This window comes from Pseudopodoces humilis, chromosome 3 (genome assembly GCF_049639895.1).
Source record: "Pseudopodoces humilis isolate 2021_Gansu_Grassland_sample_001 chromosome 3, ASM4963989v1, whole genome shotgun sequence".
In the NCBI taxonomy this organism is placed as follows: domain Eukaryota; kingdom Metazoa; phylum Chordata; class Aves; order Passeriformes; family Paridae; genus Pseudopodoces; species Pseudopodoces humilis.
This window is the reverse complement of record NC_142202.1, coordinates 107902147-108046325: the sequence shown is the minus strand read 5'-3', so window position 1 is coordinate 108046325 and position 144179 is coordinate 107902147. Positions and strand designations below refer to the sequence as shown.

Genomic DNA, 144179 nt, shown 5'->3' with positions numbered 1-144179 from the left:
TGTAAGCCAGTCTGTGTGAACAGATAAAAGCTGTGGTGCCATGCCAAGATGTCCTATCACAGACCCTGGTGTGCCCATGGGAGTACAGAGGTCTCCTTCACTGAGTATTAGATACACCAATAATATTAAGCAGGATTTCAGTTCTTTCCATAGAAGCCTTCTCAAAATAATTCAGTGGTAACCCAAATCACAGACAGTTTTTCACAGAACTGGTGAGCTGAAGTGAATATTTAATGGCTGACTGTATTCATGCCACCAGCTGTGGTGTTTAACATGACATCTTAGTTCACAGGACAGAAAACGTTTCAAAACCTTTATTCTCACATGTTCTAATAATGGTGGTCCATAGAAGATGGAGAGCACTAAACAAACATGCTTATCATCCTCAGTCTAGGTGGTTAAAAACTGTTTCTCTTTTAATACTTATGATATCGGTGCTTTGTTTGTCCACCCCTGAGCACAACAAACCAGCTTTCTATCTCTCAGCCATCACACATGAATACATCATTTGTCAGGCAATGCTCATTTTCCTTCCAGTGACCTGGACATGTAAAATCAGCTGGGAAGGGATGCTGGACACATGAAAATTACAGGTGTTTCTTTTTTTGGGTTTTGTTTTAAGTTACCCTGAAACCCTGAAGAAATCTCCTTAATGTTGGAGTGAAATGAGTGAAAATCATTTCTGACTCACTCTCCTGTGAGTCAGAGGCTGCAAATGAATTGGGGTTCCAAGATGTTGTCCAAGGTGTTATATCACCATATTCTAAGTTTCTGCAAAAGTTAAAGATTTAAATTTGTTAGTCCTTTCTGGTAGGTTGAACAGGTAGATGATGATGAAAACTCTGTAAAGTGGAACTTTTTCCAGAAGAATTAGAGCTGTATGGAAGATAAGCAGGGAGACAATGTTCTCCAGGAATTCTGTTTGCATTTAATTAAAAAACAAAGGGGCAAAGATACATGAAAACATGTATTACAGATACTTCTGACAGGACATGTATGGTGGTTTTCTGTACTGGAAAAGAATGAAAAAGTAAAATTAAAGTGAAATTAAAAGTGAAATTAAATCTTAGATATCTTATTTTCACTGTAAAGCCTTGTTTTTCAGTCACTGAGTTTAAGCTTCAATCAGGTAACATAGGAGACAAAGAATAGGAAAAAACTTAAGTTACATTAAAGAATTGAAATTACTGGACAAATTCCTGCAACTCTTGCTGAGCTGGTTTGGATTTCTTTAGTTTGGACTCTTCTCAGTTGTAATTCATCACAAATTAAAGCAAATATATGAAATAAGGATAGGTGGAGCCTTCCATGTGAGTGTGCCTATGTCTTCATGAGGCACAACGTGAGCTCGGGGTCACTATGGACACCTTCAAAGAGCCAAGATGAACACCACAGAGTTCTTGTCAAACAGTCAAGCAAACTCATATTTCACAGAATCATAGAATGGTTTGGGTTGGAAGGGAGCTCAAAGACCATCGAGTTCCAAAGGCCCCACAGGGACAGCTTCCAGCTAGACCAGATTTCTCAGAGCCACATCCAGCCTGGCCTTGAGCACTTCCACGTGACATGACATATTCCATCGTGCCCAACACACCTGGACATGAACTTCTAACTCTTGAATTTTCTTCCAGGTACCTGGCTTAAGAGGCACCATGCATTTATCTGCCTGGCAATAATCTGGGCCTATGCTACGTTCTGGGCTACAGTTCCTTTTGCTGGGGTGGGGAGCTACGCCCCCGAGCCCTTTGGGACCTCCTGCACTCTGGACTGGTGGCTGGCACAAGCTTCAGTGGCTGGACAGGCCTTTGTTCTGAGCATCCTTTTCTTCTGCCTCCTGTTCCCAACTGCGGTGATTGTGTTTTCCTATGTGAAAATAATCTTAAAAGTCAAATCATCCACCAAAGAAGTCGCTCACTACGATACCAGGATTCAGAACAGCCACATTCTTGAAATGAAACTGACCAAGGTAGGTAGGAACGTTTTCCTCAGTTTGCTGTGTTGGATCATAGAAGCAGATTTGGAGACAATGACATGATGCTCTGGAGGTGGTTTTTGTAGCTTTCTCCCCTGTTACTGTCAAGATGGGATAAAAACAGGAGTGGAGACATAATTCTGTGATTAGGGCACTTGGGTCACTGAGATGATGATTCACCCCGAAGCTCTGCCACAGCTTTCCCTTATGACCTTACAAGTTATATCATCTCCCTGTGGCCCTGCTCCCCATAAAACACCCTTTGCTTTCAGAAACAGATGTAAAGGGTAATTTAATGTTTGATGTTCATAGGAATTATAACAGAAAACAGATAGAGAGCAGATTATTGAAGTAGGGAAATAAAACTTTCAGACAGTTTACGTTACTCTGTTAATGAAGATATAAACCAAAATTGGTCCTGTGACACTGAAATTGTTTCTATGCAAATAATTTACCAGTTAGGCTCAGCCATGAAGTGCTGATAAAAATGCTGAAGTGCTAAAATTAATTTTCCATCTGAGATCAAATCCTGTTTTCTTTTTCTGAATGAATCTGTTTTCTGCAGTGGAGACAACCATGATCCTTGATACTGGTTATTGTGCCAGGAAATCTCTCAAAAGAAAGGCTTGTATTGAACAAAATCAGATTCCTTAGCTGTAAAAGAGTCACCAACCTCTGTAAGGCATGCCAAGAGTGAAACAAGCAGCAAGCTTTGCTTGGCTGATCAAATTTTATTACAATATTTGTGAGTTGAACTGAGAGTTATATAACATACATCAATAAGGGACATTATGTCTAAACATATCTGAAAATCTCAGCTATGTACCTGCACAGCCAGTGCTGCCAGTACAGCTGGTACAACTGCACTTGCCTTTCAAAAGGATGTTTCAAATTGTAACTTTTTTTGTGGTTATTCAGCAAATTTCCTTTGAAGGTCAACGGCAACTTTTGATTTGAGACTGCAGATTTTTTTTTTTTTGTTATATTGGAAGAATCATGTAAAACTTCAATGTGATCTGAGTCACAACACCAGTAATTTTCCCCTCCTTTCTTGGATATACACTGGAGAACATAATGTTGAGATAAATATAAATATGGAAAATTAGTGTCCCTTATAACCCATTTGACCCCACAGCACAATTTATAAAGAACAGGCTGTGTTTGAGATCCTGGGCTCACCTGCACTGTTCTTTCAGTGACAACAAAAAGAAAGAGGCAACAAAAAGAACAGCCTACAGGAAAGGTTATGCAATGTCCAAACCCCTTGTGCTTCCTGGTGAATTTTTTTGGTAATCTAATCCTGCTAATTGCCTTATTCCAAATGGGTGCACGTATGCTGCTACCAGTGTGGATGGAGCAGTAATCTGTCAATGGCAGCAGTATAAAGGCAGATGTTTTTCAGGATGTATGAGGCATGGCATCATTTGAAGTGATATCAGGCTGTGACCGAGTGCAGACAGGCTGGTTCAGGTAAAGTATTTTGGCCCCAAACAATTTTGCTTTGGTATTTATACTAAACTTTCTTGTGGTTACATTTTCTCACATTATATGGAGGTCAACTACTAATCTACCAGGAACTCATTTATCAAAACTAAAATATTTAACACAAATTTGCTTTTTAAAGTAGCTACACATTCTAATGGAGTACAAATCCATGATATGGGTTAGGAGAAATAAATCTAGACATTTTACTAGCATTCTTACTCTCGGTTAAATTCTCAGTTTTCAAAAGATCCTTTTTTACAAAAAGATCTTCAGGCTCTGCTATTATCAGTATACTATGCTAAAAAGGAGATTCTGTGTTTCAAAAGGAATTCTCTCCTTAAATAATTTGAATTCAATATTGAGCTATTATTATTTTCTGAACTCTCTTTTAGTTTCCTCATATTTAGTCAGACTTCACTGCATTTTTAAGGGTCTGATAGCAGACTTATTAACTGCTCTGCGTCAGGCAAAAGAAACACAGGCAGGAGATAAAGAGGCAGATTTTGTTCATATTGTAAATTTATATGAAAAAGCAAGTCATCATTTTCCTTTTCCATTCAGTGGAACACAATTCCCTTGTATTCTGCCTAGCTCTGTGCTGCTCTGCCGGTGTCTGACTCTTCAGGATAATCCCCACTGTCTCTTTTCTGCTCTCACAAGGTGGCAATGTTGATCTGCGCAGGGTTCCTCATTGCCTGGATCCCTTACGCCGTGGTCTCGGTCTGGTCAGCCTTTGGACGGCCAGACTCGGTCCCCATCCCGTTCTCAGTGATCCCAACACTGCTTGCAAAGTCAGCAGCCATGTACAACCCCATCATTTACCAGGTCATTGACTGCAAGTTTGCCTGCTGCCGGTCAGGAGGGCTGGAGGCCAAGAGCTCTTTGAAGAAATCAAGGTAATTTCTTCTTTGGGGAGTAGGATACCTTTAAGAACATGATGTTCCAAAAAGTACCAAAGTAAGATCTACCAAGAATCACTGCTCATTGAATCTTATTGCTTGGTTTTGATTTGGGATTTTTCTTGACATGAGAATTTGTAAAGTGACTGTAGGTGAGTAAGGAGAAGCAGGAGGACAGTCCTTATTTTTAGATCCAGCTGCAACTCCATTGATACAGTTTGGAAAAAAAGTCCCATTGATTTTAATGGGTTTTGGGTCAATCCTGTCTTCCTAATTCTTTTCTTTCACATCATCATATGAACTTCCTCCAGAAGGTGTTGATGACTTCTATTGCCAGTGAAACAAATGGAAGACAATTGTGTTAATTCCTTCTGTAATCAACCTGTTAATATTATACCTTTCATCATAAATCAGCACTGAATCAGCAGGGAGAGACAATAGTTCCCCAACCACCCAGCACTTACCATTCATACCAAGAAAACCCACCTCAAACCAGACAAATCAAAGTGTAATTGTCTCATAAGAATGTCTCCTTTTTTTTTTTTATTATTTTTTTATTTGCAACCTTCAGGCAAAATGTGTGCTGCACACTTAAAGAATTCTTGAAAACACTAATTATGCTCTTGGTGTATAGTTCTGTATTATGGCAGACAAGTACCTTACTTTTGTGGCTGAATGAGATAATGGTGGATGTTAATCTGACAGTGTAGACTGTCACAAACACCACACCACACATAAGTGACTGTGAAACAATAGAATTGCAGTAATTTGCTTGAAAGACCTAAAACATAAGTGCCTCAATTGAAGCATAAAGGACCATTTTATTATTCATATTATTCCCTTATCAATTCCATCATTTTTGCTGTTGCTCAGTGAGTCAATCATGAACTTCCACAGCTTCTTGTAGCAGATCGTTCCATAATCTTGCACTGAGATTCATTTCATCTGCAGAACATACAGAGTTGATATATGCTGTGAATGTCTGAGATGTTGAATTTATAGTTTGCCAAAATCCCTTCTGTGGTTTTAGTCAAATGGGACACAAATTCAAAGTAACTTCCAGTGGATTTTTGGTAGCTGGATTTGTGTTTAACATCTGAAGGAGATCGCACCCAGTGCCTCAAGCTGAATGCAGGCTGGCTTCTCTAGGCCTGTTTAGTGAACAAAATGATCTGGAAGAATCACTTCCCAGATGTAGGAACTTAATTTCCAGCTTGGTGTGAGCAAAGTGAGCATTGTTCCTTCTCTGCCCCACAGGACATACACAATATCTGCACCCAGAGACTCCACAGCGATGAACGAAACCCAGCTGGAAGCATGAGGGCTCATCTCACTTACAGCAAGTGAAAACCTGATGGCAAACCACCCTACTGGCTCAAGCCCCTCTTTCTGTAAATGAATTAAAACATCCTGACAGGTTTATTTTGCTCCCTATTGCTATGTGCAATGTACAGTTCTTTCCATCCTGACCAAAGTTGTGCATTGGGAAAATATTCTAAGGACTCAGAGGAAGAAGAAACAGAAAATTTGTTTTTTATTGAAAATTTTCCTTCACTTCAGATATTTTAGAATGCCCTTTTTTAGCTCTTCTTAGCACTAACAGAAATGATAGTTTGGGCAATATTTTCTCTCAGAGGAAGCAAAGTATTCATAAAGGGCAGTTTTAATTTACCAAAGCTAATCTCCCTAAATTCCTGCTGCAGTCACTGGAGACCTGGAGCACGAAGGAAAGGATTCCTTAGAGGACAAATCTGAGTTGGAGCTTCTCTTCTCAGGGCTCTGAATTACACAGTGGGGAAATATTAGCTGACTGGATTTCCCTGGTGAGCATCTCTCCAAATCATGAGGCTACAAGCTGTGTTAAACCCACTTTGACCCAGTCCTTCAATATTCAGAAATATTTTGATTTTAGTCATGGCAAAGTCAGAGGTGCCACATTCATATACAGGATCACTTTATGAGATATAAAATAATCATTACTCAGTTGTGAATGAAAGGGGAAAGATCTCTTTCTCAAATTGTAGATTAATTTAGGAGTTATGAATAACTTTGTAATAAAAAAGCAGAAGTGAAATTAAGTCAGCCCAAGCCAAACAGAGCAAACCATTATTTTACACATTTTTATCATTCTCTGGCCAAAATTACAATGAAGTGTGATGAAAATAAGCAGAAAGATTCGATAACGGAATTTTTCACTGTGTATTTTACTCATCACAATTCTTCATGAGTTCAATTCATGAGATATAAAATGGCAAAATGTTCCTCAATCCGAACCATGAAAAAAAATTCAAAACTGGTGTGTTTGTGAGAAGGGTCACAGCACTGGTAACAGAGGAGCCTTTCCAAAGTGCAGCTGCAGAGTAATTTTTAATCACTAAGTCCTGGAAGGATGAGGATTAATAACTATTTGAGAGAATAAAGTTCTGTAAGTTCCTAATGCATTCAACAGAAAAACAATGTGTCTTGAAAAGACCTGCAGAGTAAGGCAGCCAAAAAACTTGTCTTGGATAGGAGCCATAATCATTCCTATTATCTCCTTTTTCTCCTTTGGATTTATCTTAAAGTGGAGGCATCACTACAGATCAAAACCAAGCATTTCAGTGAAAGCAGAGTCTTAATTCTTAAAATAATGACTTTGATGTTTCTCTATAATATTTTTTTTTTCAAGAATGATTTTATTAAAAATAAGTTAATTGCAAATCAAAAAGTCTCCCACACAGATTTCTGCTGACTATTAAAAAACCCCAAAGTTTCAAGGGCAAAGCTTTCTTCTGAGTTGTTCCTTTAAGGAAAGAAAGCATTTGTGAGTTTCAATTACTTTCCTGTTTAATATTTCCTGTTTAATGTTAATTCAGAATTGTGTTTAATACACATTTTCTGCAACACTGAACTGAACTTCTTTTGTAGCTGATTCATGGTGATGTTAATATTGCTTTATACAATAACATTATAAAGGTTTAATCTGATGTTTGTTGGCATGTCCCAGAACTCCCATTCTGCAGCTGCTATTTTATCAAATGATATTCAGACCATGTAGCAGAATTTTGTTGATTTTTCCTAAAGTATTGTTTGCTGTGAAATGTTTTAGCAAAAGAAGTTTGAATAAAAAGGAAGAGAACTTGCAGAGGTACTGAGTTGCTGTGCTACCTATACATTGCTTTGTATTTTCCCCCAGAAGTCGAGTTCTTTCATTTTGAAATACCTTTCAGCATAAAACAAACTACTTTTTTAACTACAGTTGCAAACTGTGCCCACAAATTGATCCAGAGCATCTTTTAAAATATCTGCAGACTTGGTTATGGAGATATTGACATGCTTGCCTGCATCTTCCTGCAGCTTTTTTTACTTTCTTCATCCAGGCAAACTTTTATTTGTATCTTTAGGTGTTTATCATAACTAAAGTGTGATGTAAATCAGAACAGTGTCCCTAAAAATGAGATTAGCTGGAGCAACACTGTTGGTAAAATTGTAGGAATTGCTGACTACTCTGGCCAGATTTAGGGGTAAATCAACTCACAGTTTGTGTATCAGCCCTTCCTCTAATTTAAATTCGGGTAGCTTTTCTCTTTATTTGATAAAATTATGTACTTTCCTCAGAATTGCTGCTGGGTCATCCCAGAAGTGTATACACACTTGTGGTAGGATGAATTTTATATTTTTAAAGAGTGTAGGATGTTTTTGAATTCGTTATATAGTTGGATTCCACTATAACAAATGTACTAGATACATGTGCTATCTAAAGAGTTCAGAGGTTTAGTAAACCCTAAATATGAACTTCCAGAATAATGATAAATGTGTTTCATATGACTTAAATATATTTATTTTCACATTATTGAAATTTATTTATTTTTTATTCAGTGCCATAACTATTCTTGTCTGAAAACTCTGTTTTGCCATGACTGAACAATATCTTGCCCTAGAAGAAAGTTTAGGATTCCAGCTTGTGCAGGAGTTAGAGACAAGTTTATGCTGAGCATGTGTTCAAGTGAAAGATGTTCCCCTGAACCAAGCAGGACATGCACATTTTGGCATGCAGTGCTTAATTTAAATGCAGAATCTGAAGATAGGAGCAAATGGATCTCATTGGGTTCAGTGACAAAGGAGAACTGGAGCACTCTCTTTGTTCACCTGTATATAAAGCAGCTCACACAGTTTCTGCTCTGTTTGGGATCACAGTAGTAGAGGAATGAGGGGTCATTATGGATTCACATGTTCAAGGTCAGTTTTGAATTGATTTGAAGGTTGTAGCCAGATGGTTCCAAAGATAATACTTTGCCACTGATGCTCAGGAGAGAGTTTCTCCCTCTCCCTGTGCTGAGGCTGATGATTATTATATAAAACTGAGATATGTAAGCTTGGTCTGAGGTCATCAAAAGACCAAATCTCTCACTTTCCTCTTTTCTTCTAAATGTTTTACAAATTTCAAACTTATGCCATTTTGTGATCTGAGCTTTGTCAAAGCACCAACAGTGTAAAACCTACTCAGTGTGATGAATGAGTAAGGAATATGACTCTGAAGGAAGATTTATTTATTGCATTTTCAATATTTCATCCTCCTTGTTATTTTAAGGAATTTCCTCTTTTTGTGTATAAACACTAAACTAAATGTTTTTTAATGAAAATAGTGTCATCAAGAATAATAGCTATAAATGAAGATCTTTTATTATGTAACCTTTGTGTACATTCAGAGTGGACTGCCAAGAGGCAAAATTCTATTTGAATTCGCTGTTCATGGCTTGAAGGAAGTAATTGACACAGGCTAAGACTGCACTTAGATAATGAGCTGACCTGGACCCCAAGATTGAGAGTAAGAGAGTAGTGAGAGCAGTATTGTACTTTGAAGCAATAGTGAAATTATGCAAAGCATGAGGGCATGGAAATTTTTTATTTGTCATTTTCAGTCATAGATGAAGAATGACTTTAAACCTTCTTCTGCAGACTTGGAAATCTGTTGACAATGAAGAAATATCAAGATTTAAAATGCCCGAAGAGGCTCTTGAAATAGGAGATTTAAACAAACTTTTATGACAGAAGTTGGAAAAAATAAAGTACTAAAAATGTAAGTTACGGTTGTGGGATTTTGGAAGACAGTAGAGAGCATTTGTCCATGCAGGTGAATGCAGCTGTAGCAAATTTTATTTCTAGACCTGTAATAAAAATTAAAAGAACCCAACCTAACAAATGACTTGTTAAAAACATTTTTCACTCACAGCACAATATTGCTGATAGCAGAAGATTTTTGGCTTTATGGCATTGAAAGTGAAAGAGAAAATTAATGTGTCTTCATATGAAAAGAATGGGATTAATGAATGACAGGCACAATGATAGTGAATGGAATTCCTTGGTGGAACTTTTCCCTTGGCTGACAATGTCTTTTAGAGGCTGTTCCACCTACACAGGGTATAGGGTGTTCTTGGTCATGAGAATAAATCTGAATATGTGCTGAATGAACAGGCACTTATTTCTCCTGCAATTCTACATTATTCATTTTATGTTTATGTTTCCACCTCCTCTCCCCACCAGGGAACTTTCAGATACATCAGTCTGCATCCCTCAGGAAAGCTGCTTTGGCATCTTTTTAGTCACATTTCCCAGCTCAGGATGTCCCCACGTGAGTCTTGCCCTGGTGTCCTGGTTTAGGGCAAATCTGGGAGAAAACCTCCAGTGGGGCTCCCCCCGGGAAGCAAACTCACGTGGCCCTTTTCTCCCACCCCCCAATCTGTTTGGGAAGAGATTTCTCTGAGAGAAGTGGAAAAAACCTGTTTATTTCACAGGCACAGCACTACCCAGCACATGAACAATATCAAATTACAAAACCTCTCACTGTTCAGAAGAGATGACAAACTTCAGAGGGTCTCTTTCCTGTGGGTGTTCACTCTGTTATCAGTCCCTCCGGCGCTGGAAAATGCCGCTGCCCAGGCTGGGCTCCCGGTAGTGCACGGGTGCAAGCTCCCGGTGCTCTCCCGAGTCCCCAGTCCAGAGCAGGTTCGATTCGTTTCAAAAAAGGGAAAGAAAACAGTCCAGGAAGACTTCTCTGCTTCGGCTAGCTGGAAAGCCAAGGTGATCTGTCCCTTGTCTGTCTGTGCTGTAGTCAAAACCCCATCCCAGGATGCGGGGGGAGCAAGTACAGTCTCTGATAACAGACTCGGTGCTTCTTTTCCACTCACTTTTACTCTCAGATGGAATTTTAAGAATACAAAACCTGTGTCTGGGTTAGGTGGACAAATGGGGATACAATTTAACATCATAATCAACCCAGGACAGCTGGGTAAGAAGCTCTTGGCCAACAATGTTCACCATAACACCGATTTCTCTTCTTCCCTCCTCTCAAAGAAGGTTTGGTTGGTTCCCCCCACCTCTGTATTTTCCCAGGTTTCAAAGGCCTTTGCAGATCTCTGAGCCCACGGAAGAACATTTAGCAGCCTGAAACTAGATTCTCTGGATAGCTGCTGATGAGCACCACCAGTTCCATCACCATGTTACACTGTTCTGCAGCTCTTGTGCATCCCGTACTGACCTTTCTCTTATCTACATGCTTTGCTTTCCAGGATGGCTCATATTCTCCTTCACTTGGAACATGGTGCCCACGGTGAGGGCTGTTTTTGTAACTGTCTGGAATGATCTTCACTTCCCCAGTTATGCCTGTTTCACTTTGCAGCTGGGGGAGAGGGTCTTGGACATATAAGCCAGAGCAAAACCTCCTGAAATACAAGGTGTAGTTACAGATTTTCATGCTCTCATTACTTCTGAACTCACAGGATGCCTCACTAGTTTTGAATAAAGAGCCTTTTCCAGTCAGTGATGCAGTTTTGTGTCTCAGTGGCGTAGAAAAGAAAACCCATCTGTTTTGTTAGAGATCTGTTCTGAGGGACACATTCAGTATAAAATCAGGTGAGTGCAACAAATGGATGAAAGCTCCTGATAAAGGTTTGGTAGGTTCCCTGAGTCAGTAAGATGGTCATTGTTCTGTAATTTGGTTGTAACACCTAAAGGGAGTTTTGGGAGTCAATCTCCTATTCTCTGTGGAATATAGCTAAGAAATTTGTGAAATAACAAGTAAACATTCATTGCACTGACCAAAACCTGACATTGCACAGAGCAATTTCAGGTATAGATTGTGGATACATGTGTGGTACACAATATATTTTAAATTATAAATAATGTTTACATTGCATAAAGCATAATCTTACATTAGTGAAAATATGAAACATTTAGGAAATAGGTATGAGTAGAAAATAAGTACAAAAATAGAGATGGGAAGACCTTCTAGTTTCTAAAAGGGGATACACAGAGGCTCAGCATCCTAAAATCAGAGGCAGATGTGAAAGTCTTGCTCTTTCTGCACAAATCTTGCAAAGCGTGTCAAGGAAGGGATCTTCCCTTAGGGTTTTGCATCCATGGAGTCAGTCTGTAACACCAGAAAGTGTTTCCTTGGAGCACTGAAGATCTCTGTTCCTGAACTACAAACAATTATGGATTATGGATTATGGATTATGGATTATGGTGGATTGATCAGTGGCTGGAGAACCTGCCTGTCTGTCTGCAGTTCTGGTCCCCAAAGCTAAGGGAAGCTTTAGGGAAAGTGTACCAGGCACTTTTTTCCCCTGAAAAAAATGATAATGTATAAGCACCAGAAACAGAGGTGAGGGGGTGACAGGGTTAAGCAAAGTAGTCTAAAAGAGGAAAGGTCAGAGAAAATTATATCAGTCCATAAATATCTTTGAGAGAATAAAAATGTAAATGAAGGGAGTTATTCACAGTCTCAGAAGGTGAAAGAATGAAAAATTAAAGCTGGAAGCTGAGGCAGGAAAAGCTGGAATGGGATTTTCTGAACTACAGGAACATTCAGGCTTTGGAAGAGCTCTCAAGCGGAGAAGTTGGGACATGGCTAACTGGATACTCAATAATAGATTATTTAATCTACTAACAAAAATTGTTAAAAATTGGCAATACTTCTAAACAGCCATTTTTTAATCCTGACATCTGAATTTCTGAGCATTTTCCTAATTGAAACACTATTAGGAGCTCACCTTAGGAGCTCTGTGCTGCTGAAGCAATGAGTGCTGACCTAGCTGTACAGACAGCTGGATCGTTTACACTGGAACTGGCTTCAAAAGACCCCTCACACCGTGAAACTTCACTTCTAATGAAGTGATTTCAAAATCCAAAGTTGGTGCAATGCAGTGTCATGTGCAGATGCAGAGTTAAACTTTATTATGAAAGAAATAGCTTTGCTTTCACTGTTATTCGATGAGCTTTTTTGGAGAGGTGTCATCCTGCAACAGTTGCAGTTCAAGCTGAAATAAAGTGCTGTAATTACTGCCATGGACAATTTGTTGGAATAAAATATTTTCAGCTGCGCTATTTAGCTTTTGAGAACATGAAAATAAATCTGGAATCCCAGAGTCATTAAATTAAAATACACCAAACAACCACAGGGAAATTACATGAGAAAATTACCTTCAGAAAAACATATATTAGTGGTTTGTGATCTACATTTTCATTCTTAGGAATTTTATTTCTAATAGAGTTAAATTTACAAAGATACCAAGAGACTTTTAGTGATACTGACCCAAAATAACTACAATATGATTGTTATCTCAAGGCTTAGGTGTATTAATTGTATGGAAATATATTTCTATTACCGAAGGGATGTCCTACTAAGAAATAATTTCAAGTGTAATTTTTTGTGTAAATGTGCTGTATTTATTGTTTCAGTTCATTGGCAGTAGGATTGCATTCACATTTAATGTCCTGATGCTGGTCTATGCTTAATATTGTAGAGCAAGAAATCACAGACATGTATTAGAGAGATTTCTGTCTGTTTAGGGGATCAGACCCTTCCTGCTGAAAATATGTGCACACCTGCTTGGAAGTCCATGGTCTACGTCTCTTTCCAGTTTCTAATGTAAAAAAGAGATCTTGTGTTTCCTTTGCCTTGCTCATCTCCCACCACAGCAGCCTTGTTGGAGTTGCACCTGGGTAACAAAACCCACAACAGCCAGTCCAGGTCCATAGGGAAAAGGGAAAGGAGGGGAAATGTGGGCTCCTTTCTCAGTTAAAAATGAGATTAACCAGGAGCAACCCCACCAAAATCAGCGTACTGCTCTGCAACTGTGATAGAAATGAAAGGAGAAAATATCTTTTCAGTGTTATGAGGCCCAAGAAATGCCAGATGCACTGACCACTGTCAGTACCATTTCTAGCAGCAGAGCTGGTTCTCCAACGCTGATGTAAACAACTATACCTTGAGCTAGGATGGTCCTTTTTGCTAAGGACACCTACTGACTGCACTGAAAATGTAACTTGGATGGTAGCACAAAGGTGAGGAAGGCTGAAGGCCAGTTTGCACCCAGCTTTGAGTGATTTTGGCTTCCTTCATGTTCTGCTTTATTATAGTCCTTAAAAATGCGCTTGACATTCCCAACAACCCACAGGAGTGCACAGCTGGAGTGTCAGTCTTGGCATGCTGGTGTTGTAAGCAACATTCAAACCTGTAATAAACTAATATAAAACTTCCTAGAATATTTATTACTGAATTTTTTCAGCACTTTGGAGCTCAAAGTGTAGTGGAGGATCTGAGTATGGTGATTAATGAACCTCAGAGGTCAGAGCAGTGGGAGAGTTCATTAACCACTGTGATTTTGCAAGTCATGGTATAAAACTCAATGTTTTGTGTCCATCAATGTTTCCAACACTTTGTGTGTCTGTGCAATGTCCTGGAACTGCAATCACCAATGTAAGAGAAAATTTATGGAGCGAGCCTGTAAATAACTGTGTAAGTTCTCAAGTGGTGTTGCTGAGTTAATATGTTATTAATATATAACACTGTGTTATGAAGCAGTAAAGAGCCTCACTTACTGGCTGCACTTAACATCAGGGGACACTTCACTGTCACTGTGTTGGAACAACAGTGGTGATTTTCATTTTTCTCTGCTCTTTTTATTCCCCTAAACACACAACCAGATGGATGACATCATGGGCAGGTTTATTTTCTGCATTTTGTTATCTGAATGTGTTTTCAAATAAAGCAAGAGAATGGATCAATGCTGTTACCTGTGGTTTTGTCTTGGGTTTTGATCACAAAATTGTATGTTTTTACATCAAGGCTGCTTTTGGTGCCATTTAACTGCAATCCTTAACCTGCACTAGTCTGTAGTAAAATTCTTTGCTCTGAATGAGGGTAGGTTTAGATTAGAGAACAGGAAGAAATTCTTCCCTGTCAGGGTTCTGAGGCCCTGGCACAGGGTGCCCAGAGATGCTGTGGCTGTCCCATCCCTGGAAGTGTCCAAGGCCAGGTTGGATGGGGCTTGGAGCAACCTGGGATAGTGGGAGGTGTTCCTGCCCAGGGCAGGGGAGTTAGTTAAAATTGGGTGATCTTTAAGATTCCTTCCAACCCAAGCCATTCTATGATTTTATGTCTTGAGCATCTGCAAAATGTGTGTGAGGGCCATTTCAACCTAATGAGAAACAAGCAAAACCTCCACTTGAGAAGTTATTTGTAGATAATATTATTAGAATCATTCTCTAAATAAAGGAAAAAATACTGTCTCCACCTGTTTTCTCCCCAACCCCAAAAGACAATTGGCAGCTCTCGCTAAGGGATCCTACAAATCAGTTTGGGAGTTGCCATAGTTTGGGCATCCTGACCCACTGGAGTGCTACCTGGACAGGCTTTTAACCTGCTCTAGTCTGAGAAGACATCAAAGTGAGATGGTCTCCTTGCTTGTAATTTTTTAGTTTCTAGCTACTAGTGCTGTTCTTCTCTGAGACATCTGAGAAGGGCTGGAAACTGGGGAGAAGGATTCATCCTCTTTTTTCTGTTCATCTGGCAACAGGTGCACAGTGGAAAACCTTTCCAGGCAGTGCTGACAGCAGGCACAGAGATAGAAGCAGGTGGAGGCTTTTGCTCCCAGACTCATCCTGTCCCCCTCAGTAGTAACCTGGCTGTAAATCTGGCCAGCCAAGGCTCAGAAACTGCAGATTTCATCAGTGCAAACCTGAGTGCTGGGTGGCATTGACTGGACTTGGCAGTGTTTCCATCCTGTTTTACTCTGCCCACACAGCTAGCTCAGATACAGTAAAAAACTTGGTAGGAGGAGCAGGGATTGAGCTGGGAAAGAGTGCCAGGCTGCTGCCAGGAGTCTTGGCACACCACATCTGCACCAGATGTGCACAGCTCCAACACACTGTCCCAGGAAATGGCAGAAGAGGGAAAGAACTGCTGAAGGGCAGCAAAAAAAAAGGAAAAAACATTGAACAGCTTCTGTACAATGCCAGATTAAATGGACTCGTCTTGGAAGAGGGGGAATCTGATGGGATATAGTAGGGCCCACAAGTACCATAGAGAAGATGAAAAGATCATATTAACAGATATTTTTTTTTTGTGAAGCAGGAGTTGGCAGGCTCCAAATGAAAAATCCCAGTGTAAAACCTCAGGCATGAGCAAAGGGAAGGACAGGCCTTGTCCTGGCAGCACATCATTATTAAGTGGTGAGGGAGCCTTCATCCAGCAGTGGAATTTGGGCTGCTGGCTGACTGCAGAGGCGCTTCACAATCACACAAAGGCAAAGGCACAAAGTGGCTTTTCTGCAGGAGCCACGGGAGTTCTTCCTGGCAGCGTCTTGTCCTGCAGGGGTGACACAAAGATCATTACCTGAAAAAGTGTTCAAGGATGCTCAGACCGGTTTTAATGACCCCAGGAAGGGATGGTCCTGCCCACATCCTATGGGGCCAGCAAAACAGAGAGCTTTGATTTCATTGAGGCAGGTTTAGATCCAATGACAGGCACTGAAGAAGGCGTTTTGTCTTTCTTTGAAGGTCGTGCTTATAAATGGCTTTAAAATAGTTCTTTGAGTGAATCAGGTGTTATTTCTATTAGCTTTCTTCAAAGCCAGAGTAAAAGAACAGATTTTTTTCCCCTTTCTTTTATAGACATTACTCTGATATCCTGAAAAAGAAACTGGTTTTTTAAAATAAATTATGAGCAAATATTTATTTTTAGATCAGTAGGAAAACTGTAAGATCAGAGGGAGCACCATAACAGATGCACTCTCCATGGAGATTTGGAGATTAACGAGGAGCTTTCTGCTTATGGTAAGCTTTTTCTGCAGCTGAAGCTGAAAATAAAAGAAATAAATGAGGATTTAAAAAAAATAAGTGGTTCTGGTGCATCTAACACCGACATGTGGATGTTAAAACAACCAGTGGTTGCTGTTAGGAATGAAACAGAGGTTTGAATCTCAGTATGAATTACTGGTTTTACTGTTGTATTAAACTAAGATTTGTTCTTTATCTGATTTGGATTTTCAGGTACAAAATACTGTGAACAATGAATACTTGTATGAAGTGGTGCTGGAGCAGCCCTAGGTCTCACAGAGTCAGTGGTTTGGGCTACCCTGAGATTTTAAGAGCTCATCTTGGCTATAGCTGCACTCCCTGAGGGTGCAGGGCTGTGGTTTGTGGGAATCTGGCTGGGACAGAAAGAGGCTCATAAATTTGGAGTGTAACAAGAAAATAAGTTTCTGTAAACCCATCTTTAGTTTTACTGCTATTTTTACAGGTGGTCAGCATGTAAAAAGGATAGTGGTGTAGTAATGCAAATTTTCTCCCAGGGACCTAATGTTTAAATCAGGTGGATGTTCTCCTTGTGGAAGGCAATTCTCTTTTAGGATGTTTTGTGTTAGTTTCTTTGCCTCCATTCTTTCTTTTTAGTTTAAACTGTCAAAAATGAAATCAGAAAATGGAATGACTCAATTGGACAATGTTTGAGGTTGTTTACTCATTGATTTTGTTCCTCTGGAAATATTTCATATTTTGACTTTTCTAATTTTGATTTTTTGCTGATGGTTAGGAACACCTTTTGATTCCAGCTATACCAGTTAAAAATAGCTTTTCAGAATTTTTTCCTTCTTAAATATAACAGTCAGAAGGAAAGCTGGGAATACTGTGGTGGACTTCAAGGCTGCGTACATCCAGGGGGAGTCTAATGTCAGACTTTAGTCTAAATACCTCACATAAATACCAATTTTGATAATGATGTTTCCCCCATTTTCTATTATGACTTTTGAAAGCTTTACTCAGGATCCAGAATGCTGAGTAGTGTAGGGCACACAGAGCAAGGGGATATTGCAGGTTCAATTGTCCTTTTCCTTCTATCGGGAAAAGGGATTTTAATCAGGATCTACTGTGTTTCAAAGACTGTTGGTCACATGCCCTTACCATTAGTTTCTCTATTTTTGCTATTTAACTGTTTAGACAAAGTGAGTTGCCCACTCGAAGAGACAGAGAAGAAGAAATTGAGTTGCATATCCATACCTCTCCAATAAATATTCTTATGCAAAGAGGGCTCTATCCAACAAACTGGACTTGAAATCTCTACCCCAAAACCATAGGCAAATGTTTTTTTCTTATGGATGTGAGGCTCAGTTTTTACTTCTCTGAATGCTGTCTTTGCCAAATTCACTCTTAGTAACCAGTATCTTAAACTATGAGATCAGTCTTTGCTGGAATTATTTTCAGTTCTTCCTTACCATGGTGAAAGAAAAGTCTTTTAGCAAGGGATTCATTCATTTAAATAGAGATGAATCTTGCAATACTTAGAATTTCTTCTGGAATAATTGTGTGGGTTTGAAATCCCCTAGTGGAGTGCCTGGAAAGGTATTTAGGGTTTTGTATAAATCAACAGCTACGGGATATAGTTTTGTGCCTATCTCAGGAACCCACATGGACCACTGCTATATGAAGAAGAAAATCACCAGGAAAAAGAAAGAAGAATCAAGAGGGAAAAAAAAGACAAAAATGATACTGCATTTACAAGTGGTTTGCTGCTCTGTCCACATGTACAGAAAGGTAGATTTGGGGATAACAGAAAAAAAAAAAAAAGTCTTGATGGTTATTGAAAGGAAGTGGAATAAAGGTTAAAAGTACCATGAGTGACAGAGATGAAGCTGCAAACTTTAAATAAGAGAATTTGATGTTTTGTAGCTTTGAAGTTTTCTATTCCTGTTATATTCTCATCCAATTCATAATCTTCCAGAGGTTTGAAATACACACTGGATTTTAGTCATGTGGAGTTTCACACAGAAACTGGTAGGCATTATTGCTCTAATGAATCTCAGTCACCTTTGGACAGTGAGCCAAGTCTCATTGCAGAAGAGAGCAAGAAAACCATGATGGCCACTTCCATGGTGTGTTGAACTAGACTTGAGGATTAAAACAACAAAATGAAATTGCTTATCTACTGGTCACACCAAGCTCTTTCTCATGGTCTGTCTGTGGGGCACAAGTGCATGTGCAGGAGCTGCACACTCACCACCCCTCTCTTTTCCCTGATGCCGCACTGCTGGGGCACTGCACAAACAGAGAAACCTGGATATGCTCTGCCTGAACTCTGCTGAGCAGAAATAGAACCAAACCAAGCTGTTTTAACATCTGTTTTTATCTTGCCTTGTGCAGAGAAGAGCAGGACAGCTTCCTGCCATTGCAAACTCTTCCAAGGTCACAGCCACTCTCAAAGACAGGCAAGCAAAAATATCTGCAGCACACCAATATTCTGGCTGTACTCCAACACCCTTTTTATTTTTATTTCTATTGGCTGCCATTTTCTCCATCTCCTCAGGGAACTGCCTTTATTCCAAAGGTTCCTCTCAGTTTCAGTGTCAGTTTGACTTGTCTATCTAGCAAGACTGGGCAATCATCCATTGGCGATGTTGTTAGGTAACTGTGCAGGTCCCTATCTCTCATTTCTCTTCATTCTCTATAAAGAGATTGGGTTAAGATAAACAACTCTCCAGGGATGCTGCTGGGATTGATGCCAGAAAGGGCTGCAGGGCACTGAGGCGTGGCATAGCATAATAAGAGTCATGTTGAGTCCCAGAAACTTCACCCACTTTTGGTGCCAGAGCCCGTTGCTTCCAGAGGTTTTGCTTCAGGATTTAGAGGAACAGAAGGAAGAAATCAGCCTGTGGTGCTACTTACAGAAAAGCTGTACCTCACCAAGGAATGACAGCAAGAGAAAGGTTTGCACCTGAATGGCTGAACAGAAAGAGAAATCATCAAGCAACAGATTTGTTTCCACACAGGTGGGCATATAGGGACCTGTATTAAACACCATCACAGCCCTGCTGGGAATATATCCTGTCTGCCACTTTTACTGCTGCTAACACCAGTGGCAGGGATGCTTTCAGGGATGTATTAAGCTCTGCTGTTTGAAACATGGATGCACCATTCTGTGGAAATGCAATGGACATGTAACTGTGCTTAAGCCCTTTGAAGAAAAAGGGTTTAGTGGGCAGCTGACAAATCATTCAGATTTGTTATGGGGAGTGCTTTCACAGAGGGTTCATTGAGATAAGAAGAGAAGCCATAAATTCTTGTAGTCAAACATGGCCTTTTCAGAAGGTTTTGCCTTATTTTTCTCTAGCTCCACTTTTATTTTTCCCTTCTCTGGAAAATTCTTCCAGTTGTCATTTGTGGAAATAGCTCATTCATTTTCTTACTCCCTGATCAGACACAAGCCAGGATAATGTTTTTATTACATTATAGTCTCATTTTTGAAATATTGCTGTCAATGTGTTTTTTGTAAATGGCTTATATGTTTTACTTAAATATTGCAAGCCTGTTAATGTCAGTAAGTAGCATTTTTCTGGCTTGAGCAAATGCTGAAAGATGTACCAATGGGGAAAAAATGTTTCAGACAAATAAAAAGTGACAGGAGATATCTTATGAAGAGCTGTTTATTAGAATTTCAGTCTTGAAAACTTACAGGAAGAAAAAAATAACAAGAAGGCACAGGTCATCTTCAGAGAGATTGGTTTATTATATTTGTTTACCTTCATGTAAGTTCCTTTACTTATTAAAGGATGGCAACTGGATGAGAAGGAAGTTGTGGGGAAACTAGGGAAGTACAGGGTGTTATTCTGTTTCCAAATACCAAATGAGCCTTGTGTTCCTGCAAGGTCAGGTGCAGTTCAAGTTAGGAAAGGTGTTAGATTAGGAAATCTGATAGATTTGTATTATTAGAAGAAAGATGCTTGGCAAAGCATCTAGACTCCCAAGCCAATGGAATTGCTTAAGTTATTGTTATTGTTAACAATATATATATTGTTATTAAGTTATTAAGTTATTAAGTTAATGAAAAGTTATTGTCCAGAGAAAAACCCCTTTGCTGGTCACTACTAAATTTCTTTTCTCCTCTGCTGTTAATGGGGACCATGCATATGCCAGCAGCAAAGGAAGAATAAATAAACTTCAAGGAATACCACAGGGAACACAGTGTTCATTCAAGCATTGATATTAAAAGTACTGCCAACTAGATGGGAGCAAAGCTGAGCTGGAATGCCTATATTTAATGTGCATGTGATTACTAGCAGTAGCCCCTTTAGGATGCTAGCTAGATATTTGGACTAATATCCAAATGAAGTGACACCAGACCCCAGAAGACACTTTCAAGGTCTCCCTGAACTTGCAATTTCTGCTTTTGGAGGGTTTGCTGCGTTACCCACAAAGCCAGGAAAAGTCTCCCATGCTTTTGGGGCTGTGTATCAGGGCTGGATCTACTGCTGACAGAGGAGGCCATGGACACATGGCCTGGGCACACCAAGCCTCAGCCAGTCTGAGCAGCAGGTTAAGCACAGGCAGCTGGCTCCTAACTTTAGGACAGGCTGGCCACAGCATTTTTTCCAGCAGCAGCTGAGCATTTTTCCTCCACCCCACAAGAAAATGTCACTGTGTCCAGTTCTGAAGTCTGGCAGAAGTTTCAGAGGAGACTGAGTTTTCAGTATACAAATAGAAAGCCTAAGTAATCACGATAATAAATAATAGACACCAGGATAATCTGCTTTAGGCACAACTCTTGACTACGAGTTGAAACAAATTATGGTGGGAATACATATTATTCCCTATTCCTTGATGACCCCTTTTTATATGGGGAAGACATTTTTTCCTACAGAGCATCAAGAAGGGAAATAATTACTTTTAAATGCTTTTTGTCAGGAGTTGTAATGAGAAAGCCTCAAGTTTTCAGAGACTGGGGATTATGATTAGGAACAGAAGAGGTTTTCTGCCTTCTCCTCTAACTATCTCAGAAAAATTCAAAAAAGAAAACCTGGAAATCAGTTAGATAGGAAAAGCCTCTTAGAAACAGCAACAATAAAACTAATGATACAAGTAGAACAATGTAATTATCTGGAAAATAGAAATGCATATGGATCAGGCCAGCTGAATGGAATATAGCCTAGCATGCAGTAGGAATGAGATAAAGACATTCCTGAGGCCATGCACATTATTTTAGAAAGACAGAGAAGCAGAGAATTTACCACAAAGTTTAAGAAAAGACAAGGGAACAGCGTTTTTTAGGGAGTGAATATGAAGCTGCTTCTGCCTGTAACAAATGCAATGTTGAAAATGAAAAAAATGACAACAAGGGCAAGATCTGGGATTCCTTTTTTTTCTGATGTGTAATACCTGGTTCCTCAAATAGAAGCATTGACAGTTGGAGACTCTTCAAAATGTTGGGATATTTTTTTTTCCAGTGGTTTTTACACAGAGTTTAATAAATCATCAGTGTTTATCACTATTTATTTTGTGCACAGTCCTTGAAATTAACCTGTTGGTGTGACTATTCAACAACCAGCGTATCCATACAACCTTCAGCTCCACTTTTAATCATGCATCAATGGCAAATGTGCAGTTTGTATAGAATTCTAAATTGATAAAACTACTTATTTTCAGTCGCTCACATTCTCAAATGTTCTAAGTTTTCTGTCTTAAACTGAATCCTGGAAAGCAACAACTGAACAGGCAGCCCAAGCCTGCAGGTGTGATGTTGCAGCTGGCACAGATGTTGGATTGCCTTGCATGACAGGGTAGACAGGCAATTTTGGGGAAAGAGGTTTGCCAGGTCTGAGATGAAAGTAGAAAATAACTGGAATATGGCAATACTGTCCTGGACTGAATGAAAATTCAGGATTGAATAAAAAAAATCTCTTTGGTTTTGGTGTATTTTTCAAAGACAATTTTTACAGTCTTTTAAAATCAGTCCAAGTTCTATTGCTAGGCACTGATTTCATTGTCCAAGGAAGGTGAATGGTTTTCATCACAGACCCCGAATTCCAGACAAAATGTACTTTTCAACCCACATACTTAGCATTAAAAAAAAAGACAGCCTCTGACTGAATTATGCCTTTAGTAAGAACTTAGAAAGGCCAACTAAAAAGAAAAAGGAAAGAAAATGAAAGAGTTCTTTCAAGTCACTGAACATTACTTTGTTTCCTTTTCCTTTGTGTCAGTAGTATTCCCTTCAGAAATTCCCAATGGGCATGTGATTTGAAGACACACACTCTGCCTCTTGGCTGCAAGTTAATACATGGGATACACCCAGACTGACCCAGCGATGGATAAAAGGAAATTTTCCATTCCATTACCCTTCATCCTGGCTCTCGAAAAGGTACCTCTGTTGACGATGTGCCAAATGCAGCACGTAATGGACCTTATGAATCAGAGTCATTGTTCCTTGGGCATAGAGGCATACTACAGAGGTGATTGTATAGATTACCCACCTCAGTGATTCAGGTCTTAATCAGGAAGGAAAAGACTTGAATGGTCACTTGGATGTGTGTCTTTTCATGAACATATGAGAGAGTTTACAAATTCTTCAAGCACTGAAGGTATTGTACACATGGTAGATGATCCAGCTGTGGTAGATCCAGCTGTGGTAGATCCAGCTGTGGTAGATCCAGCTGTGGTCAGTCCAGCTCTTCCCTTGGCAAAGCCAATGAGAATTTAACATTGATTTCAATAAGTGCAAAGAGGAAAACAAAGGAGAACTCAGGACAAGTACTTTACCATGGTCAGTCTTTGGCCTTTCACTCCAAGAAAGGCACTGAGGGGCTGGAGAGAGTCCAGGAAAGGGCAGTGGAGCTGGGCAAGTGTCTGGAGCACAAGTGGTCAGGTAACGTAGACTTTATGTTTTAATACTTTGTTTTAATATTGTAGATCTGTTCAGATTCTACCGGCTGACTTCTGCAGTAAGAAATAGTCCCTAACACTATTTAATCTTTATATAGATGGAGATTTTCTGCTCAAAAAATTGGGCACTGGGTGCCAGAAGACTATTTTTTCCTTCCATGTCTGCTGTGACTATTCACAGTGTGTATTCATGGAGCTATATACATATATAAAGTATAAATCTGCATCCACAAGCCTTTGTGTGGAACAGGAAGGGATTTTTATATTATTAGGCAAGGCTCTTTCTATTTTTATTTCCCTCTGAAAAAATTTGATCATGATTAAAATGCAAAAGAAAAAAACAAAACACAAAGGCTTTCATAAGTGCTGCTTTTTATTTTAGGAAAAATTAAAAAGAATGAAAAAACCAGAATCTCACACTATCATGTTCTTGAATATTCAATGTATGTGACCCATTCTTCATTTAGAAAAAGTCATGCAAGTTCTACCACGTTTCTGACATTTCAGTTTTAATTAAAACAAGGTCAGCTAACTAGTATCAACAAGCTATGGTATATCCAATAATAATATCTCAATGCTAATAAACATGGAATAATTCCAAGCTATAACAGAGCTTTCCTATACTCTGCTTCAATGTTGTACACAAAGTGCTTTTCGGGACTTGAGCGTTCTGAGATCTCTTGCAGTGGATCCATTGACCTACAGGCCACATGGTAAGGGAAAGAGAGCTCCAAATCCCTACCAGAGAGAGAGAAATTCTCTTTTTCATGGCAGAGGAGCTGAGGAGAGAAATCCAATAAATTGTCAGTGCAGGTTAATGCATAAGCTATATGTGTGTTTCTATTTCTTTATTTTCAGCCGAGTTGGCTTTGGAGACCACAGAGTCACACAGAATCACAGAATATTTTAAGCTGAAAAAGACCTTCAGGATCGTGTCCAACCTTTGACTGATCAACATCTTGTCAAATTAGTGCCACATCTAGTCATTTCTTGAACACCTCTAGGGATGGTGACTCTACCATGTCCTTGGGCAGCCCATGTCAGTGTTAAACAATGCTTGACATGAAGAAATTCCTCCTGATGTCCATACTGACACTTCCCTGGCACAGCTTGAGGCCATGTCCCCTCATTCTGTCACTTATTGCTTGGGACAGGAGACCATCTCCCATCTAGTACACCCTCCTTCCAGGGAGCTGTAGAGAGCAATAAGGTGGAAGTCAGGTAGTCCAAACCACAAATAAGGCTGTTTTCAAGGCCAGCTGGGTTTCACAAGGCAGTTCCATGTCCATTTGAGCTTGAGTGTTTCCAAAGATAGCAATTCCATGACTTTCTTGAGCAACCTGCTTCCATATTTGACTACCTTTATAGTGAAACCATTTTCACTGTGGATCTCATCAAAATTTCCTTTGTAGTGTTTTATGCCCACTGTCACCTGTCCTCTCATTTTACTTCTCTAGAAAGTGAAGCTTTATCTAAATTCCTTAATCCAAATAATCTATGGAAGTCTTCTGTGCCACCTGCAATGTAGTTTTCTGTATAATAACCTGAATAAACCCCACTCCCTCAGTTTTTCTGTGTATGTCAAATGTATCTCTGCTCCCCTGAACATCTCAGTGACATTCAGCTGGAATCTCCCCAGTTTGACAATGTCCATATTGTACTGGAAGGGGAGATATATCATTGTGTGCTACACAATAAAATTTGGACCAAATGTTTCACATTTTTATCCCTTTTTGTGCTGGAAACCGGAGCCCATCTTATACCCACCACAGTGTGCAGCCATAGAGCTCTCATGGTGCAAATAGTTCAGGCAAGGGGCTCTGCTACTACAAAGAGAAAAATTTGAAAATATTTTTCAGGTAGAGATTGGACCACTGCAGAATGTCAGCAATTTTAATCCCAGGTTATGAAAGGTATGCACAATTTTTTCATGTGAACAGAAAACTTGTGAAATTTAGCTTGGGGGTGATTTTTATGAAGAAAAAAACAATAGGTAAAAAAAAAAAATATGCTCTGGTTTATCAAGTGTGTAGCTCTACATGTTGGGGCAAAAGGAAAATAATGTGTTAGTGAAAAAAAAAAATTAAGAGTCTGGAAAGAAGGTTCATCCTCAGAGGTTAAAAACATGGAATAAAAGGAAAAAATTGGCACCTAGATAAACAATAGAAATAAAGAAATTATATGTTAAGACAATTCCTTCTTTTTCTTAATGTGGAGCCATTTTCAAGGTGGAATCATGGATAGTGTACACTCAGGGAGAAGTGGTGTTTTTCATCCTAAATTATTCTTTTTGTAAACACTTAACATAAAACATTGTTGGTTTATTTACCAGTCACCTTCACACTTCACTAGTTGAGAACGTTTTGTTTGTGCTTAACAAAGGCAAAGAGCTCTCTGCTGTTTGGGCTGCCTGCTTTAAATGTAAATATGAAGACATATGTTTGCTTTTGGTTTTGACCTTTCTTGGTGGCTTCTGCAGCTGATGAATCTGAAATGACAAGAGGCTCTCTTCCCAGCTGATATTTCTGCTAAAACTTTGGCTAATTGTAAAACATGAAGGAAAACAGAGAAGCTGGCTGTAAAATTGCTGTACTCAATAACCTCAGTATGGGCCATTGACGTCAAAACAGGATGATCAATTCCTGGAACAAAGATTTAAAGACCCACTAGAGAAGAATCTCGATTTTTAAGAGATCAGAAATCTATTTCTTACTAACTCAGGACTGTTCTATATATACCAGGAGGAAAATGCATATCTTGATTAGAAATTCATATTTATACATAATGCATAGCAGAAAAATGTGGATTTTAGGGTCCTTTGGAGATCCTAGAGAATTTAGTCATCACAGAAAAGCTGTGCTGAGCAATCTCATCCAACCAGTTTTTCATTTGCACCCCTTATTACTGAAGGCAGTGTGATTTGGTGTGCTGAAAACAAATGCTCTGTATCAATTTTCCCTACATTTACTAACGCTGACGCTAGTAAATGCAGACCACAGAGCACTGTATGAGCAGAGGATCCCATTTTTGAAGAAGATACATTTCCATCAGTGTCTCAGCTGGCAGGGGAGTCTGGGCAGTGGTTGTGTCCCTCTGCCTGTCCCCTTGGCCTCGTGTCCAATGCAGATTACAGACGTGGGATTGCAACCGCTGCAAAATCCTTCCTCACTTACCGTGATGCAAAGTGACTGACCTGAAAAGCTTCAAATGGTTTAGATATGACTCTGTTTGGGTACTTCACCCCATCATTACACAGATGGGAACCAGCTGACTTAAGGACCAGTTTGGGGAATCCATGACACCAAACTTTGCATGGGGAAATCATCTCCTTTCAGACGCCTGCCTGGGTGTTTTTGGAGCTGTGACAGAGATTAACTTCACATCAGCCATGGCACAGCTGCCTGAGGAGAGAATTCATCCAACCCTTTGGGAACTTCTGTTCCCCACAGACAGAAGCCTGCTAGTTACAGTCACCATGCAGATCCCAATAAACCTTCTCACCTTTATTCACAAATAATCAAAGAAAATTGCTGGGCTCTTTGCATAACAGTGATCTGTTTGGGGTGAAAGCAAGGGCAAGAACACCAAACAGGCAACATAGGAAGTACCAAAGCTTAAGTACTACAAAAATTGGCTGAAATAATGCTGGTTTTCTAACATTATCTCATATTTTAGGGCTGTTGTAATTATCTTGTAGGTATTTGTTTGGGAAGGATGTCTGAAAACTGATGTTCAGCATTGCATCTGTTATAAACTGTGGCCCAGACAACGTGCTGTGACCACTGCTTACTGCTGCTTTTACAGAGATAAGGGATAGTAGGTGTTCCAAAGTGGGGTTAATGGACCCTTGTGTCTGCAAGGAGCTGCCTTTCACATCAGGCTGATCCTGTGTGTTTCAAAGATGAAGTAAACAAGAGCAGAGAGAGGAAGGAAAAGTGGAACAGAAAATAGACAATGGGATTAATCTTTCTCTGAAATACCAAAAATGACAGTGTGTCCAAGACTCCTAACATAAACAGGTCCTCCTGAAAAATGCATTTCTGTCTCAGGAGCCACAGGAGTGAATTTTCTCTCCCTGTGATAAGGAAGAAAGGAATAGGAATTTGGGTTTTTTTTTTATTAACAAGATCCCATTGGAAGGTTGAGTTTCTGACATGGGTTGTCAGTGACTGATTTCAGGGTAGTAAAAGAGAAATCTACAGCACAAGGACAACAAGGTTGCCATTGATATCAAGTAGTGGCAAATTTCACACGCTGGGACGGGATATTTTTTTCAAATGATTTATGGTCTGTGGAATTCCTGCTCTCAGCAGTACTATGTGGACCATAGTGACCTTCAAAGAGGGAGTGAGTTATTACAAGGATAAAAAAGAATGGCAAGAGAAATTCTAATAAATAAGAACAAAACCCCTCTTGTCTTTTTGGGGAGGTTTTGCACCTTGTCTTTCTTATCTTTGATTTGTACCTTGTGGGCATTCACTTTTTCTTGATGGCATTGGCAAGTCCCTCCCACAGGAAAAATCTTATGTGGCACTTCTGTGTTTTCAGTAGGATAAAGAATTTCACCTCACTCGTGGAAATCCTGAGCTTGGATTTATCCCATCTCTTACAGAGCAAAATTTGAAGCACAAACCTCATCTCTGGTTTCTCTGGGCAGTTGGTGGAGGGAGATAAGGACAGGATAATCTGCCATGCACCAATGTATCAGTGATATAATCCCCTGGCACAGCTCTGCTGCTTTCAGAACATCAGGCACATGCATCAAAAAATGGGTAGGCGAAATTTGAAATTAATGCCAGGTCAATAATTTAGAGAGATGGCCCTTTTCTGTGTTTTATCCACATGCACTGACAACCACTTCCAGTGCAGGGCAGTGGGAATGGATGTGCACAGAGCAAGGAAATGCATCGTCACAGCACTTTGCAGATGCAGCTCAATGATTTTATTTCACATGACTGTCCCCCAAAGACAGAAAATACATGCACACTTATTTTCTTTATTTGACAAATCTTTAATTAGAAAATCAGTCTTTTCTTTATTATAAAATTTCACAGGCTGATAAATCTTGGTAGGTTATAGAGAGAATATTTTTTTTCATGAACCTAATATAAAAGTTAAAATAAATAACAGCATTCATCAGATTATCTCTCCCCCCCTCCCACTATGTTCCCAATTACAAAAAACTTAGAGTAATCAATTTTTATTTAAAAACCATAGATGTATATTGCAGCCTTTTTATGACTTAAAGGGATGATATTAATATTGGATGATTTATTAATCATTTTCTGTGACTGAATGGCAGGAGTGGAAACACAGCAGGCTTAGATCTTAACCCACACATGGAATTTTAATGTTCTGAACTCAGCAAAACAACAACCTGCAGGGGAGCACACAGTGAACTGGATGATTGTAACACTGTCTTTTTAAAAAGAAAACGAAGCGTTAATTAGCAAGAAAACATTGAACTGATTACGCAGCCGAGCTTGCAGTTTTATATTACAGATTTGGCACCGGGGTGCCACTAACGTGGTGCTGCTGTGCTGTGCTGCCAGTGAGGTGTGGGCATGCCCATGGATCAGGATGCTCCGGGGGAATTCACACAGGACCGACACAAAGAGACTTTAATAAAGGTGCAGGACCGTGACCTGGACATTTTTATAGAGCTGCATCAAATGGAGTGACCACTACTGAGCTCACCCATGCACCGACATGCGAGGGCACTGGGAAAAGGAGGCCCAAAGTTTGTTTGCGGCACTTTTACAAAGCAGCTGCTTCCCTGGAAAGAGGAACCCGAGCTCTGGAATGAAATCTGATATGAAAAATGAATATACAGTATCTACATCGCCTTATGCTCCTCATTAAAATGACAAACAGTTTATCATTCATATCTAATTAATAGAACAGAGTCGAAAGTCTGGGATTTTGTATCTATTTTGCATAGTCCATTTAATACCCGGTATTTTCTCACTTGCATGATTAGAGTCTAAGAGAAACAGTTAAATAAATACACAGTCATTTACATAATGTCACAGTTTATTTAAAGCATTTTGAAGCTGAAATGATGAAAAGAGGACTGGGTAAATTACTTGGCAAACTGCACATAATTTATTACTACACTGAGCAAGTATATTGCACTGTCTAAAATAGTCACTGTTAAATTACCAACTTTTAGACACTGTCTAGATGATTTTCTGTGATTTTACCCCCCTCCCCCCAGGCTACAAATATACATACAGTTTTAAGTCTGGATTGCAATGGAAACCCTACTGAAAATAATTATTTGTTGTCATCCCGAGGTTGGGATCAACAATGAATATAGCAATAATGAAGCTCTTCTTGGTGGACACTTCACTACTGAGTCCCCTGTATGTGTCCAGACCTCTTCTGAGGTGCATTTGTCAACATATTCTCAGACTGTTCTCTCAGCAGGCTTGCTCTAAAGCCCACTAATGGTCATAAAAATACTCTTGTTTCTAGGCTTCAGGCAAGTCCCAGGATGTGCCTCACTTCATGTTTGTAGTTTTTTCTGTTATTGCCTGGGAATTAGTTTGCTGATATTTGGCTGTACCCATTGTTCCAACTGTTTGCTGTCATCGGAGGAGGTTTACTCCAAGAGAAATCCCTTCAGAATTGCACTCACCTCACCTCCTGTCTACATCTATGCTTGAACTAGAACATCTGATAATTCATCTGTGCATGAACTAGAGCTCCCAAGCTTCCTTCCTCTTCAGCAGAAAGAAGCAGGTATTTTTAGGGCACAATTCATTTCTCCTTGGTTTTTTTCACCTTTGTTATGACACAATGGATTGTGCCCAGGAAATGCCTACTTCTGTCTTTTGGCCAAACTAGAAATGTCCCTATTTTGGCCGGAAAAGTCCCAGGCTTTCATGCTGGAGTCTTGGTTCGTGCTTATATGCTTGGCTTGGAAGTTTTAAAAGCAGTCATCATTTACCTGTCAGCACTGATCAAGGTCAGACAAAGCTTAATTACAGAAGCCATGAGGTTGTTTATCTCAAGCATACTGAAAAGTCTGATTTTGACACTTTGCAGAAAACTGCCACCTTGAAATTGCACAGAGGTTCCTAACCATGTGTTTTGCTGGAGGATGAATTTGTCTTAGTTAAGAAAACACAGCTGGATCAGAGGTTCTACCAAAAAAAATTGAATGGAATTGAGTTATCTTTTTTTTTTTTTTTGTCATTAATCATCATCAAAAGAATCATCATTATGATGTGCAGGTGGTTTGGCTGAACACGTGGATGCATTTCAAGCTCTTCCACATGTTTCAAAATGCTGAAGGTTTCATAACTGCAATACTAAAAAAAATTACATATTCAAACTTCTGATGTTAATGAGTTTGAAGTTTGGACTTCATTGAACTGGTACTCAATTTCAAACATGAAATTAAGTTCAGAAGTTAACTTTGTGTACCAAATGCAACACAGTCTTCCTTCCCAATTTATGTCCTGAAATTCAAAAACAACAAGGAAAGATCAAAATGAAACAGCTCAGAAATCATGGCATTATCTCCTCTTTGTCCTGAAAATAATAATGACTGACTGGATCCTGGGAAAGATTTGGACTAAAAATATAAGATTGAGGTTACGCTGGGTATTATTTTAACATCTGTTCTTGTATTACTGCTCAGCCCATCACCCTCTGTATAAAAGGCTGCATTCACTTACATTCCAGTCAAGTTATACCAGCAATTTTGGAAACAGCCTTCTCTTTTCCCCCTACAAACTGATGCAAAACGCTGCAGAAGTCAAAGGGAGCATTTCCAACAGTTCCAGGAGGCTGTGGAACAATCCTCAGTGCAAGGTAGTGAAATGCAGGATGAGCCCAAGTGGGAGCCTCTATACAAAAGGACTCAAGTCTCAAAAGCTTCCATGTAACAAATCCCCTCAAAAGCTTTTGCAGGTCTCAAAGTGTTTGGTGTTCATCCCCTCGAGTGAAGGCCGTGGCACAAAGCATGCAAAGAGGGTCTCAAACAGCTCCTCAGCAAATGCCAGACACACTGCCCCTAGGAGAGCATAATCTGTATGATTTCACTAAAATGTTGGACAATTCAATGCTCAGTGGTAACTGATACTGGGAAATGCTGGGGCACAGAAGCAGAAAACGAGGAATTTTCTGTTTGAGATGTACATGAGACATCACCCTTTGCAATGCATGTGCTGAGAAAGCAGAACTTTTTGCTGATTCATACTGTAAATTTTCATCCTCACAGACCATGAACTTAACTCTGGGTCATAAGCTAGTATAATTTATCATTTGATTACAAACAGCTTTTTAAAAAAAAATTATATATACACATAAATTAAAAATTTATTTACATTTGGCAATAAAACATGAGGTTGCTCATCCATTATTTATCCCTGTAGTGGAAAACAAGAATGGGGATGCAAAATTTCACTGAAACTCTTCTTGCTTGTGCTGTACAACATTTTGTTCTGAACTAAAATCCCTGGAGTCCCTTCTCCCTTACATTTTGCTCCAGAGCAATAAACAAAACTTCTGCACAGATGGGAAAACACATGGTACTCCTTGCCCAGACTTTCAAGCAGAGAAGAAATGGCATCTTGCTCCTTTATTTTTGCTCTCTTTTTGAATGTTCTTTGCTTTATTTTTGTTGACAATAATCTAATTTCACCTGCCACAAGAGAAAACCTAAGATAATTATGAATGTAAGAGGAAGATGTGGGGGCTGAATCCCTGCTTAATTTTGACACAATAAATCCATTGCTCTTAAATCCAAAACTGTTAAATTCTACCAATAGTGAAGCAATATCACATAGGTAAGATAGTGTAGGAATTTTCATAGGCAATTTTTACTGGGACTTTCTCATTGGTTTTATGACCTAAATCTGTGTGTGTTTTTCCATCTCCCCTCCCAAGGGCTGTGGCTGACTTGGTTCAATCTTTGAGTATTTTTGTTTCAGGAGATCCCAGATATCAGAGCCCTGTGGGTTCTGCCCTGTCCTTGTCCTTGGAAAGGGTTGTTTTAGCAATACTTGCTTTTCTTACAAATTGCATGAAAAGTTGGGTTTTGCTATTGGTTTTGACTAGTAATTATTATAATTTATTTTTAATTTTATTCCTAAATCCTGAGAGATGGATTTGTAAATTATTCATTTTTCTGTGTTTGAAATGGAATCAAGCATTTCAGTTTTTTTTCTGAAAATGTTACATTTTGTTTGTTGACCTTAAATTCCTTCAGTCCTTATCCTTGGGACATTAAACTACGTTTCCCTGCCAGTGTTTCATTGTCTCAGGTGTCAGAGTTTCAGCATCCTGACTGGCTCAAAGCTGGGCTACCTCTCAATGCCAACACAATTCCCAAGGGATTCAGTGCTGCCACGGCCCCTTTTTAAGGGAGATTTATAGATCCCCCACCTTGGCAGCCCATGGGAGCAGCCACTTGGCTGTAGAGCCTGACCAATACACGGTGCAGAGACAGAACTCTGTACTGTGGTTCCTCAAGGCACTGAAAATCATCAGCAACTGGGGTTTAATGAGCTGATGTTGGGAAGTCAATTTACGGCACGTGATTTGGGAAATCTTACCAGCTCATGGTTAACAGCCTCCAGGTGAGCAGAAACTCCACTGCTGCCTTGAGAACTTGACAGCAGCTCAACCAAGTTTTCCCACCTTTTGGCTACTCAGTTGCTTGAAATTTTTTCAGAATTTACATAGAGAAAACTTGATAGGTTTTGTTGCTGAGTGCAATGGGATCCTAGAATGGCTTGGGTTGAATGGGACATGATAATAAACTTATCATACACAAAACCCTTAGCTCTCAGCACCTCTTTACACAAGGAATTGACTTTGCCCATGTGCAAACACACACACAAAAGGTTTACATGCACCTTTCAGGACAATAGATATCCACACTGCCTGCAGGTAAATAACTGCATCCTTCTATGGAGGAAAGGGTTTTCAACAGATACCAAAGCAAACCTGCTTTGTCCAGGAGAAGCTTGTTTCAGGGTTAGGCAGAGTATTCATGTACAATGCCAAAGTTTTCACACAAAGGTGACACCAGGGCAAGGTGTAAGAGCAGAAGGATGTGCACTCTGAGCAGCACATGACTATCTTTCAGAGACACAGTCTCTGACAGGACAAGATAGTTCTGTGTGCTTCAGCACTGCGCCTTACAACGCCTTCAAGAAGCTGCTCATGCAGATTAACACATTAACAATGTCCTCTTATTCTGTTCTTATCTACTGTATCTCCCCTCTCCTCCTCAATACACTCTTCACTGTGTTATCTTGCATTTCACACTTTATCTCTCTCTCTCTTGTTGAGGAATTATGTTTCTAGAAATGTCAGTCTGTCAGCTACTAAGATGACATAAAAAGGAATTTCTGATATGCTGTTATCTAAAACCTCAGATCTGGCTCCTCACACACTCTAGAAACTCTGAAATCTTTTGTTCCTACTGATCTTAGAAAAATTAATGCTGTCTGGACATAATAATCTAAGAGCAATACACCATATAGCAAGTTTTCTCTCTGCCATTCCTGATGACACCGTGGATGTATTTATTGTAACATCATATTGAAGTTTCTCCGTTCCATGTGGTTTGCACAGTTCCCTCATTTTTCAAAGATTTTCATTTAGGATGTTAAGTACACCAGATATGTCAGTAAAAATATATTCTCAACAGTGGCCCTTGGTGTAAAAATATTTTGTCTCTTCTTCCTGCTTCATCTAATTAAAAAGTTTCCATTTTGCTTTGCCCTACTTAAAGTTTATTGAGTTTTGGGTCACAGTGAAAAGCTTTCCCCATTTCTTGGCTTACTCAGCTAAAAGGTACTCAGTGACTTGACAGTCTTTGTTCTGATCTTATTTATCTGGTTTTCAGCTCCTGACCAAAAGTGTTCAGGTGCAGCTGTTCCCAAACCTCCAAACAGAAGGTCGAGGTACAAACCATATGAGAGCATGGTTTTATACCAAATCCCAAATGCTGTAGTGAGTGAAACCAAATCCCCAGGTCCAGATTGTGCCCACTTGGGAATGACCCAAAATGACAGAATGTGCATAAATGATTTCTTGGATAAGCAACTCTGTCATTTCAAGGTGTAATCCAAAGATTATGGCTTATGCTGAATGCTCAAGCCAGCAGTGGGATCTCTGAAACAATTCCAGATGACCTGAGGCACATCAGGACAGCGCTGGCCACCTGCAGAACAGAGGGGAGGAGGGCAGTGTGCTGCCTCAGTATTAAAAACCTCTTGTCTGTAGAGGTTCTCTGCTTCATTTACAACTGTGTCTTGTCCCTTGCCTCTGCTCCACCTACATCCAATTTCCACAGAACTGTCCAGCACTTTTCCCAAAGTGCTTTCTTTTTGAGAACTTAAACTGTGACATAATCAGGACTTGTTTTTTGCTTTGATTTATCTTCCAGAAGACGGATTTATTGTTTTTGAGGAAATTATCATGCAAGTGGGTCAGCTTGGGGAGAGCTCTCTGCAATGTGACTGATTTCACTGAGTCTCTGTCTGGATATAGGGAACAGAATTGAGCTTTTGCTTCCTGTTGATGAAAGCTGAGGGTTGAGACATCAAAGGGATTCTGTCAGGATTTTAGCAAAAACTGCTTTAAGTTGACTTTACCTGCATGAATAATGGAACCTATACCTTATATTATTAAAAATGAATTACCTTTTAAAAGATTAATGCATTTTTAACTGGCTTTGGTTCCCATTTCCTTCTGCAATACACTCTTCAAAAGCAGTGCAATTTATTTGCTCTATTTCAGTTTTATTTCTAGGCAATTTCACATTTTTTGGGTTCTCCCATTAACACTGGGATGGCCAGGATATTTGATCACATCTAAGGATTTTTGAGTCCTTGATTAGACAACCCTCACTGGGTACAAAAATGATGAAAGTACAAGCTCAGAAAAATGGGCATCCTAAAGTTCTCCATCTGGGAGCTCCACTAACAAGGCAATCTCAAAGCTGCTGTACAGCTCAGGTTTTCAAAGCCTTTGCAATGATAAAAGTAAATTTCTACCAGATTTTAAAAAAATCCTAAGCACTGAGCCTCAATGGGAGCCAGGCACCGGCTTTAGGAATATATTAAAAACTCTACCTTGTTTCCTGACTTTTGTAGACATTTACCACCTTGGGTCATTAATGCTTTGTGGAGGCTGCTTATACTTTTGGCAATGTTTCAAGGGGGTTTCTGTTACATTGGAACTTTATTTTGGTTCAGCCACATCTATTTTTAGCAAGTCAGCACATGAATCACATTTTTCAGGAGCCAGCTGTCAAGGGACTTCTTGTTAGATTTTATGAGCAGGAGATCCCTTACAGTTCTGTGGTCTTAAAAGAGCTACTCCTCTGGGAATTCCTCTGAGGAATTAAAAATAGAAAGTTGTCTGATTGAGAACATAAGTGCAAATTTATGCTGAGGAGCTATTTATAACAGCATGGCCAAAATGATGTGGTAAAACTATTTAGAGAATGTGTTGTATAATGTCGCAATGAAATCTTAGGGAAAAACACCATTGTTTGAATGTCAGGGATTGAATTAAATGCTTGAAAAATTAAAGAATAATAACATACAGAAATACACAAAATTGGTATTCTGCCAGGCTTTCATTTGCTACCAACTACATTCTCTTTAAACCAAGGCTTTTCCATTATAGGGATGTCAGAAAAAGTGATGATGAGATAACCTGATTTGTATTCCATCTGTGTACTAATTGATTTGGGGAAGAGTTTTAATGTTACAGGGCAGAAATGGATACATTTCTATGTAGAAAGGTGTATGTCATTTCTGTGGCTGAATATGGATAGAGAATTTGTTCCAGTGTAACTGCATTTTTATGACCACAGTTATAATCTTAATTTACAGCAGAGGCCGAAACATTGCTGACAGCAGGAAAAAGGATTTCAGTGAATGACTAATTATTTTGCTCAGTGGATGTAGCACAGCACTTGGTCTAAACTGCCTGTAAATATAAAAACGTGAATTTAGCTTCATTTGGAGCTCTCAGAGGTCAAACCCTGCTCTCCATTGATTTAAAAGTCATGGGCAGTGTGGCTGTGCACAACCATCACCAATGATAACATTAGAACTGCTGTCTGCCATTAAAACTGCTGCTGGTGCTGCCTCTCCTATCCCCTGTCATATTTCAGAGCTGTCATTAGAAAGAAATTCTTGGTTGGGAGGATGGTGAGGCCCTGGCACAGAGTGCCCAGAGAAGCTGTGGATGCCCCATCCCTGGAATGTTCAGGGCTGGGTTAGATGGGGCTTGGAGCAACCTGGGATAGTGAAAACTGTCCCTGCCCATGGCAGGGGACTGGATCTGGATGATCTTTAAGGTCCCTTCCATCCCAAACCATTCTGTGACTCTGGGATATGCCTTGGGAGAAAGGGAAAAAGAAGGCTGAGGTAAATGGAATATGCAGCTCACCCCTGGAGGCAGGACCTTCACATCTCCATCCATCCCAAGCCTGTGGTGTTTTCTGAAGGGTGTGGGGTCCATGTGGGAAAGGGTGAGTTGAGTTTGGGGTGCTTGAACCTCTGAGTCAGAATGACAGGTAAGAAAGACATAAAAGACACCAGGAAAGCAGAGATATAAAAATGAGAACTAAAGCTAGAGTGGGAATATAGTTCTGAAAATGCCTGTGGGAGACTTTTGGTTTGAATCTGGAGAGAAGAGGGGACTTTAAGCCAGAGAAGCTGCTCCCTCCAGCCTGGAGACTGTGCCTTTCATGTGCCTCATAGGTGAGAGTGGAGGATGCTGAAGAAATAACTGAATTCCTTATTGATTTCTCCTGCCAACAGAAATGACTGCAACCTCCAAAATATGGATAATTGCCAGGAAAGGAAAGAAAAAAAAAATAAAAACCTCTAAAAATAGATCTATTCCTACCTCAATTTTTATTATCTTCTTATTTTTTTATTTTTATTTTTACTGGTGTTAGACATTATAACTGTAGGAGGAGAGTAAACTTTCCTTTACCTTCTGCTGTTGCAGATTTACTCATATTCCAAGGGCTGTGGAATATCTCCTTCAGAGATGCTCTCTTTTAAGATGTACTCTGAGAAAATAGTTAGGACTGCAAAATTCCAGCCACTGGTTAAGGAATATTTGCAAGCATCTTTGAAAGAAAATTCTGTATAACTCTGAAATTATTCTGAAAGCACTGGAGCCTGGAAAGGTTTTCCAGAATAGAATTCTGTATTGCAAGAGGTGCACAGTTTGTTGGGCAGTCCTAAAACCCAGATGCTTAGCACTATTTTTCAGGGGTGTGTTTCAAAACTATTTCTGCTTACCTCTGCTGACTACGTTACCTTCCCAAATTCTCCTGGTGCTTTGACCAAGAACTAAAGAGATCAGGTAAAATGTGAGCTGGTCCACACACACTCAAGGGACTATATTTTGTCAGCTACTTAGAAGAGACTGTGATCTGCACAGCACAACAGAGCAGAGAGATATGAGACATATTCACCTTATCTGAAGATGGAAGAAATGACAGCCTTATCTATGTGATCAGTCATAAATCATAACTTCAAATTTGCAGTCATCATGACTCATTAATTATATCTGACATTACTTTTTCAGCAAAAAAAACCACCATAGATACACATTTTCCAATCTATTTGAAATTCTGGTAAAACAGGCATCACATGGGCTGAAATGATGGCACTTTAACAAACAGAAACATTTTGTCTTCTAACAAGGAGCCAAGAAGAAATAACAGCATGGTTATGCTATGGCAGCTTCTCTCCACCACCAAATTTAATTTTTAGCTTTTTAGCTTCTTTTCCTCAACCAAGAGCAAAGCAAATCCCTTTTGCAACTGGTCTTTATTCCTGCCTGAGCAGGAATTAAACACCCAGCTACTTACAGTTCAATAAAGTCTTCAAATCATGTGTGGACAAAATAGACAAAGCTCATAAGCACATATTCTCTCCTACAGACACCAGTGGGATGGGAACATGTGCTTGGAAGGTATGGGTGAAAGTGGGAATATCTGTGCTTGTAAAGCTGTTCCAGGCTGTGGATACCAGGGTTAGCTGTAGAGGATCTGAGCAAAGGTACTGGTTTGGTTTTGATGGTTGTGCTGGTGTGTGTTACTCACAGGACAGCCTTGTTTCAACACAGGAGGGGTGAGCTCCAGCACGGGGCTGTGCTGACACAGCTCTGCATCTGTGCTTGCAAACTGCTTTGTCACCTCACCACCACAGCACTACTCAGTGTAGAAAATCCCTCTGCAAGGCTGTAGGTTGGCACAGGTTTGGAATTCAGTAAGTAAATTCCCTTGCACGCTGTAGGATGAATCCATGCTTACTTCAATCAGTGAAGTTTCTTATACTTTATGTCCTGATTTTACTATTTACAGCATTTTCAAACTTGCACCAAAAGCCAAGGGATTGCAGCTAGAGGGATAAGTAGCAAACCCATGACCATGCAGGAAAGAGGATGTTTTGGGACCTTGAACTGTTCAGAGCTACTCCAGGGATGTGTCAGCTCTGGAAAGCCCCTGAGAACATCTGCAGGAGCCTTGACAAAGTGGTGGGGAAAAGCTGCTGTAGGCTGAGATACTGATTGCAAGCAGCAATGACTGCATGATGAGACTGAACTCTTCTTGCTCCTCCAGCTCAAGGGAACCTTGAAAATCTCAGGGGAAGAATTTCAACTCTGCATCAGTGATTACGTTTTTAAAATGCCATGGATTTGGACATGGAGGAGCAATGATGAGAGGAAAATGTTGCCTTGGCTTCTTCTTTCCTGCCCCTCAGTTTTTGCATATCCAATTCTCCTAAATCACACAGAGAAGGGCATCTATAGGATGAAAGCGAAAGGATTGTGCCCTGGATCCTGAACTCGGTATTTTTGTATTCCTTTGGGATCAGCTGGATGCTGAATGTCTTCAGCTGAAGAGTAGACGAGAGTACAGTGGTTCTGGATGAAAATGGCCAATGTCAGCACAGAATCACACAGTGGATGACTTCCAGAATAGAGATGACCTCCTTGTCTATCACAGAGCAAGAAGGATTATGGGATTCCAATTTAATGTGATAAAATGTCATCACAAACATGAAATTTTAAAGCCATCACTCAATAATTATAATTAGCCTATGGCAAGCTGATCTGAATATTAAAGCAACTATAAAAGGTGAAAATTGTCTTAATTAGCAAAGATGCAGAAAATGTGTGAGACTGACTCACGTCAGGGAAGGCTCCAATTAACCTGGCCCAGATTGAGATAATTAAGAGGGCAGCTCCAATTGTGTAAAGGATGAAAAACTTCTGGTGTGGTACGAGGTCTTGTATTTTTCCATCCCCAGGCCTGTTCTTCAGTGGTACCTTCAGGCACATCATCTGTTTACATAAAATTGTTTCCTGAGCTGGCTGCTGAAAACCAGACCTACATCCAGCAAGCCCTGAGGATACTCTGCAAACCCTTTTAGTTATTAACTCTTTCAGAGGGTATTATGTGTTCAGCAAGCTTTCTGCCTAGATGCTACACACACCCCTTCAAGCTCTTGTTCAATACTATTTTGAGGAAGTCTAGACCAGAAGGATTGATAAAATTACTACTCCAGACTAATAAAAAGCAAGAAACAATTTCTTTCTCTGTAGGGGAATCTTGTGGGCACACCACCTCGCACTGGGTCTCTGCTCTTTGCATTGTAGCTGAGAAACTTCTCAGCCTGGACTGATCCTACACCTAAAAAATTCTGTGTCTGCTTCTCATTGAAAAATACTCTGTAAACTGTCAATAGTGTTTAAACTGTCAATTGTCAAAGGAAGATTGTGCCAACTCCTTCAGGTCCAGATCACAGGAATCCTGTTCTGACCTGTCCTGCTGATCACTGTACAAACCCAGGGTGCTGCAATGGGTGTGGGAACCAAAAGTTCATGCAGTTTTAACAGTAACACTGCTAATGAGGGCAACAGGGATTTCTGCACAAGCCATCCACTCAGGCACTCACTCAGCTTGTCATAAATATTTTGTTTGTATCCCATACTCTAAAACTCAGAAATGTCTGTGTGAGCTGCAGACATATATCTGAGACACATGCTAGAAAAAGCACTAAGTAAAGGAAAAACAGAGGAAAAAGCAGCCAGCTCAACTGTATCATTCCCAAGAGAAATGGAAATTGCAGATAGAAATCCAGAAGTGGTCATGAATGAAATGGCAGAGTAAAATATGCTCAAACTTTTCCAGTCTCTCATATTTCTACAGGTACCACAATCAGCCAAAATACAGGTCAGTTCTTGGCAGGTGATGGGTTCTTACAGCACCAATAATACCTCTGGAACACTCGATTTGCTGTGAGAAGCTGTGCCAACCCTTTGAGCTGAGGAACATATGAATTTCTTTTGTTGCACCATGAGCTCACAGAAACTTCAATGCTACCAATCCTTTGTCTGTCTGTGTGCTGCCAGGGAGGTGCCACCTGACTTTCACTCTATTCATGGATTTCAGAGAGAATGGGAGAGAACCAGCAACTCAGAACAGATCTAAGCTCCATCCATCAAAACACCACCAAAATCCAGTACTGAGAGTACGAGGGAGCTGTTTGCATAATAACAGCTACATGGATTTTTTTTTTTTAAGAACTAAAAATAAAGTGTCCCTCTGTATCAAAAAAAGATTACTTAATTGAAACTCTTATTAACTGTGATACTTTAGTAGGTCCAAAATTATGTAGTTATGTAGTTTCTTTCATATTTAAATGCATGCTACTTATTTCTCACATTAATTTAAGTAATAAACTTAAAGATCAATTGGTCTACATTTGCTTTTAGTTTTAAAAAACTACCAATAAAATTAACTGTAACTATATATTATTGTTATTACTTTTAGACAAGAGCTGGCTAAAATTCTGGATTTAGAACTGCAGTTTTCAGTACAAATTTAGCAGACCAGAAATAAAATGCTGCAGAAGTCTAGAATACAGGTTGGAACAACTGTCTTTATCACTGGAGGGCAGCATAAGTATCAATATAAGCTAAAGTAGCAAAACCCCAGTATTTTCAGCTGTTACTTTATATGCCAGAACAGTAATTGCTGCTTGTAGTGGCCAGCTACAAACAAGAGATGCTGCAGCCAGCAGGTCTGACCTGACTCAAAGACAGATTTGTTGTCATTAATTTTACTTTGCTGTTGTAGTTTCCCAGACCAAACCCAGGTTGGTGGGGTAAGAAAAACTTACCATGCCTAGACAGCCCCTGGCAGTGAAATTTGTTTTCAAAACTCATATTAAATTTTTTTTCCTCACAGATTTTAATAGCAAATACATTTACCAAAGCCCTCATCATATGATGGCTACTAACAAACTTGCATGCAGTCTCAACTTTTTGGGATCTCTCCCTTATAACCAGACATAGATTACCCTGTTGCTAGGAGCTCAGCAGATTTAGGGCCTTGCTGGTTGAAATGAGGCTCCAATAGTTTTATTTGCAACATGCACAGGAAACTTGATCAAAGTTTTCTATGTCCGTGGCAATGAATAGGAGAAATTTATGCCACAGTGCTAGGCTATCTTTTCTTATTCATAACAATTTAGGGAGTTTCTGAGCTATTCCTTGGAATATAGTGAAAAACCCTTTTCATTCTCTAGGGTGCTTCTGTAACTTTGGGTCAAATCTGCTTCCTCCCTCATGAAAATGAGACTAGCATAGAATCAACACAAGCAGAAATATCAGGACCTAGCTCAGGCCAGGAGAAATAGAATTGTAGAATCATGGAATGGTTTGGGTGGGAGACACCTTAAAAACCATCTAGTTCTACCCTCCCTGTCATGGGCAGGGACACCTTTCACTAGACCAGGTTGCTTTAAGCCCCATCCAACCTGGCCTTGAACACTCCTGAGGCATCAGTGTCTCTCTGCTTCATTCACCTTGGCAGGTGTCAACACCTTCTCCCAAATGAAGCTTTGTCAGTAGCTATGATATAATAGAGGAAAATTCTTTTTCCACTTGAAATAAACCCATTAGAAGAAGAATAGAGATTTTCTTCTTTTTACCCACCTAGTTAAATGGAACAAAAATGGTTCAGTTTGAACAGGACAACTGGAGGACATCCAGTCCAACCTCCCTCAAACAGAGTCCCTTAGAGTGTATTACTCAGGACCATGTTCACGTGACTTTGGAGTATCTCCAGAGAAGGAGAAAAACCTCTTGTGGCAATCTGTTCCACTGCTCAATCATCCTTACAGCTAATAAGTTCTTTCTCACATTCAGGTGAAAATCACTGTGTTGTGTTTTCTGCCTGTTTTCATTTGAAAGGAAACCAGACACATATTCTTAGTGCAGTATGTTCCCTCTAGACAGGGTGCCACAGACCTTGACTTCAGGATGCAGAGACTTGAAGACAAAGCCCAAATATTCCCATTTGCACTGGATGGAGGAATGTGAGTGAATGTGTGAATGATTTAATGTGTCCTTAGAAGCTCACTGTAAACTCCTGAGGGATGCTCATGCTGGTACCTGCACTATCAAGAGCAAGAGCAGAGGTAGCACAGAGGCAGGGGCAGATCTCTGAGCCATGGGACAGCCCTGGCTGCAACGTGGGCAGGTCTCCTTGGTCTTCCCAGACACAGTCAAGAAATCCTGGGAAGAATTGCCCCATGCCTTTGCACTGGAGGGGCTTGAAACTCCAACTCTACCCGTGTGGGGAGCTGAGAAGTGCTGAGGTTGTGAGGAGGGGGAAGAAGGCTGAATGAGAAAGCAAGAGGAAGCTTGGTGAGAAAGGATCCACTGGCAGGAGTGTTTGGTGGAACTGGTTTATGTTCTGTGGAGACCACTATGTAGCCAGCTCTGTCTGGGAAATTGAAACATTTGGTTGCATTTCACACAGCTTCAGGGCACCTGTAAATTGCCTATCTGCAGATAATCAGTGAGGGACCATATGCCAACTCAGGGTTGCCAATTCCCTGGCTCTGACCCACTCTTCCCAAGTCCTGAAATGCCCTGTACCTCTTGTGAGGATGGAGGTGCCAGTTCCTGCTGCTGGACAAAGTCTTAGCACCACATTTGCTCCTAAAAAACCCTGTTCATTTCCTCTAAATCTAAATGTAAGGCAACAGGCACTTGACAAAGCGGTACTGTAATATGGATTAATGCTGAATATCTTTCTATTTAAGAAAGGGGAAATTCTAATATTTATGAGTAACATATTTTATTGAATATTTCTGTCTTTAAAAGAGACAAGTATTTGGTATAGAATTTCAAGCTCAGTAAAAGTCTGCTATACAAATATGGTCATGGTTGAGTCTTGAAAAATGTTAACAGTTTTCAACAACAATGGAGCTTTATGAGGGAGGAAAATCAATATTGACTTATGCTGTTTATCCATGGCATAGTAAAGTTGCCTACACCTGAGAAATCCCAGTAATTAAACATCTAATCTAAATTCCTACAAAAAAAAAAGTTAAGCAAATTCTGTGACTTAAAGGGAGGTAAAAAATCTGACCATTATAGGCTAAGAAAAAAACAAAAACAAACAAGCATTTGCATTAAAAGAAGGGGCAAATGGGAATAAATAATGGAAAAAAATTACCTGTATTTTCATTACAGAAGCTGCTTAATTCAGCCCCTGTTTTAGTGACTCTTGGCTGCTCACAGCTGCCTTGTTTGTGCTGCTCCAGTCACTGAGCTGTCCTCATGCAGCCCTAATGTCCCACCAAACAAAAAGAACAGTCAAACTGGTTACTGCCCATCACCCCAAAGCTACTTCTCAGCGTTTTCATTGCAGTTACAATGAACAGAGATGCCTCAGAGGCACAAGCCTGACCCCGTTTTATGCACGTGCCCTCAAGTTTATGAACTGGTTATCCCAGACTATTCCCCAGCTCTGGCAGCTGCTGAAGCTCATGCAAGGGCCCTCATCCTAAAGTAGCCATCTGAGCTCGAAGAATTGCAGTGCATGTTTCTCTCCTTTGACTGTAGTCTGGGAGGGGACTCCTCTAATATTTTATTATTTTGGTTTTTGCATATTCCTTTCCATCTGGTCACGTGCTTCCACAAAGTATTGTCTACAAGCATCCCAGGGGAAGAATTATTTCATGTTTTTCATTAAATGCTTATGTTCTTAAATATAAGCTCTTAAATGCTTATTGATAAAGCCTGCATATCTACTGAGTTTATGTTTTCAGGCAAAGTTTTCCAAAAAGCATTGCTCTTGCAAAAAACAGAGATTAGTTACACTGAACCTCTGTAAAGGTTTTGAGGAAATGTCTGACTAAATAAATTCTGCTTCCTTTTCAGATTAGAATATCAGTTTGTCCCAGTCCTCAGACTTGCAAAGACTTACTTGCATATCTTTATATGGTTCCTGATGGCTCCACTGAAGCCAGTGGGATTATTCACCATGTTTATGGCTTGACATTTGTTTTTGCACAAGTATGGACTTGATTTCTCTTCCCAGTGTATATAAATGTTTCTTACTAGATGCAGCCCCAGGACATGTGATTATCCACTTCTGTCCTATTTATATCACCATTATTATTTAATTTAATTCAAAAGCAACAGATGATGCCATGAACAATTTTACACTAGGTACAAAGCCTGCTTTTATTTATTTAATTATTTATTTATTTATTTATCTATTTATTTGGATGGGGGTATTATCTTTTTTATTGGCAAAGCTCTATTTAACTTCATTGAGCAATTCCTGTCTTATTCATAATAGAGGCATATCCGGCACTTCTCTAGTGTGCCACTTGAAAGAAATAATGAATTACATTAAATGAAAAGTCTAACTTTTTCTTTTAGAAATGAGCTTTAGCATCACAAGATACTGTATTCTCATTCTGAGTCAAATATCTTGCTGGTTTTTTTTCCCAGAAAAAGTGCTCAGCAAGGCTTTGTTCTTGCCTGAGTGTTTTATGACTGTAACAAATCACTAAAATGTCCCTGAGATGTCTTACATCAGGGAAATTGAAACCCTGGAAAATATATGTGCTTGGCACGGTTTTTCTACATATTGTGAAATTGCTACTATAATTGTAGAATTTAGTATGTTATGGGAAAAAAGGCCTTTTCCTTTAAGGCCTCTATTTCTGCAAAGTCCCTATTTAACTTGAAGCACAGAGCTAAGTGCATCCTTATTTAGCTCAGTATTTAAACACATGCTTAAATTTAAAGATGTCCCAGGCCATGTGACCTTAGAATTTGATTAAACTAAATCATTTACTTGAGTACTTTGCCAGATGAAGATGTTCAGATGTAAAATACCACTATGAACATAGGCTGCATTGCTGTCTAAAGTTATAACTTTGAGAATAAATCAAGCAATGTCAGGATTGCTCTGCAGCCCTGAAGGAAGATGATGTGGTCTGTCAGTGTCCATACTATAAAACAGTTTTGTAGTCTAAAAATTGGATGACTTAATTGTCTGGTGGGAATTGTGCCTGGGCCATGCCAGCACCCAGACTGTGCCAGGGGCTCCTGGGGAGAGAGCTGGTTTTCTGGAGCAAAGCTGTGCCAGGGACTTCTCTAGATATTTAATAGCTTTGAAGATTAAATTCCTTTAAATTCCAATGCCTGTGATTAAATTCCAACACCTGTGTCATTACAAAACCTGGAATCACCTGCTGTTAAGATGATGCTCCCTAAGTTCTGTACTTTATCCTGCCTAGGAGTTATGCCAGGCTCCATGGTGCTGTTCAGGAGCAGTGTGGCTCTCTGAGGTAGTGAGTAGAGAACAAATTCTCATTCAGGGCCTGATACTGTTCCTGTTGGAGCTTTCACAGCTGGATGAGCCCTCTCTGAAATTCTCACACAGGCACAAAAATAGCAAGGCTGACTCCTTGGCTGCTCTTTGCTTTTCCACCTCATGGTGAATTCAGAACTGAATTTTGCAATGACCCCTTCTTTTTCTGTAGAGGCAAAATCACACATCCCACTAATCCTACATATTTAGTATTCGGGTCTACATGTTGGGATTGAGGGTTTATGCCTGGGGAGGTACCTACTAACCACTGCTGTCCAAATCCTGCAAAATCTCCCTTGACATGGAGCTGAAACCAATGGGATTTCCTCCAAGAGAATGTCTGCTTCTGGCAGACAGGATGTTTTTGTAGGTCAGGGATTATCTTCAGTGTGATAAGTGTGAAAATAAGTTCAGTCCTTATTGATGAAAGAAAATAAGATCAGAGAAGTATCAAGGCAGAATTGCAAGATGTTGTGGACTCAGATTTCTTTATTCGTGGAGACTTTTGCTCTATTTGATTGACATCTCTATTCAAATTCCCGTGTGAAAAATGTCTATCCATGACTAAATCTCAAATATTTCATGTCCTGTTCTCAGACAGCTTATGGAAAGAGAAGTGATGCTTCTTGTCCTTTACAGAGGAACTCAGTGCAACATCCAGCACTCAGATGGGAAACTGAGAAGCAGTCTCAGAGTAGAGGGTTGCCACACTGCCTTACCCTGGGATATTTCCCTTCTGCAGCAAAAACTGGGCTTATCTCTTCATTATTTTGCTATGTAAGCAGGGTAGAACCTGATGTGCTGGTATTGCCCACATGGTGAAGGAAATGATTATCAATCCCTGTAAGTAATACTGCCTGGGGTATCCAGCAGGCTGGTGCAGAGGGGTTGGAATTAAGCAGGATGCTGTTGAGGTACTAATCATTTTTCTGTATTTCAGGCTGTTTCCATATTTCCACTACAATACATGTTTCCATAGGTCTGTACAATTAAGCCTGGAAAATGTGCTCTGGACAGAAATTTGACAAAATTTTTTTTCAAGCAGGGGCAATAATTTCTTTTAGTGAGCATGAAGAAATATCCATTTATTTTTGTTGCTGAGATAGAGAAGCAGAGAAAAACTAGGCATTTCTATGATAAAAGTGTGCTGAAAAATAAATGCCTAAAGTAAAGGAGTCAAAAGTAGAAGTTTATGAGATAAAAACCTCATAAAAATGGAAATTTAGGCTTAATTTTTTTCTGAGTTTTCTTACAGACACTTTTCTGTCTGAAGAAAGTATTTTGCTATTTGGGCTTTGTTATAAATTAGTTAGGTCTGTACCACAGGCTGCACTTTGAAGCACAGAAACATCTTCCATTTATTTCAACAGAGTTATACTCTCAGAATTTTCAAAAATAAATAGGGAAATTTTGAAGAGGTTGAGAGCACACAGAGAAGAATAAAGTACAAAATAAGTTGAGCTGCAAAAAGAAGATAGCCTCAGGGAGCAGGAAAAAGAAACTCTGTTTTAATGAGGAAGCAGGAAAAAAAATGAGAATAGTGTTGTGGACACACTAGTATGTCAGAGAGGAAACAAAGAGAGCTAGGAAAGATGAACTGCTTTACATTTACTTGTTTTCAGCAGGGTTTTGACTGCCTGTGCGGGCAAGAAAGCCAGATCTTTGTGTTTGACCTGAACACCCAAAACTCACCTCAAACCTGTGGTTAATGATGTTTTGTGTGGCTGTGGGGAGGATGAACATCCAGGTTTCCCAGTGGACCTTTTGCTTTTAAACCATGAAGGCGGTAGAAAGAGATGGAGAAGTGGTTGAGGGGAAAAAAAAATTATATTCAGGAAAACAACTAGGATTAAAAAGAAAAGTTTCCAGAAAATTCTTTTACCTGACTGCCATATCAGAAGAATTTACACCTCTCCAGTGTTTGGCAGGTGAGGTGTTGTGTGGGGCTCTGTAGGGAGAAGTGGGAATCTCTCAAAGAACACCTCTAAAAAAGTCCTTAAAAATCTTCTTGGTCAGAAGTATATGAACTTGTGTCAGCCTGTGAGCTGCTGTGGTCGCAAATTCCAAGTTACTCCTGGGGAAATTATGAATTACTGCACTCAGCATGGGGTTGGTACCAGGGTTCATGGTGCTGCTGCTCATGAGAGGGCAGAGAGAGAACAAGTGGGGCATGAAATACCTGTACTTGCATATTTCATCTCTCACCCATGCACAACTCTGTCGGGTAAGGAATCTTCTCCCCAGAGATTTGTGAAAAGAAACGTGGAATCCCTCCCTTGCTGTCCATGGAAAACAGACCATGGAGAGGCCCATGCTGAGGTGGAACCACCTGTACTAACTTGGTGTGTGACATTGTTTATGCAAGACTATGGTGAAAAGAATCATTTTAGGTGATGGATGAGGTGCTTTCCATATCCAGTTTCCTTTCTTGTTCAAATGCCTTTTGCCTGTGTAAGAAGTTATGAAAGAAGAATCAAAGCTTTATCTATAATAATTTGCTTACACTCCAAACAATGTTTCATTTGGTTTCCACTTCACCTCATTTTTCTCAGATATCCTGAGCATCACTGTTTGTTCAAAGCCTTGTTGGAGGAGATGCTGCCCCTTTGCCAAGAATCCCTTTTCCCCAACACTACAACACATCTATTGCTCACTGACTGCCTAACTTTGCTTCCTTACAGTGTTTCCTAGGAGATCAAATGGGAGCTTGAAGTACTCAAAAACCTAGTGTTGCAATGAAAAATAACTTATTAAAGTTTATAATTACTGAAAAATTAATCAGAGACTTAGCATGGTACTTGCTTAAAGACAATAAGCCAAGCTCTTGTCATAGTGAAATATGGAATAACTACATTGAAATAAATCTTAATTACGCTAGAGTTACTACTCAGTGTGACTTAATTAAGAGTAGAGCAGTGAAAGCCTTTGGGGAAAAGAAGAACGCTGATTATACAACCACTTAACTGCATATTCTTCCTTCCCCCCTGGTTCTTTCCTTCCCATTGGAGAAAATTTCAAAACTAGAGTTGTTCAAGGAACTTGGATAGACATTAACAGGTGGCACAATATGTTCTAAATAGGAGTTATTTGAAGTAAAAAATTGAGAATGATAACCCTGAAGATGATTTCTTTAACTTGTGCACACAAGGTGCCATACATCCATATCTACCTTGACTTTAAAAAGTGCATTGCTTTTTTGGCAGTACATTTATGAAACATTTTGGGTTGGAAGGGACCTTGAAGACCATCCAGTTCCAATCACTTGCAATGGGAAGCACACTTGGCACTGGTCCAAGCCCTGTCCAGCTTGGCCTGGGACACAACCAGGGATGGGGCAGATGTGGCAGATGATGCCACAGCTTCTCTGGGCAACATGTTCCAGGGCCTCCCTATCCTCAAAGTAATAAATTTCTTCCTGAAATCTAATTTAAACCTACATCAAGTATTGGACTACAGAGGTGAAGACTTAAAAAAGAAAAAAAAAAAAACAAGCAGACAGAAGTTTAGATTAAGGTTAAAATAACCTGTTAAAAGAGCAAAGTGTAAGGAAAAGGACCTTCACTGCAGACCCCTGAGTGCTGCATGCAGTTATGGCTATAGACAGATATATTCAACAAGCATGCCAAAAATGTAAGAGGCCCATTTGTCATGGTATCACTTCTTACCAGATAGAAGACATGCAAAGTTAAATATATCATGGCAATAGATCTGTTGACTTCAACACAGTTATCTCAACAATGAATTCAAACCAATATACTTTGAGGGAATGAAACCAAACCAAGTAGGAGATGCACAAAGAGTTCTCAGAAGATTATCTAGACCACATATGAAATCAGACATTAAAGGGATATAAACACTATTGCAGGGGATTTATGGTGACTGGGGAAAAAGGTGTGTAATGAAGATCCAGTATGCAGCATGTTATCAGAGTGTCAAATTGCTTAGCATGAGCCATGTGCTGTCTTCACAGGGGCTTATGCAGCTCCAGTTAAGCTGAAAAGGTGCTGTAGAAAAAGGTATAATGTACTGAAAAGAATTGAAAGAAAAATAAGCAAAAACAAGTAGCAAGAATTAAAATAAATGGACTATCCTTCCCAAAAAATTATTCTAATTTTCTTTGTTCCACAGAGACTGATGTATCTGCAGAAGTGAAGGCTGCACCAGTCTTTTTTGGTGGATGTGGAAACTGGTTGAAAAAAATAACAAAATTACATCCATGGAGTGATTTATTTTTTGCTTCACTCCTGCATTGACAGAGAAAAAACCTTCTAGTCCCAGCGTGTGATCTAGATATTTGGTGTCATACAAGTGCTACTGCACATGCATGACACTGAGACGAGTTAGTCTGACACTTCATTAAATTCTAGTTTATTTGTGTGAGCCCACCTTTAATATTGACATCTTTTGATGTCTTGGCTTACTGTTCTCTACTATGGGAATTCCAGTTTTTTAAACAATTTGTTGTGCATAAAACTTCATAAAGCAAAACATAAAATATGGGCTGAGTTATTCCTGGGATTAATTAATTATTTAATTTGAAATTGAAGCTTGGGAGGCATGTCTATAATCTTTTCTCTTTCTCTTGATATTTCATCATTTTAGGTGGGGTTAATCTTCCCAAGCCTGGATGAGCTGATGGGTCTGTTTGGACTGATTGCTGAGTTTCCTTGATCATCAATGGACAGGAGTCTGCGTTTTAAAAAATGTGATTCATTTACTCCTAATATATAGCTGTAAAATGGATTAGAGGTGTCTGTCACTCTCTTATGGCCATAAAGGAAGTTCAGATATAACCATCTACATTGCTAATATATGAAGTTAGATGAGATGGATCCTGGAAAGCGCTATTTCCTTCAACACAATGCATGACAGACATCCCCATCTGGGCAGTACAAGAGAAGAGCAGGAATTTCCCAGGTGACATCTCCAGAATTGATAACCGAGGGTCACAGTGCTGCAACAATCCAGGTTTTGTGTGGGCAGTGGAGGAAATCTCAAAAGAGCCTTGGGAAGCATAACATTCACAATGGACTGTTCAAAAGAGGATGGATATTGCACAATGTCATCGAGATGCAAATCAAGGTCAGTAAAAGCTTCCCAACTAGTGACATATCTGAGCCATAACCCAACATTAAAACATCCCCTGCTTCTAAACCTTACTGAACTATTTAGATCTCTGTTCTGTGTCTGGCCCTTGAATATTTTGGGTCAAACCAGTAACCTTGATCTAGCTACCCCTGAAGTTTAAATCTAGATTCAAATTTTGGAGTTTTTGCCTGTCTAGAAAGTTTCTCTCTCTCTAAGACATGTTGCACTCAGAAATTTCCTTGAACAATCAAGAGCTTTGACCACTCCTAAAACACAGAGGTCATTTTTGGCAAACAACAATGGCAAAGTACAGAAAATATAAAGAGGTGAAATTGCATTCCTTGGAAACAGAAGCAGCTTATGAATATTAGAACTAGCATTCAAATGGCTTTTTTTTTTTTTGTATTGCAGGTGATTTTTTTCTGTCTCTCCCTAAACATGAAACAGTAGCAAGAGGTGACACATGTCACATAGCAAAGAATTAACATCTTGCAGAGAGGTTTTTAGTAAAACATATGTACACACCCTCGTCAGCAAACTCTGCAGGTTTGAGACTGAGTTACCAGCCACAAATAGACATGTATACACATTTTGGAAGGCAAACAGCTTCCAGATTATTTTTTAAAGGTACCCACAAGTAATACAAAGTAGACACAGACACTTCATATAGTGATATCTTTACATAGTGTCCTCATGGATACTATAGGTTCAGGAAGACATTGCTCATGGAGGTGATGCTATACCATATTCCAGAAAGTAGAAAGCAAGCCCTTTTAAAATATTAAAAGGAGAGATTGACATGGCAAGCTCCAGTGAAGAACTGGGCTGAGAGCAAACTGAAATGGCTAGATCTATTTTCATCCCTTCCCTTGGGCTACTAAGCTGAATAGTTTACAAAGCAGAGAAAGTCATTCATAGTCCTTTACAGTACAATTTCTAGTGCCACATAGTAACTGAGGATTTCCTGCACTCTCCTGTGAAGTTTCAACTGCCATAACAAAGCTTTATATTGCAGATGATCAACACGCAAACACTTAGGAATAATAATAACAGTAAAAGAGACATTTCACCCTCCCCTCCCCTTCCCACAGGGGACCAATCCATCTTCTTACAACTAGGGGTTGATTCAGCCCCATGCAAACCTTTACAAGGTGTTGTTTTTTTAGTGTGTGGCAAATTTTTTGAATAATATTTTGCTTAAAGAAGGGGAAAATCCCACTTCCTGCAGCATATTGCAGGGACCAGCAAACATATCCCTTGGTCCCTTGGACCAAATACATAATGATAATACTGTGCAGGTGCTCCAGAGCTGACTCAGCTGCTACACGGTCACATTGTGCCTGTGAAATGCAATCCATCATTACGTGTAAAGCGCCTGCTTGATTAATATTCAGTATTTAATGTCAACACCGATAAATTAGGATTCAGAAGTGTTACACTGCAGGAACTGCAAACAGTGCTGCAGTGACGATGGCCTCAGTTTTGTGAGATCTGTTAATTCAAGGGGAAATTCATAATTTATAAATTCCAAAATATGTGTATAGTATTAACTACCAACTGTGACCTCCTGGGAAAATGGTGATACGTCACATTTAAAGGAACTAAGTGTTAGATTTCCAAATGGCTGTTATTATTTCTTCTCCTGTATAAATTTCTTCTCCTCTATCCCTTTGCCATCCATATTTGCAATGCTCTAATTGTGGTGTTACAGATATACAAGGTATACTGGATTTGGGAAGTACTTTGGCTTAGATAGTTTTAAACATTTACTTCCCAAGTGCATAGGTTTCATCTTATCTAACTTGCTCAAGAAAATAAAAAATTACCATGGCATTTTCAATCTCTCTTGGTCTTGTAACCTTTTCTCATTTGAAATATTGTTTAGTTCTCTTCCATGGACAGTTTTTCAAACAAATCTGCCTTTTCCCCTAGTGTTTACTTAATGGTAACTCTTCACCCTAGCTTTAGTCTTACATATGACATATTAAGCAATTCCCATTAGAGCTGCAGTTTGAGGCTCAGGAACACTTTTAATGGCCAACAGACTCTTCCCTAGTGAAGAATGAGGATTCAAAGGAAACATTTGAGATTATTTCACTTTCATTATTTTTGTTAAAAAAAAGTTTGCACCCTGAGGTGTCATGAATACCCCTTCTTGATCTTCCTTTGCCTTGTCAGACTTGGCCAGCACAAGCAGCTGAGATCTTTGCTCTATTTTCCCTGCATCTCTGTGCAACGCTTTTTTAAAAAGAGAATATACTATTATATTTTTCTAAGCCTTTCAGACTGCTGTAACATGATCAGGATTCTCCTGAATCTCTATGCATTCGATCTCTTCTCGTTCCTTCCTTTTGGCCCGTTTCTTTTTCTTGTGGTGCTTTTTGGAAGGTGGAAAAAAGGTTAGAAAGACGGGCAAAATAACAAAACAGTGCAGAAGTGTGCAACTGCCGGCAAGCAGCAAGCATTTGAACAGTGTGAAGGTCAAGTTTGAAGGCACAAAGAGAAGGGGGACCAACCCGATAAGAAAGGAGGAAACATTCTGCAAAATGGCTGTCCCATGCTCTTGGAGGGAGTTCTTTATACACTGAGTTCGGGTGTGCTCAGTAGCTAATACAAATGTATAAAGCAGGGGTGCACAGTGATCTATGGCAAAATTCAAAGTGTAGATAAGGCACAGTATAGAAATGCAATCCATGTCTACATTCCATAAGGTCATCAGGCCAAGGACACCCAGCTCTATTGAGGTGACACTGAGAATTAACCAGAAATTTCCCAGAGGATGGATAACCAGGAAAAAGGTCAGTATTAACACCAGCAGGATGCCAAAACCAGAAATCAGGACAGGCATAGTTACTGACAAACCATAGTGGTCCATGAAAACAAAAGTAGGGTTGAACACAATGAACTTGATGCTCTGTATAAGAGAAAGTGGCCTCAGCTTCTCCAGCAATTCCACCGCTTCCCTCTGTGTGTTTTCACTAGTCCTGGCCACAAGATACAAACGAGAAGCAATTATGTTGTTCTCATCTCCAGCTTTGGAGAAAATGATGTCATTTTTGAAGTGCTGGAATTCTGGCTTTTTTAAAAAGGAGCTCTGGAGGATGCTGATAAAGTCACTTTTGTTGGTTGCACTGATGTTACCCACTCGAAGGTATTGGTAATATTGTTCAATCCAGGACACGGTGTTGAACCCCTGGCTGAGTGTTTTTAGGTCTTCTTGCACAGTACCATTCCAGTACTCCAGAGGCTCATAGATGTAGAAGCCTATCACTGGGCTGTAATTGCTGAAATACTTTTGCTGTATGAGGGCATAGGAGACGCTTGGGGACTCACTGGCAAGGAGGTTGATGATGTTGGCTCCATCATTAATCTGTAAGCACCCCATAAAGGAGAAAGAGGCATAGATGAGATACAGTATCACCACAAATGGCTTGACGTAGATGTTGGTAATCCACTCGTTGTAGTGCTCTCGGAGGAAATGCTGGATAAAGTGGTGCTGGTACGGGTTGGTCTCGTGGTGAGAAGTGTGCTGATGGCCATCGTTCATCATGGTCTGGAACCACACAGGTTTCCGGTCCAGGTATTCTGCCGAGGGGATTTTACAGCAGAAGATGCTGTGGTACCGGTTCTGCTCCAGCTGGCCAGCAAAGACCAGGCAGGAGCCAAAGAAAGAGAAGATGTAGAAGTAGTTCAACAGGATGGAGACACACATGTTCTGGCAGAAGACTTTTACAGCTTCGATGTTGGTGAAAGGGCTTGCCCCCATGCCGAAGGCTATGAAATACAAGGAACTTGTCATCGTGTAGGAGACCATGACATCTGAGTAGGCATCTGCTACTCGGTCCTTGAATGGCAGATTCTCTCTGGTCCGACGCCATCCTGAAAGAAGTTCAAACACTCCTTTGGTTCCATGACCTGAAACGAGAAAACAAAGTTTATATGTGTGCATATACATAGGGGCTTCCATCATCCCCCAGGTGTTTCATTCTCCGGAAGTAAAAAAAAAATTGTCAGCTAAATTTTTTTATGTTTTTGTCACCAGATTAACAAATGGACAAATCTAAAATGTTTATCTAAAGCTGAATACCAGATTCACCTGCAGGTGCTTAAGTTAATAGGCCTGATATTCTAAGACTCTCCATGCTCAGAAAAAAAATGAAGAGACAAATTGATATTAATTAACATTGAATTAGTTCCCAAATGGACTGCAAATACAGGAGCACATGAAATTTGGTTCAAGTCTGGGGTTCATTCTAGAAATTCCTTGTGACATTTTACTAATCTTTCAAGGTTTAAGGGATTCAACTTGAAACACTTAAAAATACAAAAAACAACTTTTCTTCCAAAGAGTATATATTAAAGGGATAGTTTGAGAAATGAGTAGATGTGACCACCTGGGTTCTTCACATAGGATAAAGGAAAAACAACCAGAGTAATTTGTATCATGATTCTCTGCCTACTGAGTGAACTAGGAACTTCTCAATGATAGCACACAAGTTTGCACACTATGAAAATTGACATGTTGGTGGAAGTGATGGAGAGTAGAATACTGGCTAAGTCATTGGTCCACATTAATTGTCTAGAAAATGCATCGGATTATTTTCTATGATTATATCTGTGTCTCTTTCTCTCTTTGCTATCCAGAGATCTTGTGGTGGAAGATTCCATTAGCTCATGTGGGAGGACATTCAGAAAAGTCAGATGTGGTCAGTGTTCCACAATCGGTTCTGACTTTGTATTCCATTCCTAAGTGTTTTAGGAGTGTGATTTTTAAATAAACTAAAATTTAATACAGACTTTCATTTTACTTGTCACAGTCACACTCTAGGAAGTCTTCAGCTATTAAATGTTGTGACAGTATGGTAAAGTTGAATCTGATCTTAATGGAAGACAAATAATAATAACAAATAAAAGTTATGTATCATGTATATGTATTCATATAAAGTGCATTTTGAAAAGATTATGCAGATGCACATTCTTTTTTTTTTTACCATTAGAAAATTTCAACTTTGGAAAAAAAAATGGCTAACGTTTAAGAAAAACATCCTAAATGGTTTGGCTTTCAAATAATAATTAAAACAATTAAAACCACAAATTTGGATTTGGATTAGAAAGTGTTAAGATCTCTGCACTTTGGATCTAGCCCTGAGAAAATTATGGCCAGTGTAAGGAGGCACATTACTGAGCAGAACAGGAGTAAATTGCAAATGTTTCTGCCTCTGTCTGTGGGCCTTCACTCTCTGTAGGAGAATTGCATGAACCAAAGCAGGGACAAAGCAAATTTTCTCAGATCAAACCCAGAAATACAACAACAGGAGATTTGCAAGTAATCAAGTGCGTGCAAAGAAAGGTCTGTTGAGTTTGTCTTTAGATTTAAATTGTTTGGATTCATACAGCTGCTTATGTTGCCCAAAGCAGACTCCTGATAATGGTCCTAGACAGGGAAAATTACAGTATAAACTGTCAAGTTCTGTGAATTTTACCTGCTCTACTGCAGATCAGTGTCCCCAGTGAAAGATAAACATTCAGGAGTACAGAAGGCTTGCAGTTAGCAAAAAGCCTGTGTGGAAATGCTGCTGTCCTGTGAACCAGCATCTCAGTTCAGGAGGGACCTTGAATTCCCTGGTAAGTTTAGGGTGAGTTGTTCAAATTCTCATGGTACAGCTGTCTTGCACATTGTTGTTTTTGGGCATCAAGCAGAAAGAATTGTCTCCTTCAGCTGAGTAAATCTGCAGAATCAAGTGACTTGAATGGAATTTTTATATGTTTATAGCAAGTGTTTAAGTCTCCTGCAGGATGTGGACCTGGCTGGCTGGTCACCACCTCATGGGCCCATGTCCTGGCATGGCTTAATTTAAAGGTACAGAAATCACAGACCCATTTAGGTCAGATGTGACCATTAAGATCATTGAGTCCGACCATTAACCCAGCACCCAGCCACCAAACCATGTCCCTCAGTGCCACACCTCCACATCCTTTAAATGCCTTCAGGGATGGTGATTCCATCACTTCCCTGGGCAGCCTGTTCCAATGATTGACAACTCTGTCTGTGAAGAAAATTTTCCTAATATCCAATCTAAACCTCCCCTGGAGCAACTCAAGGCCATTTTCTCTGGTCCTATTGCTTGTTACCTGAGAGAAGAAACCAATCCCCACCTGTTCTTCCAGGGAGTTGTAGAGAGCAAGAAGGTGCTCCCTGAGCCTTCAGGCTGAGCCTCCTTCCAGCTCCCTCAGCTGCTCCTCATCAGATCTGTGCTCCTGACCCTTCCCCAGCTCCACTGCCTTTCTCTGGACACGCTCCAGCAATGGAATGGGTGGAGCAATGCTCTACTAGCTCTAGCAACAATTAACACAATTAACACTAATATAGACTTTTCTCTCCTCATACCAAAATCTCACTTATCTGCCCTCCTGTGATTTTATGTTCATGGTTGTACCTTTGCCATGTTTCTATTTTTATTAATTTATAAGTGTTAATGTATCACATTCTTGCTGATGAGTACCTGGGTGCATTCAACCTTGGGGTAGCTGCACAATAATTAATAGAGAGGTGCTTTATTGTCAGACATATGTGTGAAGAGCTACATGACAGAATGCACTAATGTGTGTGCCCAAACTTGCGATAATGTTCAAAATTAAAATACTTTAATTAAACTCAAAGCTTTTTTTTTGCAAATAGAACAAATATTATCTAAGGAAAAGATTGAAATTTGTAGCTTCTTTGAGTATCACACTTGGCACTGATTTTCTTATGATTGCTATTATACAAAAGTAAAATTTCCACTTATTCCCCTTTCACAAGTAACTTCAGTTCTATCACACAAACACAAGTACTGGGGAATACAGTGCAGTAATTCCCTTGTTTACACAAGAGCAAATCTTTGCCTGACCGGTTTTCCCATGTCATTACTCTGATACCCAGTTTTCCCGTCAGCCTCTGTTGCTCTCCCCAGATAAGCAGGTCTATTCCCTTCTCCCAGCAAGGACACAAATCCATTTTTCCTGAACATATTCTGACAGTTCTCAAGATTCAGACGACATAGTCAGTCTATAAAATTCTGTTCCTTCAGCTCCATTGCCAGTGCCACAACAGCATTGACAGTGGAGTTAAGTTCACTGAGCAGTTCCAGAAAGGTTCAGGGGGTCTTTGGCTCTGGGTCAAAACTGCCAAGTTTCTCTGGTACTAACATGACATGAATGAAGTACAGCAATTTTTATTTGCTGGAAAGGAAATGGCCTATGACTTCTTTAAAGGAAAGGAGACAAGAAATTTTTATTTCATTATTTGTGAGGGTAGGAGAGCAGGTAAGGTAGGCTGCAGTGAAGACAAAAATAAACAATATATTTTCTGCCTCAAATTTAAAAAAAAAGAATTATGAGCAGATATTTAAAATAAATTGGAAGAGGATAGGGGATAGAAAAAAAAAAAAGTGAAATGAGAGATTAAAGACCACTTGATTGAGGTAAATTCAATCAACCTGGAGAAATTTATCAATTAAAAGTTTAGCCAAAGCAATCTCTGAACAATTAAAAATCATCTCAGGGGATAAATGTAGGTGGCATGGCCCAAGAAGAATGGAAAGAAGCAGAAAAATATCTATCCTCAAAAAAGAGGACTGGAACACTGTTTTGGAATGGGGCGTGATTTCTTTTATTGAATTATAGATAGTTTTGGTTTGGAAGGGATCTTTAAAATCACCTAGTTCCAGATCTCTGCTGCGGATGACATTTAAAAAATAAAATGGAAAAAATAGGCTGAATTCCCTGGAGAATAAATCCAGCAAACAATAGCCTGTTATTAGTACATGAAAATCAAAGAGAAACTGAGAGTTTTATTTGCTTCCCCTCATAGACTGGAATGCCAGTAAGGACTCAACAACATTCAACATAAAAAAGGTGTAATAAGGAAACAATCAAGTTTTTCTCATTTCTACTTGAAGGAGAAGTCGTCATTGGTTTCATTTGGAAAAATATCCCCCAAAAACCATGAAATTAGATATCAGTAAAAACAACGCTTTCTTTCTTCCTTTAAACTCTTCCATTAAACTCTGGAACACACAATCTAAGGAGGTGATAAATTCTTCTTCATTACAAGTCTAAAGGTTACATTAATAAATGTTAATGTAGGTGCTGGGTGCATCCTGTCAGTGTTGGGAGGCAGATTCTGTTCACATTCCTGAGGTCTCTTATTTTGCTGCCATCAGACTTAACTCTGCCTTAGGATGCTTAGGATTTTTTAAGCATGAAAAAAAATCTGTCTTCAGTGTTTTCTTAACCAAAGCATGCCCATTCAGCATTCAGCTGTTCTGCCACAATCAGTCACCTTCTTTGGATAGGAGTTTGATCTGCATTTATCCTCATGAAAGCCACTGATGCCCAGCCTGAGCCATGAGGCTCTTCTGGAAGGAGAGCTGCTGGCTGCTGCCAGCTTCTCTAAACTTTCTAGGAAGGAAGATTGGGATGACTCTGCACTTTTTTTTTTGCATCAAGACATAAAGAATATTTGCTGCAAGAGGTGACAGCAGTCAATGTGGTGATAACCTCGGTGTCTACATTATATTTCAAACAAACATAAAAGTCTTAGAAGTGCCATAACACATATTACTCAGCATTTCTGCACTTGGAGAATACTTAGAGAAATCCAAGTATTGTACTCAGTTTTTATTAACAGCCACAAATGTAACTTTTAAGGTTACAAATTAAAGGATGAAGAGGCAGCTTTCTTTTAAATCATAGTGGTGGGAAAGAAGTATATTTTTGCATTACAATTATCTGTTGTGAATCTAATGGAAATAAACTTCATATTATTTTATCTAGGGGAAAAATACCTTTTTTTTATTTTTTATTTTTTTCTCTGGGAAATAGAAAATTCATGTCCTAGAAAAACTCTTCTAGTTTTATCTAAGAAATGCCCCATAATAGCAGGGGCCATGATCATTAGGAGCATATTGAAGCACAGAAGCATGAAATCATAGAACAGCTTGGGTTGAAAAGGACATTAAAGACCATTTAATTCCAAATCTATGCCACTTCCACTAGGCCAGTTTGCTGGTTCTTTAGACTCTTTTATCCCAGTTTATTGATTTGAAATTACACCCCATTTTAGAGAGTTTAGGCTCACATGTTTTTTACAGAGGAACAGCTTTGCATCTCATCACGTTTCAGTGTAGGATGCATTTGTTCTTCTGCTAAATCACTAATATTAGCATCATTAATATTGGTATCCCCATTTTCATTTAAAAACTGAATCTCAGACATTAAGCAAATTAATCACAGTCACCAAGGACTCTGCATCTCAGGGAGGGAAGAAGCAATAGAAAAAATTATTAAACCACTTCTTTATGAAGAGTCAGTAAATCCTTAGGGATCTTGATGTAGAAAGCAAAGAAAATTTGAAGGTTGGTCACACTTTAGGTAGCAGTAGGAAATGTGTACCTTAATCTAGATATATTCCATAAAGGTAAATCTCAGCACAATGCATCCAGCTAAGTGACCCTAACCACAACACTGAGTAAAGTAATTCCCAGCTTGATTAAGGAGAGGGAAAAGATAGAGAACATTTAAAAAAAACTAATCTAAAATGTAGGTAGGAAAAAAATAGTTTTAATTTTACATCTCTCTAGGTACTTGTGAAGTCATTGTAATTGAATTGTTCACACAGTTGGGTTGTTGACCATTTCTTCTTTCCTTAGTTTTGCCTTGGCTGTTGTGACGCTTTAGTGGTAACAGGGAGGGTCTGATGAGGATGCTGAGGAACTAAACCACTCTCACCACTGTCACTGGTTTACCCTTTCTCCAGCATCTCAGTCCTAGAGGTGAAGTCAGACCTCATCCTGCCAGTAAAATGCCTGGTTCAGACTTTGAGGATAGATGGTCAAACTGTGGCAGTGATGCTCTGATGAGTAGCATTGTCCAAAGGGAGGAGGGTCCTTGAGCCATAGGAATTTCAGTGATGTCACAGTATTTACATCTTCTGAATGTCACAGAGCTTGCAGCAACTACAGCAAAAAATTAAGTCTACTCAAGATCTCCTGCTGAACCTTCTGCAGAAATTTTGTTTTCACTAAACCTATGCTTCTTTATTTCATTTGGTACATGGCATTTGATGATATTTAAAAGCATTTGCACAGAGAAATTAAATCCTTTCTAGGTCCATTCTCCTGTGAGGTCACTACATGCATAATTTCTTCTCTAACCAGATTATGTAGAAATGCTGACAGAGGGGTTTCACACCCTGCTGTGCCTTTCTGTCCTGAAAAGTATTCAGGGTAGAATTCTTCTTTTAAGTAACAGATCTCTATCATAATAAATTGTCTAATTTAAAGAGCTGGGTTTTATAGAAAGAATATTTAACCAAGTGCAATGAAATCTGAGTTGGCTGAGCTATCATCTTTAGTGACAGGGACCTCAGGGAAATCTCCAGTGCTGCACAAGAGGTTTCATTACTGCTATATTTTAGCACTTCTGATAAACACAGAAAATGCACTTAAATCCATCACAAATATCATCAACAAAGTCAATTATTTATAATAGATATTTTGATTTCCTTATAAATATTTCTGCTAGACTCTGGCCACTTTGCCATTGGCCTGAACATGTCAGTTCTTCCAGCTTCCAAATTTTGGTGTATTGCCATTACAATATGAACCTCATTTAAAAAGTAGCAGTGCATCATGGGGCACTCTTGTTAAATATACAGACTATTCCTTCATGTGTACTCTGAGTAATTGCATTTACTTCTGCTTGCATGAGAACTTCTGAAAGCCTTTTAAATAATTCTGGGAATTTCCAATGAGACCAAAACATGAAAGCATTGGTCTCCTCGCAGGCATTTCGGTGGAGCCTGGCAGACAACAACCCCATGATTGTTTGAGGCTGAGGAGCAGTGAGGAGAGAGGAAAACATTTGATTCTGTCTGGAGCTGGCTGTGTAATTGCATTTCAGAAAAGCTCAGTGTCAGCCTAACACCACCCCCATGAAATTCTGCCAACTTCTCAACCACAGCCACAACTGCAGATGCCTGGACAAGAAAAGGGTGTAAGGATGTAATACTCATAGCTGTAGTTCCTCCCTTGCCTTCCAATCTCCTAAGAAACACCAACATATAAATTAGATTAACACCAATCTGTTGGAAACACAGATTAAAAGTGGTGGTTCATGCTCTTTTAGTCTCCTTTCTGATGTGTTCCCTCTTCAGGTAATTTGTTCCACAGACCTTGACAGCCCCCTCATTCTACCCTTTCCAATCCACCTCAAAAATAAATGTCTCAGACTACACACAGAAGCTCAAACATAAACAAGAAACTCTGGGAACTGAGCTAAATCTCATGGAGATCATTTACTTACACATCACATCCCTTTGGCACATCCTTGATCTTTCATCAGTTTCTGTCTCCCATTTTGCAGGCTCCCAAGGCAAAAACTGCTTTCCCTGTTTACACAGAGACCACCATAGTGGGACCTTGATTTAAATTAAAAATAATTAATGCTAACAAGAATTTGACATCACTGATCTTGAATCTTTTCTAATTTTTGATCTTTCATACTGAAAAGACCTTTCCAGAGCTTCCCCATAAACATCCCTGGGTAGAAGCCCAGAATGAGCCCTGGAGATGAGCCAAAGACCTGCTCGTCTAGACACAAACATGTCTCTAACTGAACTGCAATGACACCTCTTTGTATTCAAGGTTCACTTGCTACAGTTCATTTTGAGGTCGAATTTTACAATTTTTCATGCCTAGAAACACTTCTTCTTGTTCAAAGGAACAGAAATATTAAATAGCAACCCCCCTCCCCTGCACTGAAATAGAGCTGAACATGGAGAATGTTTCAATGGATGTGATTAATAACTGGGTTGTATACCTCATTAAGGGAGATTTACGTTTGAGCTAATGCATATGGCTTGCAAATTGTACATAAAGTTGGAATCCTGCTTAGTTTTCTGCTGTGCTTAGCAATGAATTAAAATGCTTTTTGCTGTTTCTCATTTAAACTTCTTAATGAACATTGTAGGCAAGAACTGCACATATGGAAACTACTGTTTATTGATGAGAGTGTAAGTGATGTATAGAAGACACAGTAATTAATTTAGATCAAGTCTTAAATTAATTTATTATATACTCATTTATGCTAAAAGCATAGGATGGAATTGTGACACTGCTCAGAACACATTATCACCTGGATTTGATATCCAGTAACCTCTGAAAGAATAAGGTAGCAGTGAAACTCTAGGGAGGAAAATGCTTCAATCAAGGGTAGATTTTGTCATCCAGAAAAAAAATTCAAATACAGAATTTGAATCATTATAGAAACAGTAGATTTGGTCATTTGCTGCTTTCTGGCAAAGATGGAGCAATAATGGATGTTTCAAAGAAAAGAAAAGAAGTTGTTAAATAGTTAGAGAATTAAATAGATGTGAAACAATACATGTCCAAAAAATGACCAGTGCATCTGTACATTTGAGAGAATGAAGAGAGTGTTGGAAGGGAGTGGGACAAATTTCTAGAATTTTATCCACAAGGCAAGTGTAAAATGTTATCTGTGGTGGGACCCAACTGTTAAAGGAGAAAACTTTTACCTTTCAGTGACAAAATATATTTTTCTGCACAATCTGAAGTTTCTGAACTCTAAGATTCCAAACATAACAAGCAATAAGCAGAAAAGGTTCATTCATCACTTTTCCCAGTGAAATTATTCATTGTAGCAACCAATGTCCCCTTCCCGGAACAGATGGAAAATCACCTGGGAAAAGCGTTGTGGGGATTAATCTCCCTTTGAAAGGGATATAGTCACTCTGATCATGAATATTTTTCATACATCTCCAAAGTCTAATGGGGCACCATCTTTTCACTGTGACTGTAGAGCTGGTGCTGGAGTTAACTTGGTTTGAAACACAGAAGAGAGTGAGTGCTGCATCATGGCTGAAGTACCTCATTTTCAATTGCTACCCCAGGGAAAAAATCCAGCTGAATAAAGCAGGGCTACCATGGTCCTTGAGAGTTACCAGGTCAAATCCTGTCAAATTCCTACACTAATAATTCCTATTTGGAAATTACTCCAGCTGGTGACACTGTGGTGCAGAGCACAACGCCTCTGTTCCTCCCGTGGCCACTGAGATTTCCACCTAGACTGCTTATCTTGATGTAGCAGCACACCTTTACTGCAATGAAGAGAGAGCTTCAGAGCAAAGGGAATGAACCTGTCTGCTGACAGGGTGATATTTTTAACAGTGTTGTTAGTGCAGGATTTGCTGACATTTGTTTACTTCAGAAAAGGGATGGGAAGGCAGAGCAGGAGGCGACATTGGCCTTTTGCTTCTGTTTGCTGGGAGTGAAGGAAATACAGGGACTGACTCAGCAACTTGAGAAATAGTTATTAAATTTCCCTTTCCCTTCCCAAAAAGCCCCATTCCTGCACTGCACAGGAATGTGGGGGAAGGCTGCTCCACTGCCCTTGCCAAACCTGGGACAGCATTGGGACCATTGCAGCACCAGAGCTCTGGCTCAGGCTGTCCCACCAGTGGGGCTGCTCAGGCTGGGAAGGATCCTCTCATCCTCCCATCCTCCCATCCTCCCATCCTCCCATCCTCCCATCCTCAGATCCTCCCATCCTCACATCTGGCTGCTCCAGATCACACACAGCTTCCAAGCAGTGATGCACCAACGTGGCTGCTGCCCTGCTGCCCTGCTCTGTGAAACACAGACTGAGCTGCTCACACAGCAGGGTTCTGGGGGAGCAGCAGCCCTCTCCCACTTCCCCTGTGTGCCCCTATAAATTTACCCAGGTTGCCAACACAAGATGAGTAAGTTGCATATATGCTATTTATCAGACAGCAGTGACAGGGAATGCTGTAAGTGCAGGAATTCATTCAGACAAGCTACCAAATGCTTATAAAGGTGCTTAGCACATCTCTTCACAACCAAAAACCTTTCCTTGGACCTAAGGGCTTCCTCTCATTACACAAGGGGTTAAGAGCAAAATGAACCAAACAGAGAAGAAATTACTTATCTGATGACTGGAATAAAATCATTCTCCTTAAATTTCTTTATGCAGTTTTATTAAGAAATGAAAACAGCAAAACATATTGATGCTCTTGCCTGCTGCTCCACAGCTTGCAGCTACACTTGTATCAAATTGGTTCAAAACCCTGTAACACTATTATGGATCATTCAGCAAGTTAAAAGAACCTGCATGCATTCATGGAGGAAAATTGCATGGAAAGGGTCATTAAAGTCAGAGATAATTTATTTGAACGTACAAGTCAATGAGCCAAGAAGCAGCAGGAGCCTGGGGGAGTGTTTTGGTAGAGTATGACTTGATGCTTGGCCTGTCGAAATCCCCATTTTTAAAGCACTTGCCATTGGTTGCTACCAGAAATAGGATGCTGAGCTAGATAAACCCTTTGGCCTGTGTCAGTTTAAATGCTTTTATGTTCCTTTGTATTCATGAGGCTGACTGCATTAAAATCCAAACTCACAAGAACTGTGAATTAAAGTTGTGCAGCTCTTCAGGCCCTTAAATCTGGCATTTAAGATTTTACTTTACTAATTGTAGTATTGTAGCAATACCATTTAGAAACCTAGCTTTGATTTGACACAAATATTTGCCTCTTTCACTGCCTGGTCTCAGGTCCCATTTACCCTTGGCACCTGTGCACAGCAGAGATTAAAAATTGATTATTTTGCTGTTGGATGATATAGCAGTGAATGCATCAATTCCCTCATGCACTATATATATGAATGAATATCGTGACCTCTGTGAGATTGTTCTGGGTATTACACCAATTTTATGGCAGGGACATTGAAGCAAAAAGAAATCTAGTTTTAATCTATCTAGCTTTAAACTGTCTAGCTTTGAACTATCAGAAGGATCCACCATAAAGCCCATGGTATTGACCTGCCTTGCTGTTCTAATGTAGCACAAGATTTTTTTTGCTATTTATATGCCTAAAACCTGATATCAGTCAATCAATCAATCAATCAATCAACCAACCAACCATTCAATCAATATATGTATATGTCTTTGGAAATTCATGCCTTGGGTGTTGGACTAAGACACAGAAGAACTAAACCATGCAAACTCATAGACATCACAATAAGTTGCTTTCTTAATTTTTAAGATAGCACATGACGGCTGCTTTTCCTGCGAGCCCTTAACTCCTTCCTGTGTTGTTTTTTGGCCTTTCCAAGAGTCGGGGCTGTCACCAACAAAGGACTCCTACCCTACATGTCTTTTATTACTCCTCAAATCATTGACCAGAGGATTCCATGACCAGATGGGATTAAACCAGAAAGCTCTTTCTCAGCTACGTAGGGCACAGCCTCACCTTCAAGCTGCTTCTCATAAACTCTGCTGAAATGGTTGTAAATAAAGCACAAGAGGAGCTTTCATTTCATGGCAAAACTCCCACAGCCATCTGATATGCCCAATGTTGCCATCAAACACATGAGTAGGTTGGCTTGTGCAGGACTTAAAAAAAGTCTCTTCCAGTTAGCAGCATTTAGCAGCTCATTAGTGTATCTGAAACCTGACCTTTAGCAGTCCATCCCAGGGGGAAGATCATTAAGCTTTTCACTTAATTATTATTCTGGCTAAACTCAGCCTGAAAATTTAAGGTTAAACTATAGTCTTGGAACAATATATGAGACACCCTTCTGTTTTGGGGAGAGTTGTTTTTGTTTTGAATACTAGGAGCAGTGGTTCATCTGGCTGCCCTCCCTTTTCCCATCATTATTTTGAATATCCATGTTTTCAGATGGGAAAAATGTTGAACATGAAAATAGTTTGAACATGTGTTCTCCTAGCACACCAAGGAGTCTGGAGAAGTAGTGCTTTCTCTGATGAGTCTTTGTTGAGCATACATCCCTATGGAGGTCATTGGAGATTCCTAATCTGCATCCATTCTAATGAATGAATTATTTCTAGGGTTAATTTTCTGTCACAGAGGCCAGCTGGTGCAATCTAAGCATGTAAACTATGGTATGTTACTCCTTTAGCCTTTAGAACAGAGTGGCCATGCACAAACCTTAATTTGCACCTAGGAATCATTTGGGAAAGTGCCATGGACAGAGTAAAAGCATGCCAGGGAACATGCAAGAAAAATAATATTGTATAGAAAGTCACAGCCCTGGCTCTGTTGTGTTTTCTAGTAAATTCTGTGGCCAAAGGGTGATGCTGTTCTGCCACTGCAAGTGCAAAAAAATCACATTGATGGTGAATTTCTGAGTTCTGTTGAGGTACCATGTTTATATCTATAAACTTGGGGGTTCTATAAACTTAATCCCTTTATAGACATGACAGAGAGCACAGTGTGCTAATTCAGTTTATCACATTTTTAGAGCAATAGCTTCACTGGTTGAAAGCATCTTCAGCTGCTGGGAGGGCTGGGGGCTGCTTTGCTGACTTTAGGGTGACTGACACAACAATGTGTCCCTCCTGCTTTAGGACCAAACCCTCTGCTGTTTTGAACCCATCAGTCCCACTTGTCTTTACACTCATTAATTTCTCTGACCATCAAAACCAGCATGGGAGGAGCTGGGGAGGTGATCCCTGCCTCTCTTTCCATCTGATACACTGCTCCAGATATGCTTCCGCTCTAAAATGTCTGATTACCCCTTATAAGAGGCCCAACACTGTGAAAGAAAAAGGGGGAATGAGGAAACTGCTGGATCAAACTACTTCAAACCCTTAGTTTTTAGTGCTTTTGATACACTTTAAAATGTTGTATTGTCAGTCATTGCAATGGGGGTAAGGCAAAGATAACCCAAACCCTAACCACAGATCCCATTTAATAGCTTGGTACATGTAACTGAGAGATGTGAAAATTCTGGAAAGAAGCAGCCCTGTAAGTCTGTTACCAAAAGGAGGTTTTTGCTTGCAAAGCTCAGAGGAAAGAAAATGATAATCTACGCCAGGAGCAAGGTGCTGACTGTTCCCAATGAATCACTGCTCTTATGGAATGCTTCATTTTATTACTTTTATGTCAGTAAAGCTTTGTGAGAAGCACTTCATGATGTGCTCTTTGTACCCTGAATTTACTCAGAAAGGCAAATAACAATAAATATAAAATGAACTATATTTGTAAATCACTGTAATTTAAGTGTGGGACAGAATGCAAAGTTATGCTTTGTTTTAGAAAGAGATTTTAAGATTGCTTGCCTCCTACAGGAACCTATATATCAGTTTATTTTAGTTGATTGCTTCTGAGAATGTTACCCATTCATCCCAGCGATGACATAGCAAATTGCTCTTTCCCCTCTGTTTTAAAGAACTAAAAATGATTTTAGATATTGTCATGAGTTATCATTATAAGACTAAGCCAGAAATTTGTACTGTTTCAGTTCATATCTCTCAAGGTGATAAATGGTTTTTATAATGGTGTTTTCATTCATAAGGGTCCAACTGCACAGTACAAGCTTAAAAGATTGCTAAATACAAACCAGAACACTGGCAAAATATAAATATATTTCAAGCGAAGAATATGAAAATTCCTTTTCTTACAAGTTTTATCTGTGATCTGTAAAATATCCCCAGTGTGGAAAGTGGAGGGTGCCCTGCCCATGGCAGGGGTTTGGAACTAGGGGACCTCTAAGGTCCCTTCCCACCCAAACCATTCTTTGTTTCTGTGGTTTTGAAATGTATTTTTTCAGGAAAAGCAGTAATGAGAACAGAAAATGTTCCCATAAAATGTTCCCACTGAAAAACTGCTACACAATCTGCATGTTTGTAACTTCATTTCAGATATAATGTTATTTCATATGAAATGCTAATGATAAGTATCTTTTCATTTTAAATGGGAGGATGGAAACTTCACATAGCCATGGACATGGAGTTCTGCTGCTCTAGCACCATATCACTGCAGCCCTGTGCTGTTTTCTTAGACAGAAATGTTGCTCAGTTCCTCAGCCTTCTCCTGACCCGGTGCTACCAGCATTTTTTATCAGGGGATTATGCCTTCTCCGACCTTCTTTTTCTGGCCAGCATGTCTGTAGAAGGTCTTCCTGTTAGTCCTTGTGTCACTAGCCAAGTTCAGCTCCAGGTGTCCCTTGGTTTTCACTCATCCCACCCTTACACAGCTGAGTGTGTCCTATAATCTTTCCAGGATACCTGTCCCTGCTTCTACTGCCTGTACATTTTCTTCTTGCCTTTCAGTTTGACCCTATTCAGCCATGATGGTCTCTTGCATTCCTCTCCTGATTTCTTGCTCCTGGGGATTTCCAGGTCTTGTGCTCTGTGGAAGATATCCTTAAAGATCCTCTAGCTCTGTTCTGCTTCCTAAGGACAGTTTCCTGTGGGGTTGTATGGACTAGCTCCTTGAAGAGCTGGAAGTTTATTTTCCTAAACTTCAGGAGCTTATCTTGACTCTTCACCTGGCCCACATCTCCTACATCTCTGCTTTGTCCCCTGTCTCTTCTGAACAGCCTTTAGCCATTGATAGGCATGCTCTGGTCATAGGATTCATCCCACCAAGTTTCAGGAATGGCTTCTAGGTCACAGCTTTCTGACAGCAAGGTGGCTTCCAGTGTCTCCATTTCGTTATTTATGCTGGGTGTGGAGGCATTCATGTAGAGGTGCTTCAGCTGGGCTTCCTCAAGGAACACCTCTTAATTCCTTAGAGATATTTCCCTGATATTTCCCTTTTGGCTTCTGTTACTTCAGGGGACTCTGACTTATTTCTGTAAGATTTCAGATTTTCTGTAAGTGTTCTCTAGTGTACCCAGCTTATCTCAGAGCAACAAGCTGAGGGTCCTGGATAGCCTCTAACCCTGGTCTACCATCCCACAGCTTGTCATGTGCAGGACAGATATTATCCCCCTTGCCTTCAAATCCTAGACAACCTAGCTTCTCTGTCTTGAAATCTACCGGTGTCTGTCTCCTTCCATTGACCCAGAGGAAGCCAAAGGAGACAGAGCTTCAGATGTCAACAACTCAGTTATGCCAGGTGGGATCAATCCAGGTGTGTGTAAAAAAATACCACAATTATCTCTGAGGAACTGGCCCCTTTGGTGAGGTAGGGATTTGTGCTGGATCCAAGGAGGTGGCTGGCAAAGCTGAATTTCCACATGGTGGAGTGATCAAGCAGATGGTCACATTTTGGCTGCAGTGTGTTGGGGTTGTCTCCATGGAGTATTCTGAGACAATATGTGCCCATATAGATGGAAAGATGTTGTGGAATCATTACTGTTACGAGGTCTGCCTTCTGCATGCCAACAACAGCTACAAGAGATGCCCTTGTACAGTACAGAGAGCAATATCTGATTAGCAGGGAACAAAACTGTGGCATCAGCAGATCATACAAATGTTATGGTTGCAAACTGCCAAGAAGCCTGCTGTCAATTAATTTTCTCGCAAACAATTCTGCAGAAAATTCTTCTTTGCGTTTGTCGCTAACAGAATGATGATGGTGGCAGATTTTATTACTTCTGGAACAGCAGACTGGGAAGTGGAGTGTCCAGGCAGGCTTGATGAAGGCACAATGGGTTCATATATCTCCTCTTTGTCTATTTTCTGAGCTCTCAAGTGTAAACTAAGTAGAACAAGACCCAAGATGCTCATTCTCCTATATTGACCTATTTTTTTCTTTTTTTCTTTTAGCATAGGTTGTTGGCAGACATTTCTTAATTTCTTTTTGCATATTTGTTTGTTCAGGTGTAATTTTCTTCTTCTCCAGGGTCCAATCCCCAGTTGAAGGGTATCCCCTGGCACTTGCTGACTTCCCCTGATTCTTGCAACTTGTCAGAAAACCAGTCCAACCTTGCTGTGAATGATCTCACTTCCTCTGTGACCCCTATTTGTTTTCAACAGCAAAATAATTAATGCTGGTCAGTTAGCCCAGAGCTTGCCCTAAACAGAAGGCAAACTTCTAATGGAAATCACAAGTTTTCATTCACAGATAGCAGTGATTTTAGGCTCTTGGACCACAAAAATGAAGAATCTAAACTAAAAAAATGAGGGTATAGAAGATACTTAAGTCAAGGGTCCTGTTTAGCCTATTAGGTTTCTTAGCCGAGGTACTTGCTCACACTTTCACACCACAAACACTATGCCTTGAAAAAGAACTTTGGACAGATTCTAACCTGCACAGGCACAATTTGACTTGAATATTGACTAGAAGAAGCAGATAATCAAAACTATATAACTGCAACCCTTTTTATTGTGGTTATATGTATCAATTTCTATCACTGCTCTTCATGTCTCCTTGCCACCTACCTCTTTTTTTTATATTAAAATGAAAGAATTTCTTTAGCCTTGTTGGTAAGTTTTCAGCATTGAAGAGTCTCATTTAAGAGAATAATTATTTAACTTATTTGACAGGACAATAAGGAATCCTGGTGGGATTTTCTTTTCTCTTAGTTCTTTTAGGACTGAATTACATTACATCTCACTCCAGAATAACAGAATTGTTAAGGTTGGGAAAGATTTCTCAGATGGTCCAACCACTAAATCAGCACTGCAATGTCTACCACTAAGCCACACCTCTAACACTGTACCCACACACTTTTGTACATTTCTGGGGATAGTGACCCCATCATTTCCCTTTGCAGCCTGTTCCAATGCCTGACCATCCTTTCAGTGCAGAATTTTTTCCTCATGGCCAATCTAAACTTCCCCCAGTCAAACTTGAAGCTGTTTTCTCTTGTCTTATTGCTAGCCCTCACCTGGCTGTCCCCTCCTGTCAGGGAGTTGTGCAGAGCCAGAAGGTCCCTCCTGAGCCTCCTTTTCTCCAGGCTGAGCTTCCCCAGCTCCTCCCTCAGCTGCTCCTCATCAGAGCTGTGCTCCAGACCCTTCCCCAGCTCCATTCCCTCTCTGGACACACTCCAGCCTCTCAATGTCCTTCCTGTCATGAGGAGCACAAAACTGAGCACAGGATTTGTGGTGTGGCCTCAGCAGTGCCCAGCACAGGGGACAGTCACTGCCCTGGTCATGCTGGCCATGCTATTGCTGGTACAAGTTGCTGTCTTGCACCATAAAGTTTGGTTTTGGTTTGCAATAAATTTGCAGAGTTCAAATGTGCCAGGTATTTTTTCTTTTTAGTAGAAACACATAATTCTTTCCTTTCCTGTTCTTAAGAGTTGGCTTTAAAAGTGCCTTTAAATGCCTAAATCAAGTGAGATGAGACAAAGCGAGAGAGCAAAGAATGTCTCATTTGAGGATTATGTCACTCATCTGGGACTAAATCCAGTGAAATCTCAAATCAATCACTGATTTGAGGAAAATTGCCAGGACAGAATAACAGTGCCTGGATAGGCACTGCGTCCCCCAGAATGCTTCTGCTGCATGGTGATGAAGAGACTGTGCTGGACAGTGAACCAAGTGGGCACTAATTCTCTCAGGTAGACAGGGAATTAACCCTGGAACTGGATCTGAGCAAGTGTAGGTGCTCTTTCCATCGATCTACTGACAGGAAGGAGATACTTTTCATCATTTGTTAATGTAGGGCTTTTTTCATTTCCTTTGACGTTTTTTTCCTCAAGACCCTAAGAAAGGGATTCAGGCCAAATTGAACTTTTTATGTCAAAGCCATTCTCTTTCTTTTCTTGTCTTTTTCTGGCAAGAAAATGATGGAGAGTTGAATGCAAGTTTTTCAAACTTGAGAGCCTCCAACTTGAGCCTGAATTTTACAAATGCATGAAATACTTCTATAGAAAATCCCTAGGTGATTAAATGTAAGTTGGTAGACTTCAAAAACTGAAAACAACTTCAAAGAAATATTTAGAGAGCTTTTAGAAGAACCAAGACATTTCTCTGTAAGAGAACAGCCCCAGTAAACCCTTCCAAATGAATTCTAGGTACCTTAGTACACAGGCTCCTGCTCCAACATCAGACATGCTCAGCTCGTTCATGCCCATTTCTCAGTCCATAATTAAGTAAAACAGGAAGGAACCAGCTCAATGGTCCCTCAGTTCTTACCCCAGCTGATTTCTCTGAGACTGAACATAGTATGTCCTGATATTTTTGGTTTAGTGTTCAAAGGCACTGAGACAAGGATAGGCACCTGAGATTCCTCTCCAGACAAAGAAATGATTAATTGGATCTTAAAATAGGTAGGATGGATTGTTCTCTGGGGACACCCACTTCACATCACCAACTGTTGAGGAAGTCTAGAAGTTTAATTTTTGGGCTGATAACTCAAGGTGAGATGACATTTTAGTCACTCTTAACATTAAAGAGGTAATTAAAAATGTATGTAGACATCTAAACTGACTGATAGCCATCTAAGTAATTTCTCCTTCTACCTCAAAGACAATTTAGAAAATTCCACTATGTATGCATGTGTAGACATACTGACATTTGACAGTTTTCCTTTAGAAACTTTTGAAAATTTATTACACTCAACTTCACAAATGTCACCTTAACAATTTTCTTGAGAATTCCTTTAAACCAAAACCACTGAAGAAGCACTGACAGGCTATATGCAGAGAAAGATGAGTACACCAAGTTAATTTAGTATTTAAGCATCTTTTTATCTGCTTAAAAATTTACTGCAAGCCAACCTATAATTTGCTGCAGGTTTCATGCAATAGAATATGATTAGAAACCCACTCTGAAAAGTCCACCATGATAATTCTGAGGTGGAAAAAAACCACTGAACATTGTAGGCATTTATCTTATAACACCTTTAACAGAAAAACACTAAGAGTGAGGCTTTGAGCTTTCACAAATTCAAGCCAATAACTTTCATATTAAATCCTCAGGATTTTGGTTCTTCATGAGTCATTTTACTGAACAGTTCTTTTTTGCTCTAAATGGGGCTTTTGAATGTTGTGGTTTTTTTCCGTAAATCAAGAAATTTTGTGTTTTCTTCTGTACCTCTTTGACATCAGTGTAGTTTAATGATCACAGCATTCTGAATACCAGTGTAAGTGTTGGGGAAATCAGGCTGATAACATCAGTGATTGACTGCAGCAGTTTTTTATTACTTGGGAAATATTACCCATGATAGACACAGGTGTGGCACTGTGATTCAGGAAGGAGGAATGCCTCAAGGACATGAGCAATTTCTCATGGTGGCAATGTTTCCATCACAAGTTCTGAAATGACTGTCTCATTTTGCTCTTGCCAAGATATGGCAATTACTGCAGGGTGTCAATTAAAGCTATGACATTTTCCTGGGAAATGTGCCACACATTAAACAGAGGCATTTGACACATGTAAGACAAAAAACACATGAAGACGGACTTATGGTCTGGCATCCATTATTTATGGGAAAATGAAAATATAAGAAACACTAAAATAAATCACCTTGTATGTCTTTACAGTCAGCTTTGTGCTTCTTCATCATGTAAGGATATAAAATTTATTGGATGTGACCTGTTCTTGACAAATTCACGTTAACTCTTTGTTATTGCTTTATTATCCTGCCAGTGTTTGCAAACTGATTGTTCAACAGCCTTCCTCTGTCTTTGTGGCTTTCACAGTTTGGCCAGTCTATAAGTTTCTGGATCCTGCTTATGCTGCTATTTAAAGGTAAGTATTATGTTTCCTTAGTCCCATCCACTTAGGCCTGCCTCCACAAATTCTAAGGGAATAATTGCTAAAGTTTGCAAGATTATTTGAGGTAGTCTCTCAAACCTTTGGAAATTAATTTTTAGCACACTCTGCTGGATTGGAGACATTTTCTCACTTGGCAACATATGATTACACAAAATCAGCAGGGATTCCATTCAGATGCCAAACAATAGGAGTCCAGGACTGGAGTATTCAAGGTACCCAAACATGACTCTTAGATTCATACCCTTAGAAAATTTGTACTCTTGGAAAATTGTACTGAGTCCTGAAAGTGGAATGCTTTCATGGAAAAGTGGAATACATTTGATCAACTGCAAAGCTGTGTTTGTTTGTGGTTGTTTAATAGTGATGAAATCCAGTGGAGGAAATGCAGATATTCACTAATATTTTAGATACTTTGTTATGTGTTTCTTCATGTCCTTTTCCTTTGGCAGCTGGAGGCCAGACAAAATATATCCCAGGGCTTCTCAGATTGCACAAGATACCTGCAATAAGCAGCTGAATCCCAGATTTGACCTCTGTTGATATAATGGGAACCAAGAAAGCCTTATCTTGAATGAAGTTTTTTAAGAAGCTGAATCAAATTCTGTCACACAAGACATACATCTACACTTCCAGAGTAAAACTCATTTTTTCTTTTCTGTTTCTTTTTCATTTTCAAATGTAATTTCTACTCTAATGCTATTTCTCTATAAAGAAAGCTTATATTTTACAATAATCCTACTGTGATTAAAAATCATGGTGCTGTTAGGGAAAGATGGGTGGTAACAATGCAGGTCTTGTCCATTGTTCCCCAATTTGGATTTTAATCTCCTTGGCACTCTCCTTGAAAGCTTATTTTTCCAGATTGACCAAGATCTTCAGTTCATGCTGTGGTTGGGGACATTCTTATTCCATGTATTCCCAGTGAGACTGGGCCTGAGTTGTCAGGACACACCCATTGTTAGACTGGACCCCTCACTGCTCATTTACCAATGTGCAATACTGTAGAGCCCCAGATTTATCCTCTTCTTGACTTAAACTAAAAATGTAGCTTTGTTCTGTTGTGATTGATTCATGTCTTATATAAGGAGATCAGAAATAAATCATATAGTCATTTTCTGTTCTCCTGGCCTGCTTTGATTTCAGTTTTTTTGACAGTGATCACTTTAATGCCCATTTCCCACTGATTGTATCTCCTATATTCATATATACCCTGGTTATCCAGCACATATTCCCCTTTATCAGCACTGGCTGTCAGTCATTCTCAATGTATTATCACTTTCCCCTGTAACTCCCAACTATCTTATATTTTATTGAAAATGGAGACAAGATAACTCAGAGATGAATCCAGCACACACTGAGGTATTCTTCTGCCCCTGCCTCTGCTGAAATGTGCTGTGGGTTATTGTAGCCCAGGTTGTCAAAGCTGTGCTATGCAGTCATTTTCAGTGGGTACCTCGGTATCATTACATTAAAAATATCCTGGAATGAACACCCTAAAACTATTTGCCATTTTCCTGATTGGCAGAGAGGTTTCATCTGGGCCAAGTGACATTCTCATAAATCGTTCCCAGGCACAGTTGAGGATGTATTATAGGCCAGGAACTGTTCCCAACAGGAAATTTGGATATGGCCACTTTCTTTTGAAGGCTAGGAGAATTGAAACATATGGATGTTGTCAGATAATGCCAGCTGGCCTCCAGGATAAAGAGTAAACAGTGGCACAGTCTTGCTAACTGCTATGGATAGAGCCATTGCTTCCAGAGATGGAAGATAAATAAAACTAAGAGAATGGGAATCCAAGCCACAAGTTACTGTTATATTTTTGCTTCTTTGCTACATATAGATTCTAGTTAGGATTTAATTGACTCCATTGATCTTCCCTGGAATTTCATGCATTTACAAAAAATGTGAAGTCATCTGGACACAGGTAACTGTGAGCTGTTTAGACACTTTTTATCCACAAAAGAGGAAAGCTTTCATTTCACTCTAGTAAGGCTTCTAAATCAGGACAGATGAATTATGACTCAACAGTGCATATTTCATCCCACTGACTACAAAGAACCAACACTGGCCTGCTGAAGGAACCATCTCAGACTGATGTACTGTGTATAGCTCATCTTTTGTTTCTTTGGGCTTCTGTGAATTTCAGAATTTCAATTTTGCCTACTAATTTTCTTTTTACAAAACTTTTGCTGTTCAACAACAGTTAGTTGACATCGTAATACTGAAACCAGGAGACTAAAACAGAATAAAACAAGCTCAGGATAAGTCTGCTGTCTTTCAATTTTTCTGTGGTAAAAATGATTTATACTGTGTAATTATTTTTTAGTCTTCATTAAAAAAAGTTATTTTATCCAGTTACCTTATTTCTTTCATGTTTTTTCTAGTTTGCACTTTGTATAGGAATTATGATCAATGTACATCTTATCTATTTGCCTTCAGGAGTTTCCCATTAACTTTTTACTATCTCAAAGTTTTTATGTTTCAGAGCCTGCCCAACAATTCTAAGGCCTCCCCAAATTATTCTTTTCTGTAGATGAGAACCAAAGAGCTATAACATAAACTTCTCCTTGGAGTAGTAAATTCAATCATGTATTAATAAACACTCACTCTCAATTCACTCCTTGCCTTTAAACTCTGGAATATTTCTCCCTATTAGTCAACAGAGACACCCAAGCCATCTCAATTCAATTGCTTGTTCAGACTGTCAGAATAAATAATTAATGCAGTTCAGTAATCCTGTGCTTTTTTCTCCCTTTAACTGATTGGTAGAGGTGTCTTATGAATAAAAAAAGCCTCAGGTTTTTCCTAAATCTTATAAGGTGCAGAGAAACTTAACCCTCATGTATCAGTGGGCTAAGATATCCAAATACTTTTGAGGTTTTGTGTTTTTTGTTATATCCAATTACCTTTACTGGGCTGAGAGTAATTTCCTCTCTGATTTGAAGGTCTAGAGAAGATGTTTGCTTTATTAATGGGTTTTGCTTTCATGTTTCTGAATGGACAAAGCAGAAACATCTTTCCTGATACATTGCGTCTTGGCAGAATTAAAAAAAATAAAAATGAACCAGTCTTCAGGGGGGCTGCAATATCCTGCAATGGATGGACTTGTCTTTACCCTTTAAAATAGAGAGGGGAGATGCAAATCTCATTTAGTAGCACTCTTTCATTCCTCTGGTTCATTAATCCAATTTTCTCACCTTTTTCTCCTTCTTTGCCAGTCATGATTTTCTTTCATAGCTTGCAAATGGACTCTTGTCAATTGTTTCATACAGATATTGTCTGGCAACGATGTCTTGTGTAACTCTTGCATGGGGTGCCAGACAACCCCCCAGGCCCTCTCCAGTTCTCCAACATCAGGTATTTTTCTGGAGCAGAAGCCCCATATGAAGTTCTCTCCCTGTCAAGTGAAATTTCCGACTTACACTCGTGTTCCAACACTTATCAGCTTGGCATTAAGAGTCCTGAAATGTTTTTATTCCCAGACCTGGCACTAGCCTGAATTGTTTCAAATTGTTGAACTGTTTGGATTGTTCAACCATTGGAAACCATTCATAGAAATAAAAACTTTCTTCCTGGAAGAGCCTACATGGGAGTTTGAGCTTCCTTGCCAGGCCCACCATGACAGACTTGACATAGGAGAGGGATTTAGGTGCTGTCCATGTGTAGATTTACTACTTAGGAAGAGGAAAATATTCAGGATGAATATTTGACGATAGGGAGCAGAAGCAGATAAAGTAGATAAGTTAATATTGACAACAGTAGTTGTCAAGTAGGAAATAAGAATAAGTGTGGTTGGGTTTTTCATCTTGTCATGTTCTCTTTCATGCCACATTAAAAAGCTGTGGAGGCAAGAACTGGATCTTCTGTTCCAGAGAACTGGAATGATCCAAAAGCTCACTGGTTTGTGGGACTACCTGAACATGTTTGGAAGTCACTCTTAGCAGCATGAGAAGGCACCAAGTACCATAAGTGATGTTTTTTATCCTGTCCACTCCCAGGCAATGTTCCCTTCTGCTGCCTACCTCGTTCCACTGCTGCAGTTCAGAGAAAATGAATACATTCCATCTCTTTCCTCAAGAGACAGGAAGGTTCTCTCCTCTTTCCTCCTGCATCTTGCACATCACCTTGCCTAATTTATTTTCTTACTGCAACACATTCTTAGGAAGGGCAAGCTGTCATTGCAATAGAAAGTTCTTGGTTCAAGATGACAGTGCCCCAAGGTGAAGTTTTTTTCTAAAGTAGTGCATGCCTTATAATAAAAACAGCATCCGTCTTAACTAAAGTGTCTGGAACTCAAGTTTTCAATCAGTATTCAGCAAAGCATTTCTCTCAGGTCAGCAAACATTGGCAGAGTCTTTGTATTTATCAGGAAGAACAAAAAAAGTAAATATAAATTGAAAAGTTTAATTTGGAAAACTCAGACTTTGCTTGATTTGTAGCTGTGGAAAAGAAGAGATCAAAGAATGTTTTTTTCTCCTTTCAATCTTTCCAAAGATGAGGTGGAGATGTGAAGGAACATAATTTTTCATATATTTTGCAAGACTTTGATCTAAACCTGAATTTCATCTTGGAGATGAATTTACAGCATCTTAGAGTGGTTGTGTACCTAAGATGAGTTCAAATCACAAAAGGCTGTACATTTACTAGAGGTTGGCAACTGATAGAAGCAGAGGTGACAAAGGACATCCTGCCAATACCAAGGTACAAGTCCTGTACGCCTGGTGTCACATGAGGCAAGCAAACCTTGGTGGCCTCTCTTGTGCTTTTCCCTTTTCTCACTCAATTGGATCAGATTGCCATCATTTGTTCTTAAAAGAGGAGACAGAGAAACCCCAAAGCTTTTCTTTTTCAGATATAATGCCAGTGAAACACTTTGCAAGTTTTAATAAAAATGGGTCTGGGAAACACTCAGATTTAATGAGCTTTTTGTTCCACTGTATGTCTTTCCTGCAAAACAGACCAAGCTGTATTGGGCAAGAAGATGGAAAATTGAAACTGAAGTAGAATACCATTCATAGCAATTCATTTTTCTTTCTGATGAGGTTATATTCTTGCAGGGTGAAGTGTCCTAAATTCAGAAAGACTCAAATTGCTATGAAATACCATTTTTAACAACGGACCATTACCTTTGAAAAGCCATTTGGCAGTAAATATATTTTACTAAAATATTGTCCAAAGACATCTGTCAGGATTAGAGATACATTAGCATAGGTTCTTTATAGCTCAAAGACTATAATGTATGTTTTCTGAAAGGATTCAAATGCGGGGGAAGGAAGAAATTCTCTTCTCTGATGTTAAGCTAAACAAAAATCTAATTTGAAAATAGCCAGGAGTACTCAGCTGCAGTGTTGTGGTAGTGGCACCAGCAGCGCCATCAGTTTAGAAATGTGAGGGTGTAGAAGAGCCTGAAGCATGAAGAAATATCACCCCACTTTCTTTTCTTACGCAACTTATCTCTAAACACGTGTAGGTGAACACAGTAGATGTGTTTCCACAAAATCAGCTGCACACCCACAGCAAATCTCATTCAGAATAAAACTGCACAGTATTTCAAGAAGCTGTACTTAAAAATAACAGCTCAGACTATCAGAGTCAGTGAGAAAAAACAAGTTCTTTTCCATCAGAAAATCCGTATTTTGGTAAAGTTTCTCGAGGGAAGCCTTAAATGTTTTATGGTTTCCAGTTTCAGGTAGCTGGAACTAATAACTAATCTTGGATTGGTTAAAATTTCAGATGTCTAGCAATCAAAATTTTTTGTTTGTTTGTTTGCCTAAAAGCAGTGTTTTTTGTGAAAAGCAGAGTCAATTGTTTTCTTTAGTTTTTGTCAAGCAAGCATTACCCTTGGGGGGAAAAGCATGTGCTCTCATGTAGAAATTCTTTAGCTGAGAATGCTTTGAACAAATTATTTTCTAATCAGTGAGGCTTTTGAAAGAAAAAAATGAGGGAAATAAATGCAAATCCCCCAAACTGCCTTGCATAAATGCTATAATGAAGCCTGACTTCATGTCACACTTTCTCAGCTTGTGGCTCAGGACATCTGAAGTGCCTGGAAATGGAGAGGCCTCTACTGCAGTAAGGGATTAGTCCATAGAAAAGATAACATCAGAGGTGGTTGGGAGTCATCTTCCCTATCTTCAGTCAAGGAAAGAGGAATCTAGTTCCAAATTATCACCTCTGCTCTCTCTTTGGGCTCTGGAGAACAAAGGAGACCCTCCAAATTGCTGATATAAGGATATCTTTTTATTGAGAAATATTATGAAGTGATTTTATAATTATTATTGCTTACTTACTTCAAAATAATATCCAAAGCCTTAATCATGCTAGACAGTACACAAGGTATAGATTATTTTTCCACATTATCTTCCCTGTAATGGGTGAACTCCTTAAAGGGCTTAATCTCTTAAAAGAGTTTTTGTGGAGATTGATGTCTAGGCAAGATCTGAAATTTAAAATATCACAAATCTTGTGGTTCAGAGTCTGAGAAAAAATAAATTGACATAGTATGTGTTTAAGAGAGCTTTGTAAATGCTTGGATGTGGAACAAAAGTGGCTAATCTCAATAGATAGCACTTTGGCCTTGAAAAGGTGCTTCAACAGAGCTTTGAAATTCCATGTACATATTTTTGCCATGCAGCATCATTTGGGTTGGATGGGACCTCTAAGGGTTGTTTAATCCACCCCCCTGCCATGAGCAGGGACATCTTCAACTCCACGAGGTTGCTCAGAGCCCTGTCCAACCTGACCTTGAATATTGGCAGGAAATGGAGCATCCCCCACCTCTCTGTGCAACCAGTTCTAGTGTTTTACCACCCTCACAGCAAAACAATTCTTTGTTATATCTAATCTAAACCTGCCCTCTTTCAATTCAAAACCACTACTCCTTGTCCAATCATGAAATATCTGTCTCCATCTTTTTTATAGGCCCTGATTTTCCTCACCATCTTTCATGGTGCTTTCCAGACCTATTGACTTAAGAGTTCAAAACACAGTGGTGAAATAACTGAAGCTGTCTGAGAGAAAATAATGAATTTGAATTATATTTTCAGTAGAAAAGTTAAAATGGTCTTAATCACAGAGACACGAGCCAAGTCTGCATAATAAACAGGAAGGTTGTTCTAAAATATCACTAACCAGTTTAAGTTTCCCATTCTGAATGCCAGTGAAGTGTGATATTACTTAAATATACTGCACATCATAAACTGTGAACGTTGCTTCAGAGTCTAGGATGTGATTCAAGAAAGAATCCTGTAGGGAAATATTTAGCATGTATTTAAGTGATTGGATTTTAATGCATGTTTAAAGCTAAGCATGAACAGAGATGGAGTTATGTCTGTGCTTAAATACTTTTCTGAATTGTCATTTCAATTATACTGTCTTAAACCCAAGTACATCTGCTACAATTTCTTAAATTACTTTGGATTCTCTCCTGTGCAAAAGACTTCCATTGGTTCAGCTTCATTTTATTCAAAGTTGGTCTCTAGTCATATAAGAAGTTGCACCGAGGATGAGTCTGTACTGATGGAAATTAGGGAAGGAGTATTTTTCTTCTGTCACATCCCTTAGGCAATATAAATACACTGTCATTTTTAGTAATTCTGTACAGAACTCTTCAAGCATGTCTATGGTGGAAACCAGAGGCAAAAACATTGATGAAAACAACATAGAGGAGACAGAAAAGATTTTCAAGCACATTTAAAATGGTTGGGATTTGCTTTGTTTTAAAATCCCCTGAGAATAAAAGCATTCAGTATATAGGTTGGCTACTGGAAAAAGTCCTCATTTGTTTTTAAATATATTGAATTTAGCTTCCTTATGAAATGTTTGTTATGTTCTCAGTTCTTCTTTTGAGCCCGTAGGGATTTTTCAACCTTGTTAAAATGTGCCATCTGCCAGAGACACCCGTTATAAAATTACAACAGCATAAATTTATGTGCCTGCTTCATTCTTAGGAGAAACAACAACACCTTGAAGTTAAAAGAAAGTAGCAGGGTTTTACAGACCAGCTTTCTTAAATTAGGTTTCCTCAATTAGCACAATACAATCAAATAGGGCAAGTTCTCACTAGCACTAAATAGAGAGAAGATAATTTCCCTTGTGAGGCCAGCTAAGGTTATGTGATTACTCCCATCACAATTTTCAGCTTAAAGAAAGAAAAATTTTTGTTTGGCCCCTCAAAGTATGGCATAAATAAAAAAAAAATAAAAAATCTGATATAAATATTGTATTTAAGGATTGTACCATTGCTAATATTTTTATTTGACTATATGGTAGCCAAAAACTAGTGTTGTTTTGCAAGACCACAGATGTCTTGAGGTCTTTTTTGTCCATTGTATTTACACATTCTTCCATGAGATAGAAATAGCACCAGATCCCCCACAGGCTGTAAGGGAACTGAACCCTACAGAGTTAACTAGAAGTATTCCTATTTAAGCCAGTCAAATAGATAACACACAGATTTTTTTAATTTTTTTTTTTTTTCGGCAAAAACTGTCAACAAAGAAATAGATTAAAGTGATAAACTATGGAATATTCCCTGGCTGTGGTGAATGGTGCTGAATGCAATTATCACAGAATTCTACAGAAAAGCTTAGATGAGACTTTACTCTCATATTTTAGTCTCTGAGGTTCCAGCTTAATTGCTCAGCGTTGTACACAATTCATTAATTCAAAAGTAGAGGGAAAAGCATTTTAGAGAGGCCAAAGAATAAAAGATCACCTTCAGTTTGCCAGGAGTGGTAGGAGCTCTGTCTCACTGTGAAGGATATAAACTCTTTCCTGCCTGTTTTCTCCTAGTCTGAGCTGACTGTCTGTCAAAAATGCCACCAGCAAAATTTGACAGAATTATTTTTATGGACAGAAGAAGTAAAGGTGGAAATTATTATGAAAATAGCAGCCCAATAGCAAAAAGTAAGACAAGATCCAGATATTCGTGTGACTAGTGATGGAGTAACAAGTGATGGCTAATGCTGAAAGAGACCAGATCTAGCAGATGACTCTGTATTTCATGGTTTCAAAGACAGGCTCATCCAGTTTAGGTCAGCACCAGCGCAGAGATGAGGAGGGTGCAATATCTACATAACCTCTGCATGGAGTGTGACATTCATTTTACATGCTGCTGCTTCATGGCTTCACTCCATCCAATTTTAGGCAATTAAGAAGCACCTATATTAGTGCTTTTTGCTCTGGTCATCCTTGTAATCACTGGGAAGGGTGGTTACTGAGATCAGGAACACCTGCTGGGGATCCCTCTTTGCCTTTGGCTGTAGAGAGCCTTGGGCAAGCAGGAATCTCAGATGAGTGTCTGAAGGTAGGAGAGAGCAGGTGGAGCCTCAGGGTGCACCAGAGGAAGGTGTGGAACACATATGATGCTTTTCCATCTCATGGAAACCAGCCAGGAGCTGAAAGAAGGGGTCTGACTCAGGCTGTTCCTGATGACTGTCTTCAAAACCCAGTGAAGGAGAAAGTTTCTGTATCGTGCTCTGACGAAAATAAAAAATGAGGCAAAGGGAATGCAATATCACATATCAGAAGAGTATGTGCATCAGGGAAGGAACATTATTTGGTCATACCAACTTCATCCTCTTTTTTTTATCCTGTGCAGTGATGGAGTACTTAAGATTTGCCTTTCTGTTTGAGTAAGGACTGTGTAATCATTAGAGGAATGAATCCTACTGTGCAAGCAGGAATGAACGAACTCAGCAGGAAGAAGAAATGCATTTCCCAGCAAGGACAGGGATGTTCTGCAGCCTCAGCCATGCTCTGCAGTCCAAGATCTGCAGGGGGAATGGTTGTACCAACAGGTGCTAGAAGCAGGGAAACATCCAAGCAGGGGTGACAATGGTGGGATTTTGGTTTTCAGCATGTGTCTGTTGATCGTCAGTGTTACAGGCTCTGAGGTGGTGAGAAGCCTGGAATGTGTTTTCCTTATTGTCATCACCTGCACCTCTATCTGTTCAAGCATCATAGCCTGTTCTTAAATAAACTCACTCTTCTTTTCCCTTTGGCTTAGTCCTTCTCCTCTTTATGCAAGTTCCTTCTCTGTTTTGTTTTGCTTTGGTTTTTTTCCCTCTTTGCAAGAGCCAAGTTTCCTTTGGAGTGTCATTTCTGACAATCTCACCAGAGCTCTACCTGCTGCTAGGGGTTCTCCTTGCTCCTATCCCCTCCTCATGAGTGTGTTTATTCCTCATGGTCACATTCCTTCCCAGCTACTATCTGCCTATTTACTGTTTTCCTTCTCTTGGACACAATGCAGTGTCCTTGGAGAATAATAAGACTGCAGTCTATATTTTTAGATATTTTCACTTATTTTTGGGTACCATTTTGAAAAAAAAAATCTTCATCTGTGCTTTTGGAAAGGGCTGTGAATCGAGAGCTCTCACCAGAGTCAATGGAGTTAAGGTAAGAAATGGTACAAGGAGAATGAGAATATTCTGTTTTTCGTTCCTTTCCTGCTTTTCTCACTTGGTTCCAGAAAAGTAAGAATTTCTATTGTCAGTCCTTGTAGGGAGGTCACATCAGAAAAACACAATGGTGTTTTTGGTATTCTGCCCTACAAAGAGTTTTGCCTGAAAACTGCCAGTGTCAGCTGCTTTTCCTCATGGAGGAAGGATCTCTCAGCACACAACAATGCAATGTAGCATGAAGAGCCTTCATAAAACCCCCAGCCTCCAGCAAACCTGAAATAATACTCTTCCACCTCTTGGGGGTGGAACAAGCACCATTACTGCAACAGGAAACCTTCAGCCCCACTCTGCCAATGCTGTGAAATTTGCTGGGTTTAATCAGCCCAGAGAGCAGAGCTCAGATTCAGCTGCAGAAAAAAAAATGGAAAGCTCTCACAAATGAAACAAAACTCTTTAAATCTATCCTCAGAAATATAAACATGTATTTAGATAGTTAGTTCTATTTAAGATAGGTTTTTCCATCTCATTGGATAAAGTAACTAAATGCTGGTCTGATTAGGGAATTTAAAATGTTGACATCTAGTTCTACTAAGGGTGCTGTCCGTGGCAATTAAAGACCAACCCCATTATTTTGTTCTTGAGCAGAGCTGAAGCTCTGGAATGCCTGGACTGTTATTCCTAGAGGTGATTTTTACAGTGGTTTCTCAGACAACAGGGAAAGACATTTGGGAAAAAAAATGAGAGGAGAGGAGAGAGGGTTTAAGGGATTAATTTCTGTTCTTATATATTTATTTCCTGAAAGCAAGTTTCTTAAATCAACAGCTGATTCCTTATTAAATTCTAGAACAGTTTTTCCATGACCTGTTTTCTTCAGTGCAATTTTCCAACACTGTGGTTAGAAAACTGAGCCCACCATACCTGGTAGTGATGCTATCCTGGTGCATATATGGACAGAGTGCTGATATATTTGATTAGATCCATGAGCCTGTGCTTTGTGAGTCAATAGGCTCCATCAGAGCATCACCCAGGGCTGAAAATAATGCTCAGAGACAAATATTTGATGATTAGAGATGAATTCATGATAAGCTTCATCAAAACAAGAGTGATTGATGCTAACTCCCTGACACATTTGTGTGCTACTTTGAGCTGGAAATTCCAGCCTAATAGAACTGGAAAATTTTGTGTTGCTCTTCAAGAGCATTAGAATTTAAAATAAGAAGGACAGTATGGAAGGATTTTTACAGAATTTTATAATAGTAGTTAAGCTGATAGTGAAATCCTTTGCCATGCTTCATTGTCTGTCTGGCAACAAGGAAATTTGGATCAAACTATCAAAAGTGCCACAGGCAATAATTGGACTAAGCTCAGGAAGGCATTCAGAAAATAGAGAAAGTTTGCAATTACTCTTAGAATTGAGTTGAGACTTTTATCATCTTGTTTTCTTTATTTGTTATCAGCTGTCATTTGTCCTTCCTTGCAAACTGCAAGGGAGACCAAGGCTGCCAGGACATTTTCAATGCAGCCAAGATCTGTTTAAAGCCTGTTTTTGGAAGTATCTTTATCGCTTAAAAAGTTTACATGGCCTGGCATGAGAGGATTGTATCATGAGCATGAAAGCTACACAGATCTCACATTATTCTCAGAGAAGCTGCAGGAGAAGAACGACCTGGTACAAACCAGATTATTCAGGCCACACACTGCTGAGGCAAAACCCAGCCAAAATGCTCAGGTAAAAATATCAAGGAAGGATCTCTCCATCCAAACAGGAAAGTGAGGCCAGATGTTTATGATCGGGATGTTAGCACAGACACTTGCTGGTGGTGGCAGCACTCTGTTCTCTCAGTACCCCTGGGGGAGATGTCCAAGCTGAGGACAGCCTTCCCCTTTGCAGGAAAGGAGCAGAAGATGCTCTGTTTCCTTTTTTGACCATTGGAGGGATGACTAACCTTTGTAGCTGTGCCCTTCTCCCCACTGACTGTAAAAGCAAGTCTGCACGGGAGCAATTCAGGCATATCCATGGTCTGTTATATGAGCTCTTCATGGAAAAGGTCATTCCATTGTTCTCCTGTCCTCTGGTGTTGTCCAAAACACCTCAGTTCAGCACAACCATTAAATGTGTGCTGAGCCCATTCTTCTTCAGGAGACTTTTGCCGTATTTAACATGAGTATTAAAGACTTTAATTAAGGGATGAAGTTCATTGAACTATGGGTGTCCTGATGTAAATACTAATTGAAGTTAATAGGTTTTCTGCTTGCTTCCACTGATATTAAACAACATCATTTGCAAGCTTTTTCAAGCAGGTGTTATCTTTAAATGACATTCATGTTTAATGTCAACAAGCTAGAAATGTCAATGTCTTGCCAACCTGTGATTTCATAACTCCTCCTCTACAATATTTCAAACAAATCACCTCTTCCTTCCCCCTGCCCCAGCTTTGAATGGAGTGCTTTAGAATATTGGAGTGAAAATATATCCTTTTCTGGAAATTTATCTACTGCATCAGTCTAGGTGGGATTAGTTTCACTGACTTTAGAGATCTGAAAGTTGTGCATCTGGTCTAGATCAGTTGTCAGAGTCTAGCTACAGTCAGCTGATAGAGACAGGCACCTCACCATAACAGTAGGTAGGTAAAATACCTGGGATTTATCACTTTCTAGGGCAACTGCTTGTCACTAGTGATTATAAAAAAGATTTAAGACATTTAACTGATTCATAAAAATAAGTTCTGAATAGCTAAGATGAACTTTTAGGAAGGCATTTGCCACTCTCCACTGGGTCTAAAATATTTCTGCCCTGGATAATAAGGATCTCAAATTGCTCTTTGAGCTTCAATCCTCATGTTTGTTGTTAAAATTCATCTTAGACACAAAGGTAAAAAAAATCTGACTAAAACTCCAAGAGTATTTTAAAAATGGTGGATTAAAATCAAGCAAAATGGCATTGATTAGATCAAAAGCCAATGTGGCTTTTTTTAATCTTATTTATCTTATATAAGAAATAATCTTATTTATTTATCTTTATAAGATATTTATCTTATCTCAATGATGGCTTTAAAACCAGAAAACACAGACTTCACCATTTTTTTTTAATAGTAAAAACTTCTTTTTCCTCAGCAGTCTTGGTGACTCAGCACCCAAATTACCATATTTCAATACATGACCCAGTGTAACTAGAACAATATTTTTTTTAGCTGGTTGTAAGTTTTATGCTGTAGCTGAGCCTCAAGAACAGGCAATTTATCTCATAGAGCATGTGAGAGTATTTTAGAAACCCTGAGAATTAATCTCACTTTAGCCATACAGAGTTTAGCTTATACACAAAACTTGCTGTCCTTAGCTCCCTCTCTTGCCCAAAACACAGATGAGAACATCAATGGAGACTCAAACTATTTCAAACTCTCACCTGGGTGTGGTTAGAAGCACTCCCTGGGGTACTGCTCTGCCTGGCCATGGCAGGCTCAGCCTGGACAACCAGCTGGTTTAGAAGCAAATGCTTTGGATTTGAATAGCTAATGTCAGAGAAGATGCATTCTTGTATAAATCTGCTTTACATGGCAAACCAGACCCTCTGCTGCACAGGGCTTGGGAAGGCCTCAGGGAAAATTGGGTAAGTCTCTTTTTCCTTGAGGCAGCAGCTCCTGACACACATGGGATGCAGCAACAGCAAACACACAGACATGGGAGCCATAGGTTGAAAAAGAGAAGGGGCAGACAAAGAGTGGGAAGAAACATCCCAGAGCATGAAGGTGGGATGCAAAAAGGGTGCAAAAGCAGCAGCAGACCTGCTGCTTTTACCTTGATTTAAGTGACTCTGGCTGGCAGTTTTCAGGGTCCTGTCCAAGCTCAGAGCAATGGGGCAGAGGAGCAGGCAGGGAAGAAGGTGACAGACAGGAATCTGAAGCTACAATCTCCTCCTCACTCCAGGCAGTGGGACGAGAGTGTGGGACATCAAACAGGTTTCTGATTCACAGATCCAGTGCAGTAACAGCATCTTGGTGGTGGAGGAGGAAAGGTCTTGCCTTCCTCAGCTCACGAGCTCATTTGATCTCTACTTTGATCACAAATTCTCAGTCCAGCAAGGGAAAAACATCCAGTGATTTGATCTGCAGTGTCAGCCCTGCCAACTTCATTAGCTTATTAAAAACAGATTGATGCAAAACCTCTCCCCAGTGCTCATCCCAGCATATATGTGGATACAAAATATCATGCAAATTAGGTAATTAACTGGGTTTTGCTTCATTAATAGATAAATCAGAGCAATAAGTCTTCCTAAATACTAGCTATGCATTTTTCCAAAAATAGGACATCTAATGCAATTATTTATATTAGATCTTTTGTATGTGATCACAGAGCATAAAAATAAATTAGAGTTCCATGTTTATTGTTATTGAAGGATCCCCCTAGCTTCTTTATTTCATTTGACTTAAAATAGACAGCAATGTTTCTATTGTAATTCATTAATTATCAGACTCACATTTTAAATCATAAATCAAAGATTCCTAATTTCAGCTTATTCCTTTTTATACTGGAGTGAAAGGTATGTTGGAAGGACAGAAAGCTAAAGCTGAAATTCTAGTAAACCCTCAGATGAGCAAAGCAGGATGCCATATACTAATCTATATTTTTTAATATTTTATTTAGAATAAATAAGAATGACTGAACTGCAACTTTTGAGCACAGGCCCTTCCATGGAGCTGAAACACCATCTGAAGGAAGACCCACTAATACTTAAGACATCTGGCTTTGGTTTCCCACCAGATCTGCCAGTATATGTGACCACTTCATAACCACATATGATCACTTCAAAATTTATGGTTGTACACTTCATTATATAAAACTGCTTGTATGTTATGTGAAAAATGGGCATGAAAATTTTCTCAAAGTTAACTGCAATCTTATTATCCCATCATAATTACAGTGTCATCATAGTAGCTGCTCCTAAGAATATATCACTTTTGTCTTTTCTTCTGTCAGTAGGAATTTATTTCTATAAAGAAAGATATTTAAAATAATTTAGCTAACATGAAGAAGAAATTTAAGACATTAAAATTTATCAGAATAGATAAAAGCTTCAAGTTGTCTCTTTTGGAGTGGCTTTTTTTTTTTTTTTTTTTTTTTTTTTTCCTAGCTTCATCTTGAGTATCTTCACCCATTCAAGGACACACTTCCAACTAAACTATTTCTCACCACGCTTTCTCCCTATTAGGTAGATGCTTCATTTTCGTACAAGGAGGTGTTACTGGAAGGGGAGGATAAAGGACCTTATAGTTTCTTTCTCTGTGTCTCAGGCTCAGTTCTCAGATCAAACATCCAGAAGTTTTAACCTCCTTATCTACTCGAAAAAACATGCTTAAAGGAACAAATCTGGATTTAATCCATATTTAAGTGGTAACTTTGGAGGTTTTTCTTACTTAAATACACTGCAATGCTGGAGGATGAAACAGGATAAAGCCTTATCAATAGTCTTGCAATGACAGCTGCTCCTTGCCTGTCCCAGACGTGCTGGCAGCCACTAAGACAAAAAATGAGAGTCTCTTCATAAAATCACTCCATGAGGCAGGAACAGCTGTGCAAAACTGCCTGCTGGTGTTTCCTGGGAGAGCAGTGCCTTGCCTGGTGTGAAGGCACATGGCAGTGGAAGAGTGTATTTTGAGGTAAAATACAGCAAATCCGTGGTACCTGGATAGACATAGTTCCACAGTCTGCTACTCCCCTGGGGACTTCGTCCTATTGCTGACTCTGGATACACTTGGCACCTATCCCTGAGATGAAAAAGAGAGTTCTCTTACAAAGGATCAGCCCTTATATCTCACCTTTAGCATATTCCATTCCTATAAATGCTTCTTTATCTGTGAAATGCCATATGTCAACTTTCTAGTAAGGATTTGATGTGGTTTTCCTGCCCACATATGTGACAGTAAATATTCTTTCAGTGCAAGTCTCTTCAGGACATTGCTGATCTTATAACCCAGCCAAGGTTAATTATTCTGTGACTTCAGTTAGAGACTTGAACAGAAGGATGCTGATATCAGCTAGGGGTTATTAAACTATTTGCCATTGCTCTTGATATTCTCCTGGTGAAGATGGTCCCTGTAGCAGTTCTGCTGGCACCAGGGTTTATCTCTTGCTCATTTATCTCTCATTGAGCAAAAGAATTTTCCTCTATTTCCCTTTATCGGCCAATGTCTAGTGTGTCTGAGGTATTTCCAGCAAGACTCTGACCTTCCCAATATCATCATGGCTCTCCAAAGTGGATATGGTTATTCTTTCTTGCTTGTAGCTCTTTGGGTGAGCATGTCTGGGTGTGGATCAGCAGATGAGCCAGCTGCTACCTTTCGTTATCCTCTTTAAATGCTAATCTGCCCTTGAATGGAGGTCCCAGAGTGCACAGTATAGACATATATAGCATTAGAGCAGCTGTTTCAGTCCACCTGACAGAGTTTTGGTGGTGGCTTACAGCCAGACATGAAGGAAACAACTCCGTGGTGCAATGCACCTCCACCTCTGCAGCAACACCCTCCTCAGCCAAGTAACCCATGGCCTCATTACTGCCCAATTCAGCTGCATCTATCACAAAAAAATGCTTTGTAGTGAGAGAAAATATTTCAACCACAAGTAAATGAAATTAGAAAATAGTTTTAGTGGCTGCTTCTCTCATTTTATGCAGTGGCAGGCCCTGGGCACCTTCCCAAGCAGACATCTGGCCTCCTTCGTGGTTACTCCCACCTGGGCTCTGCAGTTCTTGGGTGGCATGGTCACAAACCAGACCATGCAAGGGAGCCACAAGGGACACGTTACATTTCTAAAGCCTGGTCTCTGTGGCATTGATGAAATCTTTCTGTTTGCCTTTCATTCTCTGGTATGATTTTGTGTTGCAGGGTCCTCAGAGTCTGGAAAGGATCTCACACTATAAGGCTGTGCTATGAGCACAGCAATTATAAAAGCAGAAGCCAACAGCACATCTGCTGCAAGATATCCCAGACAAATTAATTTCTGAGGCAATTCCATTGACTTTGATGGACTTATCCTGTGAACTCAACCATAACAATGAGAAGCCAGAGTGAAAAGGGCATGATTTCTGCTATTTCCACTGATTTATTGAGAAGAGTTTTGGGAAGGTGGAAGATTGATGAAGGGTGAAGTAGAGGAACCCCTTCTCTGGTACACCACATACGTATTTTGCCTGACTATAAAGCCAACAATATTTTTTTTTTTCTAACACAAAAAACACAGATACATTTTAATCAAGTATTTTGAACTATCTTGCACAAGGAGCTCTCGTATTTCATGATGCTCCCATTTCTTTGCTCTTACCAGGACCACACGAGCAAGTCCTTCCTGACACAGGCACTGTGGGGCTCTTCAGAGCTCATTCCAGCCAAAGGAGCACCTTCCTGTAAGACACCTGTTTACCTGTGGTCAGATGAGATGGGGGTCTGAGAGACAGGTAAAACCTGTGAGCTGGACTTGGCCTGAGGGAGCAGGAGCAGACTCCAATTGGACAATCAGGAATACAACTACTGCTGCCCATGGCTGTATTTTGTCCCTCAAGACCCAAAAAGTAAAGTGCAGGTTGATTTTACCAATTACATCATTGGAAGAGCAATGAGAAAATCTCAAAAGATATAGGAAATAGAGTCAGGATGTTGAGAGCCAAGTACATTCCAGCCAGTCAGGTCCTTCAGGGCTCCTCACAATGGTCCTACTCCCACTCCACGTATGAAACTGAGTTTTCTCAGATCCTGGCAACTGGGGTGCGCCAACACAACAAACCAGCCCCTGGGTGAGCAAGCAGCACATATCCCAGGATTGCTGCCATGGGGATGGAAGCAAATTCCCCTTCTAGCCTTACTGACTGCTAGGATCCTCTGCTGCTCCGTGCAGATCAGCTGAGGCCTAAGTTGTCACTTGGAAGATTATCGTGTTTGACTATTAAAAGAACAGTGTTAGCAAATAAGAAGAGGCAACAAGGAGCCTGTGGATTATGGTTTGACAATGTCACCTCATGTGGGGATTACTGGTGCAGGCAGCAGGCATCTGGCCCAGAGGGATTTACAAGGATGCTGCCTGTAAGAAGAAGTTGGGAAACACTTTTATCCTGAATTTCCAAGGAACCAAAGAAGAGATTTGCAGAGCAGTTGGAGGAGGCTCATTGTCATATGCCATACACTTGATGCAAATAGGAATCAAATACAGTAACTGAAAACAGAGAAAAAAAGAAGTACCACAGTTTCATTCTGAAGAGCCGAGGGCATATAAGGTTGTGGGAAGAAAGGATAAAGGAAGAATATTTTATGAACTACACTGACCAGGGAAATCCTGGAGTACAGAAGGCAAAAACAAAGTGTGGGATAAAAGGTATGACTAGAGTAATCTGTGGAAGGAGGAAAATAATGTGACCATATCTCTAGGAGGTGATCAGCAGCAAATAAAATTGCTGTAACAGGGACAAAAAGTAAAAAAAAAAAAGCAATATAACTGTTTTATTTCCATTTCCCTTTAAAATTGCTCCCTGCTGCTAGTAGTTCTAAAGATAGACTGCACTAAGAAGCAGTTTCTGATTTCCAGAAAGTACTAGGTTCCCAAATGGTTTAGATACTGACTTAATCTGTTATACTGCAAATCCAGTACCCAGCATTGATCTGAGGAATGCAAGATACCAAAAGAAAGCCATAAAGGGAGATCTGTGATGAGAGAAACTTTCAGCAGCCTATTCCTGCCCTGTGTTAGACTCTGGGTCTCTGTGTATGGGCTCTAATCTGTTGTGAAATCCAGGCTGTGATGATCATAGAACCAGCCAGTGTGTTAAGCAAGTGTTACAATTCTGAAACAAGAGTTTGAATTTGAACTCTTACTGAGACTTATTCCTTGACTGTGTTTCATAAATCCAAAATACTCAGCCTTCTCGTGTACCACAAAAGTGTGAAGGGAGTGTTGTGACCAGCTTCACTGAATCACTGCCAGTTTGTACTGGAAAGACATAAAAAGGATGTCAAAGAACTGAAAACGTGAAGAACTAATCCTGCTGCTTACCCTAAGAAGTAGAGTGCAACAATTACTAACCACAGAATCCAGATTTCATGTCTATGAAAAAGACAGTATTAAATCAGTATTACAGAGCAGTACAATTAACAGGATACCAGTTAAGGGAAGTAGCTGAAATTAATCTCTGTGTTGAGATGCAGCACATGGTTAATAAAGCATGATGTGACACATAAGCATTCACCAGCTCTCTGTTGGGACAGCCACAAGGTAGAAACACTGGAAGGGTTTAGGGAAGAGCAAAGTTATTAAGAACCAGTGTGTAGCAGGAAGTGATATGAAAACAGAAACCAATAGAAGAGATGAATTATGCCTTCATTAGAGAAAATCCTTGTGATGCAACCTCTTATGGAGTCCTACTGTTGTATGAGTTCAGGCAAAATGTCATCAAAAGCCGTGAGCCATAAGAACAATAACAGCTTTCCAGTATTTTTGCACATGTTGAATTCATGTGAACAAAAACCATGTAGGCAGGCCCTAAAGAGTTTGTTGTGTGAGTCACAGCTCCTGAAAAGCCTAAAAGCTAGAAATTTTTGAGAAGAAATGAAGCAAAACACCAAAACATTTTTGTATGTCAAGTGGTCAGATGACCTTGTGCACTTTTCAAAATTTTCTAAGAAGAAAGGTTTTGGAAGTTAATTTGGATTTTGGTTGTAATGTGACAATCTTACAAAATACCATTAAATAACAGAGTGGTTTTTATTATCAGTCTTGCAAAAAAATGGATATGCAACAGAGATATGAGCATAAGATTATTCTGAAAGAATATTTGTAGGAGCCTGGTGAGTAAAGACAATTATCCAAAGTTCCCTAAAGGCGGGCATAAAATGAAAATAATGTGATAAAGCTGAGAAGCTGAAAATTTAGGTTGAGCATAAGCAAATCTGACTTGTTACACAGACAGAAGACAAATTTTTTGTTCTTTCGTAACAGAAACTTCATAGGTTTTGAGAAGAGGGAAAATTATTTCCATCATATGCCAAATCACTGTAACAATTTGTTTCTGCATCAAAATCACAGTTCTGAGGTCTAACCTGTACCCTACAAAATGAAACCTTAGTCTTAATTTTTTTAATCATAGGGTCCATCAAGCCCTGAAGAACCAACTCAATGATGGATTGCTTTAGTGTAAAAGAATTGTGTCTTTATTCTCATATCAAATGATTTTCCTGCAGGTTTCAGACGTGGGGGTCGTGTTATACCATCTCCACCTGCCCTGCACAACTGTTGAGTGCTCCATGAACATCCCACTCCTCCCAGGGGACTCCAGTTTTCCAGTGAGTTTTGAAATGCACTCTAGGACTGGCTCAGCAGTGCCACAGAGATGCTGCATACATGATAGACCTCTGCATTTTATCGTGTGAGTCCACCCAATGTGCCAGCCAACATCCTCCTAAAGTCGTTCTGCTAACTGATGTCACCTTCCCATTCTTTCCCTAACAGAATTTTCCCATTTCTTCCTCCCGTATTAACAGCAGCAGCACACTGGGAATTCATATTCATTGCATTATTTGCTGTGATCTCATTGTTTTTTTCTGGGGATGCAATTGCTCATCTTGCAAATGCGAATACATTCTTTGTTTCTAGATGCATAATCCAGTACTTAACTGTGATGGAGCACATGTTGACAAAATGAGCTGCTTAATGATGTGCTTGGGCTGCATTTTCATTATTTTTTATCTGCCAAACCTTGCATTATCCAAGAAGTTTACTACTATTGATTTCTTTTTCATTCCAGAACATGAGGAAAGATGTTGAATACAATTTTTTTTCCAGTTATTTATATATTTTCAGCAGGAAGAGTGTGCATTTATGATTTAATATTTCATTATTATATTTAATATAAGCTACAATGATTTAATGTAGTATAAATCCATGCATGTTTCAAAATGTTGTGCAAGAGTGAATCAAATTGCCATTATTTAAATAGACTATACCAGCATGGTTTCTTTTCTCCTATAAGTGTGGAGATTAATTTTTAAAAATCAGGTTTATCTAATAAGACATATTTTCCATAATATCATGCACATTTAAAAATCATTTTATAGCATAAAATGTACTGAATTTTTTGAGATAGATGCTTGATTCATGGTGTTAAAACATCTGTTGCCATCATATTTTACATTAAGTTTTTTGAAAAGAAAGTTGTTGGAACTTTTGTTCTTAAATGTTTTATCTAAAAAAATGTAATTTTTTTTCCTTTGTGTTTACAATTTAAATAGTGAAAGCATCTCCTGGATGTTTTCCTTATTTATTTCCTCACACCCTGACTTTTTCTTGCCCTTTTTTCTCTATTATTTTTTTTTTTCCCAGAGGAAAAGTAAAATGAGGTTTTAGACTGGAAAGTAAACAATTTGAAAATTATGAAAATTAGAAAATTATCATTTTTTTTCTTCAGGAAATAAAAGGTTTCCTACTCGTGAGTTACTGAGATAATTCTTGACCATTTCTTTTCGATGGAATCTGTGAAAAGTAACTGTCTAATTTTGCTGGAACTTGGTGATATTTGAATTGAAAACTTTAAAATACTTTAATTAATTCAGAAGAGATGATGGAAAAAGCTCATGAAAAAGCTGGAAGGCACCTCTTTTGAAGAGCAACTGAGGGCTGAGAGTTTTCCAAAATGAGCAGTGTGTCCATTTGCCTGTTTAAGCTAATAGGGGATCAGTTCACAGTTCCACACACTGTTGAAGGAAAAGTGAAAGAACCTGATCTGCAGGATAAAATCAGCCTCTATTTTTCAACAATTTCCATGATGCTTTCACTTTTTCTTACTCATGTCAGGTAAAGCAATCCCCTCTGGGAATTAGAAACCTTTCAATGTGCTCCAGGAAAAGACAGTGATAGTGAGATTTGTGACAATGATTGAAGAAATTAAAAGTATGTTTGTCATTTCAAATGAACTTTGAGGGAAGTCCATGAAGAGTTTCTCAATAGCTAAAATAGAAGATTTCCTAAGGAATGCATTATTTGCTGTGCATTTGGCAATGAAGTAGCAGGTCCTAGGGAAGTGGAATGCAAATGTGACAGGGTCAGGTAAAGAAGGTCACAAAATACAAGAAAAGTTCTCCTGGAGCACTGACAATGTTCTAGAAATTTAAGAGCTGACAAGTATCTTTTTCAGCTTGTGAACAAAACTCCCAAGTGGTTATCAACTTCATTGTTATAAAACTGAACCACATATACAGTTTTTTACTTTAAAAAAAATAATGAAATTGATTGACATTTTTGCCTTGTTCTGCTCAGTTTATACATTTGGTCTTGTTTGTCTGTCCTTGACCACCAATTACTTTAATACTTCCTGACCAATTTTAAAATAATCAAAAACTTCTACACTTTTTTTTTTTTTTTTTTTTAATAGCCCATAAAGGGATTCTATTACTTTCCCTTCAGGGGAAGAATCAGTATATTAGAGGTCAAAATCCACGTAAGAGAGATCTTTTGAAACTTGCTTCATTAACTGCATTGTCTGACTCCAAATAACCTAAGAAAGCATTAGAACATCTCCATCTATGATTAGTAAAGCCTTCCCTGCTTCAATATCCTACCAAGGTTATTCATTTAAAGGCAGGCTAACTGCACGATAAAATTCATACTGTTTCTCAGCTCTGATGGGAGAGACATTGAAAGTCCACATAAAGGAATACAAAAGGCACTGAGCTGCTCAGAGAGGGACTTTGACAAGGGCAGGATGTAGTGACAGGACAAGAGGGAATGGCTTTGAACTGAAAGAGAGTGGTGTGGGGTTAGTTTAAATGGTAGAAAGAAATTCGTCCCTGTGAGGAAGGTGAGGCCCAGGCACAGGTTGCCCAGAGAAGCTGTGGATGCCCCATTCCTGGAAATGTTAAGGCTGGGTTGACAGGGCCTGAAGCAGACTGGTCTAGTGGAAGGTGTCCCTGGCCATGGCAGAGGAATTTGAACTGGATAACACTTAAAGTTTCTTCCAAACCATTCTGTGATTCTATGATTCTATTTTTACAGTAGAAGGTAAGGTGAGCCCAGCAGTTCCCACTCCAAAAAATAGTTTCTTGAAGTTGACTGGGAGTGTGATGGGAGGGATATTTGCACTGGTGGGTTGCTTTCCAAAATAGTTAGCTTTTGTACAGCTCTCAACATGGCACTTTCTGGTAATGCTTTCAAGACAGCAGCCAGCACCTCTCCTTTGGAGCCTTCCTTTTCAGCTGCCCCCATAAGAGAGTGCTTTAGATGGGTTTGGGTTTTGCTCTTTGCACAGTTTCATTTTTCAGTGATATCTATTCTAAGCATAAACAGGATTTTTGTTCCCAAGTCTCTCAGTCTAGTTTTAGAAGGTTTAAATTGCATTAGCAGAGAGCTTTGTGTTAATCAGTTTCCAGTTATGGTAGAAGGACAGAAGGTTTCATTGCTCTGCACTCAATATGCAGAGCACCTTCCCACCTTCAGCTTCTTGCAACTCAATGTCTTCCCTGCAAGATAATAATTTCTCAAGAGTAACAACAAAAATATCAGCTAGAAATGTAAAGAAATAGAGAATTTTTGACCCTCTAGGGAATCACCAGGTGCACTAATCTGTCCTTAGGTACCCCTTTATAAAACACTGCAAGTGCTCCTTCTGGTAGGTTGTCCCTGTGGTTTCTGAGTTTCTGCAGAGTTTGTAAAATGCTATAGTACTGAATGGTTTCATGGCAATGCTAGCACAACAATTTTTTTTAAAAAGGATATCAACAGCAATGGAGTTCATAACACTAGAAAAAGCTATGGTATTTAACATTTCCAGGGAAAATCTGCATTTGAATATAGATTGGGATATGTGGGTAGGGCAGCTCTAAGTGTCATACCAGGCTGCAAAGGAATGATTTTCCTCCTTGGACTTTAGGAAGGTAGAGTATGAGCAAAAAATTTCCTAGTGTTGAAATGCCAGGGATGACTGCAGGAAAATGTATGGCCAACATGCAGAGGAGCAGATACGTGTTCTCAGGGAATTCAGAATGATTTTAGAGACTGCTGAGCCACCCACGTAATGTGGCCTTTGCATTCACCAGTGAAATTCAGCCACGTCTGGGTAAAAACCAGCATCTGCTTCCCAGAGCAGCACCTGCACGATGCTTGGAGCAAGGCAATGCTCACCAGCACTGCATCTGACCTGCACAGCAGGGGGAATCAGAGGAAGAGACAAATGCAATTATCCTCACTGAAAACCAGCCAAGACAGTGAGGACAGTGTGCTCACTCTTGCAGAACAAAAACTAAAGAGTATTTTTAGTGATCCACAGCTGCAAAGGCCTGAGGTTTTCACCCCCTTCAGCCCTGTGCCTGCATCTTCAGCTGCTGCAGCTTTCCCTGCTACTTTGGGCATCCAAAATAACATCTCCTTCCTCATCTCACATCAGACAAGTGTGGATGAAACATGACCTGTTTGTACAAATCCAGCAGGAGTAAGACATGGAAAGTCAGCTGTCATACCTTTCCCTGAAGGCCAGGAACAGAGGCACATGATGGTGGCATGAACAAAGTGGGCTGCTGCTGTCATTTGCTGCTGCTCATGGAGCAGTGAGCCCTGAGCCAGTGTGGGTCGTGCATGCTGGATGTGACTGCAGGCAGTTATCCCACCAGAGAGGAGAAGTCACTCCATGGGAAGGAAATGGAGTGAAAAAGGATCAGGAATGGAAAGATAAAAATGAATTATTAAAATCTTAACTAGCTAGTGGCAAAGGACATATAAACGATACAATGCTGAGTAAAGTCTTTTTAGTTCGTTTGGTATTTGCAATAAACTCCTTAAACCTTGATTCTGTGTAAAGTTTTTAACAGTGCAGATGGATATAGCAGATAAATATTGATTTAGAACATTTGGTAAATGGTCTATTGAGTTCTGTATCCTTTTTCAAACTCTTCAGGGGAAAATTATCAGAATAAAAGTAGGCAGCTATGGGAAAATTTCTTCACAAGTGAAATTTCTTTGTACCAATTTTTGAACCAGGTTTTTAGCATGGTCATTAATTTTTATGCTTCTTCCTTATGGTTATGGTTTAGTGTTGCAATATTATTCAAAATAATGAAGATGTTTAAGCTAGCTGTGTAAAAATCCAACCTTTTCTTTATCACTCTGAATTTTGAGACACAACCATATCTCACAACAGTGAATTCCAGGGATGATTTGCACACAAAATGTATTCCAGGAGAAAAACAAATACATTTGCTGGCTTTAGTTTTTGCCCAAAACCCAGAGTCACAATTTTGGATTTCCCTGCAGAGGATCACAGAATCTAAGGCAAGAGGACAGCCTGCTTGATGGAGCATAGAACATTCATTGTTCTGTGCTTCCTGAGTAACAGAGCCCACCTTTCCTTCCCAGCTCAAAAGAAACAACAGGGCAAGGCTGAATATTTCCACAACACACTAAAGAACACAGCACACGTCCTCAGCCTACCCCACATCTGCTCTTTCCTGCAGATCCACCGTGCTCCTGCAGAGACCAGAAGCCACCATCAATCTTCCTGTGTGTATGGAGCTCACAGGAATGTGTGAACTAATAGTAAAATATCTGTGAGAAAAGGATCTGGCAGGAAATTATATCCAACCTGAAAAAGCGCAGCCCTACATATAAAATATTATAAAAGTATTTGCATATACAATGGTACTGTGAAAAATTACACTCCACAGCTGAGCCAGACAGACCCTGGAGTTTATAGGTGCAAAATGCAGCAGTGGAAATGCTAAGAAATACCTTTATAAATGTATGGCTTTTTAAGCCCTGGAACAAGCTGTTGAGGCAGGTTGTGGAATTGCTATTGGTGCTCTTCGAGGCTGGATTTGTCAGTGCCCTATTAAGGATGATATACACAGAGCTAAATAATTTTTGCCATGAGGCAGCTCCTTTCCAGCCTAAATTAGCCAAAGGTAAATGTGATGTGCATCGAGCACAAGGAATGAAACTCCTCTTTAATGAGATCAACACACAGAAAAGGTGCATCCAATAAAGAACTTTAAATAACCCATTGGCAGGAATGAGCATTGCCATGAAAAGGCAGAAAAATGAAAGCAAGAGGTGTTCAGACAAATGTGTGAAGCATCTGAAGAGGAAATATTATTTTCTATCAGGATTGAATTGGTGTATTGACTGAGTAGTAATCATACATTTGAAGTGCAAAAGCAAATCATTCCTTTCAGCCTATGAATTTTTAGCTTAAATCATGGTCTCTTCTCTTATCAATTCACATTTTCCAAAGAATTTTAGAAATGCTTGCAGAAACTTCGAAGCAGTTCAAATGACAGCTACCAGCCTGTTAGCTGCAAGTGGAGAGCCAAGGAAGATGTTTTAATAATACCAGCAACAGTAACAGACAACACTATTTGGAGACTTCTCTTGGGACAAATGGGTTAATTGAGTTCCAACTAGCAACTGAAGAAGCTAGACTTTACCTGACTTCTCTCAAACAACAAACGCAGAGAATATGTTTTGTATTTGCTCTGTCATTATGGATCTGGCAGTGGTGGTCTGTGCTTGGGCAGTGGTCCAGTGGTCCATGGATGAATGCTTCAACCTGTGCTGAGCCTCAGAGCCACTGACCTGCAGCCCTGCAGCCCCACCATCCCTGGAGGATGACATTTGGGTTGATACAAGACCTTCTGAAGAGTCTCTACAGGAAAAGAAGGGTTAGAATCCCATTTCTAAGGGATTCAAGGCAGTCTGTACATATCTGCTGTACATGCCTCCACGTGTCTCTCTTTTAGAACTTATGTATCACAGAACCACAGAGTCACAGAGTCACAGAATCAATTAGGCTGGAAAAGACGCCTGACATTATTGAGTCCAGCCTGTAACTCAACACCACCATGTGGAGTAGACCTGAGTGCTTCACCTAGTTATTCCTTAAACACCCCCAGAATGGTGACTTTATCACCTCCTTGTGCAGCCTGTTCCAATGTTTAATCACCCTTGCTGTGAAGAAATTCTTTCTCATGACCAAACTAAATGTCCAGCCTAAATGAGATCAACACACATAAAAAGTGCAATAAAGAACCTTAAATAACCAAGTCTAGGAATGAGTCTATTTTACCACCAGAAAACCACAAAACCTCAGGTGTCAAAGTCTAAGAAACCATCCTCTTTCAGAGATGGATAAAACCTTCCAGAGATTAGCACAGCTCATCCCAAACACCTACTAAGCAATTTTCCAAATAGCTCTGGACTTTCCTATTTCTCTCTATTGCCTGGAAAGGAAATTGAGATTATGTCACTCAGGGGAGCATTTGGGACACCTGGATTGGGTGCTGCAAACCCTGCTGCTGGGACTGAGGCTGGCTGGGCTGCTTCATGCATCCCTTTCTGCTGGGTGTGAGAAGGCACAAAGGACTTGCTCAGGGATAATCTCCCCTCAGCCGTGTTTGAGAAGGCTCAAACAGTCCCAGTCCGGTTGCCTCTCCCTAATCATCACCACTTCAGGACATAATTGCAGGACCAGGCTGCATGGTGCAAGTGCAGCAAATTATCCCAGAAAAGCTTTAGTCTTCTACTGAAATTCCAGGAAAGATTGTTCTTACAAAATTTCTTTCCTTTTGAAATGAAAAAATCCCACCTACTGCAACAGGAAATAGACTTGTCAGGAACTACACCATGTTATGGGGAAATCAACTTTACAAATATATAGATATCGTGAATTTCTAAACCCATTCATATGAATTATTTGTGTTAAATGCCCATCAAAAGTCAATGTTAAGTAATCTTAAACATTTTAAATCTTCCAATTTATTTTCCTGTTGGCTTTTTTGTTTGTTTGTTTGGATTTATTTTTTGTTTGTTTTTAAAATTCCCATTTTTCACTGTAAAAGTCAATAGCAGAAATTTTATAATTAAACCCTTAAAGGTCTGCTGAATGTGTGGAGACATGAACTGCTGTTACATCTGAACAACAGATTCACTGCATTTCTAAGGCATGGAGGGGTGGGAGTTTATATCAGGACTCTCTTTCTCTACAGGGTCATCCTCTTGCTCCTCACCCAGATAGGAGGTGATGGTGCAGCATGAGATTCATATGAGATTCATATGGGATTTGCTTTACTGCTGCATCAAAAGGACAAACCCAAAGTCTGAGTCACTCATGGAATGTTTCTGTCACGTTTGTAATCAGCAAGTCCATCGCTTGAAGCAAAGGTTAGAATACTGTGAAACTTCATGTTCAGGTAAACTGGTGACAGCCTGTACTTTGGCTCTCACATTTGTCTTCTGAGGTTTGAGAAAAATAATTTCTCATCTGAACAAGGCTTTTTTCCTGCAATTTTCCATGACTCTGCTGCTAATATAATACTGTGACATCTTAAATTTACTGAAAGGTGATCACCAGTCATTATTTCAACAACTGCCATCTGAAAGAGGTAGATGGCTTCTATCTGAAATGCTAATAACTGCCTGGAGTCTTGTCTGCTATTGCCTTCATTCCTCCTTCCATTTGAACAACTCCAGGGAATGAATAATGGGAAATTTTAACAGAAAAGTCTGCACTGAAAGTACAATCTCTGCCATCCATCTTGAGCTCTTACATCAGGCATGGGGCTACTGCTGCATACAGGCAGCCTATTGGCTCTTAAAGTTTTTGTATCTCTTTATTCTAGCAGCAGTTTGGTTACTGGCAGGAGTGGCAGCAATACTGCAATGTGTGGTAGGGCACTCAGTGAGATTAATGTTCTCTAAAGAGTCATTTACAAACAGCTGTTCTCACAAATATCTTATGGACTTCATGGTCTGGCCTTACAAACGTCAGGAAATATTTTTCACATCCACTGTGAATCCAGCCTTCTAAGAAACATGTACCCTTTATAGTACAAAAATCATAATTACACTATAATTATATTGTAGGTGGTTTTTAATAATAAGATTTCCACTAATCTATATAATGAAGTACTTCATGGACTGGTCGAAAATAATTGCAATGTAAAATTATGTAATTGGTACACCTGCATTTCAAAAATACACAGTTGGGACCTCAGCTGAGTTAAATCATTATCTCCCTGATGATATCAGTCTGGTTCCTGTGCATTAAAAAGCAGATCAGGGGAGCAATAATATCTCAATTATGTAGTTAACCTTCTGGTTATATTAATTAGTGATGATTAGGCATGGGAAACCATAATTATGTCATGTACATAACACCCCTTTGAAATTGCATATGAATCTAAACACAAAAGGCAGATGTGAACATCTAACCAGGGCTAGAACAAATCTGAAACTTAATTATATGACCCTCTATCCTCTGTCTGAAACACAGCCAGTCGTGACAGCTCTGCTGATGCTAAATTTGTAGAAGAAACTGCAAGTTTTATTTGTCCCAGAAGAGAAATGTGAGGTAGAACAGTCTCATTTTTCTCATTATTTCCTCTGATTTCACACACAGATTATTAAATTCTGACCAAAAAGAAAGACAAATAAAGCATTTAGGTCCGATTCAATTGATAAACAAAGAAGCTCTGAAACTAAAGAAGCGCTTTTGCATTAACTCACAACATTTATCCATTTGTCTGGGGTATGAGCAGCTAAAACTCAGCCTCTCTTGATCCTGTTTGCAGGAGATTTTGGCAGCCAGAGATTTGCAGGGGAGCCTCCTGAAGAGTTTCTCCTGAATGACTGCAAAAATGCAGTGGTAGACATTGTACCGAGAAAACTTTTTCCAAGGCAGCTGTCTGAGGAAACTGTGGCTGGGAAGAGGGAGTCAGAGCAAGCAGGATTTTCCACCACTGTCCTCATGCCTAACTTAAGACTGAAATTTTTCACCTTCAAGGATAAAGAAAAGCCAGTCTGAGCTAACACTCTTCTCCCAGTACAGCAGAGATGTGCTTTATCCCAGCAGACCATTCCCTCACAGCAGGACTACAGTAAATAATTATGTTGGAGGTCACTCAGTCTAAATTTAGAAAAATATAAACATTCCATTTTTCTATAGGCTTCTGTCACCTACTGAAACTTACAGAAGCTCTGCACTGCAAGAAGAATTTTGGATCTAAACTTCCAGGGTTATTCCTGTCATTCAGATGGTAGCATCCTGTCACCCTTGTAGGGAAAAGGACAAGCCCAGAATATAACAAAATTTCCATTAAAATTAGTCCTTTGAAAAGTGAATGCTAGAAGGAACTGCATATTTTTGACCAAACAAATGTGCTTTAAATGGATGGTTTGCAAATGTCAGGTTGAAGCGTTCCAAAGTTGGGAGCTGCCAGAATTAATGCTGCCTGTGTACTCTGCATTGCACTTGCAGGATCTTTGTCACTGTTATTGCCTGGTTTCAGTTTTTTAAATCTAAGTAACTTGACTTTGAAAGTTTGACTTGCAAATCTGGCATTTGCAGTTCAGGGAAACCCCACCCTGCGCAGTTTTTCTTCACTCAATTATCATTTGATGTTTGCTTTCTGCTGTGCCAGCAGCAAGGGACACTGGAATAATGTGGGACAGGGTTATTTATTGATCCCCAGAATCAGCAGTCCTGGGGTCTTCTTGTTTCTACTCTGGGCTCTCAGATCAGGTCCAGCAGAAAACCCTGCCCAGTGAGGGCTCTGGTGTACTCTGGGCAGAGCAAGGTCTCATTAAATGGCAATGTCCCTTAAGGGACTAAAGGCACACGGTTCTTTGCAGAAGGTAACCCAGTAAGACTTTAATAAGACATTCTACCTGTCTTTTCTTCCACTAAACTGTAAGTGCTGCCTAATATTTATAAGCAGCAGTTCCCAAGCATTGCAAGCTGTTCTCTAATGATATTTTCAATTCAGTCTGAGACTCCTGAATGAAATTTCAGAAGTTACATAAATGCTTTCTTTTTCAACCTGAATTGCATTCAATATGATATTATAGAAACAATCCTTGCAAACATCTCACTTCGAGAGATGTTTTTTCCTTTCCTTTTGCTCTCGGCAGTGGCTGTGACAAGAATGACAGGGCAAAACACAACAGAAAGTTATAAATGTTACTTTTCCTAAGACAGCAAACAAAGTCATGGACCACTGAGGTGGGAAACTGAGGCACTCTGCTTTCAGAAGCTCTGACCTGTGTCTCACTCTGGGGCTGCAGAGAAGGCTTGAACTGAGGAGCTCCTTGGGAGTGGCAAGTCTGGGACCTGTCAAAGAGAATGTGCTACCCGTGTCTCCAACCATCTAAAAAGAGACATCAACAGAGGAATGCACAGTTTAGGGAAGGTGCTTCTCATTACTTCAGGGCTTTTTCACCTCTACTTCAACTTGCTGCACAAGCAAGCCAGTGCCTTTTGCTTCCTCCTTTGATATGCACCTCCTGACAGACAAGGAAAAGGTTGTCAAAATCTGCTAACAAGCATGACCCTGTCTTCACCTCATGCCTTTCTCCATTCTTTGTTTCCTAAACCCACACCCTCATACAGGTCAGGATCTGTCTGCCACAACCTGGCATGTTCTCTGCCGGCTTTCTTCCCTTCCCCATCTCAGCACTTGCCTTCCATCAACTCCTCTGACACCACAGAGCCATGCACAAATCTGAAGAGCTGGCACAGGGCAGTCCATGTCAGGGGCCATTGCCACAACTCAGCAGTGCAGATGACTGAATTAGAGGCTTTGGCACAGCCTTATCACTATTAATGAGGCTGAACCAAACATTCAGTTCCTTGGGGTCTTTTGCCTCACTCCTCTCTTTCCCTTCTGGAATTTCAACAAATCCCTCCATTCACTCCTTCCCACCTCAAGCAGCTTCTCCAGAGATTCTGAGAGCAGGACTGATGAGGCCACAGCTCAGCCTTTTATTTAGTGACACAGATGCATTATTAGATTAAGTAGGAGGTTTAAGTAGGCCTAGATTAAGTAGGAGATTTGGACTGGGGATGCATACACCCACAGGAATTTTCTTAGGGGAAGATAAGAAAATATGGTCTTTTGGGAGATTGAGGTTTTAAGGAAAGTATAAGACCCTTCTTCAAACCTTGAGTCTGGCTTTGCATATTTAGTTGACTCTTAGCATAACACAGTACTTGCTCTTGAGGACTAGAAGCGTGAATAGCACTTAAGAAATTAGCTGTAAGAATGTGGAGCTCTGGCCACAGGTAAGATTCTCTGCCATCAGAAATTGAACATGAAAATGTTTAGCTCTGGGCTGCCACCACTGAGATATTTCAGAATCGTCACTGGGGTTCAGACTCATGGTATGGCAAAATTCTGACAAGCGTGGATGTGAGGGCACCAAACACTGCCTCCATGATTGAGTTGGGCACCTTTCCCTCTGCCTTTCAAATGCAACTTCCCAGCAAACTCATCAACCACATGGATGCACTGGAAGTGCTTGGAACCAGACAGTTACAGAGAAAGCAATTCTTCTGCCTAAAGAGTTGGGTTTTACATTTGTTCTTCTTCTACACCTTCCCCTGTTTGGGTGGAATCCAAATGAAATCTGTGCAGCTGATCTAGGATTTCACAAAGCAAGGGATTATGTGCCACAGATCCTGACAGGCCCCTGTGCTCTCAGCCAGGCAAACACCACAACTGTAATCTCCTCTCTGAGATAAAGTCCATCAATCTTATTCTTACACCATCCTGTCTCATTTTGCCCTTCAGGCAGAACTAAAGGAAAAGCCCTTCTTGGTAAGGGTGTTAAAATCTGCCCTCTCTTGGTACCCTCCTATTTAACTTACTCTTTTGGCTCACCTCCCGTCAAAGTTGGGTCAACACATATCCATTTTGTCTGCTGAGCTGACTAGATTTCAATAACAATTTCTCCTTCATTCTGTAGCAGAGATCAATAAAACTGCCCCTCTCTCATGTTGGCTGAGATTCCAGGAATGTCATTTGCTTTTTATTGTTGCTACTGCTTTGTTTTGTCTCCATTTTTCCTTTTTTTTTGTTTTTTCATTTCTTTTTTTTTTTCTTTTTTTTTTTTCTTTTGGCAAGGCACAGATCAATTTAGAAAGATGAAAATGACTTAGACTTTCACTCAAAGTAAAATCTGCACTTTATAACCCAGGATGTAATTTACAATTCTGTCATTAAACTCTGTTAATCCTATTATTATGAAGATAAATAATTACCCATAGCGAAGAAAGGGATTCCCAACAGAGTAGAATTATATTTTCCATCAGTAATGAAAAATATCCCTGCCGCAGTGACACTGGAAATACAGATAGTGAGTACTCCCAGGAGTCCCAGGAAAGGTTTGCTACGCAGGCAGTCCTTCATGGAGCTTGAGAGGGTAGCAGTCAGGAGAATCAGCATCAGGCTCACCAAAATCTTGCCCCTGGCCAAGAGACTGGTCTGGTGGAAGTCCTTCCAGAGGCTAAAGGATGCTAGTGAGTAGAGCTGCAGATCCTGGTGATCCAGCTGCATCTTGTGCATCAGTTTACAGAATTCGCTCTCCCACTTCTCCCCAATGAGGTCCTGGGTGACAGAGCCATATGTTTGGAGGTAGTAAGTGATTTGGATGGCTCTGGCTGATTTGACTCTCTGGTCCTTGCTGTTTGGCACTTCCATAACCCCTCCAAGCTGGTGGCCAATGAAACTTCTCCTTCCATCCTGGGAGAGAAAGCAGAAAAGATGGGCGTATGGTTATCATGTTTATGACATGATGCAGTGATAGGCTCTGTCTCCTCTCACAGACATGTCGAGAGCTCTGCTCAGACACCACTGCACTCAACAGGAGCCTCGCTATTCACCTCGCTGGGCTTTGGGATCTGTCCCTGCTCCCTGCCACAACTCTGTCTTACTCATTATAGGCTCATTTGCATTTCTGTGCTGCAGTTCAGCGATTGCTCAGATACTTATTGCAGTCTGGGATTCCCAGATATCCAGGACCAAAATGTTGCATGCAAGCCCCTCACCCCATGGGAGAGGATGACCTTTCATATTTAACTGATGGACAATGACAAATCTCCAATTACTACAAAAAGTTAATTAATTTCCGGAGGATTTGTGATTTCTTGACATGTTGGAAATTATTTTTAGAAGTTGGAAATGTACTGAAAATAAATTCTGATTCCTCAGGATACAGACAGATCCACAAAGTTTGATACCTACTCTGTCTCCAGAAAATATAATTAAAATCAGACTTTTTGAATTGCTAATTTGAGATTTCATGGATTTGTATCAGTGGCACAGAGAAAAGCATCTACCTTACACCTAAATTTAACCAGGTTTTGTTCATTTATACATTCAAGAGTATAAACCTTACTCTGGTCTCACTTATTTCGGTAAATGCTATGATATATAAAACTCCATGACAATCACTAAAGGACACATCAAGTCCACTCAGCCTCTGTCTGTAAACAAGGCCTTCTTTTCTGTAAAGGAATCTGGCCCCATTTAAATATTTGGGGGTTTTTTTGTGGTTTTGGTTTTTGTGGTTTTTTATTTTGTTTGTTTGTTCGTTTTTTTCTTGTTAGAAAGATTTTATAAGAAAGGTCCTCACTCCTTAGCTACTGGTTGTAGGATAATTGTATGTGCCCCTTCCAAGACAGGAAGCCTGTGTGAGTTTAGATCAAATCCAGTTGCAAACTGAGGAATAAGACTCAGTGATAAAGTTGTTCCAGCGCAAGTAATCTCTTTGATCAAAAAAATCTATATCCAGGGATTGTCTTTTGCACACCAAATAATATTTTACTTTCTCCCCAACATAAATTAGATTATAAGTTTTCAGATTTATTCCTATTGTATTTAATAAAAACAAAATTATGAAGGTAGTTGATGTCTAAACTGCCTCACAGCAGTGGGTTCATATGAGAGAACATTCTTTGCCTAGGCACGCTACCGGAATGAGCTGACAGCTTGAATTTGGGAGAGGCTCTGCCTTCCACACACACACATGGAAGCAGTCATCTGCAAAAGGCCAAAACCATTTGGGGGAGACACTTTAACATGTATTGCATCCAGCATTACCCATTTCTAGAAGCACCTGTGCTGCATGCAGGTCATTATCTGAAATTGCCAGACCTGCTCAGAGCAATGATTCCCATCCTAAGGAAAAATCAGTGAAATGAGGCTTTATAAACCACAGATGTCTTCCAGCATGTTGGCTCACAGAGCAAATAAATATCAGAAATTGGGAGACAGTGTTGAAAATGTTTTATGTACTCACCTTGCCTTCAATCAGGTATGTAAAGGATGTAATCATCACACTGAGAAATTTCTGCCTATGCCTACATTCATGGCAGGAGCTCATACTGTTCCCAGCATTTGCTTGCCACAGCCCAGGGAACGTGACAAAGTGCTTTTCAGAAGGTTTTTTGTTGTTTTTTTTTCTTTTTCCCCCTATTCCCAGTTGTTATTTCCCCCAAAGTAGTGCCTTTTGGCAAGGGTATCCTGGCACGAGCTGACACAAAAGGTGAACTGCAGTCTAGTGCCAGCTTCCCAAGTCACCTGGAGCCTCATTGCAAATGTCACATAAGCAGAGACAGCTATCACAGAGGGGCAGATGCTGCTGTTCAGGCTCCAAAAAATCCTTGTCCCCAGCATTTCATATTCAAATCCTGTTTGGATTTTTTATTTCTACTCTTTCTAAGGAGAGGTCACACCTAACACTCAAACACTCACAAAAAGTGCATTTCCAAGCCGGTAATTAAAGCTTGAGCAATGCAGTCCTGGCTCACACTGAATGCAACTTTGCAGCTAAAAATCCCCACTTGGCACCGCTTTGAAATTCTGGAGAGAATTTTCACATTTCCTCAGTGTCTGGGCAGTGCTGTCATTCAGAGGCTTGCAGGCACTGCAGGATTCTGTAGCAGCACAGCTCCCAGCCCAGGCAGAGCTCTGTAATTCAGGTTTCATTGATTCACTATGCAGCAGGCATGGCAAGGTTATGGGAAACTTTGTGATGACCATCTGCCTTCCCCAGCGAAGGGTGCAGTGAGCGACGGCAACATTTCAAAGGAGGCAGCAGAGCAGGCACAAATAAATCATGTTCTGCCATATCTCCCATGAAACAGCAGATAACAGCTATTTTTTACACTGATGTACAATAGGGCACCCAGCTCATATGTCAGCAAAATAGAGAGTAAGCTTTCAGATGGAATCGAGGAAATCACAGGTGCCGGATTGCTGTGAGGATATTTTGTCTGTTCCCTTCTTTCAGGAGCCAAACTGTTTCCTGTCTAAGCAAGGCTTTTGCCTTTGCTGCAGTTATGGTGTACAGACATGAATGTGGCAACACAGCACTTGGGAAAATGGGGCTTTTCTCTGATACAGCTCTTGGAGAATAATAGAATCATAGAACAGCTTGGATTGGAAGGGACCTGAAAGATGATCTCATTCCAAGCCCCTTCCACTAGTCCAGATTGATACAGATTCTGTCCAACCTGGCCTTGAACATGTCCAGGGTTGGGGCAGCCACAGCTTCTCTGCAGCGATTGCAATCTTAGTGAGGAAAACAGAAGAAATATGGGGGAAAATAGTATTTAGTTCATCCCATTTTATGGGTGACAACTGATGGGTAGGAAAATGGAGAGGCAGTGCTGCCAGCATGACTTTCAGCACCTCCCAGAGTCCAAGACAGGGACCCACCTATTCTCAGGGGAGCTTCAGGGGAGTTATTCACTGCCTCAAGTTCTCTGTTGTTCTCCAGGACCAAGTCAGTGAAAGAACAAGACATGAAGGGCTAAACTCCTGAACTAAGTCCAAGGTCTGGGAAACAAAATGAGGCCACAATGACTTGTATAAGCGATTCCTGAAGAGCCAGGCAGCTTTTGAATAATGCAGAGAACATAGTTCTTCATGAAAAAAATGTGCTTTCTGCTGATAATTAGCGTGTCCTTCCTGGTATGTGCCTACATGCTGCTATTTTAAATTTCATAACATAGTTTGATGTTTCAGGCTACAGATCCCTTAAACTTTTTACCCACATCTGCTGCTACTCTCCGATACTATATACAGAAAAGCAAACCCCCAAACATAAGTAATAATGATAGTTATTGGTTGCTCATGATTTTGTACCTATGCATCTCCAGAGGATATACAGCAGAAGATGCTAATTGACTTTAGCAAGGTCACTTGCATGGTTGGAATCTTGTTTCAGGTTCCCAGGCTGTGTCTATGTGTCTTTCTCTCTTATTTTCTAATTTTTTTAAAATGTCTGATGAAATCTTAACAGTGTCTGTTCTTCCAGATTCTGATAGCATGTAATTCTCTCTAGATCTGAGCATCTTTAAAGATGCAATGAAATATAGATCACCTACTGGGGCATGTGATATTTAATCTAAAACAGGGGGCAAGCAAAATTCTTTGCTTCAATGGACATTATTAAATTGTTTTTTGTGTTCTCCCTTCTCTTTTTCTAGTTGCCCCAAAGCCATTTGATATATTTAGACTCTGGAAGGGAGGAGAACGAGACCTAAAATGACAGGCATGAACAGCTTCACCTTCCTTTTCCCTCAGCATGGTGGAATTTGCCACCTGTGCCTATGCAGACCTGACCTTGTTTGTGGCTGAAAATCCAAACTCCATGTTTGTTCAGCGGTAAGATACACTAATTGTGAATGGATGGGTACAGAAGGTACCCCTATCATGTTTCAGGCTGGAAATTTGTGTGTAAAGGATGCTTAGACCCCTTAATTTCCTAAGAAGATATGTAAGTGGCATGGGAAGTTTGTCTTTCTCCAGAGCTGAGGGCTCTCAGGTTAAAGGAAACTAGCTGCTGCTACTGAGCTAAACATCTTTTTCTAGTGATAATAGTAGTAGGCACTGATCCTCTCAGCATGCAGCCCAGAGGGACACTAGAAATACTCCTCACTGCTAAAATTACCTGGTGCCCATTTTTTTCATTTCCTTAATATTTTCAGCGCAGCTGCTGCAGGCCCAGCTCCCACGCGGGGGTTCTCTGTGGTCACTGCAGCGCCAGGCCTCGGCAGGGCCTCACCACCTGCTGGGCTATTTTCTTTATCCAAGATCACATTAAGTTAGAGAGAAAGTGGGACTGTAGTCAGTGACCAAGTGCCAGGAGGGCCAGCTGTGGGGATTGGCACAGAAGGACATGGTTTAGTGGTGGGCCTGGCAGTGGCAAGTCAATGGTTGGACTCAGTGATCCTAGAGGTCTTTTCCAACATGAGTTATTCTATCATTCTTCTCTGCTCTGAATGACATCAGCCTCCACTGGCTTTCCTCTCCCAGGAAAAAGGGAGGGTTTGAGGTACTTTTGAGAGGGTTCCTGCCTTCTTAGCATCCTGCTCAGCAGATGTTGGGCTGGCAAGGGTTTTAAAACTCTTTTCAAATCCCTGGAAATGAAGAAAGGAGCCCTTGCTCCCTATTGCTTGATCACTCTCATTCAAGTACACCTACAGGACTTTAGCCAGCAAATTTATCTCTATTTTTATTTTTCTTAACTGCTACCTCTCATCATCTAGAATGAAAGATCATTATCAAGCTACATTATAGAAATGTTGGGATAAAGCATGCCATCCTGCTTGCATGCTATTTTATCTTAAAAGCTTTAACTGTTCAACAGAGGGCAACCAGGAACGTCTGCTGAAATACATTGTGTGATAAACATCCTAATGAAATCAATGCAGTTGTTTCTCCCTCTGATAAGGACATTCCTACTCTACTGTAAGGTCACAGAAAGTATTATGCTAAAAACCACAGAAGTTAGGATGAAGCAAGTTGCTTTTCAGCCAACTGCCAGTTTTCAAGGTAAAAAATATTATAAAAAATTTAAATCCCCTTTCATTTAAGGTTTAACATTTTGGGCTGCTTGTGTTCCTTTCAGCCTCACTGTAAAACTTTGGAGGAAGGTTTTTTCTCCTCAATCAAACTGATTTTTCTCTCCCTGTCCCCAATACAGTTATACATGGAGACCTCGTACCAGTCAATCCCTGGTTACACAGCTACCCATCACCAAAAATTCTTGCAGCATTCCTTTCCAGAGCAAAGCACGTAATGCTGATTCATGTCAGCATTTCTCCAGACATTTTCATGTGGCAGTTTTCCTGCCCTTGCAGCTGTGTAGGTGCTCCTGCACTGTTTGCTGTGCAGCTGCTCTGTATGGAAGAAGGACTGAGGGAGCATCCAGAGCATTGAACACTTAGGGCAGAACGTTTGAGGTTGAGCTGCACCTTGGCTGGCTGGGAGCAGGGACAGAGTGATGGCCAAGGGGTCTGTTCACACAGCAAAAATTAACTGTAAGAAAGTGGCCATGAGAAGTTTTCCAGGAAATTGTCTAACTCTGCTGCAATAAAGAAGAATTGAGTTATTTAGGGCTACCAGCAATGATGAGGCTCAGCTCACCAGCTGGCCAAGCAAATTTGGTTTGTAGTCACTGTGAAGAGCTGGGCACATCCAAAGGATGGTCTGCTCCATCCTGAGGTATAGGTCAAAAGCAGATTTGTTCTCTGCAGTTGTCTGTCTCTCTCCACTTAAAGCAGAGGTATGAGATTGCTTAAGACTTGACCCCAGATTTTATCATGCTAAAAACTGCCTGATCTGCCTTGTCATTCCTGGCTCACACTGGCCCCTTCACAGATGTGTCCTGCTGGTTAACAAACCTACAGCCCTTCAGCCCCTTCCCAGGGAAATCATGGACTTCTAGGATGACTTTTAAGTGAAAGAGAGAAGTACACAGAGCGCCCAAAAGGGAACCAGAACCATGTGGCATCACTTTCTGATGACTCTGGGCCTGTGCCCCTACCCTTAGCAGCTTTGGGTTTCTAGTTTTTGATAAAATAAACAAGAACAGATGAAAAGTGTTTAAAGAGACTTATACATTGTAGTATTAATAACAGAGAACAAGAGAAATGTCCCTAGAAATAAATCAAATTATGGAAGAATTCATAAGGGTGCAATAGCAAACTGTGACTGCTGTTAGAGAGCTCTGCCCTTTGGAGGAGCTTCTGGCAGTACACAGGCTGTTTCTGTGCGTCACCTCACACAAGTGCTCCTCACTTGGTTCCTTCAGTGTCACCCTGTCAGGTTTTCTGAGAATCAGTGTGGTCAGGGTTGGAGGGGACCTTTGAAGGTCACCTAGTGCAATGCCTTGTAATGAGCAGGAACATCTGCACCTAGATCAGGTTGCTCAGCCATGTCCAACCCGGACATGAATGTTTCCAGGGATGGGGCATCCACCATCTCTTTGGACAAGCTGTCCCTGTGTCCCACCACCCTCAGTAGGCATCTCTGTCAAGGCAAGGGAAGGATGGAAGGGAAGGAAAAAAGCCTCTAACTTCACCTTCTGCTTGTCTTGCACATCCCTCTGGGAAGAAAATACAAGACAAGCCCTCTCCCTCCCTACACCAGCTTCACTCCACTTCCCTCCTATACTATATTTCATCTTTACATCCTTTGCAACCCTCCTTCATTCTTTGTCCTATTTTCAAGCTCTTTGTTGCTCAACTGATCCCTTCACTCACAAGGTCAGATTCCCATTCAGTCCATCTTAGATCCCTTCCCAGCTCCTTTTGGAAAAGAGGAATAGATTAAATGCCCCAGCAGAGCTTTGTCCACAGCTGTCCTGAACAGCACCTGTGCACCCAAGGACACAGTGGTGTCCTTGAAGCTGATGAGCAATACCCACATGTGATCACTCATCACCTTAGGTGATCCTAGGATCACTCAGCACCTTAGGAAGGGTGCTAGAAGATGGAGCGGGGGGAGGTGACAGACAGCACAAAGAGAACTGCAAACACTAGGGGTTAACTTTGGAGTACAGCTGGTCTCTCTGCCTTTTTCTTCCCTGCCCTCCATCAGGAGCAGGATGCAGGCACAGCAGTGGAACAGCTTTGGCACAGACTGTTCAGGCAGGTGAGCTGGTGTCTGCACACCAGCCCCATGAGATGGGTGCAGGGGTGAAGGGCACAGCTTTCTTTGGATGCCCAGGAGCCTGGGGATGCAGGAATGGCTAGCTCAGGAGGAAGGTGGGGGGCTCAGCACAGAGTGTTGTAGGGTACACAAGTTCACCTTCCACAGGAGATCCATGTCAGTGGGACCTCTGAAGCCATAGGTTACCCCAGGTGTGTAAATCTACCAGATCAGGTATTAAAACCTGACTGCCCTTTTCAGCAGGCACAGAGCCCCTGCTTCCTCCTCACCATTCACTGTCCTCAGAATTTGTGCACTGCCCTGCCCAGGATCACAAGCCCTGGAGGCAGCACCTTGGGACCAGCCTCTGCTTTTCACAGCCTGCCCTTGCCAGTGGAGGAATCACAGAGCAGAAGGTATGGCTGCATCTGGCCCCAAAATCCTTCACGATGAAGGACGATGGTAAAAGTAGCCAGTGCAGATCAGAGCTTTTGCAAGGAGATGCCAGGTGGGGGAAATCCAAGCTCCTGCATTGCATGGTAGAGCTGTGACTCCTCCAATGCAAACTGGGAAAACATTTAAGTCTCTGCCATTTGCTAAACCATGAAAATGGCCCAAGTACAATTAAAAAAAGAAATTGGTGCTGTCTCTGTGGTCTTGCCCACAGCTACTCTTCATCCTAAAGGATTTTGTTTGTGCCAAGGAGAAACACATGAATTAATCACTGACAGCAATGCTTGAGGGAATTGCATAAAACACCAATATTTGGATATATACAGTTAAACACTCTCACTGACACGTGCAGGAATGTGTTTGAAGAATGCATTTTCAGTCTCTCATGTTTGGCAGTCTCTATGAATCTGTATCATGAGTACTTTTAATCAATGAATACCCAATATTGATTCTGATTTCCTCCACAGCTTAAGTGCAATATTAAAAATGTTCAAAGGAAAGGAAGAAAATTGCACTGAGTATTAAAAAAATAAGAAATGTTTTTTCAGTGCAGACCAGTGGCCCATCTAACCAATTTTCAGTCTCTGTCCATTTCTAAAGTCTGATGCACCAAGAGAGTGTCTTCCATGATGCAGATGGAAGATACCTTTGAGAGTCTCAGAGTATTGTTGATTTTCCAGCTCTTCAACAAAAAAAGGAATTAAATGAGCTGCTTGGTAGGAGGAGGAAGAATGGAGCTGTTCAATTTTTTTTAATAGATAAATTCTTCTCCTAAATGCAGTGATTTGAATTATATTAGCAACAAAAGGTAAGCAAATTAATAAATTAAAGCTATCTTTGTACCCCAGTGAAATTCAACAGTTTTGTTATCTCAAGAGGGTCATGGATTTCTCCAAATGGAGTAAACAGGACAACATTAGACCAAAATTCTTTCTATCCCTTGAGAATATTTAATCATAAGATTTCTTCAGGTCCATGGAGATATAAGTTAACCAAGATCCTAATTACTAAATTAAAAAAGACAACAGAATACACAAAAAAGATAGAAAGCCTTCTTTGTTGTCTTTCTATATCAGCAAAAGACATAAAATTGCTTGAAAAACTTCATCCCATACTTTATAAACCCAAAATAAAGAGATTTTGGTGGATTAGAATAGGATCCAGTGACTGTCCCTAACAGGAGATTCTAAAGAGGAGACCCAGGTTTCCACTGATGCATTTGTGGGCTCTCTTGCTTGGTGAGCATCCCACCGTGTGCCTCTTCTAATTGCTTTCCCTACACCACTTGAAGCCCAATACAAAGAAGAAATAGGAAGGAAACCTGCCAGAAAGTGAAAGGGAGAGAATTTGCCTCGTTTTATTACTTCATTTAAAGGAAATGTTAAAAAACAAACAGCAGAGAATAAAAAGTGAGCAGTAAAGCCGATCCACAGGAATCGTTTAAGCTCTTACAATCTGAAGTTTCAATAATGACACAGAAAAGGGTGCTTTTTTTCTTTTTAAATTATGTTTTATATTGGCAAACATCTCTTTAATTTTATCTGTCTCTGCTCATCCTGTTTTCTCCAGGGACCAGAAGCCAAAGTACTGAAACACTGCAAAAATGTTCTATCAAAGGCAGGAAGGAAAGAAGTAACTGAGAATCAGACAGAGCCAAGTGTGATGTGGCAAGATTTTGAGGCTAGAGTGGTTTTGAGGTTAATTTACAGGTAACTGGATTAGCTAAACCCAGCCTTTGAATACAAGATACTGCTGTGCTCTTATCCAAGTCCTAGCAGGGACTTCTACTGTCACAATGCTCAATAAGACATAACAAGGCACTGCACAAAGCAGATACAGTTGAGGACACTTAACACTTCTAGTTGAAAATTCCTCTTTTCTAAGGGATAATTAATAAGTTTTCCCTCTTTTTTATTATTCTCAAATTTGGCATTGTGAAGCAATTCCTCTACCGTGAAGCATCCCTCCCTTCTCTCCAGAACACACTGGTTTTTAATGAGTTTGGCCATTTGTTAGCTGGAGAGAGCCAAAAAAATGTCTAGTTTCAGATGTTTCCCTTTTTTATTCTTTTTTTCTTTTTTTTTTTTTCATGGCTCTGGATGAGGATCTGGGAAGAGGAAGTGGGAAGGAGGCATTTAAGTAGGCCTGTGTTTATGCATTAAAATCTAACTAAAGCTGGGGTTCAGCTGACTCCCACCCAGGGTACTTTTGAATTCAGTACATTCATAGCGATTTTTGACATGTTTGAACATCAGCAGGTAGCTTTTATATTTGTAAATTCTGTCTCAAGAAGGTCACCTTGGAATGTTTTCCCTTAGTGGTAAAATCTTGTGTTCTTAGTAGCCCATAGAGATGAAGGTGGTGTCATGTGCAATCCTCCAACAGGCATTCTTTAATTCTCATCCCAGTTAAAAAAGTACAGCCCATGGCATCATGTGGAATTGTTCAAAAACATGTAGGTGTGGTGTCTGGGGACATGGTTTAGTGGTGGACTTGGGAGTGTTGTGTTAGTTCTTGGACCTGATGTTCTTTCCAACCTAAATGATTCTATGATTCTCCGCTTTGGGCTTGCCTTTGCCTCTCATCACTGCAGAGCTCGTACACTGGAGGTTCACTGACACTATGAGGGTTGGATTTCTGTATTTTCTCAGTCATGCTCTGTGGGAGAGGGTGTCTTGCACTGTCTCAGCACAGGGCACATTGCAGTGATATACAAGTGTTACACAACAGCACGAGACAACCAGGAAATTTTACAGCATCCCAAACCCTTCATGTAGAGGTTGCAGGGGGTGCTGCTGAACAAGGTCTGCATGCCTGGAAAATTATCTCAGTGCAGCCTCTGTGCTGTGGAGGACTGTGAGGACACAAAGTCCAGCAGATGCTGAGGTCTTGGTTCAGACCATAATCACTGGTCACCAGTGAGGTTCTGGCAGGGCCCAGGACCCTGCTGTGCAAGGTGCTGTGCAAACACATAGCTGGAGAAGCTGCCCATGCTCCACAAATCTTCCCATTCTGGTGCTGGACTTTCTTTAGTTGCTGTATTTCTCAGTGTGAACTGGTGATGCTGCCAAAGGAGAGATCCTTTTCCTCTCTGTCCTAAGCTTGCATGTCCTCCCTGCCAAGCCTGGGAGCAGCTGCTCATGTGGTGTGTGGTGAAATGGATTGGAGAAATAATCCAGGTTTATGCAAACTGAACAGGAGGGGAAAAAGGGGAAAAAAAAAAAGAAGGGGAAACCAAAGATTTAATCCCCTCATCTCCTCCTTGCTGCCATCTGGCAGAAGGTTTTATTAATTTTCTCTGCTCAGACCCCCCAGTCTGGTGGTGATATCAGCTGTGCCGCACCTGAACGGCTCCATCCTAAAGGCGGCTGCATTTCACAGCTGAGTATTTGTCCTTACTTTGGTATGCAATCCCTATTATCTTCTAGGAGAGTTTCTGATTTGGATGTGCCTCTTCAGCCAGAACACAACTCAAAAGATAAGCCCCAATTGAGGCTCTGAGGTGCAGAGTCAGGCTGCCTTAACCAAGGCATCAGGTTGGAAATGTCAGGACTACAGTGAAAATGTCAGGACTACCTCACTGTCTGCTACAGGAAAAGAGGAAAACCGGGCACCTCTGAAGGGCAATTTTTATCTTAAATGGACTGGATCTTATTCTTAGGGATTTTAGCCCTCCTAAAGCCTACAATGCCCCAAAGCCTAGTTTATGTACATTCATAAAATGCTTAAAGTTAGGTTATATGTGTTTCTAGATGTACACGTTAATGTAGTGCTGCTGTTAAGAATGAGCTCAAGATACAAAATAAGATGAATATTTAATTACTGTGTATAAGCATTTCTGGAGAAATGCAGAAATTCTCTGTAAATAATATTAGTGTTAACAAACATCTTTTCAACTTATTTCAGATGTTTCCTTGTGATACATCAAAGCTTTTCTCCCCAAATATGCATTTTACAATTACTGTAATGCAAAAGGTATTAAAAAACAAAAAAAGATTTTTCAAAATCACCTGCTGTGCAAAGCGATTTTTCAATTTTATATTAGTATAGGCTATTTGGAAAGGTTTTGGTTCTGGCAGAACAGGAAGGATTGGACTTTTAATTCTAAAATAAAAATGTTGCAGATGGTGGGACCTTGTGATATCTAGCCACCTTTGGATTTCAAGCAAATATTTAGGGAAAGATTCTGATAGATAAAGCCAAAGAGTAATCAGATGGTAAAGCACTTCCAGATGATGGAATTTCAGCATTTGTCTTCTGAGCACTCCACAAAATCTCTGTCTCCCTGCTGCAATAAACTGCCAATATCTGGCAATCTATTTTGGATGAGGATGGCATTTAATTCCAGTTCCTTCAGTGGGAGCTAATTCCTTATTCAGATTAATGTATTTTAATTCTTTAGCAACTGTCTAATAATAATTTCCAAAAAGAGTTTTTCAAAGCCCTGTCAGAGATTTAGAGTGAGAAAAAGTTGCAATGGACTTGAGAAGGAGCCTAGATTTTCCCTGTGAAATTATTCTGGGAGGTTTTTTCTCATGTTATTGCAAACACAGATTATTCCCTAGGATTTTTGGAAAAGCTTCACCTGACATGAGATTTTTCTATAAAGATAAAGAGGATTTAGCATATCCTCATGCTTACAGAAATTTAATGGAAATTTTTTTTGGTGATTTGGAATAAAAGTATAGTGGCATTCATCTCACCTAAATCAGAAAGGTTAATGCATAATATATTATTATTTCTTTGTTCCATGATGTCTCTGAATGGTGAGTTTCTCCTGTCCTAATGTAGACATTTAGAAAAACTGAAATTAATTAGTCCTGGAGGTTCACCCCTCTATCCTCTGGTTGCAGATTTGGCTCACTTTAGATTAGATTCTGAATAGAAAAGGGCTCATATTGGAGGAAACAGATGTGTTACTACTGTGACTCTCTGCATGAGCACCCACAAATTTCTCCACCACAGACCTACATTGGAAGGGTCAGAGGCTGACTCTGAAGACCAGGTCCCATCCTCTGCAGCAAAGGCCTTGACATTGTGAACAAAAAGAGAAGAAGAAATAGCCTAATTCCACAATTCTTTTCACAAACATCCCCAGCCATTTCCTAGACAATCGGTCTGCAGTCATGGACCAGTTGGACATAAGAAAAAGTATGATATGATCCAGATTAATATTTCATATCTATCCTGTTCAACTAAGTCTTAGGACTGTCTGCTAACATAATTTTTCCCTGGCACAACCAGAATACAATTAAGAAATGACAAAATTCAACAGGGACAAAATGGAGCCAATTTGTGACATTAGGGCTATGAGGATTTTCAGCTTTGAAGTGCTGGGGAACAGTCAAACAATGCATAACACTGCAGAAGGACTTTTACAAATCATCCAAATCCAAATCAAATCACTCATCAAAAATCCACAGTCAGCACAAAACTCCCGAAGAAGACTTGTTTCATTCTAGAAAGATAACAAAAGGAACAAAGAAAAGCAACATTCCTTCAAGGCTCCCCTAACAATTTAACACATCCTCTGCAACCTCCAAAACACTGTTCAAGCTCTACACAGGGAACTGTGAGTGTCCTGCTGAGCTTGATCTGCAAGAAGGTGAGGGAGGAAGGAGAACATCGAGTACCGAAATGTCTGTACTTGCAAAGCAGTGTGAGAGTCAGAGGTAAAAGTAAGTGCCCTTTTCTCTGGGGGCTGCAAACTCCAACATCAACTTTTTCTTTGACCTTGGTCATGTCATTTAAGTGCTGCACCCTCACTTTGAGATTGGCAGAACTCAGCTAACAGGAATCAGTTCCAAGGGAGGGACCCTACATTGCCCTTTGGGTACCAGAATGCAAAAAAACCTCAGCTCAGCTTTCTAACTGCTCTGGATCCATCTGTGTAAATTCTGTGACTCAGCTGCTGCTGACATGTTCTCCTTGCTTAATATTATCTGTGAACTTCAGTCCTGTGCAATTCAATTTCGTTTCCTGATGATTAATAGAGATGTTAGATGAGACCAGACCTAACACAAATTCTCCAGATACCCTGCAAGATACCTTCCATAAACTTGTTACATTATCATTTATCATGATTCTTCGTTTACAATCTTTCAGCCAGTTTCCAACTCACATGACTGATTTCCCATCCAAGACAATCTGAATTAATTTCTCTATTAGGGTTTCCTCATAATCCTGCTCAGGCCAGGGAATGGGTTAGAATGACCTTATAAACCTTTTATGTGTTTGACCTCTTGATGTTACATAGAAGAGGCTCATAAAACTCCAACACCTCTTCGAATTTCACCAGCAGCACCACAGCCTTCCTTTGTGATGGGAAAAATCAATGTACAGGAGAAATCACAGCAGAATATGAATTCTTGAATGCATAACCCTGCACCAAAACCACCATCCCACACCCCAAACTGCTCCTTTACCAAACAATATCACGAATGCTGTCCTTTGTGTCCACTGTATTCTCATGGAAGAGGCTGTGGGAAAAACCAATTCAAATGCTTTAGGTGTGAACCTGAGCTTTTTGAGCTTTATCTTGGGCTATTTCCTATCTTGGTTATATTTATTTTAGCTGCTGTAAAGGAAATGAAAACACATCCTGTTCTGCCTTGTTTTTCTTTGTTATTTTTACTACTTTAAAACGTAATTGGGTTTTCCACAATGAAAGTATCAGAATAGTTCCTAAAGGAGCTTTGTTCAGATCTGTTAAGTAGTAACAAATGATCTGTTTTAACTTGCCTTTTGAAGTGAATGTTGTGATGAAAAGACCATGGATCATATGCAATTACAGCATTTGGCATTTATGTAAGAGAAATTTCCCTTCAAGGATGTCCTCTATCTCACACTTCCAAAATCTGATACTTGAGGCAAGAAGACAGAAAAAATTGTAAGGATACAAGTTTTATTCTTTTAGGAGTTAAAAAAAAAAAAAAAGCACCCTTTTCCTAAAATTGAATTCCCAAAACCAAAAATGAAATGCCTTGTGAGAGCAGGGGAGCTCTTAAGGTTGTCAAGCTTGTGAAATTTATTTTAGGGTATATACCTAAAGCATAATGCTTGTGCTAATCTTGAAGCCTGAGGAAAGAAAAAAGTTGAGAGACATTTGTAAATCTTCAGAAATGTTCACATTTCTCTGCTGGTGTCCCAAATTTCTATGCCATTTACAATGACAAATCTGTTATGCACCAACTGGGTGACCAATGTTTTCTACATGCAGTTGGGAAATCAGTTATGGACAGGAAAATTAAGGTTAGTTAACAAAGAAACACCACAGTTAGAATATTTATTACCACATATTCCAGCCACTCCTGAAAAGAATTGGGTTTGTCATCTGGATGTAAAAGTCTACATGGTGAAATCTCTTCTGGGGGATATTTTGTGCTTATCTGTGAATAAAACCTCACTCAAAGAGTCAGGAACATGAACAAACTGAACTGTGAACTTTTGGGGAAAAATGCACATGAATATTTTCATGTTGCATCTACTCGGCACTGAATTTGTTAATGTATTAAAATCTGCACTAAGAAATCATCCTGGAAAATGGTTAGAAAAAAAGGTGATTTATATTTAAGTCACAGATTCTGTCAAAGAGATGGAATTGCATAATGAAATACTGCTAACAACATCTTTCTTCTTAATGAACCACACAATTTTTTACAAACTAAAGTGGCTTGGAAAACTGGAAGCCCAGATCACTAGTCCCATCGATACAGTGCCTTGGTCTTCAGTGTAAAACTGCATTAAGGAGAGCCAGAGCACTCTCCTGGTGGGTAAATTTGTGTGCAGGGGCACTTGCCTGTGTCCTCAGCCAGCTGGTGGAGTTTATTTTGCTGTGATTTTCCTTCCCTAAAGTCTAAACATGGAAAAAATTTCCTCTTAAAGTGACTTTGGTTTTTTCCCTCCTTTATTTTTTAATCTGAAATATAATGTGAGAGAAAAATATTTTAGGAATCGTGTTGAAAGAGTACCTAGAATAAACCATTTTAATACAAAAAAAAAAAAAAAGGGAACATTTTGTTACGGGCATGTCAAAATGAAACTGTGGGAAACTGCCCTTATCCTTCCATCCTCCAAAATGAAATTAGTGGCAGGGTGGACATTGTTTCAAAAGTGCTTTTGGTTTCAAGAGTACTGTAACTTCAGACAGAAAAAGATGCAGCTGAAAATTTTTGGGCCAGTCAGGTCATGAGTGATTTAGTCCAGGTAATTCAGCATTTGGAACAAGAGCAGCAAAGCCCTCCATGGCCACTGCTGAGCCGTAGCACCCTTTAGGAAGCTGTTGACACCTGTGCAAAAATGCACCATGCGTGTGGTGAAAATAACACCTGCCCATCAGGCTGACAGCACTCCTGTAATGCTGGTGGAAACAATTACACAGAGTGAAAGAGAAGCAAGACCCTGTCCTACATGAGAGCAGATTTTCTGTCTTGTTTCAGTGCCAAACTTGGGCACGAGGGTTAGGTGCCCCAGAACTGGCCCTGTAGGTGGTGTTTATCCTTACATATTGTGAGAGGATGCATGTCAGGTGTTTGGGATTCCCTGTGGAAGGATTTAATGGGGCCTCCCAGGACTCCCACCATTAGCACAAGGAAATGACTGTTGCAGGCTGGAGATGGATCTTTAATCCCCCTTGCATTCCCCTGCTTACACTGCATTGCACTAGGAGTCTCAGTGGTGTGTGTTGCCTTCAAAGGTGTGGGGCAGGAAGGCAGGTTTGCCCTTTATCTCTTCAGATGCTCTCTGCACAGACAAGCAATCTTTAGGGCTTGTGTAAGTTTTAAAGAATTGTTCTGCGAGACACCAAAATACGACATCATGTGTACTCAGGAAAGGTTACACACATGTAGTGCCAACTAATTTTTTAGCTATAGACCATTATCAGACCAAAATTTTCTGCAAATTAGCCAGCTAGTGACATGCTAGTCTCATAACCCATGGTCACACAGCAGTTCCCTGGCTGTGATGCCAGTTTGCTGGAAAGAGTGGATTGGAGGAGGGTATGTTTGGTGGCAAAATATAAAACCAGGGAGAAAAGCTGATCTGGCCAACTCACAGCTGTGAAGGCTGGCTGGTGTCTTGCAGAGCTGCTGCTGGGCATGCAGGAATGCTGTTGTGTAGGAATTGCCACCAGTGTAGGAGTGGTGCTAAGGAGAAGAAAAAATCTTCAGAAAAATTTCAAACCAGAGCTGCCACAAAAAAAAATGATTCCCAGTTTGCCCTTGAGCTGATTCCACAGTAAATCTTTATAGATGGAAATATTCCTGCTGCCACCAGCTCACTCTTGCTAGTGTCATCAAAGATCTCCAGAACTTCACTTTAAGCTCCTGCTTTCAAGTGGCCTGACCAGTGTAAAATGAGACCAATTCACACGCAGTGAGTCCAGGGCTAGGGTGATGACATGTGATCATCTCTGCAATGCTCAGGAGCTCCCTCACTGTTCTCTCCCTTTGTAGGATTCTTCACAGCCTCACTTCCAAGAACTTCCTTTACTGCCTATTCCCCACATGAGCACCTTGCCCCTTGGTAGGTAGGAAAACAGAGAACAGGACAAATACGGTGAGAAAAAGAGGTATAAAAGACTTCATAGCTTGCTCCTTCAGCCTTTCTTTGTCTTCTCCTCTCTTTTCCATCACACACAGTATCTGCTTTCCTACATTGCTGAACACTTTAATTTGTATTTAAAGCTGTTTTACAACTCAAGTCCCAGCCACGTTTCATTGTTTGCAGTATGAAGGGACACTGGATGTGGGGCCTGCATAAATTAAAGGCTTTCAGTACAAATGTGAAATCACGGTTTCCCCAACTCAATTCACTTCTCTTGGAAAACCAGACAGAGGGTTTTTTTGACTGTGACTTCTGTAATAACCACTGCATAGAGGTTTTTATCTTAATGTCTGAAGAAGTTTAATATGGGTTTTGCACTTAGATTACTGTTTTCCAAACACCACCCAGCCTTACCTACAACATTGTTTGCCTCTAAGAGATACAATTAAATGCATACCCACATATGCATAAACGATGGTAAATAACTTAAGAACTTCTTTTTGACATTTATCAATCTAATTTTGTCCTTACAAGGTTCCCCTCACTTCTACCATAAAATATATATAAGGATCTCTCCTCCTCTCCTCTCCTCTCCTCTCCTCTCCTCTCCTCTCCTCTCCTCGAGTCGAGTCGAGTCGAGTCGAGTCGAGTCGAGTCGAGTCGAGTCGAGTCTCCTCTCTCCTCTCCTCGAGTCTCCTCTCCTCAAGTCTCCTCTCTCCTCTCCTCGAGTCTCCTCTCCTCGAGTCTCCTCCTCTCCTCAAGTCTCCTCCTCTCCTCTCTCTGGGAATATGTCACATCTTCTTTACTAATGCTAATCAATTTTATTCTCCTGACTTGATAGGTGATACCTGAATTTGTTTTAATTCTTGTTACAGATACCAAGAATACCTCTGGTGTAAGTCTGAAGACAGAAGTTCAGAGCTGCCAAGAGCTCACACAGCCAGTGCAGTAAGGGGTTACAAAGACCTTTTAGGAAAATGTAGGGATGACTGTTAAAAGATGCCATGTCAGTGTAGAAACAGTGGCAAGCATTAACCAAATATTTATTAAAGAGAATAAATGTTTTTTTATGTCCACAGAGGACTATCTCTTTTAGGAAAATGGGAAAGTTCTACTGGGCTTTCTCCCTTTGGCAAGCAGATGACATCCATCCCAGATCCACAGGGATGAGCCATTATTACCAGCAGAAGGGGTTTGTAATTGCATCTTGCTCTTCTCTCCTCCTAAACAACCTTCCAATTATTTCTTTTTTATTATTCACATCAAGGCCTGGCACTGCACAAAAGGCCGTGTGCCCCTGCAAGTGCTGACAAAACTAAAAAGTGGAATAGCTGGGAGGGAAAGGCATGAAGCAGACAGCCAAGGTCATCCAAGAGGTCAGTGAATATTTTCTTTGCAGTCTTCTATATGGCCAGAGCTCTCAGCTGCTGCATGGGAAGGAATAAGCCCCATACCCAAGGAACTTGCTCTCTACACCCCTGGTCAGATGAAGGTGGAAAGTCCCTCAGAGACTGAAAATAAATATTAAGTTCTGAACCAAAGAATGGCAATTCAAAAAAACCCACCGAAACACTTGTCCTTGCTTTGCTAGGTCTCTGCTGCCTTTCTGCTGTTTGTTTACACTGGAATAGCTTATCCTGGTACATGTTAACCCAGTTTCATGTTCCCTGTGCAGTCAGGGCTCATAGTCTGGCCTTGCCTTTACACAAGGAGTTTTCTTAATGCTTGACCTATCGGAGCCAAGGAAGAGACCTTTCCTAATGTACTAAGCAAAGGAAGGAGTGGAAAATTCTCCTAAAAATGGAAGGAAACACTTAATTTCTTGGCCAAACTGAGCAGACAGGCTGCCTGATTACATCTCCAAAAGCTGATATCTGCAGAGATGTCTCCCAGCAAAGGCACAGCTCCACCAGCCCATCCAGGTGAGGAGGGTCAGGAGCCCTTCCCAGTGCTGCTGGACAGCACAGAAACACAGCTGGAAGAGTACAAGTGTCTTTCTTCCCCCAAATTAGTTTCCCAATATCTGAGCCAGAAGATGCTCCTAGGCTTCAAACATTTTCCTCTTGCTTTCATGCTACTGAGCAGCTATTCTGAGCTCAGCCTGCCCCATCCTGTCTTCGTCTGCGAGGCTGAGATGAAAACTATCAGTAGCCTCCAGCCTCTGTCCTCTGATCTTCTCCCTGCACGTTTTATTATTTTGCTTTGACTTGCTTGAGCTTTTTCCAGCCACAGAGCACTTCACAGAATCCTGAGCCACATGCTTGGATTGGGACAGGTGGTATCACAAATGGGTGCAGAGCCACACTGCCTCTTAGGAAGGATCTGCTCACTGGAGTTGGGGCAATCTCACATTCTAACTGATTTTACTGAAGGGATAATCAGTTTGTGGATATCACTGGTGCATAGATGCCCACACTGATGTTGGTGGGCTCTGGTTTCATATCTTCTCTCTGGTGTCTCCCTCAGGGATATCTAAGGAGGGATTAATCTTAAAGCAGTCAGAAAGACTCCACAAATGCAAATAGAGCAAGACTCATTTAAAAGTACAGCTGTTAATGTGAGAAAAACTGAGAATCTGGCCAGTAGCAAAACTTCAATTAGAGGTTTCAAGATGTTAAGTGAATGCAAGTAACGCTTCAGCTTAAGCAAGAACAGATTCAATATCCAGCTGATGTGTTTATCACAAATGTGGTAATAGAGATTTCTGGTTTATTGGCTGCTATTTCACCTAGTGTTCATAAATGACTGATACTTAATTAATTGAAGGCAGTATTACAGGAACCAATCTGCTGACAAAGGTTCCTTTAAACCAGCAGTTCTCATATTTATTTTGGTCTCAGACAGACAAATTCTCAGTTATTATCTTTTCTCAGACAAACTAGCAAATAAACACAAGAAGTTACAAAGAAAGAGTAAAGATGAAATACCTGAAAAAATATTTTTATGCTTCCCCCCACTTCCATATAAAGACTGCATTCAGAAATAATTATTTTAGTTTGCGGTTTTTTTTTGTGGGTTTGCTTTTTGGTTTTTTTTCTGGAATAGGACAGCAAATTTTCTGTGGTTATGGGCGAATCGGGGTCAAAAAGCAACCTCTTCCCTCATATTTCATGGTACACAAGAAGTAATCATCTCGTAATCAATAATTCTGTTTATACCAACAAATAAACTGCCTCAGACCCCATTCTGGCCTTGGAGGCAGGGGCACAATGCGCTCACTTCTAAGAGCACCACACACCATTATTGCAAGGATGAAGTAGATTTACCAGCCCAGAGTGGACTCTTTCCCAAGAGTCTCCCAAGTCATGCCCAGTCACAGTTCTGGAAGTCTCAGCTGACAAAAACAATGCTGATTTTTGCCAAAAGTTGGGATTTAACAGTTTGATGACTGATGGTGAGTGCTCAGTGTAGATTTGCCCAGACTGTGCAAGTTAAGGCACAGTCCAGACCCCAGAAACAGGAACAATTTTTTTATGTCCTGAACTGAGGAAAACATGAGCAATGTTTCTCCAGGAAATATCTCAAAAGTCTTCATCAAGACTTCATATAGCCAGCTTTGTTTTCCTGCTCTGCCACGGTCCATCTGCATGACCTTGGGCAAGTCACTCTCTGGCTGGGCTGCAAATTGCCATGAACAGGCTACTGTGTCCCCAAAGCAATGGGAGCTGGCATTTTCCTTCAGCCTGGTTCACATGCACTTCCCTACAATGACCCCTGAGCAGCCAGAGTAGATTTTAAACCCATATCAGGCATTTTAAACTACCCTGCAGTCTCTGCTCTGAATGTGAGTGCTGTGTCTCTGCTCCTTCTCTGGTGAGTGGAGAGACCAAGTTCCTGGCTTAGCTAGTGAAAGTAGAAGTATTTAGGACTATAAGATCTTCCAACACTACAGCAAGTAACAGTTAAACCATTATCCTTTACATCCAGGTTTCCTAAGGAAAACCAAGCAGTTTCATCAGATTTTGCAGCCCGATAACAGCTGCTTCAAAATTGGAGCAGCCTGCTGAAGCCTGCTTGAGTGGTTCCCACAAAGTTCCTGTGGGAAACCTGCCAAGAGCTCACCCCCTGTCAGCCTTCAGCCAGCTTCACCTGAGAGGTTTAAACTGATTTGGCCTCCATCAGGAGATGAGAAGTGAGACAAAGTGAAAGCTTCTCACAAGGCTTGAGGGAAATAAAAAACTAAAGATGTTTTTGCAGCTCCCAGATGGAGCAGGAGTGGAACAGCTCAACACTGCCGTTGTGGTTCCCAGACCAGCACAGTTTGACACTTGACCCTTGTCAGCTCATGCCCCATATGGGGCACCTTCATGGCTTGTAAATCCCCATTTTGTTTTTAGAAGAATTTTGTTCAATTTGAGGCCATTATTAAAAGAACAAAACAGCAAAACCTACCAGTATTAGCCAAGCAAGACAACCTAGAAGATCCTGGTGGGTCCTAATGGTGCAGGAATGTTTAGCTGAGAAGAATCCCAAGGGCATGGACCAGTGAATGAGATGAACACTGGCCCACACTGAATAAGAGCAGGCAGATTTGGTCCTCTTGTTTGCAGTCCCATGAGGTTTAGCCAGAACTTTTCCTTAATGTCACAACTCAAGTACTGAAGAAACACAAAACCTCATAGATACAGAAACAGGAGTTATTTCCCTTCATTGAACATCACAAAACTCATCTACCCAAGTGGATGCAGCATCCCAGATGTTTCTGGTTAAACACAATGAGACACCTCAAAACAAGAAATACAGGTGTGAGTTTTCACAGCCTTTGCTCAGAGGTGTAAAGAGAGGGAGGTCGGTAAACAGCATTTTACTGTAGGGATTAAACCAAGATTTTGTCCATGGTTTGAAGGAGATCAAGAGATGTTGCCCACAACTTCTTAACCCTTGGTAGATGGGACAACAGAGATGACAGAGATAAACTAGTGAATTAATTTATACAAAACAGTAATTTAATCCCAGTAGCTGGAGCCAAAGAGACCAGAGAAGGTGTGTCTCTGCAGACACACCATTGCTGAAGACCAGCCCAGGTTCAGGGCTTATCACAGCTCCATGGTAGAGTCCTTACCATATAAGAAGAAGGAAAATTGTGGCGAAGTGTGTTTCTCTTTCTCCATAAAAGCAGGAACTCTCCCTACCCCCTCCTAGAAATGGATTTAATTGCTGGCTTTTCTCTGAAGTGCAGTCACAGGCTTTGGCAGCTTTAACTTCTTTCACTGAGGGCTCTCTGCTCTGTCCAGATTTAAACTGAGTTACTTAAGGGTGTTTATTCCCTCACCCAGAAGATGAAACAACTCCTTGGGGGATTGAAGGGGCTGGGATGGTGTTTGGCAGTGCTCAGTGTTAGACTCCTATGCTTTGGGAAAACCTTTCTCTCTTGTGTGAATTATCTGGCAATCCAATAAATGGCTAATCCAGATCATATTGTCTTTTCCTTTGCTTTTATCTTTAAAGATAGGAGGAGGTGTAAGCAATCTTCTAATGAAAAAACACATTGAAAATTATCACATCCTAGTTCTAATAAGATCAGTTAGGGTTTGTCTAGAGAAGAAAATTAACCTGGATTGAGAGAGTAGGGTGACTATTCCTGTATAAAGCTGGTTTATAACACCCTTTAGTCTAGATTATCAGTGCTCTCCATTGAACTACCTTAATTTTAATTCTAAATATAAGCAAAATGTAAAGGATACACTTTAATTCTGCAATAGCAGGATTGTCTTTGCAGCACACTAGAAGATAAAAATTGTTTGGGGATATTTAATCCAGAATAACTTGTTTTTCTGTGCACTCCTTTCACTCAGGACTTTCTAGCAGTAGCAAGGACACATTTCCACACACTCAACTCAGGCAGCCACAACTCTGTACAAAGCAATTACTGTAACATCTACAGCCACAGGACCAAATCCAAGCTGTTCCACCTGGCACTTTTACTGAAGAAAAAAGACAATCAAATAAAATCAATCTATGTCTCTGCTTCAGATTTCAGAACAGGGACTGACTTTAAGGGATCTTTTTCTGGTAAATGTACAGTAAGAAACAAATTATAACTGCAGGGTCTTAGTGCTGATACTTTGAAGAGCATGTCCCTTACCCCAAGGAGCTCTTTGAAAAAGGGGGAGAGGTAACCCCAGAGATCTCTGGTTTACAAGAAGGAGCATATCCCCTCCCCTATGACCTGAGCCATGACTAAATAGCGTCTTAGGGAGTTTGTTACACTCTGTTAAATAAATCCTGCCTCTGCTGCAATGCCCAGGGGACCATGCAGATATACTGTAATACACAAAAACTTCTTTCATGAGCTAGCTGCAAACTTCGTACCTTGTTTACTCACAGCAGGTTAGTCCTGGTGAGCAGAATTGCTCCAGATAGGAGGGAAAGCAGATGGGTGCTTGTGTGCCAGGGAAATAGTCCTGAGATAATTTGTGCCAAATTGTTTGTTCTTTTAATTGAGAGGACTGAAACTTCTTTCACCTTTTACCTTGTTTCAACTTTGCTGGAAACCTCTATCTGGTAGGATCCATCCCAAAACTCCAGCCCATCCATCAGCGACAGAGTTAATAATTTTTACACTGAGAGAAAAAAAAAATAAAAATCCCACTTCCCTTCACCTTCTTTGCATGCAGGTAAAGAAGGCAGGATACCTGAAATTGCTTCTGGCCCAAACCTCCTGCTGCTCTTACGGCACTGGCAGGGGCAGGGAGACACAGGACCTCACGGTGCCTTTGAGGAAAGCTTTTTCTGGCCACATTAAAGACAAATTATCCCACCACAGCAGCGAGGCTGGAAAGGGTGATAGTGCAAACCAGCTCTCAACCCCCCACCGACCTCCTGTCCCTTTCCCCCCATGTATTGAACCTTCAAGGCATTGCAAGGTCTCCCGGTGCTCAGGCTCTTCTCCGCTCCCTTCTTCTGCTCCGGCAGCGTCCAGTTCCCCTCCCTCCCTCCTCGCCCAGAACAAAAGCAAGGCACCAGGATTCAGCTGCTTCACGAGGAAAGCCCAGATCACACACATTTCGATAGAGAAAGATAGATATGATTATATTTCTCTTTGCTGTTTAGGACAAGAAATGAAGTGCTGCCTCTTTAATTGGCAAAAGCATGCAGTAAGAGCATACCTTTAATTTAGTGTTGGGATAGCTCACTTGCACCCTGGCTGTTGTCTTATTGGAGAGGGCAGCCTGCCTCAGATCCTCTAGCACTGAAATAATATCATCCAGCACGCATTTCTTATCCTGATTTCTCAACACACACAGATGGGAAAAAGTATAATTATAGCCTTTGTAGTTCACCTTCATTTCCAGCACGGCTCGGTGGATCTGCAGGATCACATCAGCCTGATGCAAAATATTGCCTCCGGGTTTGGAGAGGAGAATCACCCTGCCATACCTCCCCGGGGTGTGCAAGTCCGAATACAGCTGGCTTTTGGATTGATCGAGGGAGAAAAGGCTGCTGGCTAAGCTCCTCTCGATCTTGGCCAGGCTGTGGCTGGGGGCTACCAGGCTCTCCAGGTCAGTGTCAGGCTGGAAGCGGCTGAGCAGGCTGAAGCCGAAGATGATGGTCAGGACTGCGGGCACAGTGAGGAAAAACACCGGATGCCTGCTCACGAATAAGCCCAGCTTGTAGAAAAACGACTGGAGCCCTCTGTGTATCACCTGCCGCAGCATCCTCCACCAGATCCAGCCTGCAGATGCTCCTGGCCGTCTTAGAAAGCACATGTGACATGTGTAGCTCCTTACCCCTTCCTGCCAGTTTCCCTTTCTCTCTCCCTCTCTCTCTACTACTCCTTTAAAAGACTGCAGCAAGTTGCAGCAAGACAGCCAAATATTGATCAATGGGGTGTGTGTGTGTGCGTGCGGGTGTGTGTGTGTGTGTGTGCCGGAGATGGAAGGGACCGGGCAGGGGAGGGAGGGGAGCGGGGGGGGGGGGGGGTCCTTGCCTTTTTTCCCCCTCTTTCTCTCTTTTTTTTTCCCCCGCTCTCCTCCCTCCCCCCAAGGCAGGCAGCATCGCCGTCCCCCTTCCCCTCCCTCCCCACCCGCCCGGTGCCCCCCTTTCTCCGGCGAGGCTCGGGCGGTGCTCCGGGAGCGCTGCCGGCTCCGCAGTGCCCGCTCCGCTCCGCGCCCCGCGCAGCCCCGCGCCCGGCCCCGCTGCTCCGGGAGCTGCGGGCAGCGCTGCCGCTCTCCCCCTCCGCCCCTTCACACACACACACACACACACACACACACACACACACACACACACACAGGGAATTCGCCGGGCCGGAGGATGATGCTGCATTTTAACGTCCCCCGACCCCTCCGTGCCCCTCCCTCGCTCCCCCTCCCCAGCCCCGCCGGTTGCCGGAGGAAGGAGAGCTCGGCCCGGAGACTTGGCGATCCTCTTTCCCGCAGCAGCAGCAGCCGCCTCGGTCCACTCTCGTCCCGCGGTCTCCCGGCTGCAGCATCCCCACGCCGCACTCCTCTCTCCATCCCCCGGTCCCGCGGCTGCTGCATCTCCTGGCCGCGCTCCGCTCTCATCCCGCTGTCCCACCGCATCCCCCCGCGGCGCCCCGCTCTCATCCCGCTGTCCCACCGCATCCCCCTGGCACTCGGCTCTGCCCCGTCCGCGCTGTGGCTCCCGGAGGCCGGGGGGACACGCGGCACACGGTACACACTGCTCCAGGCAAAGCTCCCGGCCCAAATTTCCCCTTTTCCCCATTTGCTGCCCGGGGTCACCCAGACGGCGTTGCCCCTTGCTCCTGTGAGGAGGAGGGTGACCCCGGGGAATGCTGGACACAAGGGGAGGAAAGAGAGAGGAGCTGCTCCTTTCTGCTGCCCCACATCCTGGCGCACGTCCCTCGGCCAGCTGCTCTCTCAGCAGTGACACAAGAGAGGTAGGACACAGCTCCTGACACCCTCCAGCTGAAAAAGAGGTTTCCCAAGCAAAGACACCAGCAGACCATTACATAAGAGGAGGAAAATTCTGCAGCTCCTTCGGACCAAAGGAGAGCAGCAGAGAAATGCATTTGCAGCAGGAGAGCTGCCCACCAACTCTCCAGACAGCAAGCTCTGCTCCTCTGGGAACCTAAGCCAGGAGCGCCTGGGACAGTGGATCCAGCCCCAGCAGAGCTGACAGCCCCTTGCAGGAAAGGCAGGAGGAAAGGCAGGCTGGCTTTGCAGGAGCTTTGTACTTGTAATTCTAAACCACAGAAACGTAATTAAAAAGCAAAACCCAAAAAATGCAGCTCTCTGTTTGGTGTCTCCTCTTTTACCAAATTTCTGCTATATTTTAGTGAGTTTTGTCAAGCAGAAATTATTTATTTTGAGATGGGACCAAGGACACGGCAAAGTCTGAGAGAACAAGGCTCTTCCATAATAAACCCCTACAGAAAAAACAAGAGGGTGAAGTGGAAACTGGGGAGCTCAGAAATGTCAGCTAGCAGCCTCTGTCTGATTCAGTACCAGACAAAGAGCAGACTGCACTCAGCTTGGAGTATTTATCAGTGTTTTGGAGAAGAAACAGCGTATTCAGCAATCCCTTTCATGCTGACACCCCTTCTACACATGCTTCTACTGCTACTAGCAGCTGGACTTGATGAACTTGAGGTCTTTTCCAACTTAGTCATCCTATGACTATGACTCTGTATGGATGAACAGGACTGGTGGAGAAAGAGCCAAACTGAGATGGCTTTGAAGGGCCTGTGATAGGCTGCAGAGGCACTGATTCAGATTGGGAGCCCAAACCCTTTCAGAAGTGTGAAAATAACTGCATTGGTAAAGATGGCCTAATATTTAGGTATTTCATTGGGTGCTGCAAGCACATCACGGCTTTCAAATCCAGGCTGTTTTTACTTAGTGATCTAGTTGATCTGCAAAAGTGGATTGGAGATCTTACAGGCAACAAGGAGAGGTCTAAGGTGGGAAGCTCTGCAGAAAAGACCCTGTCAGCTGTCTATCTGCACATCTTAAGGTACTGCCTTCCTCAATAACCCCAGGAAATGCTAAGCTCCATTGGTACATATTACAGCTCTTTGTCTATTTTATGATGTACTTATGCCAATGGTTGAGTGCTCCCAGGGAATAAAGTCAAAATGCAAAGGCTTTATCGAGTCTTTGTACTTACACACAGAAGTGAGACCTTGAGTGGGAAGCCAGAGCCTGATTCCTAATTTCTACATGTGCAGGCTTGTAACAGCCCTTGACAAAGTATTGTGACCATGTCTAAGCTGTGGGTGGCAGAGATACCTGGATGCTGTGGGCCTGGAGCCTTTGGATCCTTGGCTCTTACTGATCCTGCAACTGAGATGTGTTGGGAGCGGGTGTGGCAGGGAGAAACCTGGAATCGCTTCTCTTGGCTGCTGTGGCCTTACCTAGTGGGTCCTTCACAGAGCTGAGGAGCTCAGGAGCTTGGCCAGATCATAAAATGACAGAATGGTTTGGGTTCTAAAGGACTTTAAAGAACATCCAGTTCCAAACCCTTGCCATGGCAGGGACACCTTCCTCTAGACCAGGCTGCACAAAGTCCCATCCAACCTGGCCTTGAACACTTCCAGAGATGGGGATCCACAATGTCTCTGAACAAGATCCAGTGACTCATACCTTCACAGTAAAGAATTCCTTCCTAATATCCAATCTAAATCGACCCTTTTTTAAGCTTAAAGCCATTCCCCATTGACCTGTTAGGTTGCAGACAGTAATTGAGATGATTCATTACAGCCAGTAACCACAGGAGTGGCTCAGGAACACAGCACAAATTGACTGGACCACCTTGGGACAGATGTGTCCCTCTAGTGCCTGAATAAGATATGGCAAAACATTTTTTTTCTCCTGCAGCTTCTCGAGGTCTTGGACCACACCAGGACAACATCAGGACAACAACTGCCAGGATGCTGCAGTGGAGCACGGCTGAAACACAGACCAGACAAAGAGGGGGCAAAGAAAGCTGTGCAGTGAAAGGTGTGACCGAGAATGTGCTGCTCCCTTCCTGAGCAGGAAGACAGAGGACAGTGCCAAAGGGCACTGCCAGCTGGTCTTGCCTGTCCCTGGGAGTACACAGTAACAACGTGTAATCCGGCATTAGTGCCGCTAAAATTGGCTTAATTTTTAGATACTTGAATGGGTGCTGCAAGCACATTGTGCCTTTCAAATTCAGGCTGGTTTTGTGTAGTGGCCCAGATACTGCTGATCTGAAGGTGCCTGCTAGTGTTACCCTGCAGGTAACGTGGATGATAAAGTGAGCAGTGCATTATATTGGTCATCCCAAATGGTAAAATCCATGGAGGATCTAAAAAGTCAGCTTGAAGTATGTCTCAGAAACAAGCAGGGCATCAGCAACTTTTCTGAGAACAGTGCTGGGATATGCTGATATTTATATCCTCCCTGGTGTCATCCAATGAATCCTCTTTAAAGTGGAATAACAGACATGTCAGGGATGTTAGCTGGGGGAGCTGAATGATGGTTCTCAGAGTCCAGAGTTCACAAAAATAACAAACCACAGAGAGAAACTAAAAACACCCCAAAATATTTGAGACGATTTAGCTTGGAGAAAGGGGAGATCTGTCTGAGGAAAATAGCTGAAGTTGCCTATTCCCAGAAAGGAGACAACTTTGGAAAGAAATGATTCAGCACAAAGAAAATGGAATTATGGCACAATACAAAGTAGACATGGTTTTGGAAAATGCTTTGGTAAAGAACAGAAAGTCAAAGCAAACCAAATTTACTTACAGGGTAACCTAAAGCAAGGAGGACTGGAACAGTCCCTCTGATTCTATGATGAGGCTGCACTGGTGGACTGTGCTCATCTCAAACAGCTACTGAGACATAATCATTTAAATAAGAATTATCAACAGGCTTGAGGGGTTGGCATAAGTGCAGTGATTAGGTACTGAAAAAAGGTATATTGGGTGCCCAGGAGCCAGATTGCCATATGGAGATTCACAAACAAGTAAAGGCACAAATGGTCCTATTGACATAGTGACTTTTAGTTGTTATGGTTTAATAGCTGGGTGGATGTAGTAAAAATTAAATAGTGAAAAAATAATTCAGAAGGATAATTCAGAATAGCAACAGAGGCTGTGTACATTAGAGCAAGTAAAGCAAACTTCAGACCAACTAGTAGTTCATGTTCATACACTTTTATGATTTTCTACCTCAAACTGGGAAAGAATAACTCTAATGTGCTATAGACTTTAGTTTTAGAAATGTGGATCATAAGAAAAATTCCCTTAGGAATCCTCATTTCCGTTCGGAACTTCATTGAGCAGCAGGGCCAGCACTGCACAGGTAGGGCAGGGATGGGAAGATGGAAACAGAGGAGGTTTGTTTATCCTGCTGGGGGATGAGAGCAGAGGAGGAAGGATGTAAAAACTGGGAAAAAAGATACAGAGCAAACCCTGTGGTTACTGTAGAGGAATTGGCTGTTTAGTTTCTATGCTGTGTGGTGGTCTTGAAAATAGCTGAGAAAACACTTCCAGTTGAAGAAGGGGAAGGAATGAAACACTGAGGTGCTTTTAGGGAGAATTCCACGCCCTGCAGGACCAGAAACCTGCACCCATTGTCACTGGAGATTTTATACAGAAACACCTGACACTGCTGAAAAGCCTGAACAATCAGGTTGTCAAAGAGGCACAGGAGGCTGTAGTGGTAATAGGAAAAGAGCAAAAGTTAAAGAGCCTTTGAATCTCTGGTATGGGAAGAAACAAGTATTGGATTATGTATTGGTATATTTTCAAGTATTCAGCTTTATTGTGAAAGTTTTATTCCCCCAGCTGTGTTTCCTTAAGCAGCTGCAGAGCAGTTTGGGAAATTGTTAAAATACTGCTCACATAATTAAAGTATGCCAAGCCAGGGTTTTCAAAGGGTTAATATTTGTTGGATAAACCTAGTCAATTGTTTCACATATTAAAAGCAGATTTTGAAAAATACTGGGTGTAAACACAGTGCTTTACTCGACATTGAGAGGATTGTTTTGTCTCCTACAACAAGTTTAGTTTTGAAATTAAAAACTTGTCAACCCAGCTTCTGGGAGCATGTTTTAGAGTAATTTTTTCCCCCTGATTAATTATGAAAATCATATTAAACTTGAGAGTTTTTAATGAAAAATTAGAAGCTTTCTTGGAAATTTATTAGAAAGATATAGACAGGTTTTTCTCCTGTTTATGTTTTTTTTTTGATTGCAAAACTATCCTTGCCATTTTCTAAGCTTTTACAGCTAATTCACACTGTAACCTGATAAAAGCTCCCAGTGTTAGAAAAGAACTGCAAGATCTGTAACAAGTAAGAGCATCATAAAATGCATAATGTTAATGTTATTATATTTCTTGAGAGGACTGAAAAATTAAAATGCTGCAAGAATAGAGCTTGTGAAGATAGCTGGGAGCAGCAGGCAGTTAAGTAATATGTTTTGTGTGGGTGGGGAGGTTAAGTTGTGGTTTTGTTTTCTTTTGTTAGAGAGAAAATATTGATTCATCTGGAAGAAATGGAAATGACTGAGGAAGCTACCTCATATGAGTGAAAAAATCAAACAAATGCATTCCCACATGTGTTCCTTATCACTTCTGCAACAATTAAACCCCATCTTTCCAGCTCTTGCTGCTGTGCTTCCTACTATCATAAAAGGCAAATAATGAATATTCATTTCTTCTGTCACCATATGACTTGATTCTCATGTCTCTGCCTATTTGGAAAAGTACTTTGAAAACAAAGGTGTCTGCTACAACCCATCCCTAGATGGAGATCTGTGGCACTGCCAGTTGTACCTGCTCCCCATGTCCTCTGTGAGGGCTTTACACAGGCACCAAATCTGTGCTGGGAGTTTGCAAACTGGCTGGGAAAAGTATTGCAATGTATTTTTAATGTTGTAGTTCCAGAGGAAGGCAGAAATCCTCTCCTAAGCACAGGAATCCCAGTAAGAAAATAGACAGTATTCATTCTTGGTCTGACAACATCTTGGATGCATGCCTTGTGCTATTTCACCTCCTTTTGGAGGATGGAGGGCAGTGTTGTCCTTTAGCCCAGATCAGAGGGTGATGCCCTGATCACAGCAGTGTTCTTTTCCATTTACAGTGGTGGGTTCAGGATTGAATGGCAATACTATAGATCTTGTAGAAGTCCCCTTTCATAAAACATCCTCCTAAAAGGCTTCTTGCTTCTCCTCTATTGCAGCTGCCTCTGCTAATTCTGTCCCCCTTGGTCTGGTGTTTTGGAGGTGGCCTGAGACGGCCTTTGCTGTGAATGCTGCGAGGGCAGAGATGAGTGTGGTGAGAGGAGCTGCTACAGAAACTGATGAGGAGCAAAGAGCAGCTACAGCCAGGACTTTACTCCTTTAGACTGACACAAAGTCAAGAGACATGCAATAACTCTCCCAGCAGTATTGTTGGCTGTTAAACATCGTGAGGGCATGGTGGTTTCAATAAGAGGTAAAAAGGAATATGAAAACTAATTCATTTATTACCTAGGAAAGGAGGCTGAAGATAAAGCACTTTATTACTTCTAAAAGCTGTGTTGCTTTAAGATATTTATAACAGGGAGCCAGAGAACTTTGTGAACAGCAAACCTACATGGTCATGAGTCCATGCAAAATGTATCAGCACAGCTTCTTTCTTTCTGTCTTTTACAGAGTAATGCAACATTTGAGAAAAACCCAAATCAACAAACCCATACCAAAACCAAAAATACAAAAACAAACCAAAACCAACAAAGTACAAAGAAATAAACAATTCTAAGGCAACAACAACAACAACCAAAGCCCCAGGAACACAAACAGGAAAAAAAACAATCCAAAAACTGAACCAAACCCAGCGTGACTGTGGTTGCAGGAGCATGAAGCATTTGAAAGCTGCCTGCAGGGAATATGGTCTTGTTCCTGCCTTTGCCACATTGTTCCCATGGAGCGTTACTGAAAAGGCTCTGATCCATCAGGGCTGTAAATGTTCTGTCAACTTCAGACATCAGGATGCATTTTTGTGAACCACTGAATGTTCCCAGTCACAGCTGTGATGGGTGTCGAGCTGTGGGTATGACTCTCCTGGTAAACCCAGTACTGCCAGGGTCCAGCTTCTAGCTCTGGGTCCAGCTGGCACAGCCTGTCAGTGTCTATAGCCATAAAATATCCCTGTCTCTGGAATAGGGTTGCTGCATCCAAACCAACCATTCGGAATGGTCCCTGGCTGCTGCTGGATCCTGAGCCACTCTCAGGAGTGCATTGGGAAAGCGCTGCTTGTTTCAGGCCAGAATAATTCCAGGCACCATTCTAAAGCTGAAGAATATAGATGATTGCATTCCAGCACTTGGGAATGTTCCCTGGCTGTGTTTAATCTACTGACAGAGGTAATTATAGGATGGGATTTGCCTAATCAAATGTAGATGCCAACATCTGGGACAGTTGTCTGGGTCTGCCCCAGACAATGTATACTCAATGATGAGAAACACTTGGCCATAATTTGTCTCATCATATGAGGTCAACTTGTCACTAAGTGGATGTCTAACCACAGTCACGAGGATTGCTTCACAAAAGCTGTACAAGATTGCACTGACTGCAAGAGGAGCCCAGAAAGACCAGGTCACTACATTGTGAGCAGCACAAACCAGTACACACAACACAGTAATAATATTCCAAAAGCAGGTATTGAGGACAGTGCTAGGAACAAAATGGAGCAAAAATCTGTGACAGAACAGTGATTCAGTCTTGAACTCATAAACAATCCCTGAACGACCTTTTCCTACATTTTATTAAACTTCTATCCTCTTATGCTTCCTCAACTTGTGTCTTCTGGCTGCTTTCACAAGATGTGACTAAGCCTGTGTATATCTGAGTATATGAGGACCTGATTGTGTTTGCAGGTCCCTTGGCAGCAATGTAAGAGCAATCTTAACAATTTACGTTTATACACTTCCTTCCACCTGATAGCCTCAAAGTGCTTTACAAATACTGATTGGTTATATTTCACATTACTCCTGTGGGATGGCTATAAAATAGAAAAATAGAAGAATGGATTATGAATGACTAGGACTGAGACATAGGCGAAGAGAAAAGAAAACCAGAATATTAGGAAAAGGAAAGACTGTTATTTCTTCATAAAACCAGCAACTCAGTGATTATGTCTCCACTTACACAAGCTGGAAATTAAATTTTCATGCCCTAAATTCCTGGCAAAGCAAGAATTTAATTCAGGTCATATTTTGTCCTTAATGAAAACTGTGGATGCTCTTAACTCTTGACACAGTACATGCACTACAGAGAATAAAGGTGATTCCCATGTGTGGTATAAGGTTTTTGTAGCACTGGGCTAATTTAATGAATTTAAAAGCAAGAAATGTTGAGTGAATGATACATATTTCCCTATCAGTTGAGACTGTAGATTTATATAGGCCAAGTGATCCAAGGGGATGTGATCCAGTTTATCTGTCTCAGTGTCAAGTTCCCCCCAAAAGAAGAGCTGAAATTCCCAACATGGTCAGTGGAGTTAGACAGGGTGCTCTGGAGGCCTCCAAGGACGTATCTTGCTTGCCTAAATTCAATCACCTAAATTAGATGAAGTGGATCTTTACAAGGGTTTCAAGTCATCACTATTTGCCTGAGAACTTGGGTGCTTACTGTAGGACGGGTCAGATAGGAGCCAAAAATGCAGCTGTTGGTTAGAGGGACAGCCCAGGAAAACTGGATCCCTCCTAAGGAAAAGATATGTAAGAACAATCAGAGAATCACTGAAATTGGAAAAAAGCACTAGGACCAACAAGTCCAACCTATGGCAATTGCAACCAGCCTTCCAGAAACACGAGATTGCACCAGACCAAGAACAGTCTGTGCAGAACCCTACTAAGAGCATCTTTCTCATCTCATCTCACCATTTTGACAAACCCTCTTGCAGGTTTGTGTGTTACCCTCTTCTTAATCTCCTATCATTTGCCTTATTAATATGATGTGGAGCCAATTTTTTAATCAAAATGTTATGTCAAACACCAGACTGAACTCTAAATAGATTATAGCTTTGTTTTTACCTTAATTAGCCACCCTTGGAAAATCATCAAAAATTAAAAATTTAAATTGCATTTGTTTTATGAGATGTTTTCTGTAAAATTTTGGTAACTAGTATTAATTAATTACATTCCCTCTTACTTATTTAGCCCTCATTAATTTTGCCTTTCCCCCCTTCCCCCCCCCCCCAACTAATCAGTTCAGTTATTGGTGTTGCTGTAGCTTTCCCAGGAGATATCATTTGCTGTTTATTATTGACTCATATTATCAACAAGGCTTCCCACCCTTTGGAACACCCCCTGGATTCTGGTTTTTTGGAAAGCATTCCTTAGAAACTCTTGGACATGCCAGATACATTGGCCTGTATGTAAATTTTCCTGTGTTTTACAGAGACTCTCTGTTTTTTTGTGATTGTTTTCAGTAACTGTGTCAGGGGTGTCATTTCAGACAACTTTGATGGGAGAAATGGGAGGAGTACAGAGGGAAGGAGAGAGGTAGCAACTGCAAAATAAAAAAGCCCCAGTCCCAAGTGAACCTGTTAATTTTGAAATCTCAAAATTAGTTCAGAACAGGGAGATCAACAGGCAAATCTGGCCTGACACAAACCTCACCTACTCACTGAAAGTTTGACACTGTCACTGCATCCTCCCTTCATTACATAAATGCACCCCCTCTGCTTTCCCCCTCCTTCCCCATTTGCATTTAGAGGTTCTCTAAAACTGTCTCCTTTATGCAATTTTTTCTGCCTTTGATGGATCCTAACCCCCACCAAAGACCTCAGGTGTATGATGGTTTAGAACATTCCATGAGGGAACAAACACTGGTAGATCACAATAATTAACATTTTCTTAGACTGGATCCTCTTGATTTTTCATCAAGTCATTATAAATATTTGATAACATTTTGCGTCTATTTTCAACAAGAGGGTGAGGTGTGATCAAATCAGATTTCTAAAAAAGTGATGCCAGAAACAGAGGAATACAAATTAAAGCAGAACAAAAGTAGAAGTTCTGAGAACACTTTGATGAATTCGAACTGGATTCTCATACAGTAAATCAAAAATATCTTGGAATTTTTGTCTGATATCTGTGAAGTCCTAGAAGTCAGGTAAAGTCCCATAAGATAGAATAAAGCAAAAAAAGTGGAGGTTTTTAAAAAGAAGGAGGAGGAATAGTAAGCCAAAGGCTACTGACCAGTCAGAACTAATGAAACAAACATCTGAAAGATCACAGAGGGAAATGTGCAGAAATGTGGTTTTGTAAAAAAAAAAACATGTCAGTTGCTTCTACAGCAGGCTTCAGGATAGCTAAAAGCAGCTGCTAAATATTAGACTGTAGGATGTCTGCTAATATTATTTTATCACAAATAAAAAACTGGAGAAAACTGGTCATGCTAATTCTGAAGTAAGATTTGTGGAAAACTGGCTAGAAAATGCCTGCCTGAAAGTAGTTATCATGCACAGGTTCATTTTCCCAGAGGATGTACTGTGACAGTCTTTGTCAA

The 144179-nt window shown here is 40.5% G+C and overlaps 2 protein-coding genes across 4 annotated transcripts in view; one reads left to right on the top strand and one right to left on the bottom strand.

Annotated features, from left to right (window-relative positions):
- The window catches only part of OPN5 (opsin 5), a 19052-nt gene extending 13029 nt beyond the window's left edge, over positions 1-6023 (top strand). The window contains exons 4-6 of the mRNA XM_005521820.2: positions 1632-1966; positions 4118-4353; positions 5614-6023. Coding sequence (XP_005521877.2) covers positions 1632-1966; positions 4118-4353; positions 5614-5677 — 635 coding nt within the window. The 3' untranslated portion in view covers positions 5678-6023. The remainder of the gene's footprint in view (positions 1-1631; positions 1967-4117; positions 4354-5613) is intronic.
- A 47361-nt stretch (positions 6024-53384) lies between these two features.
- PTCHD4 (patched domain containing 4) lies at positions 53385-133825 on the bottom strand. 3 transcript variants are annotated; one of them, XM_088053381.1, is made up of 4 exons: positions 133815-133825; positions 132842-133391; positions 108053-108533; positions 53385-55018 (listed from the first exon to the last, which is right to left on the bottom strand). In XM_088053381.1, exons 2-4 carry the CDS (start codon positions 133388-133390, stop codon positions 53385-53387), a joined length of 2664 nt encoding a protein of 887 aa, XP_087909507.1. In that variant the 5' UTR covers position 133391; positions 133815-133825. The 3 variants fall into 3 exon arrangements, with proteins under 3 accessions (XP_087909507.1, XP_005521878.2, XP_087909506.1); XM_005521821.2 differs by lacking the exon at positions 133815-133825 and having other exon boundaries at positions 132842-133441; XM_088053380.1 differs by lacking the exon at positions 133815-133825 and having other exon boundaries at positions 133016-133441.
- Positions 133826-144179: the final 10354 nt, after the last annotated feature.

Excerpts from the sequence above, each read along its gene's own strand:
- PTCHD4 (XM_005521821.2), bottom strand. The coding sequence starts at position 133,441 with ATGTGCTTTCTAAGACGGCCAGGAGCATCTGCAGGCTGGATCTGGTGG. Across the intron at positions 108,534-132,841 it reads ATCCCAACACTAAATTAAAG|GATGGAAGGAGAAGTTTCAT; the intron begins GTATGCTCTTAC and ends TTTCTCTCCCAG. Across the intron at positions 55,019-108,052 it reads AATCCCTTTCTTCGCTATGG|GTCATGGAACCAAAGGAGTG; the intron begins GTAATTATTTAT and ends TTCTCGTTTCAG.